The sequence below is a fragment of the Pipistrellus hanaki genome (assembly GCF_964339955.1).
Source record: "Pipistrellus hanaki genome assembly, chromosome: 11".
In the NCBI taxonomy this organism is placed as follows: domain Eukaryota; kingdom Metazoa; phylum Chordata; class Mammalia; order Chiroptera; family Vespertilionidae; genus Pipistrellus; species Pipistrellus hanaki.
This window is the reverse complement of record NC_140513.1, coordinates 37,830,566-37,974,744: the sequence shown is the minus strand read 5'-3', so window position 1 is coordinate 37,974,744 and position 144,179 is coordinate 37,830,566. Positions and strand designations below refer to the sequence as shown.

The following is a 144,179-nucleotide window of genomic DNA, read 5'->3' as shown; positions in this document are numbered from 1 at the left end:
GTGTGTGTGTGTGTGTGTGTTTTAGACTATCATTTTATTTCTAAGTGGAGATGGAATTATTGAACCCAAAGAAGCAAAGCTTTGAATTGCTCCCATGTGTTTGAACCATTACCAGCCCACAGAAACCAAATACATACAATGAATCTCCCTATTAACTCAGATTGCTAGGAAATAAACCCAAAAATACCTTTAACATTGGATCAGCCAGTTAACCCAGAGAAGTGGGTTAGCTTTACAGAGAAGTAGCTATATTATTTTCTTTCTTGAGACACAATAATTCGTATATTGAAAGCATTAGTCTAATTCACCCTTAGAAATTCTTAAGTACATTTTCTGTGTTTATACACTGTCACATGTGTGTATTTCTCTGTATGTCTCATGTACTTTCAGAGAAACGAGACTTATTTCAGAGGCACACCAAAGAACTAAATCTTATTATTAACTTGTCACACACAAATATAGATAATTTAAGCCTGTTGACATATTTCCCTAATTGTCTTTATAAAGACCATTTAAGAAGAAAATCATTTAAGAAGAAGAAAAAAATCAATTACCAGTATTCTCAAACTCTTCATTTTGAGTAAATTACAACTCTGTTTCTATGAAGGAGAAAATGATAGAAACACAGGGAATAATAACACTGGAAAACTAAAGAATAAAGGGCAAGCATTTATCCATTGGCAGGAGGCTGTATAATCATCAGAAAATTCATCCTTTGACTTGTAAGCATTTCCTTTGGAAGTAGGACATTGCTGGTACTAGGTTTAAAGATTCTAAGCATTAATTTAAAAAAAAACACTTCTAACATGGTTACAGAGCTATATTTAGAGCTTTTGTATATTCAGTTTAATTAACATAAGATTTCAGAAGCCTCAAACATCTCACATGCTGCCTACAAGAAAGATAATACTATATACATCTTCCTAAAACTTCTCTGAGGGGCATTGGTTTACCACCTTGGGGCCCTCAAAGAGCTAGAAAGATCTCATGGGAGAAGTGCAACAGAGGCTTCCCATTAGCTTTCCCCTGACCTTGGCTGGTTCTCCTACCCACTCCCACCCTCTGTTCATCAGGATAAATCTGCCATTCTGGGATATATACAAACATATATATATATTTTTATTTTATTGATTTTTAGAGTGAGAGGATGGGAGAGAGATGGAGAGATAAAGGAAGTCATCGATTGGCTGCACTCTGTGTGGGCCCCCACTGGGAATTGATCCCACAACCTGGGCATATGCTCTGATCAGGAATCAAATCAGTGGCCTTTTGGTTCCTGGGCCGATGCTCAACTGCTGAGCCACATTAGCTGGGTGAGGCTGGGCATTCTTTCTCCTCATCTCCACCTTGCAGTATCCCACACCAGTTTGCCCCCATAGAATTTCTGCTTAGTGACTAAAAAGCATAACTGCTCAGATAATGCAAATATCAAGTTGCACTGCTGTCTCCCAATTCCCCAGCCAGCTTTCCAGATCCTCTAGCTTTCTGAACCACCCTTCTTGTTTCGCTGGGTCTGTCAGGCTGCCTGGCCCCTGAATGCTGGAAGAAAATCAAAGAGCTGCTTGACTGGAAAGGGGTAATTACGATCAGTGACATTTCCATTAGGAAGTTTCCTACCGAGCTGCTCTCATCTTAATACCAAATACTCATATGCATGGCAATTCCCAACTCAGCCCCCTACACTAATTTTTTAAATTAAAATTCTAATGATTTATAATGAATGACTGCTCACTGTCAGGCTGTAAAACTAATGACTCAAGGGCACCTGAATGGCATTTACTTCTACCATTCTAGACTTTTTCATGCCTGTTTGTTAGTATTTGGTTACATCTTGCTTCACTGTTTGGTTTATATCATATAATAAGCTTCCACAGTTTTCAGCTGTTTCAGAAAAACCAAAGTCCAAATGGGATCAGTTAACTCTCCTACCATCAAGGGGACAGCTGCCAATGACAGGGGATAGACCCCTCCTTGTGATACCATCATGCTATTTAAGCCCTGGACCTGAGAAAAGAGGAGAAGAAACCAACTCTTGCTTGATGAGGTTGGGAGGTCATGATGAAGATCGGAATTGTCTGAATTAAAACCTAAAATAATTGAGCTGGGAAAAACAAAACAAAGAACTGAAACTGTGTTCTGTCTTCAGGCACTGATAATAAAGACAAGTTGTAGTCGAGAAAAAAAAAAAATGAAGAAAGCTACTTACTATTTGCTCACCTGGTTAGAGATGCAGACACCCTCATAAGTTTTGGGGCAGGTACCGCTATCTGTGACCCAGGAATATCTTCCTGATATCCCCATAGTTTGCTCTCTGATATACTAAGCAGAACCTGAAAACCATAACTCTCAATAAATAGGCCTAGCAAGATTCAGTCCATCTCTCCCTCACCCATCCCACTAAACAGAGTGAACATTTGAAATTGCCTATGCTACCAACATACATTATGTCTCTTTGGAATTGAGGCTCTACCTGAACGAGAGAGGGGCAGGGCACTATGTTAGGAGGTTAGGAGGGCTGCTTCTATCCAGCTGAGCACTTTTTCTTTGTAAATTAGGAGGGGGGAGGAGGATGCCTTTTATGCCTGACACTCTTGTACAGTAAACAACCTACCCAACTGTACACAGTTGCCCTTGGTCAAGAAATGAGAAACTGGATCTACTTCCTTCACAAACAAGAGCTAAAGGAAGGGATGCTCACTTTCTGGTTAGCATTAGCCCTGGCACTGACAAATAAGAAGCAAATGTGGAAGAACATGATATTTGTCCTGACTTTTTGCCAGACACTCTTTATTTTATGAAGAAACCTGGTAGGAGGACATGTGCTAATGCTTGTGTGTTTGTTTTAATTTAATTCAATTACTCCAACTAATCTCTCTGCAAATACCTTTTAAATAATGTCAGTTCCTGACCAGATAGAAGAATTAAGTTATCCCTGATAAATACAGATGTTTGGGCCACAGAAATCCTATGAGCATGGCTCTCATACTTGTGTTCTTTACCTCAATCCACAAAGCTTCTAGCTCCCCAGCCAAGTCAGCAGAGGCAAACAGGGAAAGAAGAACCACTGTGCTCTCCTCAGCAGTCCCTTGAGTTTTGCAGATGCTTGATGTGCTAATTCTTAAGGCTGTGTTTAGTGTTTCTGGGAGATTTCACATGCATGCAGGTGGCCATCCCTAAGCAAATTATGTAAATTTGCTAAGCTTCAGATTGCTCATAATAAAAATGGAGCTTAAAATATCTACCAGGTAAGATTTTGTGAGATTTTGGGATGTCACCTAGGTAAGAATACAGCACAACACCTGCCATGTGAATGTGTGCACTTTACTTTCATGAGTGTGGTGACAATGAAACCACATTGCCAAAAAGAATGCAAATTTCCCTGACACTTGCCACATGTGTACCATGCAGGAGCTGCAGGTCCATTGAAGACATGTGTGTGGTCAATTCTGAGAAGTCCTGGGGGTGTCTTTGTGATTACATCTGATGTTCATATACACCCCTCAGGGATTCCTCACTTAAGTTTGCCATGTGCAGAGTCACTGGAGAGCTGGACCTCACCACAGCCTCCATGGCAGGTTCCACCACCATCATATTGGTGTCAGGGCTCCTAAAACAACAAGCCATTGTGGATCAAGGAGCACTGCATTTCTGCTACCTTCTGAGCAGAAGTAGGCTATGACAACAAGTCTCATTGCACCTGCTCTTCACAAAGCGACTCCTCCAGTTTGTAGGGGGACCAATGCCCTTGTTTTCTCAGGACCATCCTGGTGTTTGCTTTGAAAATTTCACATTTCTGGAAACCCTGAAGCCCAGGCAAACCAGAAATTACTCATTCTAAATTTCAGACACCAGAAATACTATAAAGCCCTCAGCAAAACAAACATCCTTCTCTCTTCTTCAACCCCTTCATGCCCCTATACTCATCCCATCTGTTTTGTACCCAGAAAATATACATAAACTGCATTAGTTTCCTATATATTGCCTAACAAGTTACTAAGAGCTTAGTGGTTTAAAATAACATCCATTCATTAATCAAGTCATAAATTCTGTAGGTCAGAAGTCCAAGTGTGTCTCGATTAGGCTCTCTGCCCTGGGTCTTCTGGAGTGAATATCAGCCAACTGGAGTTCTCATGTGGTGGTTCTGAGACAGGATCCACTTACAAACTCATTAAGGTTGTTGGCCAAATTCAGTTCTTTGTGGTTGAAGGACTGAGGTCTTTGTTTCCTTGCTAGTTGTTAGACAGGGGCCACTCTTAGCTCCTAGAAACCACCCATATTCCTGACCATGTGGCCCTCTACATCCTCAAAGCCACCAATAAGGAATCTCCCTTGTATTGAACCCCTCCCACACATCCAGTCTCTTCAGGGAGAGCCCAGTCCCTCAAGGGCTTACCGAGTAGGTTGGATTTTCCCAGGATAATTTCCCTTTCTTAAAGTCAACTGTGCCATATAACGTAACTTAATTGTGAAATAATATTTCACCATAGTTAAAGATTTTTTAACCACTCCCAAGAAGAGATTATACAAGGGCGAGTCACCGGGGGGTCAGCTTAGACTCCTGATTACCCCACCTCCTTTCCCCAAAAGTTGCAAAAAGATGTCTGATGATGGCAAGGCCCCAATAACTCACCAGACTCATCCAAATAGTTTCACTGAGGTTCTTCAGTCTCAAGAAATGTCTTTGATATATTATGTGTATTCTTACTCATGGAACAATACTTATTAAAAGTCTATTATGAATCTGTTACTCTGTCAAGTGTTAGAGATCCATGATGCACAGGAAACATGACTCTTACCCTTGTCTAGTGGGGCAGAATTAATAAAATAATCATAAAATGTAAAGTTGTATTTTGCCAAATGCAAAAAATGTGAGGCTTATGGTGCTATGAGATCTTATAAAGGGATGATTTAGCCTCATCTGGATCAAAGGACAGGGGCAGAGACTGCTGGCTGCCTACCAAAATCCATTCGCAATTTCTGTTATAGAAGAAGGCACAGGGATGTCCAACTGCATTTCCTAGCTTCTTTGGTCTTTGGGCATAGTCAGGTGACAAAGTTCTCTCTAATAAGTATAAGTCAATGGTGCCACTCCCAGGCCTGGCCCATTGAACTCACTGTCATACCTGTGAGTGGCAATGGCACAGCCCAGAGCAACCATGAGAATGGCAGAGCCACAGTCAGCCTAAGTCCTTGAATGGCTCCATGAGAAGAATCCGCTACCACCACCTGACCACCACCACTGTCACCTCCTCTATCAGTCTGGACTGTTACTTGAGGAGGAAAGAAACTTCTCTTCTTTTTTAGCCACTACTTTTAGGTCTATTGTTTCAGCAATTCAGTCTTCTCTGAGTGATACAGAACTACTTGCTGGCAGGCAAAACATAACATAACACTTTCTTATCTTACACTTATAAAATGTATCTCTGAAAGGCTTTCACATCTAGTAGATTTAATTCTCTGAATAAGGCCACAAGACAAGTAATAGGACATCTATTACTTTACCCACCTGCCAGAGGAGGTTTAGAAGAATCCAGTGACTCAGAGATACTTCCATGGCTCATTAGGCATTTCTGGGATCTCTGTCACTGACTCACCATTTAGGTTTAGACACATCACCCTTTTCTTCTTTTATTTATAGGATATAGTTATTCCTGTCTAGCCAAGATGAAGAAGTTCTATGGGGCTGGTCTATGAAATACTCTCCCAGAAAGACAATACAAATGCGTTATCCAGTTATATATGGCCATGCCCTCTTAATTACTTACTCTTCAATATCTTGAAACAGATTGATATGATATGACATGACATTATATGATATACTATTATTGGTCTTAACACTCTTAATTTTTAACAGGAGGTAGTCTCGTCCTTGGTCTCATTCTCAGTAGGATCATTTTGACTTCATTTACTCATCTGTGTGCTGTCAGAAAAGGCACCTTTTCAAACTCATTTATTAGTGTGTTCACCAAAATTTGAACCAGTAGAGGCATGGTTTCTCCCTCAGAATTATGGTCTAACAGGAAAGAATGTAAGAAACTGGGGAATGTGTAATTGTATATAATTATAAGTAGTCACTGATGCAAAGGAGCCAAGCAATAAAGATGATAACTGAACCTCTACCTGCATAAACAATGCGGTCTACTGGGCAAGACAGGGTTAGGATCATTCACAAATATATAATTTTCAAGTTGCTAAGAAAGGCTATTTTTGGCCTCTGGACAGCTTAAACAGTTTTGCTTTGCTGTTAGGAAGTATGGAGCTACCTTTGGTACTTATCTGTGGTAAATGGCTGAAGTAAATTTTCTAATTCAGGTAACTTCTCATTCCTTCTAAATTGTTTTTTTATTTATTTTCTCTTTTTGGTAGGAGAAGACAGAAGGAAGAATGAAGAGCATGGGAGGGAGGAAAGGAGGGAGGGAGGGAGGGAGGGAGGCAAGGAGGGAGGGAGGCAGGGAGGGAGGGAGGCAGTGAGGGAGGGAGGGAGGGAAAGGAAGGGGAGAAAAGGAGGGAAGAAGAGTGAACACTTATAAATGAGAGCCTTGTTCTTTTGTGTCCATCATTCTGATCATCTCTCCTCAGGCCCTGACTGAGTGATCCAATGTGATGTGGGCACTGAACCACCCTGGGAGATACTTCTGTTCACAGTCAAGGACACCCTAAAACCACCCTAATTTGAGAAAACGATGCCCTGGCCCTGAAAGCCAAAGCAGAAACAATAGTCCTGCTACCACAGTCCTGCTTCACAAAGCATGTTCTGTCTCCAAACAAATTCGCAGAAGAGCTGGTAGGGCCTGCGGTTGGGTTATTGAGGGGGGAAATGATTTCCTAAAGGAAAAGAGAATGTTTATTAAGTGCTTATTTTATATACTAACTGCTTTAATGAGCATCCTCTCATTATATCTTCACAACTTAAGTGTCCCATAGCCTCTCAGAGCATCCCCCTGCTTGGCCTAGGTTAGGGTCTCATGTCTCACTCTCCCATGGACCTCCTGGCATTTCTAAACCCAAAAGGCAGGGCTGAACCCCTCATACTGTCAGCCTGTCCATTTTACATGCACCAACTCTCACCTTTAACTAGTCAAAAGCTTACCAGAAATCAGACTGAAATTTTTGACAGGTCATAGGCTCAGAGCCATATGGCAATGAGAATAAAACCATAGGGTTAGTTGGTCTCTGTTACAATCCTCTGCTCATGCAATTTTCCTCCTTTTTAAGCCTAGAGGATATGGTTCTAAGATCCCTGGCTCCTTGCACAACTGTGAGACACACTGCCACGGAGCTGAAACCCTCAGGGAACTCAGACCCAAGTCATTTACAAACAGAACATATGGCTTCCCTCAAGCAGCATGGCACAGTGACATCTGTCTTTGCAAACTTAACGGGCTGTAATCTGCTTTAGCTGCTGTATCGCGGCCTGTCTGTCTTGGCATTTGCCACCCTCTGCTCATAAACGGGCCTTTCAGCTGGGTGTAGGTATGGAAACCAGACAGCTTCTAGAGTAAAAGAGGCTTCTCAAGCAAAACTAAAAAGCACATTCAGTTACTGGGCCGAGTACCCATAACATTTAGCTATTTTGTTGATTAATACACAGTCATTTCTTTATTAGTCACAGAAACATCAGTGCGTCCATATGGAAGTATCACGATTTTGTAGACAGTTATTGAAGGCAATGTTCCTTTCTTGCCTAGAAAGGAATCTTCAGGGACAGAGCTGGGGAAAGCATAGGTCTGCAGCAGTTACATGCTCAACTCCACCATCACTACTCCCATCACCGACGCTACTTCCATCTCCTTCACCTCCCACGAAGGTCTGTCTCAGATGCTTTCAGGCGCTCCTATAACTATGGCCCATCCTAGCACCTGCACTCTGTTGCAGCTCCGTTTTCACCTGCCTGTATCCCCACTGACACAGAAGGTCGGGGAAGACGAAAAGCTCGTTAATAATGTTGACCACCGTATTGTTAACACTGCACACAGAATCCGTTCTATAGCAGGCACACAGTGAGTGTTTCACGGACAAATAAATTCCTCCCTTAGATCTGATTTCTTCTCTCTCTTTGCACACTTTCCCCAGCCTTGGAACGTGCTTCCTGGCCTCAGACTTTACAGTCCCCAGATGGTTCCTCACAGCATGAATTTTCTCAAAATCTACATTTGGTTCATACATGTGAAGACCAGTACACTCATAATGTACATGCCGTTGAGGAGTGGGTTGGTTCATCAGCCCCAGGTGGAAGGAAGATAGATGCCTCTTTTCTTGAGACCATAGATAGACAGCAGTATTTTAGAGTCCGCTAACATCTTTATTCCTCCAAGGGTTCTTTTCTGCTTAACTCATGCTACTAAGCTCTTTCTCCTCTTATTTTGTTTCTAAGTGTTTAAAAATTATTACAAATATAGCTACCACTCATTGTTAAGATGCGGGGGTGGGGGGTACAAAAGTGAAAATGAGAAATAGCAACACCTCCTGTGGTATCAGTGTTCACATGGTCACTATCCTCGCATTTCCATCTGACTTTTCCCCTCATTCTTCTTTCACAGTAGAGTTAGATGATGTAACTCTTGCCCCTTGAATGTTCTATTTTTTTCCTAAAATTCTGTCATCTTCTTCTCTCTTTTCTCATACGGTCCCTAGTTGATCTACTTACTTCCAAAGCTTCAGGTACCCTATAGGTTATTTAAATGCCCTTGGAGTTGCATTAAATTGCCATCTCCTTCTTCCCTTAAGGCAGGGCTGGGGAACCTTTTTTTCTGCCAAAGGATATTTGTATATTTATAACATCACTAGAGGCCCAGTGCACAAATTCATGCACATCTGGGGTCCCTCAGAGTGGCCTTAAAAGATTGGGCAGAAACCGGCAGTCCAAAGCCATGTGCAGCTGCTGCCTGCTGCTCCTGCTCACTGTTGGGATCATTCCAATGGCACAGGTCCATCAGTGGCTGGCCCATTCTCTGGAGATTGGACCTGCAGGACTACTGAGGGAGGGAGTGGCTGCCACTGGGCTGGTGGGCCACCAGAAAGGGTCGGTCAGCTGAGCGGCACTCCCACTGTGGGAGCACACTGACCACCAGGGGGCAGCTCCTGCATTGTGTGTCTGTCCCTGGTGGTCAGTGCACATCAGAGCAACCAGTCAACTGGTCGTTTGGTTGTTTGGTCATTTAGTTGCTTAGGCTTTTATATAGAGAGATTTGTGGGTCATAAAAAATTATCAATTTAAAAATTAGCCTGCTATGTTTGGTCAAACGTTTAATTAACTCACGCCTAATGCCTTGGCAGGGCCAGACCAAATGATTTTGCAGGCCCTCTATGGCTGGACATTCCCCACCCTGCCTTATGGCCTAGCTAGTGAAGCATGCACACAGAGATCACTGGCCAAGTAAAACATTCTGTTTATTAATGGCATTAGTAGAGCAGAACTTCAGTAAAAGCTGGAATGGGAAACACAGTTCAGGCTCAAGGTCATAGGGGGACCTTCTGCTTCCCAGCCTTCAGCCCAGGAACACAGCTATGCCTGGAGTAAGTGAGTAATGGATGACCCCAAATTCACTTATACAACTACCCACATGGACAAAACCCAGAGTCCAGCTTCACCAACCCCAGCACAGAAACAGAAACAGAGAGACAACACAGGAACAGAGACAACACAGAGAAACTGAAAGAGCAAGCTTAACTCCAAAGCTTTACTCTGAGCTGGCCTGGCTTTGCAGTCCCTTCCTGACCCCTGGGGAAGACAGAGCAAAGACAGTACCGTCCCCTACTTCACACAGGGGGACAGTCCTTGACAGTCTAAACCCATTCAGAAAGTGGATGAAAGAAGAGGAAATGTCCATAATACCACTCACCCTAATACAGTGGCTCTGCTCACAATACAATGCGACTCATTAATTTCAAGTTCTGAGCTATTGATGAACCTTTTCTCTCTAACATAAATAAGGAGTAAATGAGGAGATGTGAGAAAATTAGTGTAGTGATCTACACTAAAGTTACAGGGAAGAGTTAATATTGCTCCCTAAGATGTACCTGGCACATAGTAGGTACTCCGTAGATATTTGTTGACTAAATACATAAATGACTCCTGGATCTGTTTCTCCAGTCTAGATCCCTGTCATGAACCCAGACCTCCATATATCTGTTTTTCCCAGACTTCTTTTCTGTAGCTCATTTTAATAAATGGAACCATTATCTGTGCAACTATTCAGGTTATAATCTTCTAGTTCTGCATTACCCTCTTTCCATTAAGTATGGATCACACCCAAAAAAATTTAATTTATTACCCTGTAGTCTCAATCTCTAACTCTCTCTCCCTTCTTCCTCTCCCACCTTTCATGTTTCTAAGGATAAGCAGACAAAAGACATTTGACTTATTCAAAGGATATTTTTTTTTCAATTTCAGTTTACTTTCAGTATTATTTTATACTAGAGGCCCAGTGTGCAAAATTCATGCACTGAGGGGAGGGGTCCCTCAGCCTGGCCTGTGCCTTCTTGTAGTTCAGGACCCCTTGGGAGTTGTCCATGGTATTGGGCCTAAGCTGGCAGTTGGACATCCCTCTCACAGTACAGGACCCCTCGCTCCTTACCACCCGGCTGCTCACTGCTCTTTACCTCCTGGCTCGGCTCAATGCTCCTTAGTGCTGCCGCAGAGATGGGAGAGACTCCCGCCACCACCACTGCACTTTCCAGCTGTCAGCCTGGCTTGTGATTGAGCAGCGTTCCCCTTGTGGGAGTGCAATAACCACCAGGGGGCAGCTACTGCGTTGAGAGTCTGCCTCCTGGTGGTCAGTGTACATCATAGTGACTGATCATTCTGGTCATTCTGCCATAACAGTTGCTTAGGCTTTTATTATATAGAATAAAGGCCTGGTGCACAAACTTCATGTACAGGTAGGGTCCCGAGGCCTGGCCAGCATTCAGGGCCTATTGGGGCCTTCTGGCTACTGGCCAGGGCCTTCCTTCCCTAGGTGCTGGCTGCCAGCTGGGGCCTTCCTTTGTTCCACACCACCCCCTGGTGGTCAGCACACATCATAGGGAGTGATTGGATTCCCGATCTTCAGGTCAAACTCCCAAAGGGACACTTTGCATATTAGTCTTTTATACATAGAGATTAATTTCAGGTGTACAGCATAGTGGCTGGACAATCTATCTAGGCTTTTGATGTCTAAAATTATTCCTGGAGAAGAGCAAAGATTAGACTCACTTCACTATATTCTCTTACTTGGTAGATAATTAGCCTTCAAACTTTCCTCTTTATATTTTGCGGATTATTTCTCTATTTTTTTCAACCACAGCCTTACCCTAAAAACAAAAACTCTTTGGATATTGTTTCTTACATATATTACATTTCTTAAATTAAAAGTATTCTACAACACTTTCTAATATTACACTGGTTAAAACTATTTCCCATTGCCTTGTTATTCCATGTATTTTTTCTTGGTTTTAAAATATTGGAAATCATCCTCAACTATTGAATTATTAACCAAGAAAACCACTATTTTCTCTCTAATATACAACTTTCAGTGTGATTTGGAAATATCTCATTTCCTCTACAAATCCTCTGAAAGTAGCCAAAACTTAAAGTATCAATATGAGAAACCCATATCAGCACCAATCTCTTTATCATACTTTTTTGCCTAATTTACCAACCAGTTCTCATCTTAGCAAGAGCCTACATAATTCATCTATAGAACGTTTTATAGTTCACTGGTTTTGTTTTGTTAAAGGTGGCTCACAATATGTAACATGACAAAGAATTTTTTAAAAAAACACCACAATTAAGTACGGCATTTAAATGGTAATTGAATGGAAAGAGAACAGGTATGAAACCAAAGTTTGAAGATAAAAATAAATTACCACATAAAATGCATAAGAAGGGTAGAGATAAATGCTGCCCCTGTAAGTGGCTGCTGTGAAGGGGGTCATAGCCTTCATTCATTTCTTTCTGATTGTTAGAGAAGAACCTCAGAATGTTCATCTACTGGCTCATGGCAATACTGCCCTTCATTTTATTTTAACTAAAATGTTTTATTTTACCTTAACCAAAATATTCCATCCATCTACATTATGTAAATTGATAAATTTTACTCTGTAAACCAGTCCTGGCATTTTCCCTACTTTTTATTATTATCATTATTTTGTAGTCTGCATAAGACTATTAAAGTATTTTCAAAACTAGGGGTTTTTCTGAGGAAAGTATTTATAATACTTTCTTTTTATCTTATCCCTTTATTCAAATTAAATATCTATAAGCAGAATCATCTCTGGAATATAAAATACTTGAAATTTTTATATTATATGAAGTCAGAGATATGACCTCATCATTAATGTACCACTTCTCAACTGTGTGACCATAAGTAAATCATGTTTTCTGACCTGGAAGTTTTTCTTTTATACAATGGATATAATGATAATAATTTACCTCATAGGATTTTGCTAAAATTTTACTAAAATTATACATTTTATGAGACAAACACACTTCTTAGCACATTCAATAAAGTTATTTTTGAAGAACATATGGGTGAATAATTTTGTATCTTTCAATGAGGAAACCCCTTCTATACATAGTGCAAAGCCAGAAACCATAAATAAAAATGTTAATATATTTACAAAGTTTTTAAATAACAAATAGATTTCAATCAAGGGTAAAAGGCAACAACTGGAGGAAAATAGTTGCAGAGTACATATGTACCAGCAATAGGGAAAATATGCAGAGTACATCAAGTTCTTATAAATTAGCACAAAGCAAAAAGAAAAATGGGTAAAGGATATGAATAAGCAATTCCAAAATATAGGGCCAGTAAGTATATGAACAGATGTTCAGTCTTGCTAGTAAGTGAGTAATGGATGAAGAAATGCAAAGAAAACAATAGACTGACAAATCTATAATGAAAAAAAGATAAATGCAAAGAAAACAACAGATTGACTATAATGGAAAAAGATGGGTAAAATCCAGCATTTCTAAGTGTGTAGGCTGCTCTCATCCAGGTCAGCCAAGTATGTTGATTGATTGAATCTTTTTAAAGGGCTCTGTAGTGATATGTATAGAATTTTTAAACATGTACCCCTGTTATCTATAATAATAAAAGCATAATATGCTATTTAGAATGGATGTCCTTCTGGATGACCTTCCAGACGAAGCCAGAGCTGCGAGGGAAGCCCAGGTCCCAGGTCCAGAGGGAAGCTGGTGCCGGCAGCCAGAGAAAGGAAGGCCTCCTCTTGCACGAATTTCATGTATCAGGCCTCTAGTTTGTTATATTTCTTTTTTGGATACTCTATGTAAGTATTATTTCCACAATCAGACACACACAAAAAAGCTATTTTCATTTTTTAAAGTTAAAATAGTTTCTTTCCCTCTTTTCAGGGTTGTGATGAGAAAGATACTACTTTCTCTTTCAAATAAGGTCTCAGCTTCACAAGGAGTGGTCATGGCAGTAATGACTACTAACTAACATCTGTGGAACACCTCGTGAATTGCAAAGTACTGTCACCTTAATTCTCACAACCGCTAGACATGAACAGAGCTGGGACTATGATTGTTCCATTATGAATGACTAGGAGCTTCAATGCTCTTTTTACCCCGACTGGCACCAGACATTGCCCCATAATTCAGGAACTTGGACTGCCTTCCCCTAGGGGGCGCTCAAGGGTCAGGAAATTAGTACTTGCATAGCAACTACTGGCTCTTTTGCCTATGGTTCTTTGGCGTACTCCAATGTATTACATAAAAGGAACTGCTTGTCATCTGTTAAATGTTAAAGAGAACCTCTCCTCAATGCCAGTTTGTGAAATCAGTCTTTTTCTTCAAGCTTCTTATCAGATCAGGCCATGGGACATGAGCATTGCCCCTTCCCCGATAAGACCCAAAATTTCCATCATCCAGGACCCCATCAGAAATTGTCCTGGACAAAACTACAATTGGCTAAACTGCCCCCTAGTGATTTCAGAGCCCAAGTTCAGGAAACCTACCTCCTCCCCCAACCCTCCCCCACCCCATCACCGCTGTCAGGCCACCTTCCTATATTAGGTACCAAATAAGCTTATCCTCTTTCCCTCTCACAATATTTTTTCAAGAAGGGATCTGAGGGAAAAAAAAAAAAATCTGCAAGGCTTCTGAAACTCAGTTATATCATAGTATAAACGATGCAAACAGCAAATGCATTTCATAACCATGGGACCAAAAATATAAGGTAAAATAATGAGGTTACTATAAACAGGATTTCCAGAGTATTCAAATATTGGCAAAACATATAAGGCAAGCGGCTGTTTCGGATATCATATTAGTGATGGTGCCATGTAATATCTGTCCAGAAGAACTGGGCCCATGCGTTGCCAGATATAGGGATCTAAATAAACTCTATTTATCAGTAAGTCCTGAAAGTTAGGGCATTTTTCTTAAATACATTCTAATCTTCTTTGAGACCTTAAACCTCACAGGCAATTGTTTGACTGTTAATAGCTGATATGAGCATTAAGTTTACTTAGAAGGTTATGGAAATCCTTAAGAGACTTAGAATTTCTTTCCAAAGGCTTAGAAAATAATATACCAAATGATAGAGGTAGTAGCTTTTTGGCCTGAAATAAATCATAGCAATTATTATGAACTCTATTACAAAAGAGTTCTATTAATAAAATACTTTGCTTCCTATATTAATAAAAGTAGATCAGGTAAACTATGCTGGGATAGCATGGAGTCAATAAGAATGGCAATGCATATTTTTATTGAAGAACATAGAAAGCTATCCATAATACATTAGAAGATTACAAGAAAGTCTAAATACTATGGCCCCATATTTTTAGTGTATGTAACAGGTTTTTATTTTTGAGGTGGGAGGATTATACCAATGTATTTTCATTCTTAATAATCCATAGTTCCAAATCATCCTATGGCTTCAACATCAAGATTTCTGTCAGATGGCCTCAGAGAGGTTCTGCCTCAGCAGAGAGACACCCCTCCCACATCCTGAGGCTGCCTCTTCCAGGATACAAGTATCCCCCTTAGCAGCAGGGAAATTCAGTGGGTGTCTGAAACCACAGATGGTACCAAACCCAATATATACTATGTTCTTTCCTATGCTTATGCTAATGTTTAATTTATAAATTAAGAGAATAACAATTATTAATTTAAAAAAATCCAACAATAATAATGATATACTGATAATATGTGCTTGCAATTTGAGAAGCAACAGCAAAACTGGCACAAATTTATTTTTCCTACACAATTTCATGGATAAAATGTTTGTTCTTACCATAGATATGAGCAACCTCAGCCTATGGTGGGGGGGGGGGGGTGGGGGGTTTTTTTTTTTTTTTTATTAAGCTGAGAACTTTCACCTTTTCACCCACAGCCTCTCTGAATCGCCAGTATTACTACTCTTGCATTTTGGGGCCATTATTAAATAAAATAAGAGTTACTTGAACACAAGCTCTGCCAGACCATGACAGTTGATCTGATCATCAAGATGGCAGCTACCATGTGACTAACAGGAAGGAAGCATATACAGCTTGAGAAACTGACAAAGGAATCATTAACATCCTAGGCATAGTGGATGAGAGTTCATCAATCTACTCAAAACAGCAGGGAATATAAAACATGAATGATTGACCTAGCTGGGTGGCTCAGTTTGTTGTAGTGTCATCCCATACACCAAAAGGTTACAGATTCAATTCCCAGGCAAGGCACATACCTAGGTTGCAGGTTCAATCCCTGGTTGGGGTGTGTGGGGGGGAGACCCATCAATGTTTCTCTCTCACATTGATGTTTCTCTCTCTCTCTCTCTCTCTCCCTCTCTCTAAAGTCAACAAAAATATGTCCTTTGGTGAGGATTTAAAATAATGATGAATTATTTATTTCTAGAATTTCTCATTTAAAATTTTCCAACCCAGTTGACTGTGGAAAACTAAAACTTCAGAGAGAGAAACCATAGGTAACGGGGACTACTATAGTGGTTAAAGAAAAAATAAGGGAAATAAGGTAGAGAATGCAGATTTGGGCAGTCATTCTCTCTTGGGGCTAATGACGCAGAGATGAGAAGATGGGGAGTCCATTTGGTGGTTAAAGAGAATATCTACAGCAGAGGGATTTGCCCTACTTTCTTTAAGTAACCTTGAATTCCCACTCAGTTATTTTCTCTACTTAATAGGCATCGCAAAGGAACTAAACACACTGTTGGGAAATAAAAATAAAAAAGATATATGGGCCTCATTATATCCCCATACCACGCATGCAAAAATAAACATACAATTGTGTATGTGAGGTGGGGCGTGGTATCCCTTGCCCAGTAGAGATGAGAGAAGTAGGAGTTAGATAAATACTGTGGGATGTGGCGTAGAGCAGGTATTCTGGCAGGAAATCTTTCCCCGTTGAATCAAGCACGGGTTCCATCTTAATTCAATGCCCTGGTCTCTTCTTGCCACCAGAAATGGAATCATTCTTCCAAACTAAACAATAGACTATCTGCTGGTTTTAATTACCCAGTAACATTGCTCTGTTAAGTAGAAAGAATATGTTCAGTGACCAACACAAAGAAGAATATTCCCTAAGGAGATTCTGATTAGGATTTTCTAAAAGCACAGAGCCAAAGAGAAGTTCTAGGAAAAAAGAAAAAATAATAATAATACCAGTAAGAGACAAAAAAAAAAATTAAAATAATAATAAAAAAAGAAGTTCTGGGAAAAGCAGGCTGTGATCAGCAAATAAAAAGAAAATAAAAGAGGACAATCTCATGTTTTGAGTTTTAAAATTGTGTGCCATGTAACACAATATTACGTTGCCAAAAGCCATGAGGCTATGAAAATCATGACCTGCAATCATTAAAAATAGAGCTTATGTCTTCTCCATTCCCAGCAAATTTAAGACAGATGACTTGACTAGCCTCATCCCAGCCAAGTTAGAGAGGGTTTTTTCCCCCTCTCATTATTCATAGAATATGATTTTCTAAGAACTAAAACCTTTACAAATGCAATTGACTCTTCCAACCAGTTGGAGCTGCCAATTGGTCCTGAGCCGAAGACCATGTTCAGGGAGTTGTCAACTTTGTGCAGTGCCAAATATGTAACTTTGGTCTCTAAACCTTCACAATGGAAAGACAAAGGGGCCTATTGTTGTGTCATTTAAGGCAAATGTTCAATGGAACCCAAGGATGATGACTAGATTGAAACACTTGGATTCTGACTTGTTGTGTATGACATAGACCACGGTGCTACATGAAAAACAACTAACAGCTTCTAAGGCACTCTGCCTGCTGAGCAAATGGAACAAAGTTATTTAATCATACGGCTGGGAGTCAATTCTGATTAAATTAAAGACCTAATATGGCATCATATTTGATTCACTCCTGCTGAAGTTTTGCTAAATATTACCATCCAATATCATTAAATGTTTTGAAATCTTCTAATTAATGAACTCTGTGACTGTATTTCTCCTCCCCCCCCCCCCCTTTTTTTTTTTTTTTCAATAGAAAAGCCAAAAGGGCTTAGTCACCTGTTTTGGAGAGAAACAAAAGCTGGAACACTAAAATGGAAAATACTTCAAATAGCATTCCAGGGTTGTTTAAGCCAACCTTAGCCTTGTGTGCTTTGTCCAAGTGAATATTAAAAGCAGTCTGAATGGGAGGCGATTTCAAACAAGAAGTATTAATGGAAAACTATGTAGCAATATACTGCTAACTGGGAATTGAGATTTAGCACCTGACCATGAGAATCTACAACTCATTTATTCAAATACATGTATTAAGTGTATTTAGCATTTACCATATGACAAGAGAGCCATGATCCCTGCCTTCACAGAATACACAGAATGGCAGAAATGATGGATAATTAAACAAGCAATTACAATGCATTGTGGTTATTGCTAGAGGAAGACTGGGATGGTACAGCAGCACAACTGAGCACCTAACATGCTCTTGGAAAGTCAGGAAAGGCTTTCTACAGGAGGCTGAAGTAGACTTTTCAAAATAAAAGAGGAATGTTAAGGTCTAGGAAGATTATATTGGTGAGATGCTTGTTATTCATTTACCAATTCCACAAATATTTACTGAATGCACACTGTGTTTCAGGTATATAGCAAAAGGGATTCCCTTCATTTTATTTGATTAGTAATAATAGCAGTAGTTTCAAAATAACATTATCTAATAAGTTATAAAGTACGTGGTTATTAATTTTCTCTTTCATTCAACAAACCCTGGACTGAATGCCTAAAAAGACAAATGACATTCCTCAAGTTGTTTACATGAAAGAAAGTCAAATCATGTCAATTCCCAGATAAATCATTATTTATCAGTACTTCAACATTTTGTGCTATGGAAAACATGCTGATTTGTAAAAAACATAGGAAGTTTTGCCAGGGATTCATGATTTCACTCACTCTATTCATATAGGAATACTAACAGTGCAAAATAATATTAATAATGTATTGTGGGATATACATAAACATATATAGTATTAAAATATATGGAAATATATTATTAAAATATACAGAAATGGGAATAAAAACAGAAATGTGGTAGTAAATGTTTAATAAGTTCTCCTTGGACTTCTAGTTTCTGTGGTATATATACCCCTAACAGAGCCAATTTCAAACAACCAATGTTTCTACAATTGGCTTGAAAAATTCCTGAAAATTTATTAATTTATCAGGAGCTGGTATGAGCCAGCTTCAGCACACCACTTGGTGAAAGTTACGGAATATAAACTACTAAGTTTCTAACATTGGCTATATTAAAAGTAATAATTTATATTGGGCTTTAATAAATGGTGATGTGTATTGTCATTTCTAGGTAACTATTAAAAGAAGTGTAGGGTGATATATTAATAACAAGTAAGTAGAGGAAAATGAAATAATAAGAAATATTTAATTAATCAAAGAAAATTCAATAAAGTAAGGGAAAAAATGTAGAATGGGTGACACAAATAAAAAAAAAAACAATTACAAAGATTATAGACCTAAACCAAGATATATCAGTAATTACATTAAGTATAAACGATTATGTGCATCCAACTAAATGTCAAAGTTTTCAAAATGTTTATAATTCAAAACCTAAATATATATTATTTACAACAAACACACTTCAAATATAAGGATATAGAATAAATAAAATCAACGATATACAATGAATTATTCAGCAGAAAATAAGTAAAATGTTGGCATTTTGTATCTTATACATATATCAGATCATCATGTTATACAATTAAACTTATACAATTTTACATGTCAATTATCTACACTAATAAAAAAGAAATATGCAAATTGCCCAACCCTCTGTTGATGCCTGCCATGAGGGGAAAGGCGGGGGACAGAGGGAGCTACAAGAGCAGTGCTCCAGCAGGGAGTGAAGACTTCCAAGCTCCCGGGCAGCCAGGAGCAAAGACTTGCAGCTTCCCAGGTGACCAGGAGCGAAGCCAGGGGAAGGAAGGCCTATTCTTGCATGAATCTTTGTGCAACAGGCCTCTAGTATCACAATATCGCTGGGGAGGAAAAACATATCTAAAAAGAAGTAAAACGATGGAATATCATACAAATATCAATTAATAAGAGTTCATAACTATACTAATATTACACAAAATAAATCTTAAGGGAGGAAGTTTCTAGAGAAAAAGATGAATATTTTGTAATAATAACAATGGGTCAATCTACAAGAAAATACAAAATTTAAAATTTTGTATTTAACAAGAGAAACTGATCAAATTAATGGGAGTAATTGACAAATCCATAGATATGTTATAGTTTGAAATGTCAACATTCATTTCTCAGTAATAAACAGAACAAGAAGGTAGTCAATAAGATTATAGAAGATTTTAGTACCACTGTTTACCAACTTGTTCTAATTAACATGTATAAAACCCTCAGCAGACAATTCTAGAATACTTTCTCTTTTCAAGGGTATATGCAACATGCACAAAATGTTGACTATAAGCTGAACCATAAGACCAGTTTCAACAAAACATTAAATAACTGATGTAATACAGAGAACAATCTCTGACCACAGTTGAATTAAACATTAAATCAACATCCAAAGTTAGCAAGAAAACTCTAAATGTTTAGAAATTAAACAATATATTTCTAAATAACCTATGGATCAGAAAGGAAATCACAATGGAAATTAGATATATTTTAACTGAATAATAAAAATATAACACACCAAAACTTGTGATTTAATGCTAAAACAGTTCATATAGAGAATTATAGCAACTTAAATGCATATATTAGAAAAGAAGGCTAAAAACCAATGACCTAAAAATACATCTCTAGAAGTTAGAAAAAAGAAGAGCAAATTACACCAAAGAGAAAAGAATTAAGAAAGTGACAAAGTTACCAAAAATAATGAATGAAGAGGATAATAAATTATTCAGCAGAAAAAAATTAACAAAGCTAAAATAAGCTTAAACTACATATTTTTTAAAAAGATTTTTAGATGAAGGTTCAATTTTTAAAATAGACATAGGACTATTCATACTTCTTATAGTCCTATGTCTATTTTAAAAATTGAACCTTCAACTAAAAATCTTTTTTAAAAATTTGTAGTTTAAGCTGGTTTAATTAGTGATCCTACAAATATTTAAAGAATAAGTAATATTGTTTTATATTCCTTATTTCCAGAAAATAAAAATATAAGAATTCTTCTAACTCATTTGATAAACCCAGTATAATTTGATCCCAAAATCTGATAAGTATAAGAAAGAAAATTATAGGCTAAAGTTTCTTATAAAGAGATCCACATCATTTTAAAATTTCAGAAAATCAAGTCTATAATACATAAAGCCTAATCAAACAGTGTTTATTTCAGGAATGTGAAGATGAATTAACATTCTAAAATCGGTCTAAGAAATTATATTAACAAGGAGAAAATCATTAAAATCTCAATATAAAATATCACTAATGACATTAAAAACTCATTTATGATTTAAAACAAAAAGCTGTTAGCAAAACAGAAGCTTCCTTAATTTTATAAAAGGTACCGACAGCCTGCATGTCTCAGTGGTTGAGAGTCAACCTATAAACCAGGAGATCACAGTTTGATTCCTGGTCAGGGCACATGCCTGGGTTATGGACTTGATCCCCAGTGTAGGACATGGAGGAGACAGCTCATCAATGATTCTCTCTCATCATTGATGCTTCTATCTCTCGCTCTCCCGCTCCCTTCCTCTCTGAAATCAATAAAAATATATGTTTTTAAAGGTATTGACATAAAAGCTACAGAGCAAACATTTAAAGGATCAGTCTAAAATGTCAATATCTGTATATTAGGAGTCCTAGGAGAAGAGTATAGGATATAAAAAGGAAGAAATTATCAAAGAAATAATAAATGAGCAGTCAACAAAGAAAAACTACTTTAAAATCTTCAAACAGTTCTCTTCTGTACACTGATTGGAAGAAAATTTACCTTGAAGAAAAGACTACTATATGAAATTGTCTAGCTCATATTTGCAGGGAGCAGGGAATCTAGAAGAGAAACTTAAAAGAAATGTCATTTGCAATAAATAAAATTTCCATTTCAACTTTAATCCTTGATCTCCAAGGAAATGGAAGCAAACACCTCAGCTTTCAGATATTAAAGTGAGTTTTTGCAGCCATGCTCACCTACTTACCCCTTCTTATAAGAACCCCCATTAGGAACAGAAAAAAGTCTTTAATCACTGACACAATAAAACCATAAACACACATTATCTCAAGAGGCACTCCTTAACCATAAATGACTAGGTTAGTATTATGCAAAAACAAACAAACAAAAAAAACACTTTATGAAACTGACAAAAATACAGAGCAATTACAACAAAAATAAAATATATTAACTTCTCCCACCTACCACACACACACACACACACACACACCTCTTTATTAAAAGACTTGAGGTCCAGACGTGAAATGTGTACACAGGAGGGGGAGATGTCCCTCAGCCCAGCCTGCACCCTCTCCAATCAGGGACCCCTCGAAAGATATCCAACTGTCCATTTAAGCCCAATCCCAGCAGTCCAACAACCCTCTCACAATCCAGGACTGCTGGCTCCCAACTGCTCACCTGCCCCTAACCACTTCTGCCTGCCAGCCTGATTGACATCTAACTGCTCCCCTGTCAGCCCAATTGCCCTTAACTGCCCTCCCCTGCAGGCCTGGTCCACCCCAATTCTTCTACCCTGCAGGCCTGGGCCCCTCCCAACTGTCCTTCCTGCAGGCCTGATTCCCCCCCCCCCCTCCCAACTGTTATCCTCTGCAGGCCTGGGTCCTTCCCAACTGCCCTTCCCTGCAGGCCTGGTCATCCCCAACTTCCCTCCTCTGCTGGCTTGGTCACCCCTAACTACCCTCCCCTACAGGTTTGATTGCCCCTAACTGCCCTCCCTTACTGGCCTGGTCCCCCCCAACTGCCCTCCCCTGCTGGCCTGATTACCCACAACTGCCCTCCCTTGCAGGCCTGATCCCTCCCAACTGCCCCTCCCCTGCTGGCCATCTTGTGGTAGCCATCTTGTGTCCACATGGGGGCAGGATCTTTGACCACATGAGGACAGCCATCTTGTGTGTTGGAATGATGGTCAATCTGCATAAATATTATTCTTTTATTAGATAGGATAGAGTCCTAGTGCATGGGTGGGGGCTGGCTGGTTTGCCCTGAAGGATGTCCTGGATCAGGGTGGGGGTTCCTATGGGGTGTTGGGTGGCCTGTGAGGGGCCTGTAGTGATTTGCAGGCCAGCCATGCTCCCTGGTGACCCAAGCGGAGGCCCTGGTATCTGGGGTTTATTTATCTTCTACAATTAAAACTTTGTAGCCTGGAGTGGAGCCAAGCCTTCTGCTTGCTCTGTAGCAGCAGCCATTTCTGTTGGGATTTATGTAACTTCTATAATTGAAACTTTGTAGCCTTAAGTGGAGGCCTGAGATGGCCAGGGTGTGTGGAAAGTTTGGCTTCCTCCATCGCCAGGGGAAAACCTAGCCCCTTGCTCTTTCCAGCTCCATGGCTGCCACCATTTCTGTTTGGATTTATGTATCTTCTATCATTGAAACTTTGTATCCTTGAGTGGATGCCTAGGCCTCCAAGGGCAGAAAATTTGGCTTCCTCCATTGCTGGGGAAACCCAAGCCTCCCTCCTGCACTCTGTGGCCGTAGCCATCTTGGTTGGGTTTATTTGCATATTCACTCCTGATTGGCTTGTGTGCCTGGCTTGTGTGCGTGGTTTGTGGGCATGGCTTTGGGAGTGGGTTGTGGGTGTAGTGGAGTGATGGTTAACTTGCATATTACTCTTTTATTAGATAGGATAAATTTATTTGGCCTGAAAAGTATTTTTAGCCATTTTGTGATTTTTCTCTTGATAACATTGGGTTTTTCTTGAAACATTTGAAAATCTAGCAATATTTGCCTGCATTTTTACAAGGCAACAATTGTCTGGTGGTGAGAAGCAGCTGCCCCTTTAACACATTCACTTCCTAATTTGCCACAGCTGCATCCCCTCCCTACTGTCTTACACTGGGCTCACTTACAGTACTTGGCTGGCACCTCTGGGCATATGCTTGTGATCTATGTCCTATATCTATGCTAATGAAAATGTGGACCACAGACCAGCAGAATCTGTATAAATGCAAATTCTCAGGCCCTCCTACAGACCACTGAATCAGAACCTCTGAGGGTGGGATCCAGGAATATGGATCATATGCACATTTATGTCCCATATAAAAGCCTTTGTTAACAATTCCTTGTAGAATTTACTATTAGGAAAAGCTGTTTCCCATGAAGAATTAGTATATTGTTTCTACAAAAAAACAAAACAAAAAACAACTGTAGATCTTTCCTAGGGTATCTTTGTGGTCCATAATCTGTGTTCTAGTCCCCCTTACAACTGCCCCCTTGGTTTTTATTTTCAATTGAAATTAATATGAAACAAGTGCATCAGTAGACAAACAATGGTTTGAAGTCTGAGTGCCTGGGTTTAAATCTTTGCTCTTCCATGTATTGGCTGTGTGACCACAGACAAGTCACTTAATGATTCTGAGCTTTCCTAACTTTTTAAATGGAAGTAAAATTTGTACTTCATAGATAGGAACATTGTAATGGTTAAATCAGAGAATTCATGGAAAACAAAGAGCATGCTGCCAGCAAATAGAAAGGACCATCAGTTAGGGATTAATTTCAGCTGCATACAACAGAAACTCTACTTCAGGAATTACCAAATAAAAAGATATTATTTCTCAAAAATCTTCATGTCCAAGGCAGAACTACACAGTGCCATTGGTTGTCCCAAATTACTTCCTTCTCTCTGCTCTGCCAGCCTCATGAGTGGCCTTATTCTCATGGTCTCTTTGTGTCCTCAGAAAGGGGCACTTCATCCTCATCTCAACTTTCCAATCAAAGAGGACAATAAAGAAACAACAAGAAAGAGGAGGAAGCAATATAAGGAATGGAATTTTTTTCCAGAAATCATACAGACTTCTGTCTTTTTCTTTGTCAGAGCAGCATCACATAACCCCTTCTAGTTGCAAGGATGCTAGTGTTTTGTTTTGTTTTTATAATCATGGCACATTAGAGCTTTCTTAGGAAAATGAGAAAATAGGTATTATACAGACAACCAGCATAATCTGTCATATGAAGATTCAATATATGCTCATTATTTTTATTTATAAACAAACAAAACTAAGAGATCAGTTAAAGAAACCTGAAAAAAGTTTATATATTTTTAATATTTTACACATTTATATATAAATTTTTGTCCTAAGCTTGCTCGTTCAATGTTTCCATGCAATCTTACATAGTTCAGGGTACTTATAAAATCAGTAATAATATAAATAACCACTGGCTATATCCAGGTACTAAAATATTTTTATATATTATTAGATTTAATCCTCACAATATTCCCATAGACAGCTGTTAATATTTATATCTATTATTCTGATGTGGAAAGTTATATTTCAAAGACATAATAACTTGCCCAAACTTACATATGTAGTAAGTTGAATAGTTAGAATTTGGGTTGAAATATGACCCACTTCAAAAACCTGTTGCAAAATTCCTCTGAAAAACCATTGCTTTCTTTTTCAAAAAGAACACATTTATTTCTTAACAAAGTAAGCCAGACCATCCTTACTGCCTTAGCAGTTTTTTGCCTAAATATTTCTCTCTCAGGAGGAATACATTTCTAATTAAAGAACAGTCTCTAGCTTCTCCTCAGTGTCTGAACAAGGTTCCTGAGTGGCTATTCTTTTCTCTAAAAAAATATTTTAAGTCTTTCAGGCATCAAAACATCCAGTATCCCCTTAGCTCTTGCTCCTATCCAAAGGCACATTGCTCCTATTAAAGAGTCCTCAGAGGTGCATTTTAATAGTATTTTTATAGAAATATTGTAGATCTATTTTCAACATCAGACCTAAGAAGAATGTGAGAAAATGAATGTGGGAGAATCAGAGTCCCTATAGACAAATTGTTTTTTCACAGAAGATAAAAGATTGCCAGAAAAAAAGGCATTCATTGCTAAACACAATTCATTGCTTGGATGGGTAAAAAGGAACTGGCATGCCATTGGAAAAATAAAATCCAGGAGGAGCACATTCGGAGACAGTGGGCTATAATCTGTCAACCTCCTCCTTGTTGTGAAAGCAACAACAAAGCCCTGAACTATGCAGCTAGATCTTGGAGAAATGAAGAATGTACACAGGCTGAACTCAAAAGGTAAGTAATGCTTGAACAATAAAAAAACAGCTAGAGTTTCAACCTAGTTTTTCTCCCCCATGATCAGTTTTCCCTAAAGCATCCTTACAAAGAATGGCTTATCCTTTCAGTCAGGAAATGAGGCATCCAGTTCCAGTAACAGTTCTTATGGGCAGTTCATTAAAATAGAAGGATGATATTTGCTTGTGTCTCCCATAAAATGGAGTTAGAATAATGGGTTGTTTCTCAATAGAGACCCAATTAATATCTATGGACTATATTCCCAAAATGGTATGGGATCTTTTTGAGTATTAAAACTAGATAACAAAAGACCAGATTGGCAATCCTCTGTACTTATGTCCTCAAAATTATTTCTCATTAGACTCCATGGAAGTTACAATAGATTCTACAGATTGGTCAAATCAACAAATTCAGACTCTTTGTAGTATCTGCCTTCATATACTAAAAAGTCAATATCTACCTTACTCATATTCTCTTGTAGAAATACCCTGTAGAGAGTTGTAATGCGTAACCAATGGGCAGGGGCAGCCACAGAGATAGATCAGATCTTCTGATGAAAAGAGTCATTTGGATTTCTTGGGCAAGTGTGATTGCAGTTCACCTCTCATCCCACTAATATCACAGATGTCAAGTAGCATGCAGTAGCAACAGAACTCTCTATTAAAAAACAATGTCAAAGTGGTTTAGAGTTTCTCTCCACTAAGTTGCTCCTGATTGTATAATATCCATAATAGCTATCTCTTCTGATTAGGTATGAAGTTGGTCAGTGCTAGTTAACATTACAGATTGGGAAACCTGTTGGCAAATGGATTTCTTCGGAATTCAATGCCAAATTGTCACTGTGATCACCTTGAATGAAAGAGCTACTAGAGGGCTTTGGTTGGACAAAGTTACCACTATGAAAAGCTATTTTGAAGAACATGAGGCATACAATGGTAATGGTGGAAGTGGGCTAGATATTTATAACTGTGATGCAGAGTTTTATTAAAGAAAATGACATACTTTGGTCTTTTAATTCTTGGCCAAAGGCACAGTCAAGGAATTGCAACTGATAGCGGACACTAGAAGTCCAGTGCACAAAATTCATGCATGAGGGTGTCCCTCAGCCTGGCCTGAGCCCTCTCGCAATCCAGGACCCCTCAGGTATGGTCCCTAGGCCTGACTTGTAATCAGGACCTATCAGGGCTTTCTTCCCCCCACCTCCCTCCTTGCTGCCACTGCTTGCCATCTATGTGATGCTACTCCACTCCTCCCCCGCCAATGGTTGCCTCCTTCTGTAGGTGACTGGATTGTGGTGTCATTGCTTAGCTGGCCTGGGCCTCTCTCTGCAGGGTGATAACTGGCCGGTCCGCACACCCACCACAGTGTCACTGGCTGGTGACCTGGGCTTCCCTCTGTGGGGTGATCAATTGTGGGGCCCCCAGATCAATTGCTGCTCAGAGAGTGCCTAGGCCTCCCTCTTTGGGGCGATTGGGAATATCTCCCCTCCCCTCCCCCATCGATTGCCCTGCAGAGGGTGACCTGGGCTTCCCTCTGCAGGGTGATCATGTGGCTATGGCAGCCCCGTTCCCCCCCAACCAATCACATCACACCTGCCTTGGCTGGTCTGGAGCCAGTGTGTATCATAGCATAGTCGTCCAGATGGTCATTCTGCTTTTTGGTCATTCGGATGATTTGCATATTATGCTTTTATTATTATAGATTATTGTAATCAAGGGTGGTCCTAAAGGATAGCAGGAGGAAAATGTCTAAGGGAGAGATGATTGGAGACTTAGATCTACAATAATTCACAGAAGGCAATAGCTAGTGCTTTCTCTGGATGATCATTGACTTGGATTTATGACAAGTCATAAAGGAAAGAAGTATATCTATAGACTTTCAGAATGAACCTAGTATAAATACATTTGTATACCAATAGTCATCCAAAGCCCCCTCCTTATAGTGTTTAACAATAATCATCTAGACAAGACTGGCATCTTACCCAGATAATTCTCAATGGGATCATCTATCAAGTAAAAATAGTGGCAGTAATGGAAGTGATGCACTTGTACAATGGCACCAATGTTCATCTGGCTAATAGCATTAATTATTGCAACTTCCAACCACAGAAACCAGCTGCAAGCAACACACCCCTGAGAGATCAGCCAGCCACCCTGATGGAATGGAGAAAGTCATTTGTCTTCTCTGGAACAGACATTTATCTTGGACATGAATTTGCCTTCCCTGCTAGCCATGCTTATGCCAACATTACAACCCTTGAACTCTCTATTAAAGTAGATCACAAAACATTGCTTCTGACTAATCAATTCAATCTTATAGTGAAAGAAGTAAAGCAATGGGTACCATTCACAGGAGTCGCTGAGCTTACGATGTTTTCCACCACAGTTGACTTGATTGAAAGTGAAATTAACCAACTGAAGAATCATAACATTAGCTGGGAATTTGGGTTGCTCTTCTAAAGTTTGTTCTAAACAACTGAATAATATGTGGCATTGTTTCTCTCATATCCAACATATATGGGCCCAGAACTGTGTTTGTTTGCTTGGGCTGCCATATGACATACAACAGACTTCATGGCTTAAAAAAAAAAAACACAGAAATTTATTTTTTCACAGTTCTGGAGGCTAAAAGTCTGAGATCATGGTGTCAGCAAGGTTGGTTCCTTCTGAGGGCCATGAGAAGAGGATTCAGGCTTCTCTCATTGGTTGTAGATGGTCATCTTTCCCTCCGTCTTCACGTTGTTGTTTTTTCTATATGTGTCTGTGTCCAAATTTCCTCTGCTTAGGTCCCACCTTAATGACTTCCTTTTAACTTGATTTCCTTCGTAAATATCCTATTTCCAAATATGGTCATGTTTTGAGGTCCCAGGGTTTAAGACTTTAACATACACATTTTTGAAGGGGACACAAACCAGCTTATAATAAGACCAATTTATAAGGCAGGAAGAACAACTTTAGCTGACAAAATAATAGATCCGTTGACCTAGAACAATGATTTTCAATTGGTGTGATGCAAAAATTTTAAAACATTCAATACTGACTATTTAGTCAGAGACACTGACTTCCTTTTGAGTGTTGAATTTAAAAAAAAAAAAAAAAAAAAAAGACAACTACCAGCACAACCATAGCCATCCAGTATGAATGAATCAAAATTATACCTATTTTTTATCATATTGGCAAACAAATATTTTTTGGGGTGTGCTGCAGAATCTTGGCAATTGGTTTATGTGTGCCATAAGATGAAAAAGGTTGGAAATTGCTTATCTAAAAGATAAGAATGCCATCTGATCATTTTGAGTTTCTCAACCCCTGAAAGTGCTTGGAGAATATGTCAGTGGTTGAGGCTACAGATCCTAATAATCAAAAGGAAAAAAAGGTTGCTGCTCTGTAATGTAAGCAGAAAAGCACATGTCTGGAAGCCAATGGTTCCTCTGGATCTCTCCCATGTTCAATGGTATTAGTCAATGGACAACGATAGCAACCATATAAAGATAAGACCACCAGGCTCAGACCTGCAGAAATAAAAGTATGGGTTATCCTGTCCTGGGTATTACAACTTCACTAAGGGTATAAGAAACAGAATGGAGAGTGAGGAAAGGAAATTGCTAATGTGTTATAGAAATGATGATCATGGTATATACTCACATTTTCTTCCTTGCTCAAATAGATTACTATTTTCTAAATATATTTTTCTTCCCCTTATTATTTCATATATGGTGTACTTGTGGTGATTAACTTAACAATTTAGTTATGGGTTCTCAAGACAGGGTTATAATTATCTACAATAGGAGACAGCAAACTTTTTCTATAAAGGGTCTAATAGTAAATATTTTAGGCTTTGCAAGTCATACTGTATGTTCAGCAATTACTCAATTCTGCCATTGGAGTACAAAATCAGCCATGGACAACACACACACACACACACACACACACACACACACACACACAAACACACACAAATGAGCATAACTGGGTTCCAATAAAGCTTTATTTACAAAAAGAATATTAGTGGCGGACTGGATTTAACTTGGAAGCTATCATTTGCCAAATCCTAAACTAAAGGATAAGTGTGCATCAGGATATTTAGAGTAACTAGTGAGGCCTTGATTCTCCCCTCTGAGGAGATGGTAAGCAATAGTTGCATTTTGTTTTATGGGAAAAGGTTTTTGTTGCCATTGTTATTTTGATGTTTGATTATAGGTCTTTGTGGACCCATCTATAGAGGTGAACTGGGGGAGGAATAAACTTGCTTACTCAATTCCTAATCCCCAATTCTGTCTATCGTGCTTTTCAGTACAAAAGAGAGTGAAAGCAAAGACTTAATTTCTAAGAATCCCCTTCAGCTGGGGCTTTTCATGTGACCTGAGTGCCACCAAAAAAGACATTCATTCAACATTTGAGAGCAGAAAAGAGTAAAGGAAGCACAGAACGGAAAGAGATTAGGTGTTCAAAGAAGCATAGCCTGACTCTCTTAGGGCTGACATGGTGAAGTCTTTACTGTGTGGCCCCTGAAATTATTGGAGTTGAGCAGAAAGCAGATTGCAGGAAAATTGCACTGGAATGGTTTGGGGCAGGATTGGCTGTTTCTTCAGGCAGCATTGCTTATAGCTATCGGCATCCAAAGTTGGTTTACTGCCCTCTAAGAAAGTGGAATACTAAAAAATACTATTTTTTATGGATCTCTCCTCTTCTGAATATAGACTCTCTTCTAATAATGTTTTATTACCCAGCAGCTAGTATAAATGCCTAACACATAGCTGTTATACATTAAATTGTTGTGAATTGAAATTAGTGCCTCATTAGTATCCTAAGTAAAAGAGCCTATTGCCTGAAGTGTGTAAGGCTGAAGAAGTTGTAGAGGTCACGCCAACTTTATTTTCCCCATATTAACCAACTCTGGGGGCTTTGACAAGGAAATTTAATAACATAAAGATTTGAAATAAGGCTCCAATAATGGGAGGCATGGATTTTGAACTTCACCTTTTACAAACTAAACCAGACCTCCAGGGGGAGCACTGATGAGAAGAGGTGTGTGTGTGTGTGTGTGTGTGTGTGTGTGTGTGTGTGTGTGTGTAAAATCATTAATTTACATTTATAACTAATAATGAAATAATTAATTTAATTAGACATCTCAGTGGCAAAGCCTAGATATTCGAGGGAAAAGCAATTATTGCATGTCTATTATGTATTATACTAGAGGCCCAATGCAAGAAATTCGTCAAAAGAGTAGGCCTTCGCAGCCACAGCAGCTGCCTTGATCCTATCCATGGCTACAGCCCTGGCTTCGTTCAGAAGGTTGGCCAGAAGAATGTCCAATGGCTGTTCAGTTGATTTGCATATTACACTTTTATTATTATAGATATCTATTATGTATTATATATTTATTATTATACATCTCTACATACATTTTCTTACTTAATCATACAACACTACAAAGTGGATATCATTTTATCTCCACAGCCCCATGAAATAGCTATCATAAGGAAAGTAGGAGTGAGATGGTTAAGTAACTATTAACAGACATTTATTGAAATGCCATTCCTAGAGTGGATCATTCTCCCCATTGCATTAGGCTTTGCACAGGATCTTTCCTCTTCCTCCAATGTTCTGTATGGTTGTTTACAACTAATGACTGTTTATTCATCCTTCATATCTCAGCCTACACATTGCTTCCTCCGAAAAACCTTCCCTGACCCCCAACCCCAACCAAATCAGGTAAGTCATTGCTCTTATAGCTTTTCTTCTCAGCATGCATCACAGTTTTCAACTACTCATTAGATTTGTCTGTCTCCATTGCTACCAGGTAAGCTCATTGAGGCTACCTAGATCTTTGTATCCCAGTGCCCAGCACAGACCCTGATACATAGTACACACTCAGTAAATATTTACTGAATGAATAGATGGATGAATATCATGTTCAAGGAGTATTGCTAAACACTGTACTATGATTATCTTATTCAATCCTCACAACAAACCTATAACTTATGTCCTTTTTTAATCCCCAGTTTTCAAATGAAGAAACTGAAGAGCAGAAGTATAATAAATTGCTAAGTTTTATCTACACAGCGAGGGACAGAGCTGAGATCCAAGTCTGGTGTCTTTTCACTACCCATATTATTATACATTTTAATTAGCATCTTCAGATAGATTTTTATTGACCTTCACATGAAAGTGAAGAATAAGTCACTACAAGACAAGCAAACAATAGCAATCATTATTTTTATAAAATTTGAAGGCTGCTACAAATGAAATAAAACACAAAATACAAAATAAACTTGAGGTTATTTTCAGACTTTTGTGGAAGGAAGCAAAACCTAGGAATTTCAGAAGACAAATTTTGTACTCTAAGAACTTTAGAAGCAGATCAACAAGTCCTATTATACACATTGAATTTTTTAATGTATTTTTATTGAGTTCAGAGAGGAAGGGAGAGGTAGAGAAAGATAGAAATATCAATGATGAGAGAGAATCATTGATCATCTACCTCCTGCACAGCCACCACTGGAGACCAAGCCCACAACCCAGGTATGTGCCCTTAGCAGGAATCAAACAATGACCTCCTGATTCATAGGTCAACACTCAACCACTGAGTCACACCAGCCAGGCTACGCCTTGAATTTTGATAATGCCATAATTTCAAAGAGTGATCATTTTAGGCTTTGGAAAAAAAAAAAAAAAAAAAAAAAAACAACACCTGCCATAAGTAGATGAATAGATCATCTTCCACATAATTTCACTTTTCTAGAATCACTTTTCCATAAATTCCATTAATTGGATTACTGTACTTATAAATGAACTTTTGTTTATAATATATAATCAGATATAATTTTATGTAAATGCATAAATGTGGGGCTTTGTGTTTGTTTTCTTGTTTAACTCTTGCAATTTTTTATTTTCTATCTACATATATTGGCCCTTACTCCCACCCCAGGGTATCCATTTTTACAACATAGTTTATAAACTTTTATATATTACTAATGCTCACATAGTTCTATTTAATCATATAAATCACATATACATCTAAACATTATAAGAACAAGCATGGATGGGGGGGGAATCATTGCTTTACAAGAGGAAGTTAACATCATTTATGCTTTTCTGCACCCTGCTTTTGCCCTTCAACTTCTCATGGAAATCCTTTCAAGTTGAATGAAATTGCTCTAATTCACTATTTTTTAATAAGTACGTAGGATTCCATGATCTGCATGAATTGTGCAATTTATTCAGCCCTGCTCCTCTGGATAAGAAAAAAATTTTTTCCCTATGGGCCACTAGAGAGCACCCTTGGAGCAGAGTCAGGGTCAGCAGACTCTAGTTTGGGGTGAAGATTTCAAGACATCTTTGTTATTAAATTTGCCTCTTTGTCCTCACTATCCTGATCAAGGTTTTATTGACTCTCTGCTAATGGAGAAAACCCAGAATTCTCTAGCTTTCTTAAGCATAATCTTACCATTCCAGCCCCTTGGGATAACAGACTTGCCACCGTTGTTCACATTCCAGAAGGAAAAGACTCTGCAGAAATCTTATAATTGGCATAACCAGAAAGAACAGCCACTATCACTGCTGTCACTGTGATCACTGCAATTGGTGGACAACAGAAAATTGCCAGTGATCAGGCTAAGACCTTGACATACATTATCTCACTTTATATTCCCCACAATCCTATAAGTAAGCACAACGAGTATCCCACTGTACAGAGATTCAGGCCCTCTGCGATCCCAGGGATTTTCCCCTTGCCTGTGTATTAAGTCTGCCACTGGGTGGCCTCTCCTGGATCTCTGTCTTCAACTCCTGGCACCACCTGTCTCCATCCAAATCCAATCCAAACTCCCTACAGTTTTCCAAAGTCTGCAGAGTTCCTATCACTGGGCATTGGCTATTGGTGCTTTCCATACAGCCTTCCTCAGCTTCCCAGGAGCATCACTCTGACCCCAATCCACCCTTTATCTGCGAGACAAACTCCTCCTTCTTCAAGGAGTGCGGTTACATTTTGCCCTGATTATGGAGCTTCCCAGAGTAAACTTAAATACTCTTCATATATCAAAATAATGGAAGAAGTTACTTACTTACCTAATTTCCCTATTCAAAAAGACAGTTCTAAAGCCAGTCATACTGTTCTTTGTATCCCAGTGCCTGGCGCAGTGCTTTGACACATAGCAGATGTTATACAATATATACATATACATATACATATACATATACATATACATATACATATACATATACATATACACTGAGTGGCCAGATTATTATGATCTCTGAAAGCATAATAATCTCAACTCTCTCTCTTTCTCTCTCTCTCTCTCTCTCTCTCTCTCTCTCTCTCTATATATATATATATATATATATATATATATATATATATTTGTGTGTGTGTGTGTGTGTGTATTTATATTTATATTTATATTTATATTTATATATTAGAGGCCCAGTGCATGAATTCATGCATGGGTGGGGTTCAGCCAGCCTGACCAGGGGTAGGGAACATGGGCGGTTGGCAGGCCTGCCTGCTGGTAGAACTCCTGGTCAAGGGGACAATTTGCATATTAGCCTTTTATTTATTTATTTTTAAATAAATTTTTATTGTTCATATTATTACAAATGTTCCTTCCCCCCCCCCCCATTGCTCTCCTCCACCAGGTTCCCATCCCACCCTCTGCCCTTTCCCCACTCCCCATTGTCCTCATCCATAGGTGCACAGTTTATGTTCAGTCTCTTCCCACATCCCCCTCTCCCCTTTTCCCCAAGAATCGTCAGTTCACTCCCCTTCCATACCTCTGATTCTATTATATTCAACAGTTAATATTGTTCATCAGATTTTTTTTTAATTTCCTTGGTTTTTAGATTCACTTGTTGATAGTTATGTATTTGTTGTTCATAATTTTTATCTTTATTTACTTTCTCTTCTGAAAGAACCCCCTTCAGCAATTCATATAATTCTGGTTTGGTGGTGATGAACTCTTTTAGCTTTTTTTTTTATTAGTGAAGCTCTTTATCTGGCCTTCAATTCTGAGTGATAGCTTTGCTGGGTAGATTATCTTTGGCTGTAGGTTCTTACTATTCATCACCTTGAATATTTCTTGCCATTCCCGTCTGGCCTGCATGGTTTCTGTTGAGAAATCAGCTGACAATCGTATAGGTGCTCCTTTATAGGTAACTACCTGCTTTGCTCTTGCTGCTTTTAATATTCTCTCTTTGTCTTTTGCTCTTAGAATTTTAATTATGATTTGTCTTGGTGTGGTCCTCTTTGGATTCCTTTTGTTTGGAGTTCTGTGCGCTTCCTGGACTTGTAAGTCTAATTCTTTCACCAGGTGGGGGAAGTTTTCTGTCACTATTTCTTTCAGTATGTTTTCAATATCTTGCTCTCTGCTCTCTCTCATCTTCTGGGACCCCCATAATTCTGATGTTGGTTCACTTGAAGTTGTCCCAGAGGTTTCTTACATTATCTTCAATTTGCTGGATTCTCTTGTCTTCTTGCTTCTGCGGAGGAGTGTCTTCTGGCTCTTTATGTTCCAAATCTTTGACTTGATTCTTGCGATCTTCCATTCTGTTTTTAGGACTCTGTATAATATTTTTTTATTTCAGACAATGTATTTTTTATTTCTTGTTGATCCCTTATCATTTCTCATTGATTCCTTATTAATTCTAGTTGATCCCTTTTCATATCCTTATAGGTCTTATCAATCTTTTCTAGGAAATTCTTGAAAAACCTTATAAGCGTAGATTTGAACTCTATATCCAGTCTCTTCTTTTCCTCCATTTCTTTCATTTGTGATCTATTTCATTGTCGCATTTTCGCAGCTTCCCTGATGGGGTGGAGTTTCAGGGTGGAGCCTACAGCTTTGGCTTCCATCAGCCCCACCCTATGCGGCTCCTGAGTCTCAGGGTCCTTCAGTACTCACTGCAAGCACCTCTGAGAGAAAGGTGCCCTCGATTTTGCCTACTACCAAACAGTCTAGGCCAGGGGTCTGCAACCTTTAAGACATAAAGAGCCACTTGGACCTGTTTCCGAAGGAAAAAAAAACCTGGGAGCCGCAAAACCATTGCGACATTTAAAACAAATATAATACTGCATATATTGTTTCTTACCTTAATGCTATATACCGGATTGTGCAGTTAGCTGTCAATCTGAAGAAAAAAAGGACTTTTTCACTTAACAATGTAAAATATATTTTTGCAAATTAATAGCTAATTAAAATATTTTAATTTACCTGGTTAATGGGATTTTTGCTCTTGAACCTCAGTGAACATCAGGGCTGTAAGACGTTACCTTCATTTTCACACAGGCTTACAAGTTGTCGGAGCCGCGGTAAAGCTTCAAAAGGGCCTCATGCGGCTCTGGAGCCTTAGGTTGCCGACACCTGGTCTAGGCTCTCCCCCAATGAGCCCGGAACTGGGGTTCAGTTCAGTTGGTAGTGGGATTGGAGGTGGAGTTCAGAGCAGTCTGGAGCCCCATCTCCTTCCCGCCAGGGCAATCCCGTGGCACAGCCAACCATCCCTTCTCTGTGTGCCTCCAGGACCTCCTTTTGCCGCTCCCCCGGGGTTCTGCCTTACAGCCCAGCTCCCTATGGATGAGCCTGGGTCCCCAGAGTCTGGCCTAGAACTGGGGTTCAGAGCAGTCGGAACTGGGGCCCAGCACAGTCGAAGCTTTTATTTCCTTCCCGCTAGGGAACGCCAGCCAGGCAATCAGCCGCCCCTTCTCTCCGGCTCCGTCCTCTCCGCGCGCAGCGCGTCTCCGTACCTTAGGCTTTTATAGCTCCTCCGTGCTTCCTTCTGGTTTTCTCCTTGTTTCTCGTTGTAGAATTTCCAGTCAGTCGACTTTCCTGTAGTTCTGGATAATGTCCATTTTATATTTTAGTTGTATTTTATTGATATTGTTGTGTGCGGCTGCAGCTAGGTGTTTACCTGTGCAGCCATCTTGGATTCTCTCTGCATATTAGCCTTTTATTATATAGGATATACACTGAGTGGCCAGATTATTATGCATTCAGAGATCATAATAATCTGGCCACTCAGTGTACAAATACATATATATACATATACATATACATATACTAGTACATATACATATATATATATACATATACTACTACATATACATATGTTCATAAATAAGTAAATGATTAAATGAATGAACTATAGGGTTTTCTCAAAAAACTAGAGTTGAGCCCAATTCTTAGCAGCATAAAATGAATAATAGAAGCCAATAGACAGGTAACTTCCTTTTAGAGAGGATTTCTGTAACCAAGCCCATCAGTAGCCAATCAAGAGCTCCTGGTTTTTGTTCTGCAGCTGACCCCGCAGTGCTAACTTTGTCTGTGGATCTGTACAGTTAAAATGGAAGAAAGAGAGAGTGTGTTGGGCTATTCATATCTGCCTAGGGTCTGCTGAGAGATAAGGTGAAATTTTTATTAGAGCCCAAGTACTTCAGGCTCCAGAAGTATACAGCAGTTGTAGAGGGCGGGGGGAGAAAAAGAAAATTCACCTTTCATCAGAAAAAAATTGTGGTAAAAGTGGATTTTACTTTTCTCTGTAAGAAAATATGAAGAAAAAAAAACTGTTTGGCTTGCTTGGTCTTACTTATTATTTCCTCCTGCAAAAGGCTTATAAGTCCTCTTTGGAAAAGAAATGAAGACCCATCAACATGAAAGTCACTGGGGCCACAATTAGCAATGTTCTTTCTCATGCGGTGCTTTCTTTTCTGTAAACGCCCAATGCTACTAATGAGAACGGCCAGTTATTACATCTATTAACCAAAGGCAGTGCTCTTTGCTGCCCAGTTATACAACATTTTCTGGCAGTTCATTCTAATGAGAAACCGGGTTATTGCAGGATTCTTTGGCCAGGAATACAGTTGAGAACTTACAGTTTAAGTTGAATTTGCAGCCACAAATACATATATTCAGGGGCATTGTGAGAAGATTTCGGGAGATTTTCCCCCTTTTTACTTTTATGCATATTTCAAGTCTAATCAATTAGAAATACATATATTTTTCCTCCTCATGCCCCCAAAGTTTGAATGCATTTTCAATATCCCAGAATCAGAGATTTAGATGGGATCTCTACATGTTCCCAGCCCCACACAAGACAGAAATCTACCTAACTAATCCCTGAAAGCAAATCACCCACCCTTTTCTCGGAAATATCTCCCAGGGACATCATACGTCAGTGCATCCTGCTATCTCTTGGCACAATTTGCTTCCTTGAGGCTTAAACACCATTGTCTTCATTTCCTGTACTGCTCAAGCAGGAGGTTAGCTTTTCCATTGCTTTCATTTCCTCTGCTGCCCAAGTAGAAGCTTCGTTTTTTTCCATCGTCTCCAGAGTCACTGTGGGCTTTTAGACTGTGAAGAGATGTGTCTGTAGACAGTTCCCGGCATGCTTTGTGCTGTTTTGTGCCTCTGTGTCTTTGCACATCCTGTGCCATCTGCCTGGAGATCTTCCCTTTACCTATGACTCACCCTCTCCCACATTAGGAATTCCTGTTGAATCTGCAACACCGAGTGTTTTGGGAAGAACTTCCTCATCTCCACTTCTCAACCTCGGATATGTATTGCTAGTGCGTCAGTGCTACCAACAGGCGTTCGAAACTGTGCTATTGAAAATACAATCCTTAGACCAGCAACGACATCAGTTGGAAGATTATTCAAACTGAGCATTCTTATATCTGGGAGTGGGGCCTGGGACTCTGGGTTTTAACGAGCTTGCTTAATTTTAAGAAGCACTATTCTACAAATGTTTACTTTCAGGTCATCTTTGGCAATTGTGAATTTAATACTCTTGAAAAAAAGAGAAGGTTCATGACTTGGAGTTATCCTTTCACTGAACGAAACTGGAACAGATTCCTGTGGAGGTCATTTCCTCCAGAAGAATATGTAACAGCACAGACTCTACAGCTCACTGAAATTGCTGCTCTCTGCTCCTGATCACAGATACATTTTGAGGGAGGAATTACATGGCAAATTTGGAAAGCCACAGATACCTTCCTGGAGAATACCAAGGGTCAACATTTTTGCCCTTTTAACATTACCTTGGAATTATTCCTTTGCATGTTTGTCTCATATTAGCCATAGAGTCTAGATCCATGTCTTTCATTTAGGAATGGATGAGCACACAGGCCCTGACACTTAGTGAGCATTTTAGCTATGTGGAGGTGGGCAAAGGGGGTGGGATGGATGACATATCTGTAATAGTGTCAACAATAAAAATAAAGTTTAAAAAATAAGACTAGCCAAAACCGATTTGGCTCAGTGGATAGAGTGTCGGTCTGTGGACTGAAAGGTCCCAGGTTTGATTTCGGTCAAGGGCATGTACCTTGGTTGTAGGCACATCCCCAGTAGGGGGTGTGCAAGAGACAGCTGATTGATAATTCTCTCTCATCGATGTTTCTAACTCTCTATCCCTCTCTCTTACTCTCTGTAAAAAATCAATAAAATAAAATAAAATAAGTTAAATAAGACTAAACATTAGGGCATCTTGTGTGTGTGTGTGTTTTTTTTTTTTTAAGATATTACCTGAAACAATGAATGAATGAATGAATGTCCATATAGAGCATTTCTTTCTGAAAGCTTACTGCCTATTTTAGATAGTGCAGCCACCAAATTTAGCTGTGGGTTAGTCTCTGCAAATAATTTCGGCTTATTCTACTGTGTTTCAAACTGCGGTCCCTAGACCAATCAACTGCATCAGCGTTATCTGGAATGTATATTCTGTCCAGATTCCCAGACCCATCAAAATATTTTTTTGAGTCTTCAGTGTGTGATATCCAAAACTCCATGTGATTCTTAAGCAGATGAAGTGAGGGAGCTGCTGGATTATGTGGTTACCCCAGTTTGCAGCACTCTACAGTTGGTCATTAACCATAGACTAGGGGGAGAGGAAATCCCTAATCAGAAAGCTCATTATTTAAATTCAGTATAGGAGGAGTCTTGATGAGGTATGAAAGAGAGAAAGAAGCCCATGAAGAAATGTCATTATGCAAAGATCCAAGGGGTCCCATGAGTCGCACTGCATGTTTGGATTGAAGTCCATACCTTTGGCAATAGTTGCTTTGGGAAGTGGGGAAGAGTTTGAGTTTCTTTTGCTAAGTCACCCTTATGTAAGAAACCAATGAAGTATCCTCCCAGGAATTAAAAGCAACGAAAGGAAAACAAAAAGAGAAAGGGGGGGGGGGGGAGTTAAAAAAGGAAAAGAAACATAGTTATATATTCTTCCCAAACTTCTTCTCTCAAAAGAGAGATACAAAGGCCCAGCAGATACCGATTGACAGTGGTATGATTTTAAGGGGGTGAAAACGCCATTTATGTTCCCTGAGAGTCCCCAGAGATGTGTCCTGCTCCACAATTTGAGACAATGTCTAAAATATGAATTCCCCGAGAGAAAAACACATTGGCTTAAATTCAAAATACAATATGGGAACCCAGTGGCAAGACTGCGTAGCTTTTAAAATCTTTCTAAGTCACCCCATATAGACAGAGTCAAACCAAAAGGCCACGGACAATAACATTAGTAAGTTATTCTCATGAACCTCAGAATAGAAGTTAGTGGGGACAAGTTACCAAGACCCATGTAGTATCAGCATCTATACCGGAAGAAGCCAAGGAAAGTAAGGAGGTCATCCAACAGATCTGAGAACAAGATAACTCCCAAATTGCCAACATGTGTTGACTGGCAAAAAATGGGCAGCCTATTTGAGGACTGCAACTGAATTTGAAGGGTTATTTGCAAGTGATTACAATGGCATAGCACCAAGGTTTTAAAAGGCTGGATTAATCTGGGATTTACAAACTGTGGAAACTAATTTGCCCAAGTGCTCTCCCAGGACAATGCTCCACACTGAGGAGAAACTGCTGGGAATAGAGCTTAAATTGACCAAGAGAAAGGGGAAAAGAGAAGGTCCAAAGAAAGTGGGGATGGGGAACAAAACCAGGAGATCTTCAAAACCATACTTTTGAACAAAAACAATGAAATAGAAAGACGAAATTCTACAGCAATGGAGCTGGGGGTGAGGGTGGGGGGGCGAGCCATAGACACCATTTTCTGGGGGGTAAAATTAAAAGAAAGAAAAATCTGTACAGCAATCTGATCCATCCCTTTCTTTTAAAGGTTTAAAAAAATTCGTCTCATGTAAAAATGAGTAACAAAAGAATCATAGTTGAATTCTATACAACAAATTTATAAGAAAATAGAAAATTAGGCACAGGACAACATTTATATAGTTATTGAAAGCAATCCAGAAAAATGTCCCAAAGAACAGGTAAAAACTAATATTTTGCAAATGAACTAATGGAAATTTTTAAATGATAAATTATATGAAAGAACAACACAAATCAGAATTAGAAAAACTCAGAAATGAGGTGAAAGAACAAAGGACAAAATAATAATATTTTTCGATTATTTCAAAATATAAAAATTTAAATCACATCACAAAAGAGGATATCCAAATGCAATATAACATAATATAAAGAACATGGATTCTGGCATTAGGCCAAACTGGTTTTAATAATGTGAACAAATACTCAGTGTCACTAGTAATCAGAAATTCACATTTAAACCACAACAAGATATTAAACACACATTAGAATGGCTAAAATTGAAAAGACTGATAATACTGAGTGCTTGCAAGGATGTGGAACTACTGTAATTCTTATACACTGCTGGTGGAAATATAAAATTGTACAGCTGTTTTAGAAACTGTCAGCTTTTAATACAGGTAAAAATACGTCTGCACTACTAGCCAACATTTTGGTTTCTAGATATTTTCCAAGACTAATATATACAAATATTCATCACAGCTATAATTCATAATAGCCAAAAGTCTAAAATCAACACAGATGTCCATTAACCAAAGAAAGAATAAAATGTGGTATTTACATGAATTACTGATATACACTATAATGGATATTATATTGGATATTGGGATATAATAGGTATTGTATCAGATATTTTTTATGAATCTCAAAATCATTATATTGATTGAAAAAGTCAGACAGCAGAGTAAACACTGTTATAATTCCATTGATTTGAAATTCAAGAACAGTTTAAAACAATCTATGGCAATAAAAATCAGAATAGTGGTTACCTATTTTTAGAAGTTAGGGTTTTTACTGGAAAAAAAGCATGAGGGAACTTTCTGGAATGATGGAAATGTTCTATATTTTGATCTGTTTGATAGTTACACAGATGTATACATATGTGAGCCAGGAGACCACAAGACCACTCCAAAATTCAATGAGAAGGATGCACCAAACTCAGCATATGGTCATACTATAATTTATTACATGAAAAACAAAGTAAAGTAAAATCAGCAAAGAGCAAAAGCACATCGGGCCAGGTTTAGAGTAACCAGGAGCAAGCTTCCAAGAGACAAGTCCCAGTGAAGTCACATAAGACAATTCCTGCCGCAACAAATTGTGACATGTGTAAAGTGTTGTCTTCCAGAGAAACCCATGAGAGATCCAGTGCCAGGGGTTTCCTTGGCAGCAGTCACAGAGGAGCTTCTGCCCAGCATGTACGAAATTTCAGACTCAGAAGGAAAGCATGTGTTTAGCATAAAGCACAGTGTCTTCATAAACACACAACGAGCCATTTTTATCAGAAAAACAACACAAACCTTCATGAAATTCAAATTTCTATATGTCAGCAAAGGGCCAACCTTGCAAGCAGGTTTTTTAAAAAGATAGTAATAAGCATATTTCTCTTTTATTAGATAGGATAGAGGCCTGGTGCATGGGTAATATGCAAATTGACCATCACTCCAACACACAAGATGGCTGCCCCATGTGGTCAAAGATCCTGCCCCCATATGGACACAAGATGGCCACCATAAAATGGCCAATAGGGGAAGGCAGTTGGGAGGCACCAGGCCTGCAAGGGAGGGCAGTTGGAGGTGATCAACCTTGCAGGTGAGGGCAGTTAGGGGTGACCAGGCCAGCAGAGGAGGGAAGTTGGGGGCAAATAGGCTGGCAGGGAAGCAGTTAGGCATCAATCAGGCTGGCAGGAAAATGGTTAGGGGGTGATCAGGCAGAAGTAGTTAGGGGCAATCAGGAAAGCAGGCAGGCAAGCAGTTGGGAGCCAGCAGTCCTGGATTGTGAGAGGGATCTCAGGTTGGAGAGGGAACAGACTGGGCTGAAGGACACCCCCACCCTCCGTGCATGAATTTCATGCACCAGGTCTTTAGTCCTAATAATAGAGTAATATGCAAATTGACCCCATGTGGACACAAGATGGCCACCACAAGATGGCCAGCAGAGGAGGGCAGTTAGGAGCCATCAGGCCTGTAGGGGAGGACAGTTGGGGGAATCCAGGCTGGCAGGGGAGAGCAGTTGGGGTGACTGGGCCAGCAGGGAAGCAGTTAAGCATCAATCAGGCTGGCAGGGGAGTGGTTAGGCTGGTAGACACAAGTGATTAGGGGCAATCAGGCAGGCAGGCAAGCAGTTGGGAGCCAACAGTCCTGGATTGTGAGAGAGTTGTCCATCAAAGGGTCTTATATTGGAGAGGGTGCAGGCTGGGCTAAGGGACAAACACTCATCCCCACTCACCATACATGTATTTCGCACACCAGGCCTCTAGTATAACATAATATAAAGAACATGGACTTTGGCATTAGACTGAACTGGTTTTAAAAGCTGGCTCCATCATTTGCTAACTGGGTAATATAACAGTCAATAGGTATCATTTATCTGAGCTTCAGTCTCTTCACCAGCAACATGAGGATATAATATCTACAAATGAAAAGTTGTAAGGATTAAATGAAATAACATATGCAGTGGACACACACAAAATATCTAGTTCATTATTAAAGGAGCTAAAACTCTAGCAGAAAAGACAAATGTATATGTGAAAAATTATAAGACAGGGTGAGAACTTCCTAAGTGCCATGAGGCTTGTTCAAAGGTTTGACTTGTAGGAGGACAGACAGAGGGGTTCTTGGTAGCATTTGAGGTGATGATTGAATGTTTCATAGGATTTTGAGATTCCGAGATAAAGTGGGGGAAGGTATTTTAAAACCAGGGAAGGGTACATGCAAATTAGCAAGCTGCATTTGTGTTGGGCTTTTGCCAGCCCAAATTTCACTGAGAGTACTAGCATTTATTGACCTACATGATTTATGGACATCAAACATAAAATCATGTGAATGGGGGACACGATGGGCCCTTCCAGTCTGGATCGAAGGCAAATGCCATTTTTGCCTTTTGGCATACAGCAATATGGAGCAGGGCATGATCTAATCAGCAACACTATTGAATCTACAGGACAAAGTGTGGCTTCTGGAGAAAAAACAAATACATGCACAGTCTTGCCTTTGTATGTTAGTCTGGTCAGACTCTGCCTCTTTTTGTTTTCATTTATTAAATAGATATTTATTCAGTGGGTAGTCTGTGCCAGGCATTGTGCTGCACCCTGAGGATGAAACATATGAGCTCACAGACTCATCAGAAAGTCTACATGTAAATGCATGGGTTACACAGAGAACAGTAGGGGCTTCAGGGGAAAGAACAGCGAAGGACTTCAGCATCACACAGGACAGGGTGCGTCTGGTTTCTACTTTGACGTATGCTCACCGCTGGTTGTTAAACTGAAGGATGGATATAATAAGCTAGCTCCTTCCCAAAACTGGTCAAATGAAAAAAACACTGGGCTCTAGGTAAGGTCAGAGTGCCCTCTACTGAAATAGGAAGCTGGAATTGGAAAACAAATTAGAAAGACAAGTACCTATGATTTCACTCATATGTGGAATCTAGTGAACAAAATAAAATAAACAAAATAGAAGCAGACAAGATATAAAACAGACAGAATAGTTGTCAGAGGGGAGAGGGCTTAAGGGATGGGTGAAAAAGGTGAAAGGAGTAAGCAAAATAAATAAATAAATAAGTAAATAAATAAAACAACTCAGACATAGACAGCAATATGGTTATTGACAGAAGAAAAGGGGAATGGGAGGAGGTAGTTGAGGGGGAATAAATGGCGATGGAAGGAGACTCGATTTGGGATGGTGAACACACAATATAATATATAGGTAATGTATTGTAAAATTGTACACCTGAAACATATATAATTTTATTAACCAATGATGCCCCAGTAAATTCAATTAAAAAAAGAAGACAAGCTATTCTGAGTTTATCCAAATAAAAACACACCCTACATCCTTTTATCTGTAGAAACTAATAAAGAATCTTCTTTTCCTACTAATACTCAATTTTTAGGAGCCTTGTTGAATTCTTTTGTTCATTGGGAAGCAATAAAGGCACGAAAGAACATCAATCAAATAGATATAAACATCCTCATGGCAAAATAGACTTAGGCTAACGAGAATATAAAAACTTACCAGGTTGATTGGTGGGCTATCGAAATCCAAGGTGTATTAGCCTGGACCTTTTCATAGGGTGACAATAAACATTGGAGTCCCAGCTTCTAAGAACCTACCATGTATTTTTATTCTCCTCACCCCAACGTGGATAAAAAGAAAGTTATACATGGATAAAAAGAAGTTCAGCCAAGAAAGATTTAAAGGAAACTTTACTTATTAAATTTAAAAAGCCAATCTGAAAAGGCTACCTACTGTTTGATTCCAACTGTATGTATGTCATTTTTTTTAAAGTAAAAGCACAGAGACAGTAAAAAGACCAGTGATCGCCAGGGGTTTAATAGAACTCAGAGAAGTTTTAGGCCAATGAAACTGCTCTACATGACACTATAATGGTGGATACATGTCATTAAACATTTATCCAAGCCCACAGAATGTACACTACCAAGAACTGACTCCTTTTTTTAAAAAATATATTTTATTGATATTTTTCAGAGAGGAGGAAGGGAGAGAGATAGAGAGCTAGAAACGTCGACGAGAGAGAAACATCAACCAGCTGCCTCTTGCACACCCCCTATTGAGGATGTGCCTGCAACCAATGTACATGCCCTTGACTGGAATCGAACCTGGGACCTTTCAGTATGCAGACTGACGCTCTACCACTGAGCCAACCCGGTTTCGGCGAGGAACTGACTCTTAATGTACATGATAGACATTATGTGATAACAGTCTGTCAATGTAGGTGCATCGATTGTTAACAAAAGTAACAGGGGATGTTGATAGTCAGAGAGAAAGTTGCCTGGTGTGGGGTGGGGAAGGGAATATATATGGGAACTCTGTACATTCTGCTCAATTTTGTAGTGAAACTAATACTGGTCTCAAAAATAAGAGCGTATTTAATAAGGAAAAAGTTGATTCAAGCTAAATGTATCAAAAGGGCAGGTCTCAGGAGACAAAAGTTCATTAAAAGGTTACTTGTCCTAACATCTGAAAAGGCTATAAATAGGAAGAGAAGATGTGTGGGTGATGGGCTACATGGCAGTGTAAGCTTCAAAGAAAGCCACCTTATTTCTTTCCTCTTTTCTAATCTCCCTCCCAAGCAGCAACCCTTAGAGACAGTGACCATCATTACACGTGATTTAAATTCTGGTTAGTAGAAATGGAAGCATTCACTCCAAAGTAGCAATGATGATAGTCTTAAGGAACTCTTATTTATTTATTTATTTATTTATTTACTTACTTACTTACTTATTTATTTATTTTTAATATATTTTATTGATCTTTTACAGAGAGGAAGAGAGAGAGAGAGAGCTAGAAACGTTGACGAGAGAGAAGCATCGACCAGCTGCCTCTTGCACACCCCCTATCGGAGATGTGCCCACAACCAATGTACATGCCCTTGACTGGAATCAAACCTGGGACCTTTCAGTTCGCAGACCGACGCTCTACCACTGAGCCAAACCGGTTTCGGCGGAACTCTTATTTTTTAATATACAGCCTGAACTGTGGAACTCAAACGGACATTCAGACTAAAGTATGGCACCAAAAAGGATAAGTGACTTGCTTAAGGATCCACCTCCAATGGCCTGGGAGCACCTGGCCCCAGTGACTGGCAATGTGCTAAGGACATGATGTTTACTCCACACAATGGACAAGACAGAGCAATTGTGTGGCTTGTAAAAGTGGATCTACAATGAGTGACTCTTCAGAAAATGTATTACCTTAGAGCAGACATCAAGGCTGCTAAATGTCAATAACTTCCCTTTGGGTTGAATTATTTGATCTGAAGCTCTTTCACCCTGAATTAGCTTCCCAAAATGAACCCCCTCTTTTGAAACAGCGTGATAAAGAAGTCTCAAAAACTGTCCCAGGAGGAACAACAGTCATTTTACTTAACTGGCATTTAGAGTAGCATAATTAATACTTTTAGAAAATTTTCTGGCCTCTTTAATTATGAGTTAAATATTTGATCACTCCTGCACGATTAACACGCTAGTACACATGAAAGGTAAGGGGGAGGTCTCTCTAGACAGGTGCTGAATGCCTTACTTGCAATAACATCCCCAGCCACCACAAGTTGGGACATCTGGTAGAGATTTTTAGCAATGAACATCTGGGATTTAATTTGGGTCATGTAGTAGATACTCCTTTCATTAAAAAAAAAAAAAAATCTTCTTTATTCAAAGCAATTTGCAGTCTCTCATCATCTACTCTCACCCCTCACCCAGCCCCTCAGAAAACTAATCTTCACAGTACCTATTGTGAAGACCCTTGGGATTTCTTGGCTTTGCAAAATGGTAACTTAATGCAATTCAAGCAAGGTTATTGCCATTTCTTCTTCCTCTTTTCCATCCATTGATGACCTCGGGGTTAATAATTAAAGTAGCCTCTCCGGGTACTTCAGCTTAATTAGTCAATGCTGTCAGCTATTCCATGGCTTGTGGATTTAACAGTACGTGTGAAGGGGTAGTATGAGGTCAGGAAGAAGAGGCAGCAGGAAGTTCACTTGTGTTCATTTTCCTGTGGAAATGGGTTTTTGTGACTGTTCTTTTCAGAGTTCAGCAGATTGCTTGTCCCACTGCAAATCGCTGCTATCAAGAAACACTCTTACTCTCATTTGTGAGACCCAACCATCATTTCCTGGAGATAAAGATGGCTTAGATTTCAGCACAATGTAAAAAACATGTTCCAAGACGTTTCTTGAAGGGAGTCAGCATATTTAAAGAAAACCCACCAGACAGACCTTAGAGAACATGGCTTTTGCTCTTACATATTTTGCCATCCTCAAACTCAGGTTCCACTGACCTCAAGAAGCCATTAGATCATATCAGCCCCCATTTCAGTGTCAAGGGTAGTAGGTTGCCCCTCAAAATATAAGGCTAGAAGCTGACATTTAGATCCTGAGTGTCTTTCCCAATCCTTTCTAAACTTGGCCTGTGGGCAGTTTCATGTGCAATATAAGCCAAGAAGTACTTCTCGGAATGATTTCCTCTTCCATTAAAACAGATCTTAAAAGGAAACGTTGACTCGACTCCTCCCTCAATTACTCATATTCAGCATTTCCTACCATCACCAACACCCGTCTCATTAAATTAAGTGTCCTCAAACAGCTATGACTGTCACAAAAATGTGTTCCTTTCTTTCATCTCTTTCTCCTTATAGCAAGTTTTCCCTTCGGATCTAATATATCAGATTCAGTCTTCTAAATACGTATTATTTTTCTAATAAGTAAAATGTGGATTTATTGCCTGTGAAAAGCATGTTTGGTCCAGAAAACCACATCCCTGTAGTTGAGACCTTTTTTGAAATGGGAAAGTTCCATGTGGGAAATATACAACAAGGATACAGTTGAAGTGGGTTTCTCTGCCTCAGCACCAAATGATCTTCCAGTAGTCTTTAGCTTTAAGATGAAATGAAACCTAAAGTTGGTTCCACAAAGGAGAACTTGTGGTGACTTGGTGTATATATAAATTAGATTTGGGAACATATGTTCTGTTAAGGAAAAGAAGCTAGACATGGTTAAAACTTCTGACACAACAAAGGAAGGAAATTGATCTGAGTGTCTCTCTGTCATGTGCCTGTCGCTGTGATCGTCTCATCCAACCCTGATCTCTGGTGTCCCTGTTGATACTGGAGCCATTTCCTGCATGATAGTATGTTCCTGGGAAAAAGCAGTATCATTTACCCCACCAGGCAGACACAGCTATAGGACGTCATCAGAGCCCTTTCTGTTTCCGTTGCTGGGTGTTGGCCATTCTGCAGGATTTGCATCTTTCTCTATTGACTTCCTCCTCAGTTGAGGGAAAACTGTGGAAATGTCCAAAGACTTGGTTTCAAGATGAATTGACAAAGTTCAGAAGTGAAAGACAAGAAGGAGGTGGAAATATATTTCAAGGTCCAAGATCAGAATATGAACCTATAGAATTTATTTGTTCCCTGCTACTCAAAATGTGATCTATGGACCCGTAGCTATGGAATCACAGGGTTGCTTATTACAAATGCAAAACCTCAGACTCCACTCAGGAACTACTAAATCTGCATTTCAACAAGACACTCGATGAATTTGTGTGCACTCTAGAGGTTGAGATATGTTGATCTAGTTCAATCCTTCTATTTATCGATAAAGGACCTGATCTCAAGTAAGTAGCTTGTCCCAACCCACAAAGCTAAGTACATCAAAGCTGTATGACTACTCCAGTTAACCTACTTTCACTGTGTATGGAAGGGAAACATACAGCTCAAATGCCTCAGGAACAACATTTCTTCAAGCTCGTCATCACCTTTCAACTCACAGGCCAAATCAGTTTCTTCCTACGCATCAGAGTGTTTTCACTTCTCTCCTCATCCACCTTGGTTCCATTACAATTCTCCTGCAAATTCGTAAACCATTCGTTTTCTCCACACCTTCATCCAAAGAACTGACCAAAGTTGGAGAAAAATCACTCCACTGAATATATTGCATCATTTTACATTTATAATCAGCAACCTCCACTGAGCCATTGACAGTGCCCATTAATCTTACTATTTTTCTGAACTAGAAACTTTTCCATTTCATACCTTTGCCTATTTCCTCAAACTACCCACACCGGTTCTCAACTAATGACTTGTCTCTAACTTCAGTGAGGTAGTTAAAGTAATGAGCTATCAAGCCCCTTTCCACTACTGATTCTCAATAAACACACCCTCCTTCACCTACCTGTACCCATCTTCCCTCCCCTCCCCTTTACAATAGATATATCACCCCCTTTTAAAAAAAGGGTAGTTCATAATGGGCTCTGTGAATGAACTCATTCATTCTCACCTTCTCTGGAAAAGACCTTACTCTATAGCTCTATAGATCATCTTTCTTCCATAAACATGCCACTTACACACATCCTTGCTTCTGAACCATATCATCTGTATTCAGATATATTCTGGTATCTCCCTGCTTAAACAAGAAGCAAGCTAACAAAGTTTTTGATGAAACCTCTTTAGTTTGATCCCTACATCAGGTCTCTCCTTCAGTTAGCTTCTTGGAAGAGTGTGTTGTCTACTCTTTCATCACCCATTTACTATTTTTCAGAATGACTTCATTAATGCATGATCTTTTTTCTTAATTTAAGTAATAGGAGAAGAATGAAATAAAGAAAAAAAAAATTACCAGAACTCTCACAAAAGAATGGATAGGTAGGAGAAAAAATGTAAAATGGAATGACATTCTGTATGCTATCTTTTTAAAGTTAAGATTTAATTGTTCCTGAAGTGAACACAATAAACGTTTAGAAAATGAAATTATAAGAAAGACTTCTTACTTTGAACAATTCCCTTCATATTCTTAGTTTTATGTTATATTGTTATTTTAACTTTGTCAAGATATTTAATACTTAAAACTTGTTTTGTAATTTTAATCATCCTAGTAGTGAGCCCTACTTCTCTATTTAAATCTATCTAATTCTGAACACTAATAATTTTATTGTAGATTTTCTATTCCTGAGTATACTCAGTAAATATATTTGGGGCATCTATGCACTGAGGAGATGAGAGTGAAAAACAGAGGTAAGAACCTTTCACTCATGAAACTTACATTCTAAAAGGGGAGAGAGAAAATATACCAAGCAAAACAAGAACCTGTTCAAATTTTGTATAAGGGCTAGGTACATCAGGATACATAGTAAATAAGTGGGGGAAAGGTTATTTTAGCCAAGAAAGATCTCTCTTTACATGTGATATGTGCATTGAGTCCTGAAGGATTCAAAAGAATCAATCAAGAAAAGGTTTCTTAGGGAAAACATTCTACAAGGAAGGAACAAAAAATGCCTAAGACAAAAGTAAATTCAACTTGTCTGAGTACCAGAAAGAAGGCCAATGTAGTGAGAGCTTAGTAGGAGAGGCCAATTTGTGATTGAAGAGGTAGTCAGGAGTCTCCAGGTTAATGGAGATTCAGATATGGTGCCCCCTGCAAGTTCTGTGCAGGGAGGGCTCAGCAGAGGAGCAATGGCCTCTGCAGCACTTTTGACTGAGAGAAAGCTGCTCCTCCAATCCTCATCCTGAAGCCAGACAATTCAGTTCCTCCCCCTAGTGTCCCTGGAGCTTTCTAGCTACTGCCCCAGCGCTGGGGCTCAGAGGGAGGCAGTCCAAGTGAGTCCACGTGTGGGCCCTTGAAAAGGAGTGCCAGCAACTCCAGCAGCCCTCTGTCTCCCTCAGCCACAATCCTCACTGGTTTTCACAGCCAGAAGTTATGGGAACTTCTCTCAACCCTGGGCTGGGGTGCCTGGTATGGGGAGAGGCCTGCTCACTCCTCAAGGGGAAACTTTCATTGCTGAGATATTCCTCCCAAGTTTTATCAACCCCATGTGGGTGTGGGATCAACCCCTTTGTGTCTTCACCCCTTCTACCAGTCTCCATGTGACTTCTTCTTTATATCCTTAGTTACAAGACTTCTGTTCAGCTAGATTTCAGGCAATTTGAAGGATGGTTGTCCTGTAGTTTGGTTTTAATTTTGGTGTGATTGTGGGAGGATGCAAGTACCACATTTATCTATGCTGCCATCTTGACTGGAAGCCCAAGGAGTGTTTTGAAGTAAGTCTAAGCTGGGTACAGAAGGAGTGGGGATAGAAAGCTTGGTGGTAATGAAAGTGGTAGGATCAAGGGACTGGGATCCCAGTGAAGTTGAAGGATGGATAGGGTGTGAACCTGAGAGTGAGCCAGAGCAGCAATGGTGGCGACACTCTTTGTTCTAATTGCTTTCAACTCTTGCCTTTTTCCCGCTTGGTTCACTATGATTATCTTCAGGGTTGTTTTTTTTTCTGTGTAAATAATTTGATGTTCAGCTGTGTGTACTCTTTTCTTTGTTTGCTGCTAATTTACGTAAAAGTTTTGTAATGACGTTGTTTTGGTTCTTAATTTGTTCCCTTGGCCTTAAAGTTGCCTTGTGCATTTCATGCTGTTGTTTACAATTCCATCCTTGAATTCTTATTTTTATGCTCCTGTTCTTAATAAGGCATTTCTGCTCATAATTATTTTATGACCCAAAGCATCCATGGAAATGTGGGCTGAACGAATCATCTGTGTTTTGCCCAGTATTACCTTCTTTCTTCCCCCCTTTATCCTCCACTTTCCTTCCTTCCTCCTCCCTCCCTCCCTCCCTCCCTCCCTCCCTCCCTCCCTCCCTCCTTCCTTCTTTCCTTCCTTCTTTTCTTTCTCCTCTATTCTTAATCTATCTAGCACCATGCCTTTTTCCCCTTTGCACAAGCTTAAGGTGGACAAGTCTAACAAAACTTCTTTTTGCTCTGATAAAATGCAAGTCAGTTTTCACTGACACCCTTTGCAGCTCCTCTGAGACTGCAGTTCTGTAAACTGACTCTCAGCAGCTGGAGGGAGGGGAGCCCTGATGTGTTGGGTTTGCACATTTCTGTGGTGCACATACTTATACCACACCATTCCCAACTACTAACTTAGAAACCAGCCTGCAAAAGTCCTGAATATTGAACAATGGGCTCTTGTGAGCCAATATCAAGATAGCAAAAGACAAGCCTTGAAGCCTGTGACCATGCAGGTTTCTGCTCTGGAACCCACACTCCAGTCCTTATTTTTGGAGTGGCCTTGAAAAAGTTATTTAACTTCTTGTAGTCTCCCTATTTTCATCTTTACAAGACAATTAATGATATCTAACGAAAGAAAATTTGTGAAGTTTAAATCAGATAATGATTAGCTCGTGAAATCTTCCTAATTCATGAAGAACACACAGGGGGTGGGGGTGGAGGGGGTGGGAGGAGGGCAATTGTGAGCTGAGCTCTGAACCAGAGACTTGGAGGGGCCTCAGAACACTGCTGCCTGCTTTCTGCACCCGGACTCTGTGGAACTCAGCTGTGAGGCTGCATTTCTTTCTCTTGGGGCCTCTTTCTCATACCCATACACACTCACTGTAAGCCGCCTGAGTGACTCACGGTGACAACTCAGCCTCCTGCTGTAGTCCTCACTTCCTTGGGGACTTCTAACAAGTTATTCTGGCTCTCAGCCCTACCACTTCCTCCTTTGGAAGAGGAAGCTTATAATCAGCACTCAAACCCACAGACCTCACAGGGAAACTGTGAGGGAGGTGGGATTAAGTACAAATATTTACCTTCCTCCATAGCCTCTAGTCCTTAGATGTGACTTTGGGAATCTCTCTCCTTAAAGACTCACAAACAGAGAGACATCTGCAAAAGGCAGCAATGAGAATACAATGGAAATGTGTCTTGGCTGGTGTGGACTCTGCCTGTCGTTACCTGGATTTGGCTCCCAAGGAAAATCCCCCTTATTGGAAGGCAGAAAACACAAGTTTTGAAACCAGCTGACCTAACTTATACTAAGGCCTCAGTTTTCTCATCAGTAATCTGTACATAATAATTATGCATACTTCATAGTGAGCATATATAGATACTTTTTTAAAAATATATTTTATTGATTTTTTTACAGAGAGGAAGAGAGAGGGATAGAGAGTTAGAAACATCGGTGAGAGAGAATCATCTATCAGCTGCCTCTTGCACATCCCCCACTGGGGATGTGCCCGCAACCAAGGTACATGCCCTTGAGTGGAATCGAACCTGGGACCTTCCAGTCCACAGGCCAACGCTCTATCCACTGACACAAACCAGTTTTGGCCATAGATACTTCTTAATTACAAAGACTTTTTCATTGAGATCTCATGTGTAAAGTACTGAGTCGAGTGCCTGGTACAAAGAATATTCTCATAAATGTTAGCTAAAATTATTATTGAGTCTATCTGCTTATTAATTAAAGATTAATTAATAAGATATTTGGGGTCTTTGAGAAGTCTCACCTAAAACTTTCTTGAAACAGGTGCCCTAAAGTCAAACTCACATTTCAAGATTTATTTCACTGTTTTGTTACATTTTAATTTATTCAAAAGATCTTTGGTGATTCTCTATGCCCCTTTGCATGATAGGATTTTTTGTGGGTGTTTTTTTTTTTTTTCTTTACATGTTGGTTTTGACGGTTTTTAAAACCTTATTCAAGATTCATTTGTTCAACATGTATTTGCCTTTTGTGAGAAATTATTTATCTCTTTTGATTCCCTTTCTTTGTTTGTTTGTATAATGTGGACCGAGGAGAAACCAGTGCCAGGGGGATGCCGTGGGGAGAGCTCTCAGGCAGGCTGGATCCTCCTGTCCACTCCACACACACACACACACACACACACACACATACACACACACACACACACACACACACACGTCTGCCGAATGCATGACTTGGGCCTGAGGCCACAGGAAACAAACACACAGCCCTGGCCCCAAGGACCCCAGAGGATAAGTAGAAGATCTAGACAGGTCACCTGATAGTATTATTTACAAAAGCACAGAATGATTAGAGTTTATCTCTTAAGTAAAAGACAATTCTCTATTACAAATATTTTACCAAGTGTACTTTCTGAAAACAGACAGACATTGTCTCAAGTCTATAGTCTCTGGACAATAGCTATTAAACAAACTTCTGCATAGTATAGGAAAGTTCTTTGTTCTTTTTAAGTAAATAGACTTACCTAGAGACAATTTTGTGATAATAAAATCCAAACAAAGCATGGATTAATTTAAAAATTGTGGTCTCTGGAATTCAAATATTCTCCTATCTTCTGTGTTATCTTTCTAATCTAAACAAAGAATAATGGCTAACCCAGTGTTTTGGATTCTCAAAAGAACTTATGCCAGTAACTTCACTGACTTGTCTTATTTAACACCGAATCATGTGGTTTATGGTTTCAACTATACTTTTCACAGAGGTGGATTCAAAATATTTAGTGTTAATAATGTAGCACATTACACATTAAAGGATTTATAGGTAGAATCTAAATCCACATAGCATCAACGCATTTTTATTCTTTGCAGTATTCCATTTGATGAAGATGCCACATGTTTATCCATTCTCTAGTGAAAGAATTAGGTTATTTCCAGTTTTTCATTATCACAAGCAATGCTGCAAGAACATACATGTACACACCTGCATGTACTCATGCAAGAGTCTCTGTAGGTTCCTCATAAGAAGAACTGCTGGGTTGCAGAGAGTGTGCCTCTTTACTTTTACATGATATAAGGATCAGCTCCTTGCCAGATATTGTCAAATTGTTGCTGAAATAGTTATATCAGTGCAGCCTCTCACCACCTGTGTGAGAGACATCTGTCTTGTTTCTCCACATCCCCCCTCACAGTTAGAATTGCCAGGCTTTTACGGTTTCACCAATCTGTTGTGTATGAATCCATGTCTCAAATTGCATTTCCCTGGTTACTGTTGAGACTAAACATTCTTCATATGCTGATTGGCCATGCCGGTTTCTCATTTTGTGAATTTGCCTAATTTTATTCTTTGCAAATTTTCTGAAGGTTTTGTCTATTCTAGGTTTGTAAGGTTTTTAATATATTTTAGTTGCAAATTGTTTTTTAGTTTTATGTATTGCAAAAACTATCTTTCAGTCTGTGGATTTAGTTCTACCATCTTATGTGTACCCTTCTCCTCCTCCTCCTCATTTTCTTGTTTTCTTCTTTCTTGCCTTCTGTTGTACTTATTGTTATATACTATACATTTCTTTTCTCCTTGGTGGTTTTAAAGCTATACATAGTATCTACTGTATTATTTTAATGGTCACCCTAAATTTTTAACCTAGAGAGTTAGCTACAACATTTTTTCTTTTTAAAAAAATTTTTTTGTATTAATTTCAGAGAGGAAGGGAGAGGGAGAGACAGAAACATCAATGATGAGAGAATCATTGATTGGCTGCCTCCTGCATGCCTCCCATTGGGGATCAAGCTCAAAACCTGGCCATGTGCCCTTGATCAGAATTGAACTGGGTCCCTTTAGTCTATAGGTTGACACTCTATCCACTGAGCCATATCTGCTAGTGGTATAACGTTTTTCTTATATATAGTCTGGAGCAGTGATTCTCAAAATAGGAACCTGGGCCACCACCACCAGCAGCAGCAGCCACTTGATAGTTGTCAAAAATGCACATTTCCAAGTTCCACCACAGACCTAATGTCTATATGTGCATTTATTTCTATTTATCCTTTTCATTATTCTCTACGCTCTGTAAAACGTGAGGATTTATGACTCTCTGTGACTCTGAAAAGTCCTCAGTCACTCTCTTTGGATATTCATGTTCTCTTTCTATGCTGCTTTCTATTTACAGAAGCATATAGGAGAAGGCAGAGAAGTTTGGAGGCAGAGTGGGGGGGGGGGGGTGGCGCGGGGAGAGAGACAAAATTTCTCCGTAAAAGGCCAGCTAGTAAACATTTGGGGCTTTGCAGGTCAAATGGGCAACTACTCACCTTTGCTGTGGCAGCCAAAAAAGAAACCATCGTCAACACTGGGTGTAGCTGTGTCCCAACAAAACGTTTCTTAGGAAAAGCCTGAGGGCTGCAGGTTGCCAACCCCTGCTGTAGAGGCTAATGATTGTGCTTTGCCACAAAGCATTCTTTCTTCCAAAAAATACTAATTGAGTGCCGCCTAAGTGTGTTATGACTTCATAAATAGCGTTGGATGCATGAATAGGTAAATAAATATTGGGGAGTGGGGGGAGGGAGGGGGGAGGAAGACCATGGAGTTTAGGGAACAGACACCGTACAAAGTTTGGGAATCTTCCAGTTTACATTTACATAGTTTTACACTTGACATTTTTTTTTGAAACCGGTATCTTTAACGTCACCATTGCACAGAGGAGGCCGCTGAGACTAGAACTATCCTTGGTGGCCACGCAGAGATGGCAGCTGGGAGTGGCAGGTGCCTGGGCCCACGCTCAGTATGCATTTCTAAGTCACTATACTTCCCGTGTCGACTGGGCATTGTCCCCAAATTACAGTGAGCCCTACAAATACTGAACCACAACTTAAAAAAAATAATAATAAAACAGGAAAAAGTAATTAATTAGCTTTTGCTGAGGCAATGGAAATAAAGCCAACCCTGGGTTGGAAACAAATCAATTACATAACCACCTCTCTGAGTAGGAATTAAACAAAAGGCAGAGCCGGCCACGTGTGTCACGACTCAGCTGTGACCGTGTCAGAGGACGCCTATGGCAACCTCCGGGAGCCTCTGTGTCCAGCCCCCGCACAAAGCTGCCCAGGCAGGTGCTCTCAAGAGCGGTTGCGCCATGTTGCAGGACGGGAGAGCCTCTTGAGTTGCTTCAACAAGCCGACTGCATCTTTTTCAACACCCGGCTCAATAGGCTGCTCGCTGAACTCAAAACCTGGCCGGCAGCATGGAAAGTTGGAGGCCCCCTCTGTTTTGTTCAAAGTTTTGTTTTGAAATCCGCACGGAAAAAAGCGTTATTTATCTCTGGCGAGCCAGCAAAACTTTCCAGACGAAAGATTCACAGCTTGGGGCTTTTCCAGGTCCCGTGGATTCCTGTAAATCAAGTTGACCCCGGACACATTTTGGCTTTGTCCATATCACCCACAGCCTCCGCTTCCATGCCTGCTTCCCATGCCCGTTGTTTACGCGGCAGCATTCCGGCACTGCCCCAGTTACACGGTGTGCTTCCCTGGGAGAGGGCGCCCCGAGAACACCCACGCGTTTGGCATCTGACAGTGGCAGAAGTGGGGAAAAGGAAGCGGTTTCCACTGGAAGGGGAGACGGATGCCCACGATTACTTTCTCCAGCTCTGCCCCGCTACCCTTTCCAAGGGTAACTTTTTAAAAATATATATATTTTATTGATTTTTTTTTTACAGAGAGGAAGGGAGAAGGATGGAGAGTTAGAAACATCGATGAGAGAGAATCATCGATCAGCTGCCTCCTGCACACCCCCTACTGGGATGTGCCCGCAACCAAGGTACATGCCCTTGTAGGGAATCGAACCCAGGACCTCTCAGTCTGCAGGCCGACACTCTATACACCAAGCCAAACCGGTTTCGGTGGGTAACCTTTTTTGAATAAGCACTTAGGAGTTCGCCTGTTTCTGACCAAAGACACCATGGAAATCTCCATCATACACTATACCACCAAGTTGCCGATGTGAAACAATTAGCATTGTGGCCAGACACAGGGCTCCCATTTTTAAAAGTGTTCCCTGGAATTCCTTAGGCCTGGCCGCCCTGCTGCCCGCAGAGCCAGCCCCTGGAATGCTGCACAGAGCAAATGCTGCTCCCTGCCTAAGCCACTTCTTTCTCTTTCTAGAATTCCGATGGAAAGGTTCCTATGAGACAGATTTGAGAGACAGGAGGAACAAAGAGCTTCCTTTGGAACAATTGTCTCCCGCACCCCCTACCCTCAGCGCCAGATGAAAGCAAGGTTCTCAGATTGCATGAACAAATGGGGTGGGGATGGGGGTGGGGGGGCTCATCAGGGCTTCTAGGAGCTTGAAAAGGTGGGGGCATTCTTCAATGGGTTCAAATGTCTGATCTGCATGCAAACAAATTCCTGGGATTCCCCATCTGCTGGCACCATTCCGTGGAACCAGTCCCCAAACAAAAGTCCTCCTACTGCATCTGCCAGTGAGGATTGTCACCAGGTGCAAATGTCTGCAGATGTAGCTCAGCCCAGAGCTTCAGAGAGTGTGAAATCCTACATGTGTTATTTCTGCAGAACACACAGCCCTTTTGACCCAAGAAGGGACAAAAGCAAAGCAAAGTCAAACCACAAGAGACAAGTGTGAAGGACAGAAGGCAGACTATAGAGACGGGAGACCTGCGTTCCGGGGAATGTTTAATGGGCAGGGAGGAACACCTGCCCCACATCTAGAACCTCGCCTCCTGTTCACCTGAACGGGGAGGCCGTGAAGCAGGTGGGGCTCTCCCTCGGTGGCGGCCTGCCTAAGCAAACCAAAAACTCAGCTTATACGGTGTATGCCTCCCAGTGACAAAGTCAAAGCACTCAGGACAGCCCATCCTACACAGCCCCACGCGGTAGCCAATCCATCCTTTCCTGATGCAGATCCTGCCTCCTCCCTCTCCATCCCCTATGACCCGGCGGTGGAGCGTTCTGAACGTCTGCCCGTTTGGCGCTGATTTGAATAGACTTTTGCTCAGACTCTGAACATTTTAGTATGCCTCGGTTACCTTTTAGCAGCTCTGATGTCAGAAGAAGAAACGGATGGAGGCCCCTTCGCTTCCCCGAGGTGTGCAGGAGCAACGAGCCAGAAGGCCACAGTGGTCCGTACCTGTTGAGCCGCTGCAGCTCGCTGCTCCCTCGCTGCCCCTGGCGCTGGTGGGTGAGTCCCTGTCCCACTCTGGCTCCACGGGTTTTGCGTTAAGAGCATTTCTTTCTCCAGGCTGGGTCTCAAACTGGCTAGAGTAGGACTGGGTCTAGGGTCAGACCAAGCCGACTGAGACACTGAACTAGGTCTGCGGTGGAACTGGGTTTGATTCAAACTGAACTGGCGCCACTGAGAGCCCCCAGGTGAATCACATTTTAGACTGCCTATGCGGAATAACTTTGCCGAAGGTCATCGTAAATTACAGTGGCCACAGCGGGGAACGTTTCAGCTAGGCAAGTTTATCCATTACAAGGTGCTCTAGAACTGTGGTCGGCAAACTGCGGCTCTTGAGCCGCATGTGGCTTTTTATTACCTTGGGTGTAGCTCTTCCACAAAGTACCACGGCCTGAGCGAGTCTATTTTGAAGAAGTGGCATTAGACTAAGTTGTTTAAAAAAATTGGCTCTCAAGAGAAATTTCAATCGCTGTACTGTTGATAATTGGCTCTGTTGTCTAATGAGTTTGCCGACCACTGCTCTAGAAGAAAAAGAAGTCTCAGCCAAGCACTCGCCCTCCAGGGGAGAGAGAAAATGACTTTTTCAGTTCTTGGTGACCAGGATGGCACCTCCTAGGAACCCCACTTTCTCCAGAGCCTGCAGAAGCGTCCTGGGCACACGGGAATAAGCTGAAGTTGTTTCCTTGCTGTCTTTCTTAGTGCTACCTACAACCTACTGGCACATACAATAGCGGTGAGCCTTGCCGTCAGGGGGATCGTAGAGCTGATGAAATACCTCTTCTTCATCGTGACGGAGGACCAAGTACGCCTTGATAAGAGTCTGAGGTAATGTACTTCTGTTGATATGTCGTCAACGGATATATCTCACCTACAGATTAAACGTTACACTCCTTGGGATGGTAATCCAGGCTCTCTAGAGTAATCCCAACTTGATTTTCAGTTTCATTTCTCCCTCCTTCATTGCCACCTATGCTCCCGCTACACTATGTTTGCCTGCCTCAAATTCCCTGCCCTGCCAGGCTCTCACTGGCCTCCGGGAACGTGTATATATGGTTCCCTTTACCTGGAGCAACCTTTGTCTTTTTTCATTCTCCAAGTGCTTTTCTTAAAGGCCACCTCCTCCATGAAGCAATCTCCTTAAGCAAAATGAATCCCTCCACCTGTGATCTTTTTATTTTTGTAGATCTCATTCCTTCACTGATTTATTTACCCACAAAGCAAATCACGTGCCAGGCACTATCCGCAGTAAAGAGCACAGCCCACGTCCTTGAATGCCTGTGTGCACTGGGGGAGAAAGAAGTAAAGGCAATTCACATACAGAAACACACATGCCCCTGTGGAAGACGTGTGATGTGCTGTGGGAGCCCCTGGCACAGTGACAGTTTCCCAGAGGACATGACAGTGGAACTGAGGGAGGCGGGGGGGAAGGCATGCATTCGCCAAGAAAAGGAGTGGGGAGGGGAAATATCTGGGTAGAGAGAGAAGCATGTGTGAAGCCAGCAGATGAGAGCACATGTGGCAAGTTTGGAGAACTGAAAGTATGTGTTAAGACATACAGGGGAAATATGTGTCATACATTGTAAAACAATAAAGGACTTAGATGAAACTTAGATCCTAAATTGGAGAACAAGAGTGCCCGTTTCCTACTTTCACAATCATTAGGGTAACTGACTTCTGCATTTGGCCTCCTTGAGCTACCAGTTTCTGAGAGGGATGTTCCTTTGTCTCTTAATGCTACCTCCTGTCATTACCTGTTGTCCCTTTCCCCAAGGCACTTTCTCGCTTCATATTCTATTAGTAGTCTATTGATAATATTTTATCAATATTTAATATTATATCAACTTATGGGTTTAGTATATAAATTTCTCTCCTTTCCACATCATTTTTAATCATTCCATATTATTTTGTTCAGGTATATCTATAAGTAACTTATACATTGAGGAATAATTGACCAATAAGTCTAGTTAACACGCATCACCAAACATAACTTAACAAAATTTTTTCTTGTCACAAGAACTTTTAAGATCTACCCTCTTATATATTTTTATTTTTTAATCCAAACTGAAAGGTTTTTGTATCCAATATTAGAAAAGTGAGTGTAGCCCTGACCAGTGTGGCTCAGTTGATTGAGTGGCATCCAGTGCATTGAAAGGTCACCAGTTTGATTCCTGGTCTGGCACATGCCCAGGTTACAGGCACAATTAAGGTTGTAGTGATGATTTGATACAGCAAACTGGTTACCTTTATGCTTCATATTATGCATTTGTTTGTTATAGACAGATGAAATAAAGGACCAAATAAAATTAAATCAAATGTTATCTCAATCAAATATGTAGCAGCAATATAGGAATTAAATTTATAATTCAGAAGTTGACTATCCAAAATACCTAATAATTATACTTGTCAATAATTTTAATCCAATTATTTTAAATATTAAATTAAAGATGTATAATTGAAATCAACAAATTAACTAATTTCAAGGTATTGGAAACAAGAGCCAGAAAACACGGAATGTAGCAAAAGTAGGTTTACAGTTGTGAGTACTCAAAAAACGCAGTCTCTTCTTATAATATTGTTTATTAATTACTAGAGGCCCATTGCAGGAAGAGATTCGTGCAATAGGCCTTCTTTCCCTTGGCTTCTAGCACCAGTTTTCCTCTGGCACCCGGGACCCAGGCTTCTTTGTCTTTGCTGCAGACTCTGGCTGGAGTCCCCATTTTCATCTTCGCTGCAGACTCACTCCAGAGTCTGCAGTCTTATCTTTGCTGTGGCACTCTCTCCTGTAGATCCCTTCGCACCCCAACCCTCCCTCTCATAGCAGAGGTCCTGCTCCACCTGGCCACTCTATACCTGGAGCAGCTGGGCAGCCGCTATCTTTGGCCTTCTAATTTGCATACTCACTCTGATTGGCGGTGGGCATAGTGGAGGTATGGTCAATTTACATGTTTGTCTATTATTAGGTAAAATTGTATGGTTTCCCATCAGAACAACTATAAACCTACTTTTGCCCCACCCTGCATAGATCATCAATATAAAATCACTCCTTCACACACACACACACACACACACACACACACACAAATTGTGTTTGTAATTGACCTTCTTCCTCTGGATAACACTACACAGGAAGCCCCTAATCCTTATGATTCCTAATCTTGTTTATATATCATCTATGTACTTGGATCCTTGCTTAGCCTGGCTGGCATATGTTTTCAATATAAAGCTGCAACAAAGGAAAGCTGTAATTACCAAATCTCTTCCTTTCAGCTATTAAAAAAAGGTGATTTACAGAAATGCAAGACACTACAAACAAAGGGGATTCTCCCGAGCTCACAGAGCACAGCTTCAGGAAGATGTTGGGATAAGTGAGCTTTCTTGTGCCAAGACCCGGGGTCTGGAATCCAAATGGATTATATGTTTCAGAGCCAAGTAGGGATCCTTATCCTGTCCTGGTGTTCAGGAGGAAAATCAAAGTTTTATCTATAGCCTTTCTGAGGATGATCTGGGGGGATGCCATTCAAATACAAGTGCTCACATCCTTTAGATGGTACTGACTCAGTTACCCAGTGACTGCTTATCTAGTTATTGGGTTTTCCAAATCTGTAACTTCCTCTATAGATGGCATCAACCTCATGTAGGTGGAGTATGCAGGAAGGCAAATTGCTTTAAAAACAAACCAACCAGTCCTAGCTAGTTTGGCTCAGTGGATAGAGCGTCTGCCTGCAGACTGAAGGGTCTGGGTTCAATTCTGGTCAAGGGCATGTACCTTGGTTGTGGGCTCCATCCCCAGTGGGGAGCATGCAGGAGGCAGCTGATCAATGTTTCTTTCTCATCAATGTTTCTCACTCTCTATCCCTCTCCCTTCCTCTCTATAAAAATCAATAAAATATATTTAAATTAAAAAACCAATAACCACCACCAAATTAGTTAAGTAAAACTTCCAGGAGCACGTTACTTTTAACATTATAGACACTGTGGGCAGATATTAAAATAGCATTGTTGCCTAAGAGGGAATTTGTTTCAGACATGAGGACCAAACTGATTTTGAATGAGTTTAGCAAGAACTAAGGATCCTAAAGGCAGTGATGGGGAGTGAAAGGTAGCGCGGTCTGAGAATATGGTCTTCCCCAATAAAATAAGGCTGCAGCAGTGGATGCTGGGCAGTAAGGAGGGGGTGGAGGCACTAGTAGGAAGAAATGGGGTGCAGAAACACAGGAAGGCTTGCTGCCCAAAGAGCTCCTTTTCCAAGTCCTCACCTTCAGCTTGCCAGATAAATCGGCTCAGACCATTGCACTGCATGTTAACATTTCCCTATTTGATAAGAAAGACTGAAAATGTGGGTGCTTTAGGTACTAAGGGAGAGATCATTACTAATGAGTTGTTTTCATTCTGTGCTTGTTTATAATAAAAAGGATTAGAAGAGACAAGCCATTAGCTGAACTGAGGTTTCTCCTCATGAGAATGAGCAGCAGGATCTAATCTGACAAAATGGTTCTATATGATGTTTCCTGACATGATATTTGGTTTTGGGTATCTGTTACTTTGGCACTATTCTTGTTTGCCTTTTTTTATTTTTGTCAATGTACTATACCTCAGTCCTATTTGAAAAGACAGAAATCTGATCGAAAAAAGAGTCATAGAAACAATAAGTAAAATAATTTGTTTTATGACTTATCCTCCATGTCCAGTTTGGTTAGCTTGTTATGCAATATAAGTGAACTATCAGGTTTTTACTCTTGTTCCCTTTTACCATTAAAATTAATACAAAAATTGCAAAAAAAAAAAAAAAAAAAATGAGCAGCAGGAAACTGCACACACCAGTGGCAGAAGAGGGTGCAGCAACAATTCCATTTCAGAGTGGTCTTCCCACGTTTCACAGCTCCAGTTCGTACACAGTTGGTCCACTGAGGGCATCAAAGCAAACCTCCTGGGGATGCTCAAACCAGTTCACTCATCTAGGACCACCTGCCTGAGGGCCTGCTGTCTGGATACACAGTGAGTAAAGGAAGTACGTAAAAGTAGGGCAATGGCTTTCACAGGGTGTTTTCAGTGGTTCCCAAATCTGGCATTATTTCATAAGTTTGTTTTGAAAAAAATGCATTTATTTCCTAATCCTTGGCCTTTGGAAAACTACTAAGTTAGAATTCAGAGATGTCTGGAAATCTGATTTTTTTTTTTTTTTTTTTAAGACAAACCACCTGAGTATTGTTGATGACAAGCCGTGTCTGTGAACCATGGCTATCCTATATAATAAAAGGCTAATATGCAAATTAATCGAACAGTGGAACAACCGGTTGCTATGATGCACACTGACCACCAGGGGGCAGACGCTCAAAGCCAGAACTGGGCTCACAGCTGGAGAGCCCAGCAGCAGTGGCAGGAGCCTCCCCAGCCTCTGCAGCAGCACTAAGGATGTCTGACTGCCAGGGAGTGGGCCTAAGCCATCAGTCAGACATCCCCCAAAGGCTCCCAGACTGTGAGAGGGCACAGGCTAGGCTAAGGGACCCCCCTCCCTCGAGTGTAAGAATTTTGTGCACCGTGCCTCTAGTTCTCATATAATTCCCTTTGTAACTTTACAAAGTATTAGCAGCTCCATTTTATAGATGAGAAAGCTGAGGATCAGCAGGAGGAAACTGCTCAAAGCAACACCACTGGTAAAGAGCCTTAGCTGGCATCAAACCAAGTTTGGTGACCACTATACATACCCAGAGCAACAGAGCATCTCGAGTCCACTAACTACTCACATGCACGTTTTGGAAACAGACGGACAACTTTTTGGCATGGTCTCTCCTCCGTCAGAACTCCTCCTGTCAACATGAGGAGCTCATGGTGCTCCTGGCCTCCTGAGATTTGTAAACCCTATACTCTCCCCCACCAAAAACCTATCTGAACTAAGCCTTCCTCCCTCAAGAACTGGGTATTGTCTGGCCAGCATGGTTCAGTGGTTGAATGTTGACCCATGAACCAAGAAATCATCGTTTGATTCCCAGCCAGGGCACATGCGTGGGTTGTGGGCTCAAGGTGTGCAGGAGGCAGCCGGTCAATGATTCTCTCTCATCATTGATGTTTTTATCTCTCCCTCTTCCTTCCTCTGAAATCAGTAAAAGAATATTAAAAAAAAAAAAAAAAAAAGAATAAAGAATTGGATATTTATGATCCATGTAAGCTGGAGGCAGAAAGTAAACCTGTTAGGCTTTCCCAGATAGTGTCCCACCTTCTTTCCTGGTGGCAAAGACCAATTTTATCATCCCCCAAGGCCATCCAACCACCTCCCACCGCTGCCATGAAGTTCATGTATTCAAAAACTGCTTGTATGAAATAAATCATCCTACCTTAAAAAAGATCTGTAATTACCAATCAGTGCTTTGATACATGGGGCATAATTACGGTGGACATGGGTCCGTTCAAATGCAAAGAAACTTGTTTTTGTTAGTCTGCATAGCCCGCTTGGGGTTATACATACATATTTCCCTTTAAACTCCTTAAAATGATAAAAAGAACTTGCAGAAAACAAAGGATGGCTGGGATCCTATTGTAGGGATAACTGTCACTAATGGAATCATTACAACAGTGACAATTTCACACTCAGTGGAGAGAGGACTTTACTACAGGGCTCTAAGCCTTTGCCCCAGTAATGGCCACATATTGTGCTGTGCACAGGACTTGCCCTGCATTAATTCACAAAGAGTTTGGGGGAAGATGATGTAGAATGGAGTCATCAGGGTTAAAAACCCAACATTCAGATTTACTCAGATGCACTCACCTATCAGGGGGAAATAATGGGGCTCCCCTCTATGGGGTTTTCAAACTTGAGTGCTCCTGAGACCCACGGAAGGAGCTCGTTATAAAATCATATTGCCAGCGTCAGCTCCCAGAGATGCCAATTCTTCCGTCTGAACTAGGGTTTGGGATTCTGCATTTTCAATAAGCACCTCAGGGGATTCTGATGCAAGTTTTGTGTTGTTTTTTTCCCCCTAAACCTTCTATTTTAAAAAACTCTCAAACCTTAGGAAAGCCCCAAGAGCAGTACAATGAACACCAGTATACCCTTCAGGGAGACCAAGGGTCAGCCAACTTTTTCAGTAACGGAACACATAGGAAATAGTTCTGGCTCTGCAGGCCATACACGTAGTCTCTGTGGCAACGGCTCAAATCTGCCATTAAATATGCAAGTCGGTCAACATGTGAGCAAATGAGTGTGGCTCCCTTCCAGTGCGACTTCATTCATGGACACAATTTTCACATCATAAATTCCTCCTCTTCTTGACTTTTTCCAACATGTTGTAGTTAAAGATGTAAAAACCGTTCTTAGTTCAGAACTGGTACGAAACCAGTCAAGGGGACAGGTCTGGCCTGTGTAGGTAAGTCTGGCAAACCCTGAGAGTCAACTGTTGTCATCAGGTCTGAGCTTTTTCCGGAGGATGAACCTTAAATTTGTTAGCGCTTTTCATACCCAGAGTAATCACACTGTCTATCTGAGATGGGGGAAGAGGGGACGGGGAGCAAATCTATGAAGTAGTTTTCTTACCTCCTTTTTATATTTTCAGATAGAACATTTTCATTACTTGCTTTGGCTGATGCTTTTGGATGCCCTGTGGGGCATAGTTCCTCACTTATGAATCTTCATAGTTTGGTCATTCTAGAATTTTATTACATAAAAAAAAAAAAAGTGTGAGTGCCCTTCCCCACAACCCCAGGGCCTAATTAGCATCCTTTTTTCAGCTTCTCTCTCAGATTGAAGATAAATGAGGGTAAAAAAAAACCTTCCCAATGACTCCAGTGATCCCATAAAATGTGAACACGTTGTTATTTGTGAACACGGAACTGAGGGTGCCTGTCCTTGAGTTTTTCTCCTCCCTGACCTTATGTTGAAAATCTGTTCCAGCCCAGCGTGTCAGCTCACATTTCTAGCAGACTGGGCCATTACCAAGTTAAGACTAACAGTAATGATGCAAATCTGTTACCCAATTATCCCCACTCAGTCTACACCTCTAGGAGAATTTTTCCTTATTAAACATGGCTCCATAAGTATCTGAAACCCAAACAAGGATTCTGGAGGATAAACTCCAAGTCTGCATCATGGAAACAACAAACATTATCACGATGGAAATCTAAATACTTAACTACTTAGGATCAACTGGGGAAAAAGAACACTTGCCATTAACTAAGAGCATTCCTGCTCACTGAACAGCCTTTCAACTGGACTTATCCAAACATTACCTCATCTCTCAAGGAATAAACACCTACTTATCTGAAACATTCAAGCCTCTCTATCCATCACCTCCTTGCCCACCCCTCCTCAAACAAACTAATCCATTTAATGGCTTGAGGATGTGTTCTCTCCTGATGGAACTGGAGAACAGAGGAGTCATAAATAACCCCTCCCCTCCCTGTCTAAACATCAGCTTAGCGGTTGCTTTGGAGTCATCTTCTATGAGACTGTATCTGCCTTTCATCTTCCCACAAGCACTCTTCCAGCCTCAGCTGGCAACAGACAGTGCGCTGGTTCCGGCGGCGGGGCAGGCATCTCACAGCAAAGATGTAAGAGTTGCTGACTTATGAGGAGGCCCTGTGTCTCCCATCAGCTGACTGAAGGGTGGATGGCCACATTTCTGGAGCTCAACCAATTGCCTCACTTGATGGAAAATGCTTATGAACTTATAAATGACCTCTGAATACATTTTCTCAGTAGTAATAAAACAGATTGCTTAGTTCCCAGTGGCCAAAATGTGTATATAACTTCAGGTGCCCAATTTAACAATTGGAGGTAAGGACTAAAAACTGCATTGAAAAGTTCTATTAAAAGAAGAGAACAGTAAAATGCTTTGTTTAGGACGGACGATGAGTTCTAAAACGTAAGAATAGCAAATAAAAATAATAAATGGAATTTTGTTTTTGTCACAAGAAATTGCAGACTGGAGTTAAACAGTGGCCCTATTATATTAGTGCAGTGGTTCCTAAACCAGGCTGCATGCTAGAACCACTCAGAGAGCTTTAAAAAAATTCCATTGTCCAGGCTGCACTCCATACCAATCAAATCTAAATGTAGGGGTTGGGGAGGGGATGAGACCCAGGGCTCCACATGTTCAAAGCTCCCAAGTGATTCCAAGGTGCAGCCAAGGCTGAGGGCCTCTGCCTTGGAGAATAATCCCTACCCCTCTGAAGCTTAGCTTGGCAATACCTACTTAGTGGACAGTTTTCCCTTTCTCGTTTCTGCCAGTTAACTTCTTTACAGCTGAAATATGGCATTTAAGAATGACAGATTGGTTGACTGGTTGCTAGATACATAGCCACACACACTCGGGGGGAAAAAAATACATGCACACATATTTTTATTTATTTAACTTAGGGCCCGATAATTAGCATATAAATCAGAAAAACCGAGTGCCTTAGAACTATATTACATATTCTCTCCAAATCTTTAAAGAGCCAAACTCTAAAAGACACACACACACACAAATATTTAAGTCATAAAACACACAGACACACACACACACACACTCAAGCTAATCCCCGTCAGGAACCATGATCCAATAATATATTTAATCGGTAAGACCTCACTCATCAATGTACAAAACAGACAGACACACAAACCCCCCCCCTACACATTGATTAAGACGCGTGCCCTCAGGAAGAGCACTTACAGTTAGAAAGGTTTCTCGGTAGCGCTTTGAGGTAGCATGTGTCATAAAGTAACAGAAGTCACAGAGCTGCTCTGCAGTCTCTCCTGGACACAAGAGATGGGCCAAATGCTGAGGCTCCTGGAAGAGGAGCGGGAATTTGTCTGCACTCAGGGCCAGCGTCAGCCTGAACACACTCCCTACGATCTCGCTGTGGCCATTCCTCCACTTCGCTGCAAGCATTGTGGGTTTAGGAGGTAAAGGCATTCTGATGCTTCTTTACTCTCGGGGTGGTGGTGTCCTGGGCCAGGAGCTCATGTCCTTTTGCCTCAGGCAATTCTCGTGGGCAGGAGATGCATGCAGCCAGCGGAAGGCCAGAGGGCCCCGTGGCACCGTTTTAAAACCGGCTCTAACCATTTAATAAAGATGACTGACCATGAAGGCATTCGTTTCTGCATGTCCCCTCTACGATCTGATCCTGAAAAGGCGCTCCCCTTTCCCTCCCCCCTGAGTACAATATTTTGGGGCATCGTTACGCTTTCTGCCGTTTTCTTGGCAGGATGGTGAGCAGAAAAGCTTTAAAAAAAAAAAAAAAATCTACAAAAACAGCAAAAAACCTGGGTGCAGGAGCAACTCTATAAACAGACTTCCTTTGTGCAAGTTGAAATGACTTGAGTTTACAGTTCAGGAAAACAGCCTGCTTCTTCTTTGAAAAAAAAAAAAAAAAAAAAAAAAAAAAAAAAAAAGTAAGTAAATATTCAGCTCAGGTCTGCATTTTAAACACAAATATACAGTCCAAACGGTTAAAGGATTAAAGCTGCAAAAAATGGTCCCAACAGACTTCGGTGTAGGTCAGATTTTTGCCCAATGGTCACAGATTAAAGGGATGTCTAGTCCCTAAAAGCCCTTTGTCCCAATGTACTACTTCCTGTTGGGAAGTTGAACCCTTAGAAGAAATCGAGACACAACTGAATAAAAATAGCACATGTCCAGGCAAAAAAATGGGCATGAGCTGGGCCTGAGTTGCCACTGAAAGTTCTATCATTCAGTATCATAGAAAATCCTCAAAGGCTGCCCAGAACCAGGGCCCAAGGCATCCCTGAATATGCCAGCCACCCACGTCAGCTGCTGACCCAAAGTCAATGACACAACTCAGCACTAGACTTCAAGTATCCAAGGTGCTACAAGAGCCGGTCCTCTTGGGGACTCGGGCTGATTCTCAGAAGCCCTCACCGCACCCGCCCCCACCCCGCCCCTATGACATCCCATCATGTGACAGGTGTAGCACTGCCTACGGTCACTACAAAACACAGGGGTGGAAGGTGAGGAGCAAGAGAACTGCTCTCTGCGTATACCAGCCTAACAAATACAAATAAATTCTTAACATTCTGTACAACTACAAGGTGCATGAGCTGGTATTCAAGCAATCACGTTAAACTCTTTTCTTTTCTCCCCTCTCTGTATCAAACAGGAAAATGGTTCCGTTGGGTTAACAGTGTCATTTTAAAATGCCATAAATTAAATAAGTTAGTTCACATTTTTCTCCCCCAGCACTTAAGTTACAGTTAGTCTCTAATGTGCTTTTGAAGTTTGCTTTAACAGCTCCAGGTCTCTCCTGCGGACAGCGCCGATCCTGGGACAACCATATTCCTCCAGCTGCAAAGGGACGAACTGTTCCAGCAGCCCAAGGCCCTGGCCGGCAGGACTGGTAAATAGCTTAGTCCATGATGGTTTAGAGTTTCCGCTGAATCCCAAAAATATGGTGCTCCCTAAAAAAACACAGAAAAGTTCAATTTGTACAACTCCTTGTTCTAGGCAACATAATGTTGGAGGTGAGCAAAACAAAGACGGCTATAAAAAAAAAAAAAAGCAAAACTACACCTCCTTACTCAGCAAATGAACTCTTACCACCCACCTCGTGTCCCGAATAACAAACCACATCGAAGCACACTTCCTCTAACACAATCTCCTTATTTAGAAGCATCTTCATGATACATGAGCAAAATAAGCTCATGAAAACAGCCTGGTAGCTGCATTTCACCATAACAAATGTGAACTCCTAGGCACTTTGTAGAAGAATACAAATACTAACCTTTGTTGGAAAGATGAGCTGGTTTGGCTAATCCCAGAGGTATTAATGAATCTGAAATATTCAACTGCTTTATTTCTCCTCTTGTGCTCAATAGAACAACGGACCTGTACGTAAAAGTTAGAAAAGTCAGAGCAAATTTCAATAATTCCACATGTATTTGCTGGGTTCCGTTATGAAGTATATACAGTAGAGCAGTGATTCCCAACCTTTTCACTTCATGGCACACAAAAACTAATGACTAAAATTCTGTGAAACACCAAAAAAAATATATCTGTTGCTGATCTGGCCAAAAAAAAAAAAAAAAGTATTAAATTTGATTATTCACACAGGACGGCTATTGTTCTGTTGGCTGTTGTCATTTTTGCATTTGACAATCAAAAGGAAAAGATGTTGTGTCCCTAACTCAATAGTTAATAAAGCACACTTTAAAAATTCTTGTTGCACACCAGTTGAAAATTGGGTGCAGTAGAGAATAAAAATACTAGATAAAAGCGGAACTCAAAATGAAACAGAAAGAACCCAGATGTTTTTTCATTCCTGCTATTACAAGTTCCCTGCCCCACCTACGACCTATGTTACTATTACAAGAGGTCTCTAATTGTAGGGAAAACAAGTTATTTTAGGTCAGCCGACCTAGTGGGTGCTTGGGACAGAGACCTTTTATGGAAAAAACCATTGTTACAGGGGAAATTAGTTTTGTTTGTTTCAGATGCTCTTTTTATCTATTTATTAAGAAAATAAATGAACACAAATTAAAAAAACAAAACAAAATAAAATCTGTTCCCCATGGTTTGGTTTAAACTTTTGTCTTTATTATGCAGTATATCAACACAAATATTCAAATGTGTTTGTGGATCCTCTCTTCTCCTGATCTCTCCTCTGCCAATACCACACTAGCTTAATCACTATGACTTCATGGTTTATTTTAATATACAATAAGCCCCTTGTATTAACTTAAGTTGTATTTTATTGCTCTCCCACATTGATTCTCCCTGCTGAACCGCACTGTCATATGTGAAATACAATGGAAAAGTGACCAACTGGGACTAATGGAAATACATTAAATCTCTAATTTAGTTAGAATGAATCCACACACTATTAACTTTCCATCCAGAAAAGAGGAATGTTTCTCCTTCTAGTCATCTCTTCTATATCCTATAGTAAAGCATTTATTTTATTAATATGGGTCTTGACATTTCTTAGTAAGATTCCTAAGTTTCACATTGGTGTGGGTTTTGTTAAAGCTGTTCTAACAGCAGTAGTGACTAAGCCCAGAATCAGACCAAAGGTCTGACCATAGCAACCCTGCGGCCTGACCTTCTTCAACGGTCACAGTGACTCAGGCTGCTCCCATGCTATCACCTGCAGGTCCCCTCACCCACCTGCACCCCACACCCACCCAGTGTCCCTAGAAGTCACTGCCAGTTGCACCATAACTTCCTAACACTTTGTTAAGAGACAACGTACCCACAGAAGAGTACTCCTAAGGGTGCAACAATTCAACTTTTGCAAACCAAACATACTCGTGTAATCAGCAGATCAAGAAACAGCACTACAAGTAGCTCAGAAGCCTTCCTAATAACAACCTACTGACATTTTAATGAGTTGGCTGTAACTCGTAAATCTGTAGGCTGACTTACAGGACTTACTATGTTGTCCTAAATATCTCTGGTGAGACTTATGTACTAGATTGTTTTAGGTGGAATAAGTGCGTGTCCTTTCATCATTAGGAAAAATCTTTAAATCCTTAAAGGAAACCAAGGCCTGGGAAAGGAATTCCCTACAAGTGTCTTAAGCTAGATAGAGCTATATGGACACATTGGAAACGACACTCAAATAACCCAGTGATTTATGGGACTTAATGAGCTCCGGTTCTCTGATGTGTGAAGAGCACATATGATGAGACCAACGGAGGAGGAGCCTAATGTTGGATGGGCCTTTAATCCCCGGGAAGCGAATGTGCTTCCCTAAATGAAGGCTGGTGATAAATCGATGTCTGAAGTGAAGCCCAGGGGGCAGGGAGGAGCCTGAACTCCTCTCCTGGCCTCCAGGCAGCATCTGACCAACTTAGAAAAGGAGAGGTTTCTCTCCTGCACACCTTTCTTCAGAAATTAAACAAAGAGGAACTAATTAGACTAGGGGCTCTGAAAAGTGAGACCACAAACTCATCTACCAAGTCACTGCATGTTGCCGTCTAAGGTTCCATCAGAGGCACAGAGGGCTGCTAAGGTAAAACTGTCTAAAAAATTGTTTTAAGCCCTGGCCAGTAGCTCAGTGTTTAGAGCACCGGCCTTTAGACACAAGGGTTGAGGGTTCAATTCCCGGTCAAGGGCACCTACCTTGGTTGCAGGCTCGATCCCTGGCCCCAGTTGGGGTGTGGGGGGGAGGCAACCAATCAATGTGTTTTTCTCATTTTTCTCATATCAATGCCTCTCTCCTTTTCTCTCTCTCTGCTTCATCCCTCCTTTCCACCCTGCCTAAAAAAATCAATAGAAAAAAGTATTCCCGGGTGAGGATTTTTTTTTAAATGTTTTAAAATGATTATGAGCTTTCTGAGTGAGTCGGAAGCAATGTAGATAAATGTATTACTAAAACATAGAGAGTAATAGTCTGAATATTGAGCTTTTCTCCTTATACAAACCTTCCCACCATCTGAAAACTCTTCTAACATCCAAGCTCCCATTATTTTTGTTTTTTATTTCATAGAAGAAGGAAGAAGGAGAGATAGAAACATCAATGATGAGAGATCCTCACACTGGAGATAGAACCTGCAACCCATGCATGTGCCCTGACCAGGAATCGAACCGTGACCTCCTGGGTCATAGGTCAATGCTTAACCACTGAGCCACACCAGGTGGGCTAAGTCCCGCTACTGAGAAGCCGAGGTTTACAATGACAAGCAGCTCAGACCACACAAACGAGAAAGGAATAAAAACCTTTCAAGAGTCCCAAATGCCCACAGTTATAAGGGCAGGTCAACAAACCAAAGCTCAGGGTGAACCAGGTGTCACCGATCATGTGACTGTCCCTTTGTGGAACAAGTCTCACCTACCTCGGAGGGATGCCTGTTTTTAAATACACCCCCACGAGGCTGACATCAGCAAGAGGGAAAAACTTCTTTTCCGTCACCCGGAAGGGAACGCTGCAGGCATCCACAATGAGGAGAAGGACACCCGCACTTCGGAAGGGAAAGTCGGTGCCGTTGACCTGAGGACACAAAAACAGCTGCTGTCATCACCATTTCAGTATCTCTGGAAGGACCCCTCTCTCCAGCCCATCCCGCTGTCTTCCACACCCACAAATGCAATTGCACCAGATGCTACGTTCCATTCACTCTTTCTCTGCCGATAACGGAAACTGTGCTGTGTGCTCACTGACTTTGCCTTGACTGGACTTTACAGACTGGATAAAATGCTCTGAGCATCTTATTGGTTTTGATTTAAGAGGAAGGGAGAGGGAGAGAGAGATAAAAACATCAACAATGAGGGGAAATCATTGATCAACTGCCTTCTACATACCCCCTACTGGGGATCAAGCCTGCAACCTGGGCATGTGCCCTAATAGGGCATGGGCCAACACCTTCGTTCTTACACACATACTCTCTCATTGGGGTCACAGCTTTCTAACTCAGCAATCAGGTGGCAGCCTGTACAGTGCAGCTCAGCTCACTTACTGTCACACTGATTCAGAAAAACCTACCCTCCCCCTCCTCCGGCAATGGAGCTCAGGTTTGGAAGATCAGCGAGCTAGATTGCCTCATCTCCATCGTTTCATCTTCTTTGAAATCAAAGTGAAAATATGGTAACTTTACCAGTTTTTAAGTCACGAGTATATTATTATACTGTATAACTTACAGTCGTCCCCTTTAAAAGAACAGTTTGATACCTTTAAAAAAATGAATTTTAAACACATCCAAATTCATTCATTTCTCAGCCAGAAAGGAATAAAAAGAACTTATTAGACTGAAAAATGATTCAATACTGAGTTAAGCACTGTTTCTGTTTAAAATTATAAACTATACCAAAAGCTAATAAAGGAGAAATACAGTCACCACTATCCCTTATTCTCACGGGGAGAAATTATATTTAAATTTCATTTCTAATCACTATTTCTAATCTGATCTGCCAGAAAGCAAAATGGCCTTTTAGCTGTGTTTAAATGTATCTAATCCAGAGGATGGTTCTGTAAATGCTTCAAGTAAACTAAGTACCATTTTAGATTTTGAAAGACTGGAAATGATTCTCTTATTTCTAAAAATCTGACATGGACAACAGTGTGGTTGGTGATTGTGTGTGTGTGGTGAGGGAGGAGGGGAGGGGGCATTGAGAGTATAAATGGTGATGAAAATTTTTAAATTAAATTTTTAGAAATGCAACAAGAGGCATTTCTTATTTATTTCAAAAAATAAAAATAAAAATTTGAATACTTAAAATTGAGATATATTTGGGGGGAAATATAAAATGATCTTCAACACACTCAAACTATCCCACCCCAAAACCTAAAGCTTAAAGGAAATAAAACACTTTCCATAAAAAATAAAAAATAATTAAAAAATAGATAAAGCAATGCCATGTCCTAGCAAAGGCTTTTCAGGAAATTCATGTGAAAAGTACTACTGGTAAATATGACAAAAAAACATGTCCTGTGTCTTTTCTACGTTCCTAGGCACCTAAAGTATATAGCAATAGAGTGAAACAGTGCCTTCAGACCCTGTGGCATGGCCTGTTGGAGGTTTTCTGGGCAAAACAATATATTCTTTAATTATCTAGTGACTGTATAGCACAGGGAATATAATCAATAATATATTGTTCAGTGACATGATTACTAGATATGTCATAGTAATCACATCATCCTAATATATAAAAAGCCAGGGGCCATCATGACCAAAACAGCCGGATGAATGACTGAACAGCAGGCTGCATGGGGTGACCAGGCCAACAGGGGGGTTAGTGAGGGACAACCAAATGACTGAAAAGCAGGCTGCATGGGGCAACTAGGCTGGCGGGGGGGGGGGGGGCATTTGGGGGCGACCAGGCCAGTGGGGGGAGGGTAAGAGTATTGGGGGTGACCAGGTCAGCAGGGGGAAAGTTGGGGGCAACTAGACCGGCAGGTGGGGACAGCTAGGGGTGATCAGGCCGGCAGGCAGGTGAACAGTTAGAAGCCAACAGTCCCAGATTGTGAGAGGGTGCAGGCTGGGCTGAGGGGACCCCCACCCTGTGCACTAATTTTGTGCACTGGACCTCTACTAAGATATATAAATGTAAAATCACTATGTTGTATACCTGAAACTAACAATGTTATACGACACTCTACTGTAACTTAAAAATGTTTATCTAGTGATCTAGTATTGTAGTGGGCACCCAGCTCTTGCTTCCTTTATACAACTGAGTCCCTCCAGACACCAAGCTGCACCTGGAGAGCTTACCCATCTTACTCAACTGAAACTTTATGCCTGTTGATTAAAAAATGCTCCCTATTTCATCCTTCCCTTTGGTGGGGATATTCTTAACTCAGAGTTGTCAAAAAGTCAAATTTATGTTCTGGAGATGCATGTGAAAAGTGATGGTTGCACAAAATGAATGTATTTCATACTACTGAACTGCACACTTAACAAAGATGAAGATGGTGAATTTTATGTTATGTATATTTTAACACAATGAAAAACTGAGAACGAAATAGAGAGTAAGACTGAAACTTTTCCACATTTATGTGAATTTGTGAACGTGTTGCCCACCACTTAAAAAAAAAAAAAAAAGCTGCCGAAACCGGTTTGGTTCAGTGGATAGAGCGTCAGCCTGCAGACTGAAAGGTCCCAGGTTCAATACATTGGTTTGCGAGCACATCCCCAGATATGCAGGAGGCAGCTGATCGATGTTTCTCTCTCATTGATGTTTCTAGCTCTCTATCCCTCTCCCTTCCTCTCTCTTAAAAAAAAAAAAAAAAAGTATGTGTGTGTGTGTGTGTGTGTGTGTGTGTGTGTGTGTGTATATATATATATATATATATATATATATATATATTTTTTTTTTTTTTTTTTTTTTTTTTAAAAGCTCCTAAAAAGACGATGTGAGACCAGGCCCAGGCCCTGGCTAGAAATAGCTGGATGGCTAGATATCTCCTCCCCAAGGAGCTCTTTATATGGCGGCACTCAAGTCAGCCGGATTTTGGACAGGCCACATGCCAAGAGCTGGTTAGCACTGGCTGGCTTGGCTCTTTGCCCACATTCTAATGCTGACACTGAGGCTCTGGCCTGCACTTCTTACCCCACTTGGGAAAGACAACCAATACTTTGCATCTTCACTTTCCTCATCGGAAAACTGGGAGCCAGGGAACCTCATACGAAAAGGCCAAGGAAAAGTTCTAAAACTCACTGCCCACATGTTAAACAAACAACTTTGAAAGTTCTTTTTAAGTTTCAAACAGCAAGGTTGAACACAGTTTTCTACATTTTGATTGCCTGTGGCAATTGTTTTTTAACCCAAGATGCCTATTCTCTTATAAAAATGAAACCTGGGTCGCCTGTAACACTATTATGCATGAAGAACAGTGTGAACAGTTTAACATTTACCTAAAAGGGATAGCTAAACAGACAAAAATTTTTAAAAATATATTTACCTAAAAACGTAAATATTTAGGAGATATTTATATCTCTATTGTATCGCTTGCCACCCATAACCAAAATGTGATCACAAACGAATGACTGTTGCCAAAAATAACTGATGTCACCAGGGTGACACATAAAAGTGAAAAGCTGGAGCAGTGCACACGCCAGATGGTACTTACAGAGATGACAGACGGGTCTCCGCGCTGAGTCTCCACCTTACTGGGTGACTGGAATTGCACGGGGAGGTAGCTTTTATGAGGATCACTAGTAAACACCACCTAAACAGAGAAAAAAGGGTCACATTTATGTCAATTTCATCTGCCTCCAAAAGGATGCCTCAAAAGAAACTCAATGATAACAAGTCAGTTGTTTTGTTTTCAATGATTTTGAGAGAGAGAGAAAGGGAGGAGAGAAATCAATGTGACAGTATCAATCAGCTGCTTCCTGTACACCCCGGGAATTGAACCCACAACCCGGGCACAGGCCACATCAGCCAGGACAAACTAGTTATTTCCTGAACTTTTATACCTATTTCTATGAGAAGGTTTTGTTCCTCGTTTTCTGGAACAATAACAAGTTTCAAATAGTTGTGATCTTGTTAATAAAGTCAATTCTACAAATGACTACATAAAAGTGTTTTATATGCACATCTTTGTAAACATTTTATGCAAACACAGTCACAAATCTTTTTTAGTATATGTGCTGCCGAAGCGAGCACAAACAAATCTTTTTGAAGATTCTTTTCAGACCAGTATTCTGAACTGGGACTCGAGAGTATAGATGAGAAGTTTGAAAACCTGTAGTAGCTTTGTGCATTATCAGGTCTAAATGCAGCACGTATATTTCTGTGGCAATTCTTGCTTTTTAAAAAATTCTTTAGCCCAATGAAATGTGGACACGTATCAGAATCCCCTGCTGGGCTTGTTAACACCCAGACTGGCGGGTCCCAGCCCCGGAATTTCTGGTTGGGCAGGATTGGAATTGGGCTCAGGAATTCCAATTTCTCACAAGCCCTCTGGCGCTTCTGTTGCTGCTGGTTAGGGGTCCACACTCAGAACCATTCCCCTTAACCCATATCTGTTTACATAAAGATTAACTATTAGTGAATAGTTACACCTCTTTTGTACTTGGAATCGATCGGACTTCCTTCGAAAGGAACACTGTGCCTGATTTTTGGGTTTCCTTTCATTGCAATGCTTTTTCAAGATCCAAAAGAAGAACAGCTAATTAAAAATACTTCAGGAGGAGTATTTCACTTCTAACTAACTGGAGCCAGCTTGTCCTTTTAATTACAGGTAAACAAATAGCATTTGCTTCCAAATGAAGTGGGGACTCTCCACCTTAACAAAATAAAACCATCTCCAGCAGTTGCATTTTCCGAAGAGAAACATCACACTGCCAAGAAAACAAAACATTTTCCACATCCCTGACATGTAAACCAAGGAACAACAGTGCAGCAGAATCACATCTGAGAAGGAAAAAGATGACAGCAAATAAATCCAGTCATGCAGGGCAAACTGCTGTATCAGAGAAGGACGGGATCTTTATTATAATTTGGACAAGGTTGCTTCTATGAGCATCGCATTCTACCACGGGCCAAAGTTCAGGAGAAACCATGCCACATTTCCAAATTGGCCAGATAGATATTTCCCCCAAAAAATGCTCCTACTGCAAAGAACCTTCCGAACTTTCTCCAGGCCACAGCCCACGAGTTTACCTGACGGGTCCCACAGCCTTGGCAGGGTTTGGTGAGCATGGCTGGCATCCGCTTGAGGGCGGACGGCTTCTTGTAATACTTGGGATATGCTTTAGCCATGCAGTTACTGGTATCTTTTGAGTCTGTTGCCGCCTGGATCCTGACTCTTTCACATCCCTGAGATGAGCAGTAACTGTGGCCATCCCTGTGGCCCTGGGCTTTCAGATACAGAAACAGCAACCTGGGCAACACAGAAAGTGACCCATTGAGTGTTAGACCACCTCCAGAAAACTTACAAAAACTTAACTCCTCGCTAAAAGGTATATCTCTCTAATAAGGTAAGTTCTCCCCCTCAAAGAAAACTACATTATAAAACTAATGAAGTTGTTTCTCTTCCCTTTCTAGCCTCCTAGGCTCCTATGTCAAACTCAATGCTCCTTCAGAAAATATTCTGGTAGCCTGATTCAATCATTGTAGAAGGTATGAAAGTTGATTTCTGGTTTGAATTAAGTTCAACAGGTGATTTGGAAGGATGGAATTTGGCTTGGCTCAAGAATTCCTCGGAAAACTTTATACTTGCATTGAGTTTAGAATTTGGTAAATCAGCATGTTTTTCTTTTCTTTTTTTGGTTTATAAATCATTTTGGTTTATGGCACAAAATTTGAATAAGAACAGCAACTGTGTTTCGTTTGGCTTCAAGTCAATTCAAAAAAGCAATGGTTTCAAATCAATTCCTGCGACGTTGACCAAGAGCAGATGGGCCTGAGGTCCTTCTGTCTGTACTTTGGCCAAAATCAAATGAAGTGAGCAGTCCGAGGACTCTGAATTATCCCCCTACTGCCAAGATGAATGGAAAAGTAACTTCTAGGCAGCAGTCCAACATCTGTCAGCAAACCTTGTCCTTCTAGAGCAAAGAAAGTCAATGTTCTAAAGGCTTGATCAAATGTAATCAATTATTGAAGTCAAAAATTTACATTTTAATATGAGGTCAAGTAGCAATTATGAGGTAAAAATCAGCCACTGTCCCAGCATCCAATAATTTTAGCTTATATCTGTAAGGAATGCTACAAGCCTGGTTAGCATAGATCTTCTGGCAATTAAAATAATCAAAATAAATGTAATTAAAAAAAATTAAAACCCCAAAGACCAAGGGGTTTTAGAAATACCCAGATGATGACACATTTCCCATCCTTTTACACATGTAATCATTAATATGTGATCACCAAAATGTCCTTACAAATTTGGTTGTTCTGTTTATTTTTGTGAAAAGTCAACTGGAAATGCGGAAGTTCTGTCATTTACAGAGTAAAAGCCCAAGCAGATTAAGTCTAATTAGAAATTGAAAATCAAAGACAATTATGATTAATATATATATATATATATTTTTTTTTTTTTTAAGCTGACCACACTGACTGCTGGAAGTGCCCTGGAGGGAAAATAAGTTGCATTTCATTCAAAGGCTAACAAGGTACTTGCCTGAACCCCCAACCTTGTCCCTCAAAATCAAACTTGCCACCCTCACCCCAATTGGAACCTTTGTCTTCCCCCAAACATGCCATGCCACGTTCTCCCATGCCTCCATGCATCCGTCCACATTGCTCTTCACCCATCTCTTTTTTGTCTCCTCCTACTCATTCAAGAGTCTGTCCCAGTGCCACGCTCTTGGGATGTCACTGGTTACCTTAGGCTGAACTTCTGGGTCACCTCAAAAGGCACACTGAACATCCCACAATAGGGCTTTTAGCACTTAATTTCTTCCCTCTCCAGTCACCTGCTTTACATGCCCACATCCTTCAGTGGGCTATGCATTCGCAGAGGAAATGCATCTTATTTACATTAGTGTCTTTACTAAGGTGCCTAGGCAATGGCGTAGGAGGATGTCAGCTTAAGGAAGGGCTAAGGAGCATGCTAGTTGCTGGAAGAGTACAGGAGATCGAGCCTACCATCGCCCAAAGGCTGAGAGACTGTAACTGGATAAGAGCAGACAAAGCCAACAGGACCCCAGGAGAACAGGATTAGAATTAAAAAGTGGAAAGATGCAGCCTAGAGAGAGTTGAAAGCAAATATGCCACGGTTATACAGTGATTTTTAAAAACTCAAGGTCAACTTGAGAGAGAGAGAGCTTTAAGGAATAGAAAAATGAGCTTTCACTGAAATATGAACTATATCATATGTAAACAATCATCTTACAAGAGTTGTTATAGGAAAGAAATTAGTTTAAGTTCCTATTGGGCCTACTGGTTCTTTATTGACAAGGATAATTTCTCTTTCTAAATCGCCTTAATAGGTATACAGCAAACATCTTCACTCAGCTCCTACTGCCAACTATAATTATGAGTCATTCTAGTTCTCTAGGCCTCTAATAGCGATGAGCAGAGAATTACCCACATCAGCTGCTTGTCTAGAGAGCCATCACATCATAGTCTATTCTTAGTTAGGCTGAAGAACCAGTAATTTCTCCATTAAAGAAAAACAGCAATAATTCTCATTTGCTGGTCACACTGAATTACCCCGTGCCAGAGTCAAAATAGAATTTCCTCTCAGACGGCTTCCTCTGCAATTCTTCCAGTGAATTCACAGGCTCATAATCTTCCATTTTGGATAACGAGCCGTTATGCCGCTGTAAAAAGCCAAAAGTAATCTGAAAAATTGTGTTTGATGGATAGCAGAGGCCAACTCGAATCCAGTCATCCCTATCAAGAAAAGAAAATTAAAACATGAATTCACATTTGAGCCAATATATTTGGGGCATTATAGCATATGTAAACACTAGCCATGGTTTTCTCCTCCTTAAATTTCTGCTGTGCATTGTGGAAATCCTGAGCCCTGACCTTTAAATGTTTCCCCAATTTCTCTTATCAATAACAATCATATGGCTTATTGAAACTTCTTGGTTTTGATAGGACTTATAGGAATATGAACAGAAGTTGGGTAAGATGGACTTTGACACTGCGAGTGGATAATAAAATTAAGATGGTTGGACATGTAGTAAGCTGGATGAAATATCACTAGAAAGACAGTAGAAGTACACATTAGTAAAATCTTTCCAAAAAAATTTTTGTCCATAAATACATTTTTGTCTTTTATTACTACACTAGAGGCCCAGTGCACAAAATTCATGCATGGGGGTGGGGGGATGTATCCCTCAGTCCAGCCTGCATCTTCTCCAATCTGGGACCCCTCAAGGGCAGTCAGACATCTCTCTCACAATCCAGGACTGTGGGTTCTCAACCATTCGCCTGCCTGCCTGACTGACTCTAACCACTCCACTGCCAGCCTCATCGATGCATAATTGCTCCCCTGCCAGCCTGATTGCCCCTAACTGTCCTCCCTTTCAGGCCTTATCACCCCCAACTGCCCTCCTCTGCTGGCCCAGTCACCCCTAACTGCCCTCCCCTGCTGGTCTGATCGCTCACAACTGCCCTCCCCTGCTGGCCATTTTGTGATGGCCATCTTATGTCCATATGGGGGTGGCCATCTTTGACCACATAAGGACGGCCATCTTGTGTGCTAGAGTGATGCTAAATTTGCATATTGCCTTTATATTATATAGGATTAGGGTAAGTACTTAGTGATAAAATTTCTGGATATAAAAGTATGTGCATTTCTTTTTTTTTTAATCCTCCCCTGAGGATATGTTTTTATTTACTTTAGAGAGAGAGGAAGAGAGAGGGAGTGAGAGAAACATCAATCAGCTGCTTCCCACATGCACCCCAACCAGGGAATGAACCCAAACCTGGGCATGTGCCCTGACTGGAAATCGAACCCACAACCCTTTGGTTCACAGGATAATGTTCCAACTAACTGATCCACATCAGTCAGGGCAAAAGTATGTATATTTTTAAACCTTTGATGTATATGACCAAATTGACACTAAGTTTTTTTTTCTTACCTAAAAATCTTTAGACATAAAATTAATATTTTTTATTATTTGCTTTTGGGGGAGGGGGAATTTTCTAATTGTGGTAAAATATGCACCATATAAAATTTTAGCTATTTTAACCATACCGTTCAGTGGCATTAAGTATATTCAAAAGTTGTGCAACCATCACCACTACCCATTTCCAGAACTTTTCAATCATTTAAAAGAATTTTTGAACAGTAAGTAACAGGCCTTAAAATTGTTACAAAGGTTTAACTCACTAAAACCACTAAAGAGTAACTAGAAATGCAGACCAAAATGCATTAAAACATGTTCTCTGTGGTATATTTATAATAACAAAGTGGGAGTGGGCAGGAGAAAAACAACCTAAATAACTATGGGGAAAGGCAGTAGTTAAATAAATTTTGATATCTCTATATGCTCAGAAAATAGTTGAGGGCAGAGAGAGAGATCACTATAATTGTTATAATGCCTCACCCTGTTTAAGAAAATTATAGGTTATTTCAATTTTCTTTATGTTTTTCTGTATTTTCCATATTTTGTTTAATGAGTAAGTCTAGCTTTTATAACTTTTAAAGTGACAAAATCTATGACCTCTTTATAATTATATTAAGTTTGGAAAATAAGATGGTCCACCTCTTCCTCTTGTCCATGATGTAATTTTTGCAAACTTTCAGCTAATTAAACAAGGAAAGTCTGACTGAACTCCAAGACCATGTGGATTTTTGTAACTTCTGGGTTTGGCCTTTTTTGCACTTTATAATGTTTGCATTTGGTATTTGTTTAAAAGTTACGCATGACACTGACCAGAACCCGACATAACATTTGATTGTAGTATCTTGCCTAAAATTCATAACCTGCCAGATTTAAGTTTTTATATTTCTTATAAGTCCTCTCCAACCTCATTTGTCTCTTGACTGCTCTGCAGCTCACTGATGGGAGTGATAATACCAGACTGGCTTTCAGAAACCTCACCCTAGACACAATGTGGACTGTGGATTGGAGGTGGGGAGACCCAGTAGGACCCATGCTAGAGATGATAATGGCCTAAACTCAACCACCAACAGTGGAGGTAGAAAACGGTAGAGCGATATCAACAGCATTAAAGACAGAACTGACAGGATTTGGTCACTGACAAGATGAAGAAATAAGGGGAAAGGAAGAGAGAAGGATGAATCCTGGGACTTTTGGCTTGGTTGGCTCCATAGGTAAAGGTGCAACTCTCCAGCAAGGATAGAGAAAAGCTGTAGAGGGCCCCCTGGGAAGGCATTTGGGGCATTTCTTTAATTTATTGTCAGCTGAACTCAGGGTGACAGGCAGAGCCACGCCAAGGAAACACGCTTCCCCAGAAAAGGCCCCAGAAAAGGCCGGACATGTTATCAGTACTAACTTTTAACCTTGCCCAGGTGTCAGGGATTGTGACTTTGATATGTAAATCCAGTTAAGCACCAGGAATGCTCAGGCCTACTCAAGAATGCAAATAATCTCCTTTGATCTTAACTTTTAGTGAAACCCCTGGTATTTGGGGAAATAAATAAACAATCTGCATTGGCTCTGGGTCCCTGTCCCTCCATCAGAGAGGCAGTGTCCCACCCGGCTCCCAGCTTTGCTTCTATTTCTGCGTCTTGGTTTCTTTCTTTCTTGTATTTCTTAATCCCCAGCTGCCTCCACTCAGGAACCGGACCCGCTCCTTTTCCGTGCTGGATGCAGGAAAGAGAGAAACGCCCACAAGAAGCAGCAAGTGTCACAGGAAAAACAGGAATGATTCCATGTGGAGCTCGTGCCAGAAATCTCACAGCTCAGTAGGTCACTTCCAAGGCTCACCAGTCCCTGGAAGTGACCTACTTAGCACTGAATGTCCTATGTCCACCTCTTCCTTTCAGTTGTGTGTTTTAAGAGTGCTCAGAAAAGGCAGCACTTTATGACCAGTCAGGTGAATAAGCCATTTCAGTTTTTCAGGTACATATCTGAACAGTTTCATGGAGTCCCACTGGTTAACCACCACACATGTCTAGACTAATGTAACTCTGCCCTACCAGGACCATCATTCCTTCCTGGTTTCATCTCCTGTCACACCCTATGCTCCCATGGCACTGCATCCATCAGTTCCCGAACAGAACTAGCCCTTCCCCAATTCTGTTGCTTTTGTACCAAGACAGATCATTTAGCATCACTTTCTCAGCACACAGCCAGGCCCAACTCCTCAAGGCTAGAATTAGGTGCTCTATTGATTCTTGAGGGTTTTTTCTACCTGTATATTGTGAGCTACCGGAGGGCAAGTACTTTTCTCTCTCATCATTTTCTGGAACACAGCAAACGCTTGAATAAATTACTATACAAACAGAGCCTTCGACTGTAAATAGTATTGTTAGGACAGACAACTGGGAAGTCAAGAAGCGATAGAAATCAGGCAGGAGTGGCAAATACCTGGCATTCATGCCACTACTCTTCCACCTCTTACCCATAGCAGACATTACTAACCAACCACACCTCTCTCTTCTGTCAAATCTAACGTTGGCCTCAAAAGCCTTTTTCTTTCCTAGGTAACTCAGTGCTCAGTTGGAACAACACAGAGAACTTCCTCCCATCCCAACTAAAGGGAGTTAAAATATTCAGCAGACAATATGAGACCCTATTGTTAAATGGCTTTCTGTACACAATACCCTGATCACAGAGAAACAGAAATGCTTTCAAAAGGAAAGGATTCAATTTGTGTAATCTTCTAATTCCATCCACATAAAATAAGACAGCCTGCCCTGACCAGTTTGGCTCAGTGGATAGAGTATCAGCCTGCGGACTGAAAGGTCCCAGGTTCTATACTGGTCAAGGGCCTGTACCTTGGTTGCAGGCACATCCCCAGTAGGGGGTGTGCAGGAGGCAGCTGATGGATGTTTCTCTCTCATTGATGTTTCTAACTCTCTCTCCCTCTCCCTTCCTCTCTGTAATAATCAGTAAAATATATTAAATATATATATATATCCTCCCCATAAGAGAAATGTAGTACAAGAAACCGGCATCCTTACTTGCTACAAAGGTGGTGTGTTATTATTTTTCTCCACTAGATTCCTACTTGCTCAGCTATGTGAAATAACAGTATTGGGAACATACTTGTTAAAATTTATGAGGTATAGAAATACAGTCTTCGGCGCTGGCCCGTTCCAGTGGATGGAATAGCCCTTCTCCAGCATGATCACCGGCTGGTACTGGGGAAAGGCAGCCTTCTGGTTAATGCCCCGAAGCACCATCGGGTAGGATGGGTACTCATCTCGTGTGATGGTCATTGTCAGATTCTGAGTGCTCCACGTTTGCACATAGACCTTCAAAAAATAAATGAAGAATCATGGGGAAGAGCATGAACACTTAGAGAGCCAAACAAGCATTTCTAGCTCAAAGCCAAGTGTCTCGTTGAGAAAGAGAGAGAGATTCTGTGATCTGTGCCAGACTAAATGAGGAGTAGCCAACTTCATCCTAAGCCACACATACAATGAAGCTTGCTTAAACTGGAATGGTAAAAACAGACTGTGCGTTCTGCTAGCCAAGACCGTCATCATCTCTTCCACCACAACGGGCCAGCTTATTCATCAGAATATAAAACCTTTGTGGCTTATGCAGCCTGCCCAAAAAAATCCCTCAATCTGAAGAATGCACATATAAGAAATTAGTAAATTAATGTGAAAATGGATACCCTCTAACTCAAATCCGAGAGACTTTCCTCGAACGCAAGAGAGGGAAAATGTAAATACCTTAGAGTTTGGGCTTGCAATTTTCCATGATCTACATGAGCCCAATAAGTCATTTTTCAAAGGAAAAAGGGTTATAAAGCACTCTGCAAAAACTGGAAAAACATATTAAACCGAGACAAATTTGAAAGTCCTGAATTTGTTCCAGTGGCATGAGCTCCTTGCTGTGCCAAAACAAAGCCTTCCCTCAAAACAAACCTCAGAACAATTTCCTGAAACAAATGAGTATTGCTCTGGTCAGTGTGGCTCAGTTGATTGGGCAATTGTCCTATGCACCAAGAGGTTGCCTGCTTGATCCTCGATCAGGGCACATGTCTGGGTTTTGGTCTCCATTCCCATTAGGGGATGTGCAGGAAGCAGCCGATAGATGTTCCACTTTCAAATGATATTCATTCTCTTTCTCTCTCTCTCTCTCTCTCTCTCTCTTTCTCTCTCTCTCTCTCTCTCTCTCTCTCTCTCTCTCTCTCTCTCTCTCTCTCTCTCCTCTGTCCTCTCTCCCTCTCCCTTACTCTCTCTCTTAAAAAAAGAAACAAAAAACAAATTAAAAAACAAAAAAACAAATTAGTATCCTGTAACAGATTTCCCCAGAAGTATTAAAACATCTGCAGAATATTTATTTAATCCACAATACTTCTGTTTTTCTCTTTTGGTCATTTCTATAGTTTTGTCCACAACTGATTCCTCAACTATACATCTTTTGAAGCAGAAAATCTTCTGAACTCTCACTTATGTTTGGCTACTTCAATACTGTCCTCTTCTCTACTAATACCACTTAAAAGTTTAGAATAAATAGATAGGAAATATATATTTTGAGACTAATGTCTTTAATGTATTTAATATATTGTACATGTTATTTACTTAAATAAATTTGTTATATATAACTAAAATGTTTATATTATATATAACTAAATATAGTTTACATAGAATAGGTTATATAAATGTTAGGTTATATAAATACATATATATCCTGCCTTCCTCCAAGGATTTGAGGTAGCACATGTAACCTCAATTCTCCTTATGTTATCATCTTTCGTCCTGAGCTCCTTTACTCTTTGGGTCAGCAAAGAGCAGATATTCACTTAACATCAATTTACAAATAGCTAAATAATGTTTGTTTTGCCTTGAGGTCCGTGCTTCTATCTTTTGCCTATAAAGACATAGTATTATCCATCAGCTCAGTAACAACAAATGGCTGCAGATCTGAGCTCCCAGGTCAAATTCCAAATTCTCAGGAGAAAATTTCTAACCTGTAGTCCTATCATCCCAGAGCCGCCGGGGAAGTATTATTGTAGATGACTTGTCTCTTTCTTCATCTCCAAATAAAATAGAATTACTACCCTGGTTTGTAAGACAGAAGGGTCAGGTTCAAGTCCCAACTACATCATAAACCAAAGAGTTTATAGACCCATTTATAATAATTTTATAATACAAAGTTTTCATTAGTGAGCACACCCCATTTTAAGACAGATACACAAAGGCAGCCTTGCATACACATGGCTCGCAAGAAATTTAAAAATGCAGCTACCAAAGCACTAAAATCTTTTTGTTTTAATTTTATTTTAATTCTAGAATTTCTATCGCATCCTGGGTATTGATGAGTCAACTACATTTTAGGGGATGATTATGGCTAAAATGAATAGGAATGAGAAAGCCCACAACAAGGAAGCTAATATTACATTAAAATAAACCAGAAAAATCTCTCCGGTCTTTTATCCTTCTTAAGTCCTTGTGTCTTACCTATCGATAAAAATCTTTGTAAAGTGTGTGTGTGTTTTAACTTAAGAGTCATAGCGTTCTTTAGCAGTCATGATTCAAAATCAGAAGAGCAATGAAGAATTCTGCTCCCAGAAGCTCCCACTCCAGGTTTTCGTGGTGGAAACCACAGTAGCCTCAAGAAGTTGACATGCAGGATCCTGTGAACACTCCCTGACAGGCAGAGTAGCCAGAGCTCGGGAAGGGCCTTCACCACAGGCCGGTCCTTCCCCAAGAAGAACCCTCCCTATAAATAAGAGCAGTTAGCAGCAACCAACAGGCGGGCTTCTTTCCTGCTGTGGGACTAGCAGAGCCCAATTCCCCCTGGAAGATCCCTCGCTCTTCCCTCATTCTCCTGTCTATGCTCTTAATTCTCCTTTGCCCTTATCTTTTATCTCCCTCGACTGTCTAGTGTTAAATCTTGCCATTTAATTACATAAGATATGGAAATAAAACAGCTTCCTTCAAAATTCTGGGCAACTGGTACCCCCATCTGCAGCCTCTCTATTTATCCAAATGTCACTATTCAAATAATTGTTGCCGCATAGAACTCTGCCTCTCAAATAATACTCCTTGCAGCAAACACTGTACCATGTGCCAAGTCGGGGCTAAATGCTTTACATATATCCGTGCATTCTATCTTCTCATCAGCATTACCCTCATTGTGCAAAGGAAACAGAATGGCTATTAAATCGTTCAACTCATATTTAAGGCAAAAGAAAGCCAGGATTCAAATCCAGCCAGTCTGGCTCAAGTATTCGTGCTCTTAATGTACTACCTCCCAAATTCATCCACCCTCTTCTACTTGGCACCCAGTTAACACATGCACACTAGCTTAAGGTTTCCAAAGAAGTGTTTCACAGTCTATGTCCTCCCTTTCATAATTTCATAAATATCATATCGTAATATCATTCAAAGAATTTCCTTGAATGTCTCCTTGCCCACTGATTTCCAATTCCTAGCTCTGTCTCTGGAAACATTCCACTTTCCATGAGATACTGATCTTCTTGCCCCACAAGCAGATTCCCATAGTTAGCAGTGATAATCACCCTGCAAGGAAGTAAAGTCCCCTCTCTGGGGCAGAGCTGTAGCATGGCAAAAACCTGGCCTAAGACTCAGAAAAGGTAGGTTCTCACCCCAGCTACATCCCAACCATATTTAATCAAGGGCAAATCACCTCACCCCTCTTGGACTCACAGTATTTCCACGTTGGTTTGTAGCAGGGGTCCGTGACATAAAATTCTATGAGCCCATGGTTCCTACTGAATGTCTTTCTTTCACTTTTTAGAATATATATATTTTTATTGATTTCAGAGAGAAAGGGAGAGGGAGAGAGAGATAGAAACATAGGATGAGAATCATTGATCCTGCCTCCTGCACGCCCCTTCAGGGGACCGAGCCGGCAACCTGGGCATGTGCCCTGAACTGGGAATCGAACTGTGACCTCCTGGTTCATAGGTTGACGCTCAACCACTGAGCAACACCAGCTGGCTCTTTTGCCTTTTTGAGAAAATCATGCTTTGGAGAGTGTCCATCACGCTGAAGAGCTGAGGAGCACGCCTCACAGAAGCAGTGATGTCAGTCAGGAGCTGGCAAGGAAGCAGGCATCCTCACACATCCCGGCCTACCTGGGCGTAGCTCCCGCTGCAGATCACCGCGTTCCACTGGGTCACGTTCACACAGCTAGGATGGCGGATCAGGTAGTTGTCAATTCTCCCCACATACGCGTCCTTATATCCAGTCACAGAGCCATCGATGTCGTGGAATATGGAGTTCTTGTCACCATCCAGCTCACAGTCTTCAAACCAAGGGCCAGGCTTCCCAAAGAAGACATTCAGAGAGACCTGAGGGTGGTGAGAAACAAGGACATCCCAAAATGAGGGCTCCTGCCGTCTTAGTCAGCACCCACTGCGAGGATCCTACTGCATATCCATTCCAACTGCTTGGAGATTAAAACAGTCCTGAGTGACAGTTCACAGTTGTCAATCAAGGCACCCAGTCAATCAAAGATGTCCATTAGTTATGATAAGCCTGGGGAAGGGGGACGGGATTTTTCCAAAGCCTTGTGGAGTTCAAGTAGCAAATGTTAAACTTGATCTTTGGCAGTTTCCCTTTCTTCCAGTTAAAACTATTACCTGCTCTCCAGACAAAACTAATCTGCAATAAGAGAAATTAGAACTGTGGGGAAGGGAATTAAGCAGTCATACACATTAAACTTTAGAGGGTGGAAAGAGATTAACCAAAGAACTTATATACATATATACACTGCCCATGAACAGACATTATAGTGGTAAAGGCCTGGGGTGGGGCAGGAAGTGAGTGGTGGGAGCAAGAAAGGGAGGAGAGAGGGGAGAAGGAATATCTGCAATACTGTCAACAATAAAGATTTTTTTAAAATTATAAATGTTATACTTAAGATCTGTTCATTTTTCTGTATATAAGTTATATCTTCATTAAATAAAAATCTATTATAAGTTCTAACTTCAAAACTAGTTAATCATTTTTTTTTTCTTCAAGTGCTTTAGTTACTTGTTCACGTCTTCTCCTAGTTCCCAATTAAAACAGTCTAAGTATTTCTTTAGTGTGAATAATAAAGTAATAAAACAGGGTCTGCTATGTCCTAAGCATTTAATAAATATCAGCTACTGAAATTCCATTGAGTGCCTTTCCCAGTAGCTTCCATGGTTTTACAGGAGCCTAGTTCAGAAGGACATTCAATATTTCCCAACAACAGGCACAGGGGGCAGGAGCCAAGCACTAGGAAAACCTCTGGATAAAACAATTGGTTTCATACCACCCAGTATTCCTCTTCTCTCCCCATGTTTCTCCTGTAGTTCCCCCGCTGTAGACCCCAGACAAGGACAAGTCCAGGCAGATCCCAAATCTCCTCTCGGATCATTACACTGAATTTCCCCAAACCATGTCCTCTTGTTCTTATAAAATGCTACAATCCCTGCCATCAATTTAGGTTATTTTTTTTTCTAAGATATCACTTGAATATTTAAAAAAAAAAAAAAAAATACCCCACATCACCTGGGACTTCTATTCTCACCTTGAACTCAATGGGACAGAAAGAATAACAAGTTTTAAAACTTTCTTTTGCATATATTTCTGCCCCCAGTCATAAAGACTTGGTATGAATCCTTTGTTTCTGTCTTTGTCTTTGGGGATGTGCTAGCCCTCCTCCTCCCACCACAGTGACTGTAGAGGAACCAGAAGAACATACTTACATGTGGACCAAACTTCACGAGGGACAGGTTATTTCTGGGGGTTATCTGCCAGGAATTCTTCATGAGGAAGCCAATAGCACTGGTATACCTGTCTGCGGTTGGCACATATTTTTTGAAAGTGCACCTGGTGAGATGAATGGGCCCGTCATAGATCTGGAAGCCTCTGATTGGGAACGTCCTGTTGAAAAACAAGAGTTGGTTTAATGCATATGTGCCTATCCCCTTAGCAGCACTTCCCTGCCGTCCTTGTCTCATAAAGACAGGTGACTGTTCTGTGTACACAAAACACAATGCTAGAACACAGTGGCAACCGGGACAAGATATCCGATCACCTGAAATGTACACAGTGGAGGGAAAGGCAAAAAGGAAAACAACGGATAATTACAGAGAAGTGCTATGGAGACAACACATAGTAAACCGTAAAGTGGGGTAGGAGAGAAGCTATTTTAGAGAGAATGGAGGCCTCTCTGAAGAGGTGACCTTTGCCTCCTTGAGTCTACCAGTGAAGACCTTTTACCTGGTAACTTCATACTTTAGTTTTGGTTCCAAAATCTCTAATGTGAGAACAGAAATGAATCTGTGCTTAAACAGAGGGAACCTCCTCTCAAGCCTCTAAATGACAGTAATAAGGTGGAATGATATACTTAGAAGTATGAAAGTAGGCTAGCTAGATTGAGAAATTGGTTTTATTCACTGTCCTCCTTTCTGCTCACACACAAGCTCCTTAATCATATATTATTAACCGTAATTAATGTACAAAACCCATAATATTCTGTATCCCTTTGTTTTCTCCGCTGTTAAATTATTTTGATGGCACGGCAGAGGATTTCTATAGCAACGAATTAGATTACAACTTGGCAGTGTTTTACAATATATGCTAGCAACCAAATCAAAGGGCCTTTCTAAAAGTCTATGCGTCTGCATGTATCCAAAAGAGTTCTCTTCCCTAGAAAAGGTTGTACACATGCAGTAAAATAAAAACTGGATCCACTGACCAATGAAGTATCTGTTCTGGAGAATCTTCCCTAGCAAGGAAGCAATAAGCATTTTGAAATAAAACTGGAGGCCAGCATGTACAAGAAGAAGAATGAAATTGACTTGGCTGCCATCAGACTGCAGCCCCTACTCCAACCAATACAGCTCTCCTTCCTTTTATCGACACTCGAAAGAGGCAGCTACAGCCTAAATGTGAAAAGCACAGCCCTGAAGCCCAAGTAACAGGATTGAAATCCTATCTCGGCTACTTACATTAAGTTATTTATAAAGCGGGATGATACCAATACCTATCCCACTGGGCTCTGTGAGGACTAAATGAATAATAAAGTACCCAGAAGAGGGCCTGATACATCGTAAGCATTTAATAAATGCTAGCTATTAAAACTCCATGAAGTTCCTTTCCTAGTAGCTTCCATGGTCTTATTTCCAGGAGTTCTACCCAGAGCGTGGCATTCAATGAATTATTTCTCCAACGACGACCACAGGAGAGAGGGGCCAAGCACAGGTCATCCTCCGCTGGTAAAGCCCTTCCAGCAACCCCACCTGCCCTCATGCCCCCGGCCCACCCTAGCCTAATGCCCGCATAGAATGAGCACCTAAGGGAACGGAGGCTTCCTGAAGCCTGACACTAGTTTTCCTCCGGCGCATTTTCTCACCAGTAATATGAGGACAACTAGAAACTGTGTCTCGGAACAGAGGATGGATGAATTTGTTCATGGTTCCCTAAAAGCCCAAGAATCTTTCTAGTGCTGAATGCTTTTTTAATGACTCAGATTATTTTGACAGAAAGCATGCCAAGGTCTACCCCGTCTCCCTTCAACATCTGAAACACTTAATTATGCAGCCGTGGCGAGGTTTGGAGTCAGCGTTGGCATCGATCAGCCCTTATTTCCTAGGACTCTTTTCAGTCAGTAATTTCCTTTTTCCAGTGGCGATTTCTAAAAACCAACATCACAATTTGAGGGAAAACTGACCTAATGTCATAGTTTACGGTTTGGCAACTTTCTGTGGCTCAAGAAAGAAAGGGGTCAAAAATCACCAGCTTCTATAAAGCCTTAAAAAGGGAATGAGAAAAAAAAAAAAAAAAAAGATAGGTTCCTTCGTTATAAAATTATTCATAAAATCCAGATTTATCATTCATGCTCCAGAATTTTAGAGGGTAATACACAAATACTAAGTGATAATAACAATAACAGTTATAATAATAGTAAGATCAGGTGGAAAAAAATATCAGAGTGGGAACCAATCATGCAGAATTATTACAGAAACTTCCAGAAGGATTAGGTTTCCATTTGTTTCAATTGAACTCTCCACCGCCAAAGCCATGCTTACCTATTCCTGGGTAATGTCCGGGGCTTCTGGTCTATTCCTCCCATGCCTACATACTTGTTCTGACCACCCTGAAAGCCGTAATTCCTACTTTCTCCAACAAAGAGAGATTCAGACACCTCCTGGCTAGAACCTTCATCACTTGGAAAGCTTCCATCACTGTTAAAATGAAAATAACCATTAACCGCACAGTTCTAGAAAATGTATACTGACTCTCAAATAAAGGCAAGGTATAACTCAAATAGCTAAAAATTTTCAAAGCAGCCAATAGCTTTTACAAATACATACTGAATCACCAGGAAGTACCTCTAAACTGTGAACATGCCTCTTAAAAATTAATACAAATTAACTGTATTGTAAATGAGTGGTTTTCAAATTAGGTTGAAATAAGTGAAATTTAATTTAGCAGCAACACCTGATTATTTTAGTCTCAAGCAACAGTACTGTGAACAGGGAGAATAAATGTGCCCTGAATACAACGATTAGAATCTAATGTTTAAGATGGCAGCAAGAGTGACTGACCTAGAGAATAATATTTAACACAAAAAGTCCAGTTCTTAAAGACCACTGAGAAATTTGACCAACTTTGTAGAAAGAAAATATTTCATGTGTTCCCAACTTCTACTCCCTTCCTTTTTATTCCCATAATTTTTAAGATCTTTAATGTAATGCTCAAGTGTTTTCTTCTAAATAAAAAAAACACATAAGTCTACCTTTCTTAGGAATTCCAGCTATATTAACCTACTACTTTGGCATGAATTCAATGGATCATTAAAAATGTATTTTTGACCCTCAAGTGGTAACAGGAAGCAGGTGCTAATTTATCTTAATGATAATAAATGTATAACATTATGGTGTGTTATCCATAAAAAATTAAATAAATTTTAAAAATCAAGGGTTATTTTACCTACAGTTTTAAAATAATCAGAAGTAATAAATTAATTAATCAGAGAAGTATTTTTAAAGACATTACAAACCTGGCAAAGGTTAGTCCTATTCCATTATCTGCAAATCTGTAAGAAAACAGAGATAACATAAGACTTGAACTTACCACTTCATGTAAGAAGAGGTTCCAATATTTACTCTTCCAGACCACAAAAGTAAGTTTCACCTCCCAATAACTAAAAGCACAGACTCCACAGAGAAGGCACCTGGTTTAAATCTCAGCTTTGCTAATGACTAGCTGTGTGATCTTGGGCATATTACTCAACTGGACTCTCCCTCAGTTTTCTCAACTCTATGTTAAAATAAAAAATAAAAAAAATAACAACCTTCCTCATAGGACACTTAAGAGCATTACACATACTAATTAATTTCAACCATTTAGATACAGGGCTGAGAATCCTGTTTTCTCCCAAGGGCCATTTGGATATTTATAAGATCATTCACGGCCCATACAAGATTATCAACTTAAAAAACGAGCCATTTAATTGACTCACCCCTAATGCGTTGGCAAGGCCGGACCAAATGACTTCATGGGCCATCCCCCCACCCCTGATAGAACAATGGCTGGCACATAGCAAGGAGCATATAAGTGTTAGCTGGAACTGTTATTTCTATAATTACTTTTAAAACCCATTAGATCATGGTAGTCTCCTCTAAACTTTTCAACATTAATACCCAAGCTATTTCTACAGATTTAACATAATATTTTTTGCATGATAACAGGCAGAGATGATAAAATGCCAAGAAGCTAAAGCCAGAAAACAGTGTTTTTCTAGACTCTTGAACACCAAATCTTAGCTCAATATACATCAGATTTCCAAAATTACACAAATGGAAAAAAGCGAGATGCTTACTGCCTCAAGTCATGTTAAGACATAAGTCAACACATGAAGGTGAAATTTACAACTTTTGTTTTGAGTGGCAGTAAGAGAGCATCAAAAAACATGGATTTTCCAAGAAGAAGGAAAAACATCCAGCTGGTTTCAAAATCTTTATTTAGCTCTCTGACATAGGCCCTGATTGTTATATAAAGTTAAATTCCCGGTTTCTGTTCAGTCTCATCAGAAAACGTTCATGTCACCAGACAAGTTGAGGTCCAATAAAAGCAGCCGAATGAGATTATTTCAAACATTTGCCATCTGTTAATGCTAGCAAACTTTCTTGGAGCTTGCCCTGTCTTTTAGTAACAATAATTTGATTCCAGAAACTATCAACTGTATTTTCAGTCTACTCGGTTTTTCAAAATAGCCTTAAAAAATACACACACCAGTGCCACCAGATAATAACTTTGTAGAGAATACCCACGCTGAATTCTGGACGACAATGTCTCCCCCTCTGACCCAAGCTCCATGGTCATTATTTTTAAAAGCAATGAGCCTGTCAATTACAGCAGCAACACGTGGCTTTTCAGGGTCACCATCCTGATGAGGCCGAAACCTTGGGATTGAAGAAAAAGGACTTTTTAAGAAAGGTAATGGCTATCAGCTATTTACAACTGTACACTTAAGTGTCAAAAAGATTTAAATTTGACCGAAACCAAAGAAGTAAAAAAAAAAAAAAAAAAATCTCTTAAGATACAACTTAAATACTTATATTTCAAATATTGGGAAAAATAATTACATTTATTTATATGTTTATGTAAATGAAAATTGCTTTCATATCTTCTTATTTTTTTAAATCAACATATTATGGACTGGCTATTGCAGAACATTATAAACACTAAAACCATTAAAAAGTGAAACAAAACAAACAAACCTCATATCAGGAAAACTTGCAAGTTTTCATGAATTCTTAAGCTCCATAATACTAATATAAACTTACTGAATAAATTATTCATATATTTTAACATACATATATTCTAACTTAAAACTATTATTTTAGTTGTATGTTGGTGATATATCTTAAATATAAAGATAAAACTGGATTTAATATCTTAAAAAGGCCTAAATTCAAAATACATTATATTAATTGACTTATCAATTATAAAGACTAAAATTTAATTCTGCTTTTTCTCCCTTCTAAAACACTTATCAAGACCTTAATGAAAAGGTTTTAAAAAATGGTGTCAAAACGATCCTATATAATAAAAGCCTAATATGCTAAGTGTCCAGTCATCCAGTTATCCATTAGTGTAATATGCTAATGATATGCTAACGATGCTCAACTGCTTGCAATGGCATGCAATGACCACCAGGGGACAGATGCTCTGATTGATAGATTAGCTTGCTGCTGGGGTCTGGCCCATTGGGACTAAGTGAGATGGACCAGACACACTCTGGAGCCTTTACATGGTTTCTCCCCGGCTAGCCAACCTCCTGCATCCCTCCTCACCCCGATTGTGCATTGGTGGGGTCCCTCGGCCTGGCCTGCATCCTCTCACAACCTTGGACCCCTCAGGGGATGTCAGAGAACTGGTTTCAGCCTGATCTCATAGGCCAGGCTAAGGGTCTGCACTGGTGCACAAATTCATGCACCAGGCCTCTAGTCCTCTATAACAACTCAAATAAATAGCACCATAAGATCACCTATTTTTTAGAAAATCATTTCTAAATTTTACAAAGCTGCAAGGAAGGGGTAGGAGGGCAGACAGCAGAGCCTTAAACAGCTTTTCAAGACCAATTTAGCAAGTTGAGCTTTTCATACGATCAAGAAACATCATTTGTGCAAACACTACTAACAGTTGCTGGCACACAGTAGGTGCTTACTAAATGTGTATGATGGGAGAAGAGTTGTGCACAGAGAAGAGCAAGTACAAAGGCCCTTAGGCACAAGTGAACCTGGCAAGTTTAGGGAACTAACACTTTGGCTTTGGCTGGAGAGTAAGAAGCAAGGGGGAGAGGACATAAAGATGGGCATGCACCAGGCAAGGATACAGTTCTCCATTCTAAATGCAACTAGAAAAGTAGAGAGTAGAATGGTGGTTGCCAGAGACTGGGTGAGGAGGAAATAGGGAGGTGATGGTCAAAGGGTACAAAGTTTTAGTTATGCAAGATAGATTAACTCTAGAGATTTACCAAACAAAACAGTGCTTATAGCTAAAAATACTATATTGTATCCCATAAAATTTGCTAAGAGAGTATATATTATGATAATTATGGTTATTACAAAAAGTATTCTTAAATTAAAGAAATAATAACAGTCCTAGCTAGTTTGGCTCAATGGACAGAGCGGTGGCCTGAGGTCTGAAGGATCCCAGACAAGGGCACAAGCCCAGGTTGTGGGCTCAACCCTCCAGTAGGAGGCATGGAGGAGGCAGCTGATGAATGATTTTCTCTCATCATTGATGTTTCTATCTCTCTCTCTCTCTCTCTCCCTTCCTCTCTGATATCAACAAATGCACACACACACACACACACACACACACACACACACACATATATATATATATATATATATATATATATATATATTTTTTTTTTTTTTTTTTTTTAAAGGAAATAATAACAACAAAGGAGATAGGAAGAAATTTTGGGAGATAACAGATAAGTTTATGGCCTTGATGGTGGTAATGATTTCATGGGAGTGTACTTATGCCCAAACTCAGCAAGCTACATACATTAAATGTTAACCACACCTCAATAAGTTAAGTAGAGAGAAACATATATAGATAGATGTGCTGAAAAGTGCCATCAGAAACATGCAATCAGGAAAGTGATATGACCAGATTTCTTTTTTTTTTTTTTAAACTGGTCACTAGCTGCTACTTGGAGTAAGGATTGTAGAGAATGGACGGTAGAAAGACCAGCCTGGAAAGCATTATATCCACCTTAGATGGTGTATATGACTCCTTACATTAAACAGCTCTAACCTAAGGGGTAAAAAATCTGACTCGGAGCCATCACCCACTCTTCTGGCATTGTAGTTGCTGCCAAACAGCTTTGTAGTCATTATATAATGTCAAGCAGATGGAAGAGTTGTGGAAAGAAAACTACGCAATGCTCTAAAAAGAAAGCAAAAAAAAAAAAAAAAAAAAGTACCAATAAAACATCTGATTCTCGGCTGTAGCCATCTCATTTTTTCTTGAAATTCCTATTGATATAAATCAATTATGGACCATGTCCTTGGAAACCCTTTATTTTCATCCTCTACCCAACTTGGTGTGCAAAAAAAAAAAAAAAAAAAGTCAGCTTTCCCAATTTCTCATCATCTTAATTTATGAACTTTCAGCACCCTTCCCCACCTCCTCCCTTAGCTGTCCTCTGCTGTAAATGGACTTGTTGGCTCTCATGATATTACACTTTCTGACGAAATTTCCCAATCTCAAACCAAGAATTTTCTTGCATTAAAATTTCCCATCTTTGGATTCCTGTAATTTCACATTTTGAAAACATACAGAGAGGCTCATCTGATTAACTATTGAGTCAACTTCCCCTGTGATGAACAGACTGAGTATTTCCTTGGATTCCATGGGCCCGGCGTCTAGTTCACTGGCTGGCTTCTTACTCACTTGCATTAGAGTTTTTATCATTTTTACTCATGTCTGGGCTTCATGAATGTGTTTGGGCATATTCTTTACATTAGCTTAAACAAAATTAAGTGCATACACCAGCTGCCAAATGTCTTGTTACACTCTTCTATAATCAATTCTTTTTCCATAGCAACTTGCAAATGAAGTCTTAATTCCTTACCAAGATGTATGCAAACCAATAGACACAGACAACAGCGTGGTAACAGCCAGAGGGAAGCGGGGACAGGGATGGGTGAGGCGGGCAAAGGGTCGGGGAGAAATGGGAACATCTGTAATAGTGTCAACAATAAAAATAAAGGAAAAAAAGCATGCATTTAAGAACTGGTAAGAGAACTAATAGACAACAGAAAAAAAAAGTACCACTATCATAATATCATATACACATACCCTATAAAAACTTCTTGGACTATTAAGACTAGATTGTTTTATTGTTGAGTCGAATTAAAATATCAATGAATTCTCAAATATATTTCCACATCCATCCATTCATCCCCACACACAGGTTTTTTAAGGCAGGGAAGGGAGTCAATTTTGTTGTGTTTAAAATTTTTCTATTAATACTAACTTAGCAATGAACACATACCAGTTATAATAAACTCTCTCAAACTAAAAAAGTAGCAGTGACCACGTAGCAAAGATTTCTTTGTTTTGTCAAATAATATTCCCTTCTCTTCCTCTCCCTCCCTCCCTCCCCCCCCCTCTCTCTTTCACTCTCTCTCTTTTTAATATATTTTTATTTATTTCAGAGAGGGAGAGAGAGATAGAAACATTGATCGGCTGCATCCTACACACCCCCTATTGGGAATTAAGCCCACAACCCAGGCCTGTGCTGACCAGGAATCAAACCTTGACCTCCTGGTTCATAGGTCAACATTCAACAATTGAGTCACACCAGCCAGGCAATATTCCCTTCTTGTTTCATAATTTGTCATCATCTCTTTGCTCCTTTTTCTTTTTTTAATGTATGTTTATTGATTTCAGAGAGGAAGGGAGAGGAAGAGAAAGATAGAAACATCTACGATGAGAATCACTGATCGGCTGCCTCCTCCACACCCCACACTGGGTATGGAGCCAGCAACCCAAGGATGTGCCCCAACTGGGAATCGAACCGCGAATCAAACAGTGACCTCCCAGTTCAGAGGTGGACACTCAACCACCCAGCTACATCAGCAGGGCTCCTTTTTCATCTTTAGTTTATTTCTTCTAGTTTTCAGTTTCACATCTTGTTCAGCTATAAGGTATCAATCAGTACCTTATGTATAATTTAATAATGCCCTCAGTTTTGCAGCTTCCCAAATGCTGTCTGATCATAGCTTTAAAATACTTCAGGCTCAACCTGACCTTTAAGAAGTGATGAGTAATTTTACTAAGTATACTTTCCCTAGGTTTCTCCTGACCTCACTCATGCCTTATCACTGTGTCACAAGCATCCTGCCTCACACCTACATTGCCTCATTGACCTCTGCCTCCCCTCTGACCTACAGTGTGGCTTCTCATAATAAACTTGGCATCCTTTCCTTAAATGTCTAGCAACAGACCCTAGCACCCTTTCAACATCTTAAGTTGGTCACTCAACTTAAGTATAAAAAATAACACTGACACAGTTCCTACTGAATATGACTTTATGTTGCCATCTTTTCCAGAAAGCTGGAAAAGGAATTTTTTATTTTTATTTCTGACACCATTACAGATATCTCTCCTTCTCCCCCCACACTATCCACCCCCCACCCACCCCTGCCACCCCTCCCCTGGCCTTCACCACTCTGCCATGTGTGTCCAGGGGCTACGCATACATGTTCTTTGGCTACTTTCTTCCCTTTCTTTTATCTCATCCCCCCTCACACTCGCCTCTAACCTGTCAGTCTGCTCCATGTATCCATGCCTCTGGCTCTATTTTATTCATCCGTTTATTTTGTTCATTCGATTCCACACATAAATGAGATCATATGGTATTTGTCTTTTTCTGACGGGCTTTTTTTGCTTAGCATAATAATCTCCAGGTCAGAAAACCGTATTTCTATTTGAGACATTTTATTTATTTTGGCTCTCGTATACCGCATGTAAAAGAACTTGGTTGAAAGGCTGATCCATATCCCAACCACGTTCTGTGGTTATAAAGGAGAATAACATAGAGCCCAGCTATGAGGTGAGTCTGAGACTACAAATGACTAAACCAGAACTCGCTTGGTCATCATGTTTGAGACCTTTCTCTTTGAAACAGACTCAACCAATGTTCTCTTCTGACCACTGACCATAAATTCTGTATGCCTTGATTTTCAGGGATTACAATAAAACATTTAAGCTTAACTTGTATTTCAATGAATCATGTTCTACGTTAGGCCAAATTTGGACCCTTTTTTTCAACATCTCTCCCTTTTTCTTGCTCTTTCTGCAACTCTAATATCAACTTACAATCATGAAAAGGGGACAGCATTAAAAAAGCCCGGCCACAGGACTTAGGACAACAGAATAAATATTTTTCCAAAACCCTCCTTCAAATCTTGAGAACTTCATTTTCAAAGTGTTCCTGGAGAAAGGAACACAATGGCTTCCCTCAGAAAGGTTTGCTTTGGCAAAATAAGCTTGAGGGCGGTTGAAAGTGTGGACTCTACCTTGCATTGTTATCCAAACAGAGGTATTCCCGGGGGTCAGCAGCGCTAGCAATGGTTGTTTTGACACCTTTGTCAATAAATAAGCCAGCCTGGAAAATATAATAATGGACCGAAATAAATATGAATCCCAAGTTATAGCTATGTAGTAGATAATGATTCATAAAAATAAGGTTTAGATTATTGCATCAATGACAAAAAAAAAAAAAGAGCGAGAAAGAATAAACAGCAAACCACAGGTTATCATATAAACAGCTACTTTTATGGATATTTTAATAATTGAACTCATTTGGTCATTTGCAAATATTTACCACAAGGTAGGCACTACGTAAATATTTGCAAATGACCGAATGAGTTCACATCAAAGTGCCATTATATTACACATTAACTACAAAACTACTGACACATACTTGTAGCAAGACTTGCAATTAAGAGCAATTACAATCCAATAGGAGAAGCACGTGATAGCACATCAGAAAGGAAGTGGCATCCTACAACTGAACATGAAGGATGGGGAGAAATTAACCATGCCAAAGGATAAGTTGAGGATGAAGAGCAGGGAGTGTTGCTGAAACCAGTTTGGCTCAGTGGATAGAGCGTAGGTCTGGGGACTGAAAAGTCCTAGGTTCGATTCTGGTCAAAGGCATGTACCTTGGTTGCGGGCACATTCCCGGTGGGGGGTGTGCAGGAGGCAGCTGGTCGATGTTTCTCTCTCATCGATGTTTCTAGCTCTCTCTCCCTATCCCTTCTCTCTGTAAAAAATCAATAAAATATATTATTTAAAAAAAAAGAGTAGGGAGTGGGTAGGAAGCAGCTAAAGAACCCAGAGGCAAGTATTTAATAGAGTAATTTATATACAAAAAGTCTGAAGATAAGAGAGGGCATAGAACATCGGAGAGCAACAACAACAAAGAAATCTAAGATGGGCTGACAGGAAATGTATGGAGGGAGGACAGGTGAGGAAGAAGGAGAAAGACTCAAATGCCAGATGATGCAGAGGTGATGCGCTGAAGAGTCAAGACAATAGGACTGTTAATAAAAGCAATATAATCAACTGCGTTTTAAGAAAGAATACCCCAACTGCAAGACGGAGAAGACTGGAAATAGCCAAGAAAGGAGGTAAGGGATAAGGTAGAAGACGATGGCAGTAACACAGTGACCCGGAAGAGAAACAAAGATGATCTTGACTCTGGCAATAGAAACAGGGAAAAATGGATGGAGTGAAAATTCTTCAATAAGTAGTATTGGCACCATTTAGTAATGAATAAAATGTCCAAGCAGGAGGGGAAAGGAGTGATTAAGGTTCATGTGTTTTTAGCCTGGGCAGTTAGGCAGCTAGTGGTTTCATTCACAGGAACACGTATGGGCATGGGTCTGCTGATAAAAGCAAGGACTTTAGTGTTGAACACATTTTATTTATGTGTCTCTGAAAAACCCAAATCATACTCAGTAGGCAGTCACATAGACTGACCTGGAGTAGATGTGGGATAGTCAGTCCCAAATTTTCATCAGAGCTTAGAATCAAGTGATTCTAAGCTCTTCAAATTATAACACACTCGGGTTTTTAAAGGAACCTCTGTGGGCGGGAAGAGAGCAATATATATTTATTTCATTTGGCACTCATCCCTCACTGTATATATATATATATATATATATATATATATATATATATATATATATATTCATAACCCATAGACACAGACAATAGGGTGGTGAAGGCCTAGAGTGGAGGGTGGGGGTGGGCTAGAAGAGGTCAAGGGAGGGAAAAAAGTATGTAATATTTTCAACAATAAAGATTAAAAACAAAAAAGATCCTCTGAGTACTATCAAGGGGAAGTATCCATTGAACTGTGATGTGGACTACATCAGGATAAAGAATCTGGGCACCATATCATATAACGAAAATATCCACGTGCCTATGAGCACAAAATGAGCTAAAAGTGTTTTTCATCAGCTGGTGAGGGATGAATCCCAAATACCATGGAAACTGGAGCTCCTGAATGGCCTTCACTTTACTTGACCTGTATCATTTTAAATTGGGTCAAACATTCTTCAACAGTACTTCACTATTTACGTACTTCGTATTAAATATCCACAGGACACTTCATCAGCACCAAGAGAGAAAATAAGTTTTTTAATCCTTAGAAGCACATTATCTAAGCAACCGTCGCCAACCTTCCGGACCTCAGGGACCACCAGGGGTTTGCAGACCACTGATTGGCGACTGTTGAATGTGTGCATCCCTGAACATATATAATGACATTAGAGCCTGGAAAGAAGGAGGGAAGAAGAGGACGAGGACTCGTGAATCAAGTCCATTATTATGACTTCTGACTGCATGAGCATGTGTGTGTTAGCACATATTCCTGTGTGTTCTTCAGGCTGCATAAGCATCTGTACATTAGGGTATATTCCTGTGTGAATAAACAGAAAACTGTGTAGACAGCCTTCAGATGGAAGAGTTAGGAGTCTGCTTTTTTAATCTCTGGTGACAAGGTCTATCTAAAACGGACATTTCTCAGTTGTAACCACAGTAGTTTATCCTTTACCCTGCAAATCGTGTGTACTAAGCTGTTAAAACTTAGGAACCTACCTTAAAACTTGAATGGACCCTGTTGTTATAAAATACACCCAACGGAGTAAGTTCTGGTTTCGTTAACAGCTGCACTCCACTGGATTCCCCAGTAGGTTCCTTGTGAAATAAATACCATATTCCAGCATCCTATAATTAAAAGGGTAAGATCATTAAAAGCTCCTTTTATAAAGCCACTCTGTAAAAACCCTCATAAACTAAGCACTTCACGGGCAAGTTTAATCTTTTTAACACTAACTAGTCATTGTTTCAGGTTAGGAATAGACTATACAAAAGGTGTACACTCACCTAGCACCTTCAAAGCAGTGCTATCATGCTTTGAGGGGAAAAAAGCAAATTTAATTTTGTTTGCAGGTTTGGACAAAAGATAGAAGTAACTGGCTGACAGCAAAATTTCTTTTCAGAATAAGTTTGCCATTATCTACGTTAAAAAGTTGTGCAGAATTAGAAGCAAACAAGCCTTCCTTCCTTCCATGTGACAAGGACAGCACAGCCTTTGAGAAGTATGGGTTGTTCTGTTTACCTTCAAACCTGATCAATAAATGAGTCATTCCTATTAAACAACTATCTGCCAACATGCAGACTCACTGACTTCTTTCAAACAACTCCAATGCCCTTCCTATCCCGAGGCAAATTTCTGCCAAGAAAAAAAAAAAACACCACACCACACACATGAATCAGGATGCTGTCTCAGTCTGGACCCTGTCTATTCCATTTCAGTATTCCTGACCTTACCGGGAGCAGAACCGTTTGAAATATTTTGACACTCAAAATGAAATATAAAAACCGAAATGAAATGTTCCTAATTCCTGTGACAATTGAAAACCAGCCCAATGTGAAAGACATCTTCATAGGATGGAATTTTGATGAAACAGGCTGAAGAAACTGAAACTTACAGTCCAAAAAGTATGGCATGGATTCAAATATGGAAAACATTTATTTAGTGCCCACTACATGCCAGGTGTACAAGGCTATTCACAAAGAATTCATAGTTTAATGGGAAATAAAGACAGAACTGAAATATATGTAATAAGCACTATATTAGCTGTAATAAAAAGTCCTTTGGGAACCTAGAGGAGATGAATTGTGAAAAGCAGATGTACCTATGCACCAAAATGAAAGCAATAGTTTACATTTCCCCCCAAGTTTATAGATGGGTCTTAAAGCAAACTGTTCTGCCCTAGCCGGGTGGCTAAGTGGATTGGAGTGTTGGCCCATACACCAAATGTTGCAAGTTCAAACCCCAGGCAGGTGCATGCAGGAGGTAGGAAAGGCAATCAAACCATTAATGTTTCTTTCTCTCTCTCTCTCCCCCCCCCCCTCTCTCTCCCTCCCTCCCTCTCTCATCTCTCTCTCGCTCTCCCCTCCTTACTCTCTCTCTAAAATACATTTAAAAAAAACACACGTATCCTCAGGTGAGAGTTTTTTGTTTTTTAAGGAAAAACTGTTTTGAAAACTGTATTTACCACCTCTACACCTTGGGGCACAAAACAGACCATGGAAGAAGACATGGAGGGCTGTCTTCTTCATACCACAGCCCATACACTGAGGGCACAGCAAACCCTCTAGGGTACAATGGAGTTTGGGGGTTGGGGGTGGAGGAAAGAACAAGGAGGTAGTAGCTATTTCCTGTTAAACACTGTGGTGTCCAAACAGGTACAGGGAGCTCTGTGAAAGGCAGTGGAAAGGTACAAGAAGAAGGGGTTTGGTTGACTTTGGGAGGAAAACCCTTGCCAAGACATGAGCGTCCCTGGAGCAGTTTCTCCAGAGGGAAAAGAAAGAATTCCCAAAATGAAAAGGAAGAACGCACATGAAATGGGCCTTTGTTATTTTCTCAACATGAGCTTCAAGGAAGGTTTCTGGAAACCTCACCAGACACCTTTCACAGACTATTTGCAATGTGTTTTAATCTTCAACCCACAACTTCTGAAAACAACTGAAAGGAATCTCTGCTCTGGCTGTTCATTTGTAAAAGATCCTGGCGTGAGACTGCTTATCAGTCTATTGGTCATCTTTACCCAAAATCTCATCTTCCGATGAGAAAGTCTCAATGCAAACCCCATGTGGGACTTGACAAATATTTGATAAAAAAATGAATGAATGGAAACCTGAAATGATTAAATGTCCAGGCATCTGCCCTGTCAAACAAGAACGTTACGTTTTATGTTTTTAGGGGATATCACCGATGAGAATTCTACCATCGCATAAAGATGCCTGGATTCTATTCATCTCAAAGAAAATCTTCCTGAAAATCAATGCTAGGCATTTCTTTCCTTTTAAAATCTTAATAGCCAATAAATATATGAATATTTAGGTGTTGCTGTAAAGCCCAGTTTTTGTTGTTTTGTTTTGTTTTTGTACTGTAGTTTTCAGCACAGATATAATGGCAATAGTATAATGTCCTAAAGATTAATTTTTATATTATAAATTAGCAGTTTTAAGTCAGACTCAATTATAAGTGTAAATTTCTCCAGCCTTTCCCAGGAGACATTTCTGCCATCCAAAAATAGTTCATTTGTTCTTTTAAGTTATTCTTATGTTTGTGAAGCAACTCAAGGCACAGTTAATTTAAGACACACAGCTGAGTTTAGCTGCTTTACCATGGAGATGAAATCCCCAAGGGCATACGATTAACAAAAGGATGAGCCCCTTCACCAGAGAGACCCCAGTCTGTCTTCTACAGAATAACCCGTTCCCATGAAGAGAAGCTAAAGCTTTCTCTCTGCATCCACACTAAAAACTGAAATGACCATGCCACACCAGACTTTATATATGATAACCCAGAAAGACGATGTATCACACTCTAAAATTATACTCTGGAGAGACATGATAACCCTGGGGATTAGCTGACTGCTTCTCCTCCATTTGGCATCTGTCTTACTCTACACAGAGATACTAACTTGGCATAACTGATTTCTTTTTTTCCTTGACAAGATCATTTTATTGGGACAGTTGCAAAATTCTTTACTTAATTTTTATTATGGCCATGTCTTTTTTTTTTTTCATTTTTACAATGTGGTACCTAACAATGACATATCGTTTCTGTCTATTATTTATTTGGTGGGCACCAGTTAAACAAGGTGAAAACTCAAAAGTGGCAAGTTGGGCTAAATTTAAATGACATGACTTGATAAAAATTCATGTTGTAGAAATTATTGAGCATTTCAAACTAACTTCAATTTTTTTATTACAAATATTCCAGTGAAATATAAAGTCTCTTTTAAATACTTGATTGCTTCACTGGTAAAAAATGAAATGAAGTCTGGCCAGTGTGGCTAAATGGTCGAGTGTCAACCCATGAACTAGGAAGTCACGGTTCGATTCCCGGTTGGGGGACATGCCTGGGTTGTGGGCTCGATCCCCAGTGTGGGGTGTGCAGGAGGCAGAGGACCGATGGTTCTCTGTCATCAATAATGTTTCTATTTCTCTCTCTGAAATCAATAAAAATATTTTTAATATATACATTATTATGTATAGTTTTAATTATGACCAATAGCTATTGTAGGGGAGGAACAAACTGTTCTCTAACCTCAAGTTAAACATGAGATAGATTAGCAGGAAAAAGTAACCGAATTTAATGCTCATGTATGGGAACTTGCCTACAGGAGTGAGTCAAAGACTCCATGTGGAGGGGAGACTCCAAAATGTTAAAGGAACTGAAGAACATAAGACATCCCGAGCGAAGGATGAGCTGAGATGACATAGGGGCTTCAAAAGGTCGTTGCAGGATGATACAAGCTGGCATCATTGATTTAGAAGAAAAGAAGCATCTCAGTCACATCTGCTCTCAACCAGACAAGTAGCACCAACAAACCAATAGGATGCAGGAGAGAGATTGACGCATATGGAGTTCCATCCATCACGTCACATCCACATACAAGAACTTTGTCAACATGAACAGAAAAAAACCTGAAAGCACTTAGGCCTTATTTACCTGTGAGCCAGCAGCCGCATTATTAATCAGATTGTTGTTGGGATGAGCAATCCAGAAAGTTGAAACAGCCCTGCAAGGCATTTTTTAAGGTGATTTAAATAATCATCATGAAATATTCTGCCCACTAAAAACTCCCCCCCAAAACTTCTTCCCCAACCAGCCAGAGACCTTGGCCACCACACAGGAGTTTTTCTCTCTGCCAGTTACTCACATACAGTCCGTGGTGGGCACAGGGACGTAATTCCCAAACACTTTTTCTCGCATTGCGGTGCACATGGAGTTGTTCCTGTCTGTGGGAAGGAGGGTGCCGGGCTTGGTGAGGAGTCCCAGGTTGTGGAACAAAGTATTTCTCTGTTCAACACCGTCTTCCAAGAAGAAACAGTGGCCCAGTGTGTCAAACCCGATGGTGTCCTTTATCTGCAGAAACATAAGTGCATCATGTCATCAGCAGCAAGATGGATGGTGGTTTAAGGAACAAGTGCTCTTCAGGGTAGCCTCCTGGGCACAAATGCAAAAAGAACTTTTCATCTTATCTGAAGGGGCCAAGTCAAATGTCAGGTTTTACTGATCTCTTAAGAAAATAATTTGGGTAGCTAAAAAGGGAAGCCTCCTTCACATGGAAAGAGAGAATTCTCTGTAAAAGCAAGCTAGAGTAAAGGAATGTGGTGCGAAGCTAACTTCTATAAAATTGAGGAGTCCTGCCGAAACCAGTTTGGCTCAGTGGATAGAGCGTCGGCCTGCGGACTGAAAGGTCCCAGGTTCGATTTCAGTCAAGGGCATGTACATTGGTTGCGGGCACATCCCTAGTAGGGGGTATGCAGGAGGAAACTGGCCGATGTTTCTCTCTCATCAATGTTTCTAGCTCTCTATCCCTCTCTCTTCCTCTCTGTAAAAAATCAATAAAATATATTTGAAAAAGGAAATTGAGGAGTCATGAGATCTAAGGAGAGGTAACTTCCATAACATGCACCCCTGTAATGTGAGCCTGCTCACCAGCAGGCCGTCGGTCCCGTGCACAGTGATGCACCGGGAGAAGCTGTGATGAATGGACAGTCCGTCCACAGATGTCCTGTGTCTGTAACCTCCCCTGTGGTCCACGTCCCCACACAGGTGGAAATGAACAGGGTACCGCCCCAGCTCCCGCTGCTGGCCCATGTGTTTCAATTCCACATAAGAAAGATGGACGGAAGTGAAATTTTTCCTTATCTGGAAGACATAGTAACCAAAGTCAAATGAGACATTTCATTACAGGAACGTAGCAAAATATACTGTTTCATAGGAAATGTCTGGAGGAGATTTACATACATGTTAAAACATGTACTGTCTTTCACATCCTCCAGTTAATAATTTAGCAAATGCTTCTCCTTTGCTTAAGGGATTACTTTAAAGGGCTACGGACTAATTATCATCATCTTACATTAACAATAAAAGGCCATGTAACCAGAAAAGCTGCAGATGATTTCTGTATGTGTGTTTTGATGTGTTCAAATGTTTTGGTCAGTTCTAGTCTCATCTTGCTATTTTATTTCCATGACTTCCACAATAGTTTGAAAAAGGTATTTCTAAATTGGCCCTCAATATTTTTGTTAGCATATAATAGTGTTTACTTCAGTTCTTTTAAAAAATTCTTGTAATCCACAATTAGGGCATTCGACATTTTTAAACGCTGGATTTCCAATCATACTACTGAGAACAAAGAAATAATACTGACCAACATTTCAGAAATTTCTGTCACAGAAATGCTGTTAATAAGCATAGCCCACTTACTGCACAAACACTGATTTTAAAACACATGTAGCCAAAATGCAGACCAGAAGTCCAATAAATTAGGATATAGAGCAAGCATACCACATAGTAAGTGCTCAATACTTTTACAGAATAGAAATCCGCATATAAAAGTTTTTCAGAAACATAGGTTGTATGTGTATATTGCCTAATCATGTTTTATAAAGAACCAATTGATCCTTTCATATCAAGATTTATTTTTTTTGTCTCTATATAATTATTCTTCCCAATGTACTGACTTAATTCTTCATAAGGCAATTCTTAAACAGCTTAACCTCAGGTCCAGGTCAACTACATGAAGATATAAACTTTATTTTAATTACCTAAAATCTGCTCTTTGTCATTCAATAGAGAAATAAAATATGATTTCTCCTTAATACCCTTATAGATTTCATTCCAAAACTTTAAAGTTTTTCCAAACACATTTAGCAGCCAAGGTTTCAAAGAACGCATCCAATTCTTCTGCCTACCGTGACATGTCCCCCAAAGGTATCGTAATCAAAGAACTGGCACTGGTTTTCACCATAGCACGCATCTTCCATTTCTCCTTGGATTGCAACATTCCGGGTGAGAATTCCAACCTCGGCTCTCATGTCTACACCATCTATGATCTCACCCATGTGCAGGAACTGCGGGGTTTCTGGTTGATGTGGGCAAGGGAAAAATAATATTAGAACCAAGAAAACATGGAACTTATGTCAAAAAGACAGTCACGTTTTTCTGTAACCCAAAGATATTATCCAACGTAACTGTCCCCTTCCATCCTTTAATACCTCAGAACCACAGAATCCCAGGAAGTGAGGGTATTAGTGATTATCTGGTTGAACCACCCACCCAATCTGACCAACTATCAAATCCACACACAATGCTTGTACCTCCCTGAAGCAGCTCCATCCTCCCTTAATCTGGAATCAATAATTTGGAATCTATTCAAGAATCCATATTCTCTCTCCCGGTCCATTTGCTTTTGTTCTACCCCCCTGAGGACACATGAAAAAGCAAATGTACGGTGAGTCCAGAAAAACCAAAGGTGTTATCAATGTCGATAACAGGGTGTGAGTTGTTTTTGTTCCTACTTCAAAGCTGAAGTAGTGTGCACTTGCACATTAACAGCACAAAAACAACCACCTTTTCTTTCCTCCGTCTTCCTATTTTAATATCATGCATTCTTTTAAGCTTCCACTTTGATGGGAAATTTAGAAACTCTTTAATAATGGGCTCCTCCCTGGTGTTTTTATTATATAAACTCAAGGGAGAAAATAAAAGTAAATCAAGGAGTTGAGATCATGGAGATTCATTATCATGTAGACTTGTTAACAACAGTGGGAATTTCCAAGCAAAATCAATGCCAGATGGTATCGCAGTTTTCTGCATTTTTCTGTTTTCTACTTCTGCCCTGTGTTATCAAGAAGGAAAAGCACAACACGGAAACACAGAGACAAGTGCCCAGCGAGCCAATCATCCTGTTTTCTTTTAAAGCAAAAAAAGTTTCCCTTAAACCTCAAAGCTCTAAATTACTCACTGAGTGAGTACTCACCAAGCAGTTACTATAAGCTCTTGAGCACAGAAGCAAGGAAAGCAACGTAACGAGGGAAAAACACAAGGAAGCCCACAACTGAGGCAATGCAGGAAGAAGCTTTGCCGACGGTCAGATCAGAATGAGGAACAGACAAATGCCAGCCATTCTTTCTAAGGGGTTTATAGCGACCATCTCATTGGGCACTGCTCTACCTCAAAAGATGTACATGTGAGGATTATGAGAGAAAATACAGTCTTCTTATAATACCTTTTTGGCTCCATTTAAATATGAATAAGATCTACTTTTTGCGAAGGAAGTAGGCACTCAAAAACCATAGATTTATTATTATTATTAAGAAGTTAAATTCCCACTGAAAAATGAGTCTAGTTGAAAGGCTGGGTTTACTATTACTTGACAGTTTAAAGAGAAGTTGGAAAGGACCTTAGAAAACAATCAATCCACCATGTCTTCATCTTTCATTTAAAAAAGAACAGGCATGAAACATGGTGATGGTGGTGATGATGGTAATTGGGGTGGGGGTGCGGTGGTGGTGGGGGGGGAATATATAACTCCAGGAATCAAATCCCAAGAAAAGAGTGTTTCCCAAAAAAAGCATTCTGCACAGCCCGATACCTTTGACTTTGACCTGGAAACGGCTGCACTCGGGGCAGGGGAGCAGCGTGAACTCCTCGGCCTGATACATGGAGTAGTCGGTGCTTGCCATCACGATCTGCTCTCCGGGTTTCCAGCTACTGACATCATCAAGCAGATGAAGCTTCACGCCATCCACGACTTCCACCCGGAAACCTGAAAGAGAGACACCTAAACCGAAAAGAAAAAAAGCGATGCATTAGCAGGAGATTTTTTTTCTCCTGTGGACCCTCTCAAGGATGAACAAATCAATAGTCAAGAGAAACACACGTCGGCACATTTTTACTAGCGGCTGCCATGTGGAAGTCACTCTGTAGATATTAATGAGGGAGAGATGCAAACACAGATCCCTGCCCATCCACCCCTGACCAGAATGTAGCATGCTGATCGGGTGCTCCTTTTAAGAGAGTGACTTTTTTAAAGCAGCCAACCTTTCGGACCTCACGGACGACCAGCGGTCCGGACCACAGGTTGGTGACCGCTGCTCTAAAGGACAACGACAGGAGTGAAAAAACACTTCTACTACGTCAGGGGGAATCAAGAGGATAGAAATTCAGACATGGCACGAGGAATAATACAGTTTCCCCTCTAGTCTTGAGCCATCGATCCTGATAAAACCTAATCTGAGCAAGTCTCAGATTCTGTTCCTTTAGACCACATGTGTCAAACACAAGGCCCACGGGCCAAATCCAGCCCGCCAGGCCTTGCAATGTGGCCCGCACCACGCTGTCATCACTGCACTCCGCTGTCAGTTTATGACATTGTCAGTTTATGACTGTTCAGTAAACCATTCGGCCCGCGATTTAGACTGGATTTTAGATTTTGACCCCTTCTCTGATTGAGTTCGACACCCCTACTTTAGACTGTGATCTACCCTGCATTTTCTGTGTCTACCGAGCACCAAAAAAAAAGACACCTGATAAATGTAAAGTGTGTTTTTAATATGTTTATTGTGTCCAGAAACTAAAGCCCATCATGGACTGTTGTCCAAATAATAACTTACAATAACAATAGCTAACATTTGGGGGACTTCACAAGCATAATAACCTTTCGTGAAAGCAGCTATGAGAGACAGGCACTATTACATGTATGAAATGAGGAAACCAAAGGTGAGGGAGCTTGAATAACAGCCAAAAAATGATAGACCCCAATTTGGTAACCTCCATCTTATTCTGCCTTCCCAAGAATCAAAACAGATAGGTAAAGAGCAAAGGTCATAAAAACTTCATGGCAGCAAGAATCCTTACCCCAAATTTCATATTTTACCCCCAAAAAAAATTATCTAAAAAAGGGCAACTGAATATTCACTTTTTTCATTAAAATTTTATGTAAATTTCAATAATGTTTTTAAAAGATGACAAGGATGATTTTAAGCAAAAATGCTTTAAAGAAAACTAGATTATCCTGGCCAGTGTGGCTCAGTTGGTTTGAGCATCATCCTGTGTACCGAAAGGCAACAGGTGCGATTCCCAGTCAGGGCACATACCCAGGTTGTGGGTTCGATCCCCATTGGGGGCATGCACGGGAGGCACTGATTGATGTTTCTCTCTCACATCGATGTTTCTCCCTCCCTCTCTCTCTCTCTCTCTCTCTCTCTCTGTCTCTCTCTCTCCTCCTCCTCCTCCTCCTCCTCCTCCTCTCTTCTCTCTAAAAAATACAAATCAATAAAAAATTTTAAAAACTAGGTAAATACTTAAGTTTTGACTTCAGTGATCATTAGAACTTGTTTCTGTGTTTCTGTTTCTGTTGGGTGGGGCAGATCGGTATTATTCCTCACTTTTTTTCTGGCTTTAGGAGAAAAGCTGCCTAAGATGACCTCCTCTCAGCTGTCAGCACTACGGAACTGGAGGCGTGAAGGAAGTAAGTGCCTCCCCCTGCTTCCTGAAGAGAAATGCCCCCTCTTCCAGAAAGTAGGAGTCGCTGAGACACACACAACAGTCTGCGACAGAAAGCCAGCATGTGCCCTTCTCCGGAAGTGAGCAGTCATTAGCAGCGTGGAAGTGAAAACAAAATTTCCCACACAGAAAGTGTTGACTGAGGTTTGTCAGTAATTATCTTTTGCCTGGAATCTTACTGGAGGCAGTTGTACTGAACTTTTCACACCAATTCCTACTAAGAAATGCTTCTCACCCACCCATGATTGTGCCAGAAAGCTGAGCTTCATTCCAGCTTCCTCTTCCATAATACCATCTCCCCAAACCTAGAAGGCTGCTTTGAGGCAATGTATGAAAACCCCTGTTTCATAACGCAAACTCAGTTTTAAAGCAAAAGACTCTCTTGAATGACCATACAAAATACACCATTTATAACCTAAGTCATGCTTGCATCATCATTAAAATAGGTAATATTGCCCTTGCTGGTGTGGCTCAGGTGGCTGGTGTTGTCCTGTGCACCAAAAGTTGCCCGTCCAATTCCCAACCTGGGCACATGCCCAGGTTTTGGGTTAGATCCCTGGTCAGGGCGTGTGTGAAGGAAGCAGCCAATTGGTGTTTTTCTCTCAATAGATGTTTTTCTTTCTCTTCCTCTCTCTAAAATCAACATAAAAAACATGTTTAGAAAATGTTTAGGCAAAAGGCCACAAGGATGAAATATTTCATAGGAAAAAAAAAATAGGTAACATTGACTAAGTGCTTATTATACATGCTGTGCTAAAAGCATCACATTCTTCACATTTGATACTCATAACAGCCCTATATGGCAGTTTCTATTATCCCCATTTTTCAGACAAGGAAACTGAGGGTTAGGAAGTTGAAGTCACATGCCCATCATCACCGAGTAAGTGAAAGGCCTGGGATATGAATCCAGGCACTCTTTCTCCAGAAAGCCATTTTAATAAAGACGTTCGTTACTGTGCTTCTAAAAACAGAGGTCTGAGCCCAGTCTAAACGAAGCCTTTCTGGATAATTAAAGGTATAATGAAACACCTCTTACTCATTTCACATTCGTTTGGGTATAATATTTGGTTGAGGGAAAAAAGGTGATGGGCAAGCTCAGAGCTGCCAATGTCTACCTAAAGCCAAAATTCTGGCAGCGATGTGGGTAGTAAAAGAAATTATACAGTGAACATCACTAAGAGAAAAGAGTCAGAAGCACCCTAAATAGCCAGTACTAGGTGTTATTCAAACAAATTATAGCTCTTCTGAAAGATGGATTATCATTAAAAGTATAATGAAGAAAATATAAAGACATGAGGTACCTTTGCAATATGTTATTTAAAGAGAGGAAAACAGATTAAAACAAAATGAACACCGAGGGAGGGAACATAAGAAAGAAAATACTAGATTATTTGCACCAAAATAATTATCTCTGGGTCATGTGGCTAACGTTTAATTTTTACTTTGTATAACATGTTTTCAAAGGTAATTTTGCTGACAAATGTACAGAAAGAGAAGACGGAAGGTACAAGATCATGGTCATTGTCACCGAACATAAACAAAGATAGCTTATCTTATCACATCCGGGACACAAATCTATTTCCGCTAGTTAGCCACACTAACACGACTCGGGAGCCACGCACCAAGTCCAGCTGGGGGTGCCCAATCTAGAACAGATCATTGTTTAATCCAGAAAGATCCCTGGTGTCTAAAAGATCCAGTACAGTAGGGAAACTGCTGGTTTTACTCTCCATCCGTTGAGAAATCTAACTGGAATGTCATTTGAATACACTGTCACTTCAAAAATTAAAACCTGTCACAATACTTACCCATGTCTTACAACAGCAGACACTGTGCTTGCCTACCTTCAATCCATTCGCTATAAGCTGTCACGGCAAACTTCTGACCGTCCACAGTATAAAATTCCCTCTGGGCAAGAGCCTTCCCTCCGCTGCTGTGGTTTTCATAGTTCCTCACAGATTCATTGCAAGAAGTGCTGCCACCGTTGATGACACCAACCAAAGCCCAAGCTTGCCTGGAAGGAAAGAGCGGTGCATCTGATTATCGGTCACGGTCCTGGCACAGGTGTGAGATCAGGTGTCCTCTGATGCTCATATTGTGTTCTTTGCCAGCCCCTACACCTTTTTCTCTATATGAGGATGCAAGTGCAAACGCTGATTGTGAAGTAAATGGCGTCACAGAAGGAAATGCATGTGAATTTCAAAACCCGGTTTGCCCAGCTCTGTAACAGGTGAAACACCGCTGACTGACGTGAATTAATGACTGCCTTCCCTTTTCAATACACACCCAGGTCATTCACCACCCTTCTGGCCACGAACCCATTTCTGTTTCCTTCTTTTATAACCTGCTCTTGTCACCCTAGCCAGTTTGGCTCAGTGGGGAGAGCATCAGTCTGTGGACTGAAGGGTCCCAGGTTTGATTTTGGTCAAAGGCACGTGCCGGGTTGTGGGTTTAATCCCCAGTAGGGGGCGTGCAGGAGGCAGCCGATCGATGATTCTCATCATTAATGTTTCGCTCCCTCTCTCTTCCTCTCTGAAATAAATAAAAATACATAAATAAGTAAAACCTGCTCTTTTCAACTCTCCGCTCTGCAATGTTCTCCAATATAACTGCATAATAGAATCCCATCTCTGCTTTAGGAACACATCTCTGCCCAGACCCAGCACAGACCCATGCAGTCATCATCTCTACAGACGGGGCCGACGTGAGTAAACGGGCGAAGTTTCCCAGGTGATTTGGAAGTGCAGCCACACTGGAGGACCACTGAGTAACAGCGCTGGTTCTCTGGCGTCAGCAGACCCAAAAACCACTTGGAAGGTTTGATTTGCTCGGATACACCCCGTTTGAAACGGAGTCCGAGAACTTGCATTTCTAACAGGTTCCTGGGTGATGCTGAGGCTTCTGGTCCAGGGACCACACTGAGAACCCGTGAGTTGGAGGTCAGAGCACAGAGCAGTAGTTATCAACCCCAACTGCACATCAGTTGCCTGGGGTCCTGACCTCTGCAGATCCTGAAGTAAGTGACCAAGGGTGGGCCCTGGGCATCGGGAACTTTTTAAATCTCAGGTGTATAAGGAAGGCTGAGAACCACTAGGTTAACTGTTTCTTAAAGCTGTACAATTACTATACAACAGACTGTACATACTACATGTCTATTTATTAAAAGCAATTGTTCTTGAAAACACCATTTTATTCCTGTGATATTGGTTTTTAAATATATTTTATTGATTTTTTACAGAGAGGAAGGGAGAGAGATAGAGAGCTAGAAACGTCGACGAGAGAGAAACATCGACTAGCTGCCTCTTGCACACCCCCTATCGGGGATGTGCCCACAACCAATGTACATGCCCTTGACCGGAATTGAACCTGGGACCTTTCAGTCCGCAGACTGATGCTCTACCACTGAGCCAAACCGGCTTCGGCTATTCCTGTGATATTGGGATAATCCTCCCAGGGACTTGCTTAAGCTTCTTGCCAAAAATCAAGAGGGGAAAAAAAAAAAAAAGAAAAGAAACAAAGAAAGAAAGAAAAAAAAAAACCTAAAAAATTTGCCTTAAGACTCCTGGTTTAAAACATGAAAAGAAAAATGTCAACTTCCTTCTCTAGGAAAAAAAAAAAATACACCAAAATGTAATCGATGCCAGACAGATGGCCGGATAGTCACAGATAAAAGTTAACCAAAGTATGCCTACATCCTTATAAATTCCACACCCACCCCTGCCTGGATTTAGCTCCTCTTTGGCTGACAACGCTTTAAGGCTCTATTTATATTCCTTGACACAGCAGAAAGAATCAAATGAAGAATGTCTTAACATATTATCTCCTGTGTGAGAGGGAAGGAGAGGGAAAAGAGCAGAGGCTTCCTTTATTTACCAGGACCGCCTCAGCAACTATGAAACAATGTTGTATTCTACTGACACTATCTCCACAACACTCCTACTTCCCTCCTCCACCCGAGGAAAATGTCAGTGCAATCAGAACATTATCTTCAAAGGGGCATGTTTGTGTGCCCTGGAGATAATGTCGAAGCCTGGAACACTGGCAAGGGATCACAACACTGATTCCTCCGCCCAATCAGCAGCTACCTTTGAAGGGAATTTAGAAACCAGTAGAAAGAATAAAAAATGAATAAATAAAATAAAAAGTTAAATGAACAAAACATTCAGGGCCACTGACCTAGGACAGTGGTGGCATAAAGAAACCGAAGTTGTAACCCCTGGCATTATTGGATACGGGAACAAAGGAGGGAGTCTAGCTTTGAAAAGGTGCTCCAATCCCAGGTCTAGGAACTATGGAAATCCGTGTGCATGTGCACCAAGAGGGGAGTAAAAGATCATTCAGTGAAGCTCCTAGGATAACAGAGGTCCAAACTGGAAAGCCACCCAGCCCGCCTGCTGTGAACACCTTGTGGCATCAACACACAATGGAAGATAAACAGCAATGACAATGAGCCAGCATTACATGCAACAACACAGATGACCCTCAATAACAGAGTTGAGCAAAGCAGCCAGACATGAGATATGATGTTATTATCTGCCCTCGTTTATATGAAGTTCAGACACTTCAGCATTCTGCACCCAATCAGGGCAGTTGGTTCTGGCTCCCTTTGGAGAGTGGAGGGAGTGATCAGTGAACAAGATGGGCCACTGGCAGCGTTCTATTTCACGAACTAGATGGTGGCGACCCAGTTACCACATTGTGCTAAGTCATTACACTCTACATTCTTATTTTGAGCACGGTCCTGTGTGTATATTATCTATATGCATATATAGATAGATATAGATATAGATATAGATATAGATATAGATATAGATATAGATATAGATATAGATATAGATGTGTGTGTGTATATGTATATGTGTGTGTGTGTGTGTGTGTGTGTGTGTGTGTATATATATATATATATATATATATATATATATATAAAATCTAAGCAACCATTATGACCGGACAACTAGCTGGTAGCTATGATGCGCATTGACCACCAGGGAACAAATGCTCAACACAGGAGGTACGCCCTGGTGATCAGTGTGCTCCCACAGCCAACCTCCCACATCTGGCCAACCTCCCGAGGCCCTTCCCCCTGGCCAGCCCTGATTGGAACTGGTAAGATAGCCCCTATCAGCCAGGAGGGACCCCACCCATGCACGAATTCATGTACCAGGCCTCTAATATTTAATAAAATATTTTTTAAAACACTTCCTAAGTTTTGCACGTTGTTCTCTGTCTGGAAAGACCTCCATCCTAAACATCTTCACCTTTAGAGAGCCTCCACCAACTAAGCTAGGCCAATTTCGGAGTTCCTTCACCTACACTCCCATTGTGGCCTGTCAGTGCAGCAAATGTCTTATTGCTCAGTCCTCATCTACTCAGGTCTCTGTCTACCCACTAGATTAAACGAAGGCTGAGAGGATGTCATTTCATCAAAGACCTCTGGGTACCCAGCTCTTAGCGACTTTTACATATTCCCTGGGTGACCAGAGAGCATTTTTACAACATTACAGACCCCTTTTCTTTGCTCACTTTGTGTTAACTCTCTCCAGAACTTCTACAGATAATCTTTCATTCCAACAACCAGTTTCCAAGGAAAAACTAATAACTAGGAACTATAGAAATACGTGCACATGTGCACCAAGAAGGGAGTAAAAGATCATTCTAATAACTAGATCAACCAACCATCAACAAAATAACTAGATCGTCTTAACATGTCAATTTTGGAAATCCTTTTACTTTTCACTGCAGATATTCCTTGACTTTTCGAAGAACAGTACGGTAAGCAGAACTGAAACTTCTGTTTTCTGAATTCAATGTTGAGCCAGCTCAAGGATGCGTTAGGAAATCACGGCCAACTAGAATATGGCACAAGAACCACAAATAATACAAACGATCCCTACTCTCTGGATGAACTTCCTCACCCTCCAGCTCGGCCTCACGTACGTGCCAGGCCTCCCCGGACCTTCATCAAGCAAATCAGTAGATCCAATGGCCACCAAAGGATTCCGAAAGAGAAAGCTGTGTGTTTTCCACCCCTCAGACTTTTTAGCACGAAACTGGGCCCTAACCTTTCAACACCTAAGGTGCCTTGATTAGCCAGAGTCTCATAACACACTTCAAAAGGTAGTGAAAGAGAGTAAATTGTCCTTACACTGCATGATTTTTTTCTTTTCTTTTCTTTTTTTCTTTTTTTTAGTACCACATTTCTGTTCTAAGATGGGGATCGAGCCCACAACCCAGGCATGTGCCTTGACCGGGAATTGAACCCTGACCTCTGGGTTCATAGGTTAACACTCAATCACTGAGCCACATCGGCTGGGCCATATTTCTCTTCTTTTCGCATGCCTGATGCTACAGTTCACTAAGTGCTTCATAAGCCAAAGCCAAGAAAATAGCTTTTGTAAGCAGTATCCTGTCCTCCAGGCCCCCGTTTCAAAGCACGAGGCAACCAGTCCTCCAGACAGCAGTGGCCATTCTGACCTGGAGTCAGGCCGTGGTGTGTTGTGTGCCTGTGTCCATTCTCGCTCTCCTGTCACATAGATGTAGACTCTCACCTGGAACAGGAGAATAAAGTACAAAAGTATGCCCACCTGTAGCCCAGTCCTTGGATCAGCTTGCTTCCCAACCGATCCTGGATCATTTGTATGGTTCCCTGTAAGAGGCTCTTGGCTGCTGAATCTCCAACAGCTATAGCAACAATCCGTCCCGGATCCTGGACCCTCAGAAACTCCTGCAGACGCCTGCTCTCGTTGTGGTATTCGTGGGTATCAAACCTGTCGCTTTCTAAAATCTTGGCTGTGTCTTGGTCAATGACCCTCACGTTGAGGCCCCTGGAAAAGTTCTTCTCAAAGGCATAGGCGCCGTAGGTCAGGCCCGAGGCGTGCAGAGTTCTCGCCAGCAACGTCCACGTCGCCTTCTGTGCCCCGTGTAACTCCAGTGTCCCGCCGGCTTCCACACCGATAAATTTTTTGCCAAATGTTGGCATACTTTCACCTTCATCGGACTTGCCATACAAGGCAATTGTCGCTTTGGATGTATAGCGGCATTTTTCTGCTCCAATATGAAGCGCCCCACCATCCTTGATCAGGATGTAACGAGTCCTCAAAGTAATATTTCTGGATCCATCTTTATGGTCCCCAAATACAAGCAGCCCTGCAGAGAAAAACACTGGCGTCAGCCCACTTCGGAAACATCCTTCTGACCGACAGAGAAACAGAAACAGATTTCACTTGGCGGGGGGGGGGGGGGGGCGCGGACTCTTCCACAATTAAGTTGGGTTTAAAAATAATTCATTAAAAGTCTCATTAGAAAATTAAACCTGCTTTCAAAACAGTCAAGGAAGAAATGAAGAGCTCATATCTCAGCACACTAAAAATGCCCATGCTGAGAGATCAACCAAAGGACTTGTGTGCATGCAATAAGCCTCACCAGTGGTCATGGACAACAGAGGGGTGGGGGCATGCGTGCGGAGGGGTTTGGGATGGGAATGAGGGGATGAGGACAAATATCTGATACCTTAGTCAATAAAGAAATGAAAATTAAATTAAATTAAAATTTTAAATGCCCATGTTTAAGAGTTTCAACCCATTCCCTTTAGAGGTCAATCTTTTTCAGAATAGTACCAAAGAGCCTACAAATCTGAATCTCACTTTTCCATGTTAACCCATGTTAACTTTCTCATTACTCTCCACAGCTGTAACAAAGATTTGGCTATGAGAATTCACCTTCTGGAGCTGTTTTTTTTTTTCTATAAATCGAGGGTGTTGACTTGAGAGATTTCTAAGGCCCTTCTAGCTCTTGAATTCTATGGTTCTACCTCTAAGGTGAGGTGACCAGATTTTAACATTGGTAAAGCGGGACACCATGGGGGGGGGGGGGGGAAGGGGGGCTTGATTAAAAATTTGGTCTATATGGAGCAACAAAAATGTTCATAGAATGCAAAAATAGTATTGTAATATATTTTTTAAAATTTCAACATAAGTACAATTTCCAAATAAATAAAAAAAATTATGTATAGTATTATTTTATTCTTTGGCATATTTCTCATTTGAGTGAATTCTAACAAATGATCAACAATGCAAACTTTGATAAGCAGTTCTCGATAATCAGTTCTCAATAATTATTTGTTATTATTAAAGTTTAACATTATAAAATTCACAAAAATCATATAAAACTCATATCCTGGCTAAATAGCCACATGGCCACCAAAAACCGTATATTCCCTTCCCGTTCTCCCACCGTTCCCTAGATTGTCGTGCATTCTTTCCAAAAATCGGGACTTTTTTAAAACACCTCAGGACGTGGGACAAATTGTTAAAAATCGGACTGTCCTGCCAAAAGCGGGACATCTGGTCACCTTATTCTACCTTAGGAACTTCGCATGTCTCCATGGTTAGAGTAACACCATGTCCCAAAAGCTACTGGCAGTTTCTATAGAAAGAACATCAAACATGCCCCATAGTAAACAGCAAGCTGTTCCCACAGGAACCATTACTCACCTCCATCCTGAATGACTATAGAATTCACTGTGGCATCTGAGGTCAGACGGAACATATCTCCCTCCTTGATAACAACTTGCTTTGCAGAATCTTGTCCGGGATCCCAGTTCCTAAGACGAGGGTTTTGATCTGGGCAATTCTCTGTAAGACAAAAATGCAACATCCATATCCCATCAGCCCAACAAAATGGGAGGACACCTTTAGCCAAATCAAAGCACTACCATCATGTATTGCGATCTGAAATTAATGGGTTGACATCTTTTAATTTCTTGTCATAGGATGGAGACCCCCACCCCTTTCCACCCAGCAGAGATACACCAAATCTTTTACTTCCTCCATACAGGAAAAAGGTCTCACCACAAAGCTAACTTGCTCCCATCAAACTCACAAAATCAAAATGAAATTCTCCTGAATCATCTACTCTGGAAATACAATAACAGGAAGAGGCAAAACTGAATTGTCCTTGGGCCCACGTTTTAGAAAAGAAAATATGTTCACAACAAACATACCAGTAAATAAAAAATGGAAACTGCTAAGCAATATATAGGTCTTCCCAAGTTCTTTCCTGTGCACAGTGAGTTATTAGTAAGTGATAACAGCACCTCTTCCACTCCTAAGGCAGCAGCTGGTAAGTACCGCTATCTTTAGACGTGTACCACTCTTTCCCAACAAAGCTGCAAGGCAAATAGCCAACGGCATGACTTCTCATTTTCAGAGGGGAGAAAACCACAGATCAGAGAAGCCAAACCCAAGATTACTCAGCACGTTGAGTGACAGGAAAGTTCCCCTTTAAGAAACAAGGTTTACTTTACTTCCTGTAGCCCTTTACTAAATGAGAATTTGCCTCCTGAAACATAAAGGTATTCTGTAATGCCACAGGTATTTAATGCATGAGACTTTTACTTTCTGCTATAATTTGAAAGAAGGGGCAGCGGGGAACATCACACCAATTTGGATTAACTAATGACCGTATTTATTGAGGATCCATTTGTCCACTCTATACTAGATACTGTAAAATTTATACATGGACACACACACACACACACACACACACACACAGTAATGAGCCCACAGCCCTCCAAGCTATTATTAGTCCCACCAGTTAAGACCTTGACAATTATTTCATGGAATTATTTTTTTTTCTCATAGCAGCTTCATAATCACTGATATTTAATTCTGGTAAATCAGTGATCATTACTATTATATTGAGAATAATTCTAAACTTTCCTTCCCATGGAGGACACAAGAAATTTTTTGAATGTGTTCTAACTTAATATTGAAGATCTCTTCAACTTTTCTTCTACCTCCCTCTCTTGCCATAGAACATCTTGCTGGAATTCTCCAAAATGTTCTATCAGATGCGAATGCATGTCCCATGTAACAACACTGTACCCAGCTATGGAGAAGGAAATCCAGTCTTTTGATATCTAGAGGTTACTACAATCGTTACATAATTCTCCTTAATTGTTTATAATGATTCCCCAGGAGAGCATGCTTCATTGGAACCATCAACAAAAACTCAAGGCTGTTTCCTTCCAGTAACGTTTATTTAATGAGAAAGTGTGTGGTCTGCAGAAAGTACTGAAAAATAGCCCAGCCTGCCCCATCTTCCTGGCTACCCACTGTTGAGCAGTGGGTGCATTATCAAAGTTATGTAAGAGCAACAACCACAGTGCGGCTGACGCTGAAATACTTCAGCATACCAGATCTTTCCACTGATATTCTGCACTTATTCTGCCAAAATATGAAACTAGAGAATGTTGATTCAAGGAACCACATCAGCAATTCACTGCCTGAAATGGAATATGAAAGCATCAGTTAAAGCCACAGATTTCAGCTGATTTTCCACTAACCTAGCATCCCTTTACTGCAAGTTATAATACTTAGAAAGAATAAATCAACAGCAGTGATCTTGGTTACTGTGCTGGAGAAAAGGGAAGGAAAGTCAATGCCATGTGCAATGAAAAGCAACAATACAAGTTCCTAATGTGGTCAGTCTAAGGGCATGGTCAACAAAGATGTTGATATGAACATCTCTCCTACTCAGGTTTACTTAGAAGTATTGACATACCTCTCCCCAGGACCTTAAAGTCTATAAACCTCTAAATCACCCATGGACACTAAACAAAATAGTTGTAAATCTTTTAAGTGGTAAAATGCTTCTCAGATGCTATAGCCAACTAATTTGACAAAAATATGTTGCAGACTAAAAAATCCAGGTAACTATGTTGCCCAGACCAGGCTGCTATATCTGCTTCTTCTCCCACAGAGCCCTCTGATTTTCACACGGATGGATGGATTCAGTCATGAGGCCATTCTGTGTTGGTATAGTACTTAGGCTGACTGACAATGAACTTCTTCAAAATCACCCAAAATATTAATATATTACCAACTTGGAAAGCAAAGGCCTTTAAGAAATTAAAAACTCCCTATATGACCTTTAACTATGAAGTAATGAGTGATTTTTCTAGACAAATATTTCAGAAATCACACCTCCTAATGGATGTTTTCCTTTTAGGGTAGACATTGTTCCTCAAAAATGTTTGAGACTTCTCTTTTCGAATAGTTCCCCAGCCAGTTGCAAACCGCTTTTTAAAATTATTTTCATATATATGTATGTATATTTTTAAATTTTATTTATTTAATTATTTACACATATATGTATGTATATTTTTAATTTTTATTTATTCATTTTAGAGAACAAGAGAGAGGAAGGAAGAGAAAGAGAGAGAAACATTGATTTGCTGTTCCATTGGTTGATTCTTGTAATTGCCTGGATCAGGGATCAAACTCTCAACCTTGGCCCAAGGAGATGACGCTCCAACCCACTGACCAGGGCCTTCACTTATATTAAAAAAAAAAAAATCAAACACAGTTTATCATTCCAATTAGTGGTCTTCATCACTAAAAACAAATGAAAGCCTATCTCCCACAAAGGATGAAAATGTGTTACCATAAGAATTCAATAAAGATTCTTAAAATTACCATTTCAAAAAGAAATACCCAACAATGTCTTGAGCACTGGGACAAAGTGACAAAAGGGGAAGAAAGAGCCATCCTTTAATTTTATCATTTCCATGGATTCCTTTGACAACTGCTCTCATTCAGGTTACACTTTATATTAACTACCTGCATATTAGTTAGCTAGAGCCAACTTAAGATAAAAGAGCATTTTAACCATATTCTCCTGTTTTCTTCCTTCTTTCTTCCTCTAGGATATGTTCCGTGTGCACGCGCACACGCACATGCGTGTATACACACACACACACACACACACACACACACACACACACGAACTTACCGTCTGGAGCGTATTTTGAGGATATTCCTAAAATGACTGCAAGTGCAACAAAAAATGAGAAACTAGTGACAGCAAAGCAAATGAAAGTATTTTTGTGCCTCTTCTGCTTTCGGCTTCCTCCCTGGGCTTGCTGCTCTTCAGGTGAGAAAGCAAAGCTGGCCCGGGCCTCCTGTCTGATGGAGGGACATTTGGCTGACGCTTGGCTCTTTGGAGGAGGAGGGGGGCGCAGTGGGACAATCTTCCCTGGAACATAGCCGGAGGAGCGATGGCCACTTCCATTCTGAGGTTGCAGGAAAGCAGGGGAGCGTCCCCTGGAATTAGTGGCATGCATGATACGCTGTCACTGCAAAAAGAAAAGGGGGAAAAACGAAAAGAAATGTGAGAATTAGGATGACTTTTTAAAAAGTACATTTTATTGCAGTCATCATTAAACTTACCATTTAAATCATTTTAAAGTGTATAACTCAGTTGTATCAAGTACATTCAGAATGTACACAACCATCATAAGCATCCATTTCCAGAACTCTGTCCAAACACACTCCATAGCCTTTAAGCAACAATTCCCCATTCCTACCTTCTACCCGGGCCCTGGTAAACACCGGGATGACTGTTAGAGAATACCGAGTCCACTTGCATCCCTCTGTGACAGAAAAGGGGGTTCTATGAAAAGTGACCTTACAGGGTGACCTGATCATAAATTCTTCACCAGGCAGGTCCGGCACATCAACCTCTCTAGTAAAAGACTGATCTTTGCCCCAAGCAATTCCTGTCCATTGTTTCTGTGCATCTAGGCTAACACCCCTTCCAAACACCCCTTTTCGGACCCTTCAGGCAAAGCCACCCTCAAGTGAGCACATAATCCTTAACTTTCCTGTACTCTAATCCCAGCCTTGCCTCCTCCCACCTTCTTGTAATCTTCTTTAAATCCCCTGCATAAAAGGAAGCATTTTTAGTGTTTTTGTCTGTGGTGATCTTGCTTCCAGGTGTATCCTGTTTGGTTCAAATATATTTTTATAAAAATTCTCTACAGGTTTGGACATTCTTATGCCAACACCTAACATATGTGGACAATCACCTTCGCTAATCGCCTTCTAATATCACAGCTTCTCAGTCTGGCTGCACATTACAGCCACCCCCTAATATCCATGGCCACACGTCAATTAGGTCCATGTCCAAGCATTGTTATCTTTTAAATGTGCCCCTCCCCGTGTTTCTAATGAGCACCTAGGTTGAGAGTGACTGTTCTATGGCAAATGTTCTCAATTTTCACTGTGTGCTTAAGAATCACCAGGGATGCTTGTTAAAATTGTATCCTGGACTCTCCACCCCAGTGATTCTGGCTCAATTGGTGCAGAGAGCCCTGGATTTTACATTTTTATCAGAATACCCTGGTGACACAGAAGCACAAAGTATTACAAGCAGGTGGTCATACTTTGAGTATCATTATTCTAAGTTCTTTAAACTGTTCTCTGAAGTCCATGTCTTGAGTGCCACAAGGAGGCTCTTACAAGTTCCCAATAGACTGGTGTTTAGTGTTCCATTTCACTATATTCATCTTATGGTGAAGCAACTTACGTATTTTTTATTTGTATTATCTCTTTTATAGATATAATTTTAGGAAGGGAGAAGAAAAGAGAGATAGAGGAAAAAGGAGATGAGAGAGAATCATTGATCGGCTGCCTCCTGCATGCCCCACACATGAGATCAAGCCAGCAACCTGGGCATGTGCCTTGACTGGGAATCGAACTGTGACCTTCTGGTTCATAGGTGGATGCTCAACCACTGAGCCATGCTGGCTGGGCTACCTGTATTATCTCTTAACTAGACACTGTAAATTCATTTAGGGAGGAAGTCTAAAGTCTACATTATCTCCTTAAATCTTCACATTTTGGTTTAAAATAGTAGGCAAATATTATGGTTAATTTATATATATATGTGTGTGTGTGTGTGTGTGTGTGTGTGTGTGTGTATGTATGTGTGTGTGTGTGTGCATTATGTTAACATGATTTAAAAAAATAGCTAACACTCATATGGCCTACTACCAGGTCTTGTTCCAAACACCTTATGTGTATTAACTCATCTAATACATTTAATACAACAAATATATACTAAGTAGATGCCATCATCCCCATGTTACACACGAGAAACTGAGAGCTACAATGTTTATCAGCTAGTATACAGGAGAACCAAGTCCCAAGCCCAAGTTTTTTACTCTGGAGTTCAGGCTCTGAAGAGTTATACTAATGTGTCTTTCAAAGCAATTGAGAGGCAGTAATTTCAAAGAATCTGTTTTGTAAGGATGTAGCTAGAACTGTGCTGAAAGGGCACAGCACTATTTCAGAAATTCTTCATGCAAAAGTTCAGTCGACTACTAGTATATGTGGTTCTTGCCTAAGAGACGCTGGCACACAAAAGACACTCCTTTTCATTTGTATAGATTTATTGTAATATGTTTTTGAATGAAAGAGTAAGTTTTAAATGAAATTTTGCTGTTTCTTTGCAGAGAGGGAGAGGGAGAGAGGGAGAAGAAGAGGAGGAGGAGGAAGAGGAGGAGAAAGCGGTGCTAATCCACATACTGTTCTTATTGCAATGACTGTGGATAATGAAAACATGCTCAATGGCTTCAGAAATGTGATATGCAACCTTTTCCATTACTTTCCTTCCTCAACAAAAAGAGTGTCTCAGAGTCACCTGACTTCATTCAATACCCTTAAAATTAATCTTCCTCAATTTCTGCCAAAACAATGAATAAGATCCTAGTCCTAAGGGTACCTCCAAATGGCTCTAAACGACAGCAAGTCCATTAACGCAAAATGTGGTCATTAGAGAAGCCACAAACAAGTGTTCCCAAGACCCAAATGGCCCGGAAGTGAACGGGGACAAAAGGACATCTAATCAGGCACCGGTGCTGATTTTGCACAGGGCAAAGGACATCTCAGAGTCCGTGTGCCTGTCTAGTGTGCAGTGTGATTTCTGAACCAAAGCAATTATTGACGAAGCTTAAGCTCCATGACAAAGGGAAAGCAATGGGCTTTAAGGTGCTATTGAAGAAACGACTGCTTGTGCCAAGGAACAGCGTGAGATAAAGGACACATCCTGCTGGAACAGATGAGAGAGGATAACAAGGTCCCCTTGATGATGGTCTATTAACAAAGAAAAGACTAAACCAGAAATTCTAGAGTGCCAGCCTCGCCAGAGTGGGAGGGAATCAGCACTGTAATAAGCTCTGAAGCGAGTGGAAATCTTTTGTTTGAGGCTGCAATCATCTGATACTTCATTGTTTCAGGGTGAGAAAGGTTGCCACTTAAAAGGCTGGAGAGGCCTCTTGTGGGGGATAATGTGTCACCAGATGTGCAGGCAATTCAATAAAAGGCAGAGGGGGGCAAAATGAAGTCACCCTCCCCCTGGGAATTATTTCTGTCCTCATGCAAACAAAAGGGTACCCTGCCATGAAAATTCAGATGGTGTCCACCCCAAATTAAAATGATCAAGAGATAAAAAATAATCACGGTTGTGTTTTCCCCACAACCCTTCTTCAAAACTATATTTTCCTACCTACGTGTTCTAAACCCACTAGCTCTATTTTACTGAAAAACATATACATGTGTAAGCAGCAAAGTCATTCTTTTTCTAAGTATACATTTCTTATTATAAAAAAAAAATCATCTGCATGCTAATTTACTCAACTTATTACAATTTTTAAAGATATTAGATACACAGACAGTGCTTTAGAATTTCACTTTACATTTAGGAGTTTACATTAGGCATCGTATTATATGAATCGATTACTTTAAAACATATTGATTGCTAGTTACAGATTTTAATTATTCATGGGAGGGGTGGCATTTTCCTCATTCAATAAGCAATCAGGAGATCTTGTGGTCACTAGAGGACTGTGGTAGAAACTAGGAGGATAAATAAAAGATTGACAGCATCCCCAAGGAATGTAATTCCTAAATGCAATTTGAAATCACTTGAAGGCAGAGTGAAGATGACCAAGGCAATGCTGTGGTCAGGATCCCAGAGGATCATGTAAATAATTTGGGGTATTTACATGTTCCTTGAAAGAGTTACCTTGTATTTTATTTACTCTGGATGGTAAAAAGCGGTAGCCCAAAAGGCTTGGTAATAATTCATTTAGAAAAATTAAATCATGCAACTAACTTGCATGATTTAATTTAGGCACGGGGAAATTAGGCAAAAAAAAAAAAAAATCAAAGTAGATAATGAAAGAACTAAGAATATGAAAGCATCATACCAACTTACAAGGTATAAATGCAAATGCTGAAAAGGGGAAGCATTTAAAACCTAATACTTTTGTCTAATTCTTAGTTTCCCTAACAAAAAAAAATGCCTTAAAAACTTGCTGTTATTTTAAATAAAATTATTCTCTTGGATAAAGGGTGCATAACCTTAAATAGTAACTCAAGGTGGGAGGGACTTATAGAGTTGGCAGGAGCATTAAATTAATTTATTTGGTAATACATTACAATAAGTAATCATTGAAAGTAATTACTTTTAAATTTCAAAAACAGTAAAGGAGATCATGATTATTTGGGCAGGAAGTGATTTTAAGAAAATTGAGATATTCTCATTTAAAATGTTCAAACATGGTGCTATCTCAACCACGAAGCCTTCTCAGGATTCCACAACTTCCCTGCTTGTATTTCCCTGTCCTCTGTTTAAAACTCTTATTAGGTCATCTTGCTTTCTGCCTTATGATTCAATTACCCATGTACCTGTCAATCTCCTACACTGACTACAAGCTTCTTAAGAGCAGGAATGTCTTACTTACCTTAGTCTTCCCACAGGGCCTTACACACAGTAGGTACTCAATAAATGCTTGCTGAACTTAGATCTCTATCTCTCTTACACACCCACACACACACACACACACACACACACACTGGAATTTCTAATCTACACCTTCTTCAACATTTCTTAGAGCCTCTAAGAAATATGTCTGACCTCTCTGTATCAGTTGCTCCGATTTGGGGAAAACTGAGAACATTTACTACTTCCAAGCAAAAAGTCAACAGGTTAATTTTTTACAAAACTCAATCCTCGTTTACAATCTAGTGGGTAAAAGGTATTATTAACAACCCCAGACAGGAATTCTAAAGATGAAGAGCAGCAAGCTATCTAGACAAGCTCAACCTTTCACAGCATTTTGTAATAGCTTAACACCACCAGGAAATGCAGTAGGCACACAGGAAAAAAATAAAATGTTCCATTCCACTTTATCATGATGCTGACATCCAATAAATGCTATCATCAAAAGGAAAGTCTGGAAAGTCTTCTCAATAAGAGATAAGAGAAAGTCTTCTCAATAAGCAGTAACTCAACACGAATAAGGGTGCTCTAAAGATCTAAGTTTTCATGTTCTTTCTAACTGCTGAGATGCTAATAGAGAAGACAAATTCACTTCCATGCATGCTCAGCACTTACACACCGTGGTCCTGAGGGCACTATGGTAACACTCAGTCCCCCAAATCATCCAGCTGCTCCAACCCAACACAGGGAGGGTCCCACTGCTCCGTGCTGGGCCATGCAGACTGGCCCCACCATACTGAACACCTAATGAAAAGGCAATGATTTTGACTGTAACCTGTAGAATTATAGGTTGGATACTGTTTTAAAAAATTATGTCCTTGATCATAGAAGAAGAAAAAAACTTGAGGCTATGAAGCCTGGCTATTTTCATTCAAAAATATGTTCTCATAACAAGCATAGGCAGGATTTTAAAAGAGCTTACATCAATCAAATCCTTGCCTGCACAGGAATTCAGCATATATGGTAGGTAGCTATTTGGGAGAAAATAGACAGATGGGGGAGAGATTAAGTTTACTTTCATTCCAAGGTGCACTTGGTTTTGTGTGAGCACAGTCCCAAATCTCTAGATAGGATGGTGCCCTCGCACTGTTGCACAAGACACGTTCTCCATTATTACCATGCATTCGCATTTATCTTAGCCCTTTTGTCTTTTTCTTCAACTCTTACAAATCAAGATGAGTCACCATCACCTGCAACTAGCTGGCACGTCCCCAAGAAATAAGACACTTTGCACAGTTAGTTTACTTACTTTGATTCTGGCTCACTGTTGCTAAGCTGATCATTCCCAGGCCAATGTTTAGAGGTAGAAGAGGAATGCACCAACCTCTCATTATAAGCCTCTCTCAGTGAAGTGACAGGATAAGGGACTGAGAAAGTTTGATTCCATTCGCCTACCTTCTCTCTCCACATGGTGAATGTAGACATTTTTGATAAATGATATTCCCCAAAATTAAGCTACTAGTATATACAAACACCAATATACTCCAGACTTCTAGTTTGGTACCATGTATCGTTTACATTATCTCCTCCTTCAAAAGGTAATTTTCCTAATATACACTAACTCTATTAGAATGTAATGGAGAGAAGTCATAAGGAATGTTTCAAACATAGAATCCTAAAAACACCAACACTTACTAAAAACTAAAATAAAATGGGAGCCATAAGCCTTTGAGCTGGAATAAGTACATGAGTTGGAATGAGTATTATTTAAAATCAGAAGATATTAGTTGTTGTTTTTTTCCTGCTTAGAAATTCACTTTTCAGTTAAGCTATATTGTACTCTTTGCTAGAAAACTACGTATTGTCAAGATATAGTAAATCCCAGGAAAACAAAAATTAACTAAAAATACTGAGTTTGCTTATGTTGAAAACAGCAAACAAATGCTAGTGGATCTGTATTTAAGAAATTCAGATTAGCAAATTAGTTAACAATCACAAAAGTGAATATATCCTCAGCAAATTATTTTGGAATCTGTTAAAATATGGATTCCTCCAAACAAAGAGTGTTTATATAATATCTAATGCCCAAAGTAAACCAAGTAAACACTTTCCTGTTTTTAAAGTTAAGTACTTTAAGTGAGCTTTAAGAAATACTTTTAATCCATTTCTCATTTATCCAAGGTACATGAGGCAGATGTCTAATTTTTCTGCCACCAAATAACTCATTAATCCTGCCCCTTTTTTTCAAATCTGTTATGTCCATGCAAAGCAATCTTAACCCTTAACGCCAAAATGGATGATAGAGCAAAAAGGCTGGAGAATATTATCATGGACAGCAAAAGAGAAGCAGGGGGGGAAATACAGATGGACAGATCAACAGGGTGACAATGTACAGAGAGGATGACCATGTAGAATATCTAACACTCTTTTCCCAGTCAAAAAAAAAAAAAAAAAATTAAAGTCTGTAGGCGTCTGGGTAAAATAATTAAAGGATAAACAAACATGGAGGAAGACTGTTTTTCAACTTGAAAAACTGGAGAAAAAAAAGGGACCTGTTACCTGTCTTCTGTTTTTCCCTTGTTTTGCTTTTTCCCCATGATATTCCTCAGATTCCTTTTTCTCCCTCATCCTTCCTTTGGAAAGCTGTTGTTTCCCCTTCTCCCTCCCAAGGCTCCTTAGACCACCCCCGCCCCCCCTTGGGCCTTGCTCCCCAGGGGCTGGGAGGACCCGTTGACAGTGACGGATGGCTGTGCACAGGCGCACACACAATGGCAGGCGCAGGCAAGCCATCAGCCGTGCAGCTGGCCTTCCAAAGAAAGAACCCAAACCGAAGTCTGACCTGAGGGAGGCTGATTTAATTAAGGTCACAGCAAAGGGCAGAGCTGCCCGAGTGCTGAATTCTCTGCCAAGCGCCAGGGACAAAGCTTTAAAATACTTCTCAAGATGAAAGATCCAAGACAGTTATGTTGGCAGAATGTTAAAAGGTAAGGGGGGAGGGGGACGACGGTAGTGGAGGGGAGTGGAAGAGGACAGAGATGTGTCTGATAATTAGGTACAGACGTACCAAAAGTTCATGATCCACGGAGACACAAACATCAGAATGCAGTGACAATAGGAAACTTTAATGAGTATGTTTCGACATGCCCTCCAAACGAAGAAATATTCCAGACGAATAACGAGATGTGCAGACTGAAGGGATCCAGAGCTACCCAAGCCATGATCAAAGCGAAGTTTCCATTCGCGGAGGGGCCAGGATCAGAACCCGAGGGCACTCTTTCTCATATCTACGACACACGGCCTATTTCAATAGAACACTAACCACCAGTGGTAAAGTCTTGCCAAAGGGAGAACACATTCAGGCTTGAGCATCTCCTCTGAGACAAGGACTCTGCTAGATGATGGGGACGGAATGGTGCAAAAATATGAGCATGATCGCTCCCTTCCGAGGAGCTGGAAGGCCAGTGTTGGTGGGTCAGGAGATGACCAAGCAGATAATTACCATGCATGTTGTGGCAAAGGCACTGGCTGGTGAGACCAAAGAGGTAATCACCAGCGTTTATTAAGTCCCTACGAATGGAAGAGAGTTTGAAGTTTTAAGAGCCCTGGCACACTTACCCAAATGTATATAACCAGATTGCTGCTGGTAATAGCTTCCTGACTTTGTGCATGTGAACTGAAACCTACCACTGAACTCTGCCACTCAAATGACACCAGACTGGCCCATACCGGTTTGGCTCAGTGGATAGAGTGCAAGGGCATGTACCTTGGTTGCAGGCACATCCCCAGTAGAGGTTGTGCAAGAGGCAGCTGATCAATGATTCTCTCTCATCAATGTTTCTAACACTCTCTTCTGCTCTGTAGAAAATCAATTTTATATATATATATATATATATATATATATATATATATATATATATATTTTTTTTTTTTTTTTTTTTTTTTTTTTTTTAATGACACCAGACTGTCCAGCGATTATCAATGTGGGGGAAAACAACAGCCTCATGAAGGCTGGCAGGCAGAGTCACCTGCAAACGAGCTCCAGCCCAAAATACAAAACATTCCGTCAGAGTCCCTGTCCTTCTAGAGCTGTGGTCGGCACACTGCAGCTCGAGAGCCACATGTGGCTCTTTGGCCCCTTGAGTGTGGCTCTTCCACAAATTACCAGGGCCTGAGCGAGTCTATTTTGAAGAAGTGGCGTTAGAAGAAGTTTAAGTTTTAAAAATTTGGCTCTCAAAAGAAATTTCAATCCTTGTGCTGTTGATATCTGGCTCTGTGGACTAATGAGTTTGCCGACCACTGTTCTGGAGCATGTGACTCTCGCACTAAAGCGGTGGTTGGACTTTTCATGGCTGAACAGGAAGAAAATATGGTCAGCAGAAGAGGCGAAGAGGGGCTGCGTGGGCTCAAGTGCCAGAAGCACAAACCGGGAGCAAGAAGTGCGTTAAGGTTCAAGCCACGCTCAGATGATGTGGTCACGGTAACACGGCAGATGGAAAAAGTTACCCGTCGGCTAACCATACACTGTGAAGGCCGGCTGCCTGGTAAGAACAGGGGTGTCTCAATCAGTGCAGGCACTTGCAAAAGCAGCAATGACGTTGTTCGAAAGATGTCATGCATCAGGCTGAAAAGACAATTCCTCTCTCATTTGGCCTTTTCAACTACACCTTCATACACACCCTACTTCCTACCAGATTCTGCCTGTGTGCATGCCAAGGATGGCTGGAGAATGGGTATTATGGCACACCCGTAAAACAACCAAAGCATCCTGGCCAGTTTTTCTCAGTGATTAAGCATCAGCCTGCAGACCAAGGGGTCACGGGTTCAATTCCTGGTCAAGAGCACATACCTCAGTTGCAGGTTCCCCAGCGCTGATTGGAGCGCGTGGGGACCAATCCATGTGTCTTTCTCACATTGATGTTTCTTTCTTTCTCTCTCTTCCCCTCTGCCTCCCTCCCTCCCTCCTCCCCACCACTTCCTCCCTTCCTTCTAATCTCTCTAAAAATAAACGGGGAAAGTATCCTCAGGTGAGGATTTCTAAAAAAAAACAAACAAAAAAAAAACACAATTAAAGACATATCTTTGACATTATTGAAGTGCAGTATTTTTTAAATCCTCATAAAGTTTATTTTTTATAGTCGTGGCACTGATGGCATTAAGAAACAGTATCATGTGGTTGTGTTTTTTTAACCACAATAAGAAAACCAAACAATGACTCATTCTTCTCATTCCTTCTGAAACAGAAATCAGGCATTTATCTTTGTGCTAAACTTAATCCTTACAACCATAAAGGTTAATAATTCATTCCCAACCTCATTGGACGTGAAGAAACTAGCTATTCACTCTTCAGGAAAGTGAGTCCCTGTTAGGAGAGTCCATTGTGACAACAGAAAGTTTACACCCAATAATTAGGCAAGAGCCTCCCAAATCAGTAACAACTTCACTCTTTGGAGAAACTTGGTACTAGAACATGAGCAGGACATCTCACTTGTGGTGGAGGTTCATATGTTGTAAGATACACATCAAACTCAGCGTCAACAAGGACAATTTTTTCTCAGTGGATCAATATGGATTGTCTTTAAATTGCAACCCTTTCAGGAAACAATGTTCAAATTGCAGCATTAAAGCCATTTAAAAAAAAAAAAAAAAAAAAAAAAAAAAAAAAAAAAAAAAAAAAACCCACATATTAAAGCTAAGACTTTAAACATAACTCCAAGGCAAACTTTTCATCATATAAAATTCCATCCAATATTGCCCAATGTTTACTTCTTATCCAAACTAAGAGGGAGCCCTGATAAATATAAAATGTTTACCTACTTGTTTTGTTTTGTTATCCTCTGAGGTTGCCCAACTCTCATTTGAGTGGGTACTATCACTTTGGTTTTTGTTGTGGGTTTTTTTTTATATAATGTTTTAAAAACAAAAGTCTTATTACAAATCTGGTTCAAAGGTTAGGCTAATAATAACAATTTTGAAGCAGACTTGCTTGTCAGATCAAAGGACTGGTTTGCTGGGAGACAGCAATTCTGTGTTTTAAGTCTTTACATAGCTTCTGAGACTGTTTCACTTTTTTTTTTTTTTTTAAGAGTTGCTTTAATAAAGATCCTATGCCTCCTTCATCTTTGTATGGCTCACAGCAATCAGCAGACTACCCTGCACGTCTTAGGAATGCAATAACATATTTGCTAAATATAGTTCGTGACAACCCACATCAAAGGCTTCCCAAAGCAAGTACAAGGACAAGAAAAGAGCATGCAAACATATTGTTTTATGCTTTTACACTAGGACTCAGAACATGAATCTGAATAATGTATCCTGGAATTTGCTTCTTAAAAAAAAAAAGTGCACTTCTACATTTGAAATGTCTTTACTATTTATAGACTATACAAGTAAAGCTAACATTATTTTTACACTTTGTTTCTTTTTTTTTTTTGGTGACAGAAATGTATTACCAGTAACATCACCCCATACATGCACCATTATCATGTGTAAGTTCTCCCAAACGAAAAAGAAGTTATAGTATCTGCCTTAAGACTTGGGTGCGATGGGTTTCTAAGCTCAAATGCAAATTATTTCACCATTAAAATCACTAAACTGCTAACAAAACCAAACAGTCACAAGTCAGAGTCTACTGGGGGGGTGGGGGAAAGGAGAATGCTGAGGAGAAATAGGGACAAAGGGGTTCTTGTCCCTGCCCGGCCATTAATTTACTATGTGACCTTACCTAATTAGTCAGCCTCTCTGGGTCTCAACTTCCTCGTTTTAGTATTACTTCTAGGGCCCTTTAAAATACATGCTAAGACTCAGCATGTGGAGCACTGATTTGAAAACTGATTTACATTCATACTGCTTTTTCTCTTTCTCCCCCCACCCCCCCAAAAAAGTCACATTTTACATGACAGTTTTAAATGTCTGAGAATGGGTTTCTTTCAATGGCCATTTATTAAATTGTCAGATGAGCTTCAGTTCATTTCAAGGCAAGTCTACTAAAGCAAGTAGTGCTTAAATATTCAAGTTTCACCGACAGCAGCTGCTGCTGAGAATAGCCTTTCTTGAACTGTGTAGTTGAAAAGTACATCTCTTTACAAATGGAGAAAACTAGGGTGATTTTTAAAGTTCATTTTTCGATTTCAGTTGACATACAATGTCATGTTGATTTCAGGTATACAACACAGCGAGTAGATATTTACATACCTTATGATATGATCACCCCAATAAGTCTACCACCCAGCTGGCAGGGGTGATTTTTATGGTCTCAACAAAGCAAAAGCATAGCTTTGTCTTCCTTTTATACATTTAGTTAGGTTAGAGCAGTGTTTCCCAAACTTCTCTCAGGATGAGAATCACCCGGTAGAGTTGTTAAAATACTGATTCCTGAATCCCAACTAAGAAGTGCTAAACTAGAATTTTTGGGAACACATAGGTAAAATTGTATACTTAACTAGTGCTAGATTCTAGTTTAGCACTTCTTAGTTGGGATTCAGGAATCTGTAGTTTAACAACTCCACCAGGTGATTCTCATCATGAGAGAAGTTTGGGAAACACTGGGTTAGCGGAAAGCAGAAGGACTAGCTTGCTTTGAGAGGCTGGGTGAAGACAGAACAACCCAGACAAGACCCTCTCAATTGATGTACTCACTACACTAGACAGCCCATCCTTCCAATTAGCGCTGGTAACCCAAACGCCATGAAAAGACTTCCAGTGTCTGAGATGCCTGAACAAGTGAGGAATGCCATGTAACAATAGCTAACCTCAAGTCTGAAGAATTGCACTATTCAGAACAAAATAGAAATCAGTGACTCAAACCCATTAGACTAAATTACGATTTTTATATATATAGCTTTAAAAAGAACATATATTGAAAGTACCTTTTAATACCAGAAGACACTAGCGTGTATACATAGCATATTAGATCAAAGAATTCCATAGAGTATTTTAAACTCATTTTACAGATAAAGAAGCAAAGTGGGAAGAATTAGGGGATTTGCCCAGTAGCAAATGGCTACCAACGGTCAGAGCCTTGTTTTAAAGGCAGTTCTGATTTTAAGTCCTCCCTTCTTTACATTTCAAAATGGTACTTTCGATAAGAGTTTTCAGTCTCTTCTATTTTGACTGACTTAGGAAATGTTGTATTTCACCAAACTGCTATGCCCTCCCCCCCAAAAAAATATCTGGTCCTCTTTTGGGTTCTTAAAGTGTTCTGTGCATAAACACGCACTTCCTGGGCCTTCTCGTTGTTCATTTCCTTTTCTCCTCAGCTACGCTCACTTCTTCAACAGCAGAGATTGTCTTATCTTCCTTTATAGATAAGCCACTGTGGTCACTCCCTGTGACACTATATCTAATCCCCCCTCCTAAACAACAAGTACACTTCCCAGAGCTGGTGGGCATTCAGTGTGCTTCCACAGGGCCTGTCACACAACAGGTGATGAATGAGTGTTAGTTACTGGTAAATGGGTGGTGGGTGGGAGGGTGGATGACTCACTACTCATATTCCACAACACTTTACAAGGTACACATTTACATACAGCATCCCATGTGGGTCTTAAAACCTGTGAATTTCAGAGTGGTCATTTAAAAATCCTCTTTAGCCCTAACCGGTTTGGCTCAGTGGATAGAGCGTCGGCCTGCGGACTGAAGGGTCCCAGGTTCGATTCCGGTCAAAGGCATGTATGTACCTTGGTTGCAGGCACATGCCCAGTGGGAGGTGTGCAGGAGGCAGCTGATCAATGTTTCTCTCTCACTGATGTTTCTAACTCTCTATCCCTCTCCCTTCCTCTCTGTAAAAAAATCAATAAAATGTATTTTAAAAATAAATAAAAATCCTCTTTAGCGTAGTTCAGCACATCATTCTCAATTTCAGAAACTTGCCCAGCGGTGCAAAGCTATTAAGTAACGGTGTTTCCATTTCAGTGTGGCCCACAATACTTCACCCCCTTGCTGCTGTATTCTCTTCCCAAAGCAGCTGTTAGAGAACAGGCTTGGCTTGGTCAGTTGCAACAAGAAAGAGGTGTTGTCCCACCCTGGTTTCCAGTTGTGCAACCTGAGACTGCCCACAATCTGTGGGTCACAGGCTGGATCAAGAAGGGAGACTTCACTCAATGAGCTGTCACAAAGGAAACCATGGAAGAAGTCACTGATGCGACTTCCTATCCACACACACACACACACACACACACACACACAGCGACCAATCCTTAGCGTGCTGCTCAGGCACAGGCTGTTCCAGTAGAGCAGGTGATGACTCAGAATTCACTTCTCACCTCAATTTTCTGAGCCTATAAACACACATTCATCAGATAAAAAACATGGGGGCGAAGGGGGGTGACTTGAAAGCCAGAAGGCAGACTGCCAGGTTCCACTCCCACACACACTCTGACCTATCCTTGTGTGCAGATGCACAGGAAGCGGAGGGGGCTGTTTTAACAAGGAGCCCCAAAAAGTGCTACCCAGTGTTTACTGAGCAGAGCCCTTCAGTTTGCCCAGAAACGCAAACTCCAAAGAGCCCTTTGAATAGACAATCAAAGGCACACAACCGGAGTGCGTTGCCCAGAGAACAGCTTGGAAAACTGCAAGCTCCCTTCAAGGGACAAATTGAACAGGAATAGCTCCTTTCTGGCCAACCGAAGGACCTCGGGGCTCAATATCTTAAATGTGTGTGTGGTTCTAACACAGCCATTTCCAACAGGCATGCCTGACTGCCCTCAGGATCCAGGCCTCGCTCAGCACAGGTGAACCCTTCCTCTCTCTCTCCCTTCCTCCTCTCTCTCTCTCGCTTCCTCCCATGCTCTCCACTTTGTTCTCCGGGGAAAGCTCAGGAAATCAACATCTGCCAAGCTCACTCAGCACGTGCAATTAGCCAAAACGCATTGTCACGCTGAAGCAAAGGAGGGTGAACACAGGCCAGCTGAGTGGCTCCTATTCGGAATGAAAGTTCTTCAAGGTGTCAGGCATCCTGTTTCTTAAACCCCAGTGCTGATGAAAGGAGGCAGACAGCAGAGTCTGTGCTCCTAACCTCACGTGGGGAATTTAGGTGAGGGGTTTCTGCTCCACAGCGAGGTCTAGGGACACACTTCAACGAGAGAGAGAGAGAGAGAGAGAGAGAGAGAGAGAGAGAGAGAGAGAGAGAGAGAGAGAGAGAGAGAGAGAGAGAATATGAATGAGCATCCAGGGATGTCAGGCCCTACGTTGCTCTGCAAGGGATGTAGCCACGAGCACTTACCTGCAGCATTTTGGGGTCCTCACGATCGCCTCTCATTTGCCAAGACCTAACAACTCTGCACTGGAAAGCCAGGCTGACCGGAGTCCTGCGCTAAGCAAGCAGCACGGATTTTAAACCCTCGCTTTAACTTTCACTACAGAAAGCGCGGTGGGGGCGGGGGTCCACCGACCGCGGGGCACAGGGAAGAGACAAAGATCACCCCAAAGGCAGACGCGCGCATTCCACCCAACTCTCCCCGCAGCCGGCTTCCTGTGGGGTTTCTCCCCCTAGCCCGGACCTCTCCACAAAGTTTGAGGCCGTGCACACACACAGACTTTCAAAGGTCCATTGTTTCCTCCCCCGTAAAACGTACTGAAAAGAGAGAGAGGGAGCGAACGAAAGCACAGACCAAAGGCTCCCCAAGACCCTTTTCTTATGGCGAGGACTGACTCCGGGGTAGCTTGTGCCTCTCCCAACCCATGGAGGGGGAAGGAGGCGCGCGGGGATCGTGGGGAAAGGGGGCAATGGGGGGTGTTTTCCATTTCAGCAGAAACGCCCCAATGCCAGAACTCCGGGAGCAGGGACGGAGCTGGGGGAGCGCAGTCCGCGCGCTCCCAACGGCCCCCAGAGAGGGGGCAGCAAGGGAGGCGGGACGGGGGGCGGGAGATCCTCTCTCTTCTTACCTTTCCCTCCCCCGCTCAGTGTCGGCTCATTCAGGGGTGTCTACTCGGAGGTCCAAAGAGACGGGGCCGAGTTCTGGGCGTCCCCGGGTCCGGCTCTCCTCTCCATGGCCAGGGAGCCCGCGAGCCCCAGCGCCTTCCGCCGCCGCCGCTTTGCTTTTAGGGGAACCGGCGGCCCCAGCTCTGCCTCCGCTCAGCCCGGAGGCGCAGCTCTCCGCGGGGGGACGGCGCTCCCCTCCGCCTCCGCCTCCGCCAGCCCGAGCCGCGGGGCCGGGGGCCTGGCTCGCTCTCCCCGGGAGCCGGGAGCTCCGCTTTCCGGGAGGAAGAGGAGGGGAATCGCGGCCGGGGCGGCGCGGCCCGGAGCGTCCCCGGGACCACGGGGAAAAAGCGGCCGCGGGGCGGAGCGGCTCCCGGGTCGCGCTTGTCCCTGGTCGGCGGGCGCCGCGGCTCGTAGGGTCGCGCTCTGCCTCCGCCGGCCGGACAGGCGGCCAGCGCTCCGGACGGGGGCTGCGGGGCGGGCGGGCGGGCGGGCAGCGAGACGAGGGAGGCGGAGGCAGAGGAGGAGCCTGCGGCCCGAGGGGGCGGTGGCTGCGCCGGGCTCCTCCCGCCACACCGGCTCCGTGCGAGCCGGGGACGCGGGCACTAGGAGCCTGTCTCTGCGGCTCCGGGGCACCGCTCCCCCCGGGCATCGCTCCCTCCACCCGGGCACCGCTACCCCCCGGGCACCGCTCTCCCCCGAGCACCGCTTCCCCCGGGCACCGCTCCCCGCGGGCACGGTCCCGGGGAAAGGCTCCCCAAAGCGCGCCCCGGTGCAATGATTTTAGCTGCGAGCTCCTACCCTGCTGCGCCGCGCACCCGCGGAGTTGACTCTGATGACCCTGCGCCCTCTTTTCCTCTCGGCTGCACCCTATCACCTGCAGCCGAGCCTCACCCTGCGTCCCCATCACCCCCTGGCCGAGCTGGACACCGCGCACCTTCATGGCTCCAGGCCGGACCGAGCTCTGCACCCCGCCATCCCCACCCCAAAGGGACTTGCACAATTCCCCCAGCAAATGTTCTGCTCGCCCAGCCACCGCGCCGCTGCCGCCCCCACCTGGCCAGCCGCCGACGCCGGGTCCTTGGTCCGCCAGCTCTGAGGTCAGGACAGCCTTCGGGCAGCTCTGAGTGGCCCAGCAGAATACATATACCCCCGGCTCCCCACGCCCCCTGCCCGCGCCTCTCTGGAGTGGCTGCCGCTTGCAGGGGTGGCGCTGAAAGCCACTCCCCGGCCCACCCCGGTGTCTGAGGGCCCCTATGTGGCCGCCCCACCGGGGCTGGGGTAGCCCGGCCACCACCACCACCACCACCACCACCATCATCACCACCACGCCCCCCGCGGGAGCTGCTGCTGTCACCGAGGAAAAGCCTGGCTCCAGCCTTGGGCGCGGCCCGGGCTGGATGTCAGACCCACGAGATTCCGAGAAAGTGACAGCAGCACCATTGCCAAATCCAAATCCGGACCGCCGTCATTCCCTGTTTAATTCGGAATTGGAGGCTTTCCCGTTAGGGAACTCTTTCAGTGAGAGCAGTCCAAATAGGATTGCTCCGTTTTCTGTTCTGTGGTGGTTGTTTTCTTTCTTTCTTTTACTAACAACTCAGTCATGGAACCAGGACACACCCAGCAGGCGGGAAGGAGAATTTCCTATTTCAAACATTTCGGTTCAGGACTTAATAGGAATGAATGTTTCTGAATCTTAGCTGATGATAAGATTTCCCTGTGGCATTTGGAAATTGTGGATTCCCAGACCTCACGCCTACTGAAACTTACAATCTCAAATATAAATTTGAGAAACAGGGTTAGAGAGCATTCTTGAATTCATTAAAGCCTTGCAAAATGGCAGTGTGCTTCACTGCTGAGACCTTAAAGAGACCTTAAACTCTGGGAGCCACTAGCCCTTCTGGAAGAGGGAGGAAAGTTCTCAGAAAACAGTACAGATCGGCTCTGACTGTGTGGCTCAGGTGGTTGGAAGGCCCTGCACACCAAAAGGTGGCAGGAAGGCACATACCAGGGTTGTGGATTAGATCCTGGTCAGAAGCAGCCAATCCATGTTTCTCTCTCACATTGATGTTTTTCTCTCTCACCCTCTCCCTTTCCCTCTTCCTAAAATCAATAAACATATCCTAGGGTGGAGATTAAAAAATAGTAATAATTTTTTTAAAAAAAGTAAGGCAGATGTTTTAGAATGACAAACTGGAAGGAACCAAGGATGATTTTAGTGGTTCAAAGGTGAAATGTT

At 40.9% G+C, this 144,179-nt stretch overlaps 1 protein-coding gene across 2 annotated transcripts; it reads right to left on the bottom strand.

Moving 5' to 3' along the window:
* Window positions 1-68,432: 68,432 nt before the first annotated feature.
* On the bottom strand, window positions 68,433-143,104 carry CEMIP2 (cell migration inducing hyaluronidase 2). Of its 2 annotated transcripts, none has more exons than XM_084899472.1 (24): window positions 142,997-143,104; window positions 126,253-126,595; window positions 122,952-123,092; window positions 121,044-121,605; window positions 116,304-116,473; window positions 112,547-112,735; window positions 110,865-111,034; window positions 109,603-109,815; window positions 108,821-109,026; window positions 108,610-108,679; window positions 104,676-104,804; window positions 102,086-102,174; window positions 96,311-96,442; window positions 95,038-95,073; window positions 94,064-94,219; window positions 91,736-91,913; window positions 90,134-90,349; window positions 86,122-86,330; window positions 81,641-81,823; window positions 79,151-79,370; window positions 77,613-77,711; window positions 73,882-74,036; window positions 70,830-70,933; window positions 68,433-70,506 (listed from the first exon to the last, which is right to left on the bottom strand). In XM_084899472.1, the coding sequence occupies exons 2-24, from the start codon at window positions 126,581-126,583 to the stop codon at window positions 70,310-70,312; spliced, it is 4,155 nt and encodes a 1,384-aa protein (XP_084755598.1). In that variant the 5' UTR covers window positions 126,584-126,595; window positions 142,997-143,104; the 3' UTR covers window positions 68,433-70,309. The 2 variants fall into 2 exon arrangements, with proteins under 2 accessions (XP_084755598.1, XP_084755597.1); XM_084899471.1 differs by lacking the exon at window positions 142,997-143,104 and adding an exon at window positions 141,907-142,421.
* Between the last annotated feature and the right edge of the window lie 1,075 nt (window positions 143,105-144,179).

Coding starts and splice junctions, on each gene's coding strand:
- CEMIP2 (XM_084899472.1), bottom strand. CDS start 126,583: ATGCATGCCACTAATTCCAGGGGACGCTCCCCTGCTTTCCTGCAACCT. Junction 104,805..108,609: donor ATGCGGCTGCTGGCTCACAG/GTAAATAAGGCC, acceptor TTTTAATTATAG/GATGCTGGAATATGGTATTT. Junction 70,934..73,881: donor AAAACAGGCATCCCTCCGAG/GTAGGTGAGACT, acceptor TTTTACGTACAG/GTCCGTTGTTCTATTGAGCA.